The 144,179-nt window shown below is 44.2% G+C and overlaps 1 protein-coding gene across 1 annotated transcript; it reads right to left on the bottom strand.

Moving 5' to 3' along the window:
• Positions 1-60,069: 60,069 nt before the first annotated feature.
• On the bottom strand, positions 60,070-143,588 carry CCDC27 (coiled-coil domain containing 27). The gene is made up of 12 exons (XM_044278258.1): positions 143,465-143,588; positions 120,627-120,817; positions 115,213-115,339; positions 114,900-115,066; positions 114,285-114,446; positions 94,973-95,197; positions 93,978-94,119; positions 91,533-91,663; positions 82,022-82,099; positions 81,464-81,676; positions 73,836-73,940; positions 60,070-61,212 (listed from the first exon to the last, which is right to left on the bottom strand). Exons 2-12 carry the CDS (start codon positions 120,780-120,782, stop codon positions 61,078-61,080), a joined length of 1,641 nt encoding a protein of 546 aa, XP_044134193.1. The 5' UTR covers positions 120,783-120,817; positions 143,465-143,588; the 3' UTR covers positions 60,070-61,077.
• Positions 143,589-144,179: the final 591 nt, after the last annotated feature.

Genomic DNA, 144,179 nt, shown 5'->3' with positions numbered 1-144,179 from the left:
ATACTGCCCCAAAGCGGAATGGAGGACCAGGAATACATTGTGAAATGGATCATGAAAACCAACTGAACCTTGTAAAGTTTTGGTTCTAGTGCGAGTACTGGCAATGCCATAGCCTCAGGAGATTGTGGGACCGAAACCTACCTGCCTAGACTATGCAGGAATGAGGGCCCAAAAAAAAACATGTGGATAGGAAGAGAATCCTTGAATAGTACCCCTGACAACCGCTATCTGCTAGCTGTGGTCCGCGCGTCGTTCTACTGTGCGCCACTGAGAATTGTTTTAACGCTTGAGACGTGAAGACCGACCTACTATCTGAATCTTCTACCGTGAGGAAATGCTGGACCTTGTCCAAAACCTGATTCAACGTGGTTGTAGGGAGTTTGGGGTAAGTGCGGCAAGAAGCTACGAAGCCATAATATACAAGATTCTGTCTATGCCCTCCCATGAGTGAGGGAATTCAATTGCAATGAAGCTACTAGCGAAAATATATTCCTGGTCGTGGTAAAAAGGCAAAGACTTTGTGCGGGGACCTGGTTGACAAGATATGATCGACTACGATCAGAGACTGAAATGCTAGAGGGAATTGCCCTACTTGTTCTTTCTCTGGCAGGACCTGAACGAAAGCATGAACAATTAAAGCAAGACGAAATATCTGCGTAAGACATGACAGTGATGCTGTAGGGCGAACCGGACCAGTTTGCGGTCAAAACATAAAGTGAGTGATCAACATGGATTATTAGGAAATTAGGGAAGCAGGTATGTATGCGATACATACGGGCCAAATCAGCCCAGATGCACAGATGGACAACCAACCAGGCAATCAGCCCAGCAGGACTGAAAACAGTCATCGGGCCCCCAAAGCAACGGAGCCGAAGCTGTCATCGGGCCCCCGAAGCCATGGGGCCGATTTATTATTATTATTTTTCCAAGAATTATAACTATAATAAGTGACCTGAATAAGGTACAGGTGAAATTAAACCATGAGCCTGACCGATGTGGCAGGCAATCCGTGGCCTGAATAACATGCAAGGCGAAATATCATTAGGAACAAGACCTGACTGACGTGGAAGGTGACCCCCCAACATGAGTTCAACTGCATGAGCTGAAAAGACGAAGGGAAACGTGACAGAAAATGGAGATAATAACGGACATTAACTAAAATGAAACCTAAATGACATAAGCTGGCAAGCAGGTAAAGATGTGAGTCATTCAAAAACCAAAAGCATAGCTGCACAGGTGGACAGACAACCATTGGTCGGACCCCTGAAACCATGGGGCCGAAGCAGCCGCCGGGGGCCCATGGGGCCAGGCAGCCGTCGGGATGCGAACCTTAAGAATTAAGGACGGCTGGGGAAAAGATTGGGGCTTAACCCAAGAGGTTTAGTAATCAACCGGGACTCGATAACCTAGAAAGACAAAGACATGGGGTAAAGCTTCTTAATGAAATGAGGCTGAAATGAACCGCAAGTGCTAATCTGTAAAATATAAATGAACAAAAGAAAACTTCTGAAAGGTGTGCCATGGAAAATAGTATTAGATGGCCGTATGACCTACCAATGTCGATGACAATTGTGAAATCCTCTAAGCCAAATGCCACTCCAGCGAGCCTCTTATGGCGGGAGCCATGCGGGCGAGCCTCTTATGGCGGGAGCCATGCGGGTGAGCCTCTTATGGCGGGAGCCATGCGGGCGAGCCTCTTATGGCGGGAGCCATGCGGGAGAGCAAACCAGGAACACTAACCAGCCTACAGCCATGTCGTACCCCTAACAACCAAAACATGAAAAACGGTAATGGGGCCCCCGGAGCCATGAGGCCGGATCAGTCATAGGGCCCCCGAAGCCAGAGGGATGACGTTGCGGTGACGATAAGTAATAAAAACGTAAGCCGGACCTGATGGGATATGCAGCGACTTGAATGATTGGATTGGTTAGAAGGTGGCCTAAGGAACATAACTGCCAACAGGCGTTGAAAATATAGACATTAGTAATCCAAAGCACGTGCATACATAACACTAACCACCGCAAACCATAAACGTAAACATGAAATTGAAACAGAGATGGGAAAAAAACAAGAGCCTGAGGCATTGCAAGTTCGCTAAGAGAAGGCTCTTATCGTGACAAACAAATGAACAGCTTGTGAAAACATAGCAGGAAACTTACTGGCCCACTGACCTCCGCTGAGGAGTTGTTTGGTGAACTGGGGCAGGAGACCAATCTGAGTGAATACGAACCAGAAGTAAAAGGAGACCAGTCTGAGTGAATACGAACCAGAAGTAAAAGGAGACCAGTCTGAGTGAATACGAACCAGGATTAAACAGAAAGTAGGCCTATGGAATGTAACAGACCACTGAGGAAGGGAACGTAAGCCTGAAAAGAACGCAGTTATGTTTGTCGGGAGAGAGGTACCAGAGCGGTGGGTGCAGACTGCCCCGGTGAGATTGAGCAAAACCATGACGTAGCAATGAACAGGAGAATGCGGCTTTGAGTGGAAGCAGAGTACAACATGATGTAACAACAAATGGGTGAATGCAGCTTTGGATGCGAGTGGTACCTAAAAAACATGGTATGGGCGCAGCTCCGAGTATGGGTAGCGCATGAAAAGCATGGTATAAAGCAGACGTATAAATGCAATCTGAAAGTGAGCAGAGTATTCACGTGATGCGAAAGCAGACACGTGGACGCAGCTCTAGTAGTGAATGGAGTATAGAACAAGATGTAAAAGCAGACATGCGGACGCAGCTTTGAATGTGAACAGAATATTAACTTGATGTGACAGCATACATGGAAAGCGGCTTTGGTGAGTGGGGTATACGACCTGGTGTAGCAGTAGAGGTGTGAACACAACTCTGGGTATAAGCAGAGCATGAAATTTGGTATAACAGCAGCTCTGGTTGTGAACGGAGCATAACATAGATGCAACAGCGACGTGAATGCAGTTCTTGAAATGGGCCTGGAAAGAACCTGTAGTAGCATAGGACGTGTGAACGCAGCTCTGGGTGCGAGTAGAGCAAACATGATGTACCGATAGAGTACATATAATAAGTAATTTGGGCAGTAGAGTGTTTGTATTTGAAGAGTACATAGACTATATCAGCCGCCAGTCAAGTAGTTTATGGGACTGACACTGCAGCTAGATCTGGAGGAGGACTGTGGAGAAGAGTCTGGCCCTGCCCCCGTTTTTTTTTGCTGAAACCCAAAGATCAGGGTCAGCTTCAGGTTCATGCGGGCTCTTGGGCGATAAAGTCTCAGTGGGCCATTGTGACATTTTGCGCAATGCATGCGGCAATGAAACTGCACGTATTATAGATGTTGCCAAATGCAATAGACATAGTATGTGCTCCAGTACAAAAAATACCTCCTTATAATGTGAGACAACACAAAAAATACCCCCACAATGTGCTCCAGTACAAAAACTACCCCCTTATAATGTGCGTCAGTACATATCAGATACTCAGACCCCATAAAAGATCCTTAGATTAGACCCTCATATTGTCACGAGGGTGTCAAGAGCCACGTCTGACTCTGTTATACCCGGGGTCAGGAAGTCGCAGCGGGTGGCTGCGCGCTCTATGTCTAAAGATCACAGTGTTTCTTAGTGTTTGTTTTCTGTGTTTGCCTTGCTATCCTTTTTGTCTCACTCAGGGATCCGTAGCTTCTCCTCCTCAGCTGTTTCTTGTCTGCCACTCCCAAACTCCTTATATTCTCCTCTCACACTTCTCTTGTTGCCAGTTATAGAGCTTCCTGCCTGGACATCTATGCTGACCCACTGGAGCTGAGAATCTGGTTGTTGTTCCAGAGTGCTACCCTCCGGATCCCTGTTGGGCTTTTGTTGTCTCCTGTTGTTGCCCTCCTGGGATTATATGTTTAGTTTGTATTGTCTGTCCTCCCCTTGGTGTTTTCCTTTAGAGCTAGTGGTGCGGACTAGTGTTCCCACCGCCCTGTTCACTATCTAGGGCTCATCCTAGGGAAAGCCAGGGTTTTAGGCACGTGATCGGCGTACGGGTGAGGAACCAGTCTAGGGACGACAGGGCAGCCAGGCGCCAGTCGCAAGGTGAGTCAGGGGTCACCACCTTCCCTCTCACTAGGGCAGGGCCTCCCTCTTTTCCTCCCTCCGTGTCACGTATGTGACAGTTACGCCGATCGTGATATTATAACTGGCCCTTATTTTTTTTTTGAGAAAAAAAAAACAAAAAAAAAAATATATATATTTTTTTTTTTTTCTCTACTTAGAATCCAATATGGATCCTATTGCTGCTTTGGCAAAACAGCTTCAAGGCCTGTCTTTGGAGGTGGCAGGATTGAAGGCGTCTGTCCTCCAACAGCAGCAGCAAATGCAGCAGACCGTAAGCCCAGCGGTTGCTATGGGTAACCAGGTTGTTACAGAACCCAAGGTTGTTCTTCCTGACAGATTCTCTGGGGGAAGGGACAAATTTGTGTTGTTCCGTGAGGCCTGCAAGTTATATTTTAAGCTGCGCCCTTACTCCTCAGGTAATGAAGAACAGCGGGTGGGGATTGTTATTTCCCTGCTTCAGGGGGACCCGCAATCCTGGGCGTTCTCGTTACCCCCTGGTTCCCAGGCTCTCCGGTCAGTGGAGGGATTTTTTGGGGCTTTGGGTCTCATATATGATGACCCTGACCGTGTCGCCCTGGCTGAGTCGAAGTTACGGAGACTCCTACAGGGAGATCGGCCAGCAGAGGAATATTGCTCAGAGTTCCGCAGGTGGGCTACGGATACTCAGTGGAACGACCCGGCTCTCAGGAGTCAGTTCTGCTCTGGGTTATCTGAAAGGGTTAAGGATGCGCTGGCGCTGTATGAGACCCCCCTTTCCCTTGATGCTGTTATGTCCCTCTCTATCAGGATAGATAGACGTCTTAGGGAGAGATCGAAAATTCCTGAGCAATCGGTAACCTCTCCCAAGCAGCAGTTAGTCTGTACTGACTTGGATGAGCCTATGCAGCTAGGAGGAACTTCTCGTCAGGTCCGTCCTCCTGAGGTTCGCCGTAGGTGGGGGGCTTGTTTTTTCTGTGGGGGGAAGGGTCATTTCATTAATGTCTGTCCCTCCTTTTCCCAAAAACAAAAGACCGTCGGAAAACTACTAACCCCAGGCTGTGCGGAGGATGTCAGCCGGGGGGTATACGTTTCCTCCATACGAACATCTCAATTTGTGTTGCCAGCGGTTATTGTTTTTGGTGTTAAGACGGAGTCTATTTCTTTTTTTCTAGACAGTGGTGCAGGGGTAAATTTGATAGATGCCCATTTTGCCCGCACTATGGGTTTGTCTCTCTGTACGCTGCAGAGACCCATTCCCATATTCGCTATTGACTCTGCTCCTCTGTCTCAGAGAAACCTCACTCACGTTGTCCATAACTTACATCTTCGGGTAGGGGACCACCATAAGGAGCGTCTTTCATGTTACGTTCTGGAGGGCCTTCCCTCTCCTGTGGTATTGGGTCTTCCCTGGTTGGTAGCGCACAATCCAGTGGTGGATTGGCAGGCCAGGGAGATATTGGAGTGGAGTGAGCATTGCAGAGAGAATTGCTTAAATAACAATTGCTTAATCGCCTCCATAGCTTCCCTACCTACATTTATTTCGGACTTTGAGGACGTTTTTTCTGAAAAGGGTTGTCAGAAGCTACCACCTCATCGTCCTTATGATTGCCCGGTTAACCTGATTCCCGGTGCAAAATTACCCAAGTCCAGGTTGTATAATCTTTCGGGTCCCGAGAGACAAGCCATGAAAGATTATATCTCCGAGAGTCTGGCCAAGGGACACATCAGACCCTCTTCTTCACCCGTGGCTGCAGGGTTTTTCTTTGTTAAAAAGAAAGATGGGGGCCTGCGTCCTTGCCTAGATTTCCGTGAGCTAAACCGGATAACCGTCCGAGACCCATAACCTCTTCCTCTCATTCCTGACCTTTTTAATCAGATTGCGGGTGCTAGGTGGTTCTCCAAACTTGATCTTAGGGGGGGCCTACAATCTGATTCGTATCAAGGAAGGGGATGAGTGGAAGACAGCTTTTAACACCCCTGAGGGGCATTACGAAAATTTAGTCATGCCTTTCGGTCTGACCAATGCCCCTGCTGTCTTCCAACATTTCGTTAATGATATTTTTAGTCATCTCATCGGCAGGTTTGTAGTCATATACCTAGATGATATCTTAATTTATTCGGCTGATCTGAAAACACATGAAGTACATGTCAGGCAAGTACTGCAGGTCCTACGGACGAATAAATTACAGTCATGTGAAAAAATTAGGACACCCTTTGAAAGCATGTGGTTTTTTGTAACATTTTTAATAAAAGGTTATTTCATCTCCGTTTCAACAATACAGAGAGATTAAAGTAATCCAACTAAACAAAGAAAACTGAAGAAAAGTCTTTTCAAGATCTTCTGTAAATGTCATTCTACAAAAATGCCTATTCTAACTGAGGAAAAAGATAGGACACCCTCACATGTATTCCCTCTTAAATTGGCTCAGATCTCACACAGGTATATCACACCAGGTGCACATAATTAGTAGATCGTTACTCTGCATGTTGAATGAGGCTTGCCCTATTTAAACCTCAGACATTTAGTTTGGTGTGCTCCTGACTGTTGAAGTGAGAGTGAGCACCATGGTGAGAGCAAAAGAGCTGTCAGAGGACTTCAGAAAAAAGATTGTAGCAGCCTATGAGTCTGGGAAGGGATTTAAAAAGATCTCAAAAGATTTTGAAATCAGCCATTCCACTGTCCGGAAGATAGTCTACAAGTGGAGGGCTTTCAAAACAACTGCCAACATGCCCAGGACTGGTCGCCCCAGCAAGTTCACCCCAAGAGCAGACCGCAAGATGCTAAAAGAGGTCTCCAAAAACCCTAAAGTGTCATCTCGAGAACTACAGCAGGCTCTGGCTACTGTTGATGTAGAAGTACATGCCTCTACAATCAGAAAGAGACTGTACAAGTTTAACTTGCATGGGAGGTGTGCAAGGAGGAAACCTTTGCTTTCCAAGAGAAACATCGAGGCCAGACTGACATTTGCCAGAGATAAAGTTGACAAAGACCAGGACTTCTGGAATAATGTTCTTTGGACAGATGAGTCCAAAATTGAATTATTTGGACACAACAGCAGAGGACATGTTTGGCGTAAACCAAACACAGCATTCCAAGAAAAGAACCTCATACCAACTGTGAAGCATGGAGGTGGAAGTGTCATGGTTTGGGGCTGCTTTGCTGCAGCAGGACCTGGTCAGCTCACCATCATAGAATCCACGATGAATTCTACTGTGTATCAGAAGGTGCTTGAAGAACATGTGAGACCATCAGTTAGAAAATTAAAGCTGAAGCGGAACTGGACCATGCAACATGACAATGACCCAAAACATACTAGTAAATCAACCAAAGATTGGCTGAAAAAGAAGAAATGGAGAGTCCTGGAATGGCCAAGTCAAAGTCCAGATTTGAATCCCATTGAGATGCTGTGGGGTGACTTGAAAAGGGCTGTACGTGCAAGAAACCCCTCAAACATCTCACAGCTGAAAAAGTTCTGCATTGAGGAGTGGGGTAAAATTTCCTCAGACCGATGTCGAAGACTGGTAGATGGCTACAAGAACCGTCTCACTGCAGTTATTTCAGCCAAAGGAGGTAACACTCGCTATTAGGGGCAAGGGTGTCCTATCTTTTTCCTCAGTTAGAATAGGCATTTTTGTAGAATGACATTTACAGAAGATCTTGAAAAGACTTTTCTTCAGTTTTCTTTGTTTAGTCGGATTACTTTAATCTCTCTGTATTGTTGAAACTGAGATGAAATAACCTTTTATTAAAAATGTTACTAAAAACCACATGCTTTCAAAGGGTGTCCTAATTTTTTCACATGACTGTATATGCGAAAATTGAAAAAATGTGTCTTCGCCGTTCAGGAAATACAATTCCTGGGGTATCTATTATCTGCTTCAGGTTTCCGTATGGATCCTGGGAAGGTCCAGGCAATTTTAGATTGGGATCTTCCTGAGAACCTTAAAGCTCTACAACGGTTTTTGGGTTTCGCAAATTTCTACAGAAAGTTTATTAAAAATTATTCAGTGATCGTTAAACCCCTTACTGACATGACTAGGAAGGGGACTGATTTTTCTAAATGGTCTGACGCCGCTAAAATTGCATTTTCCTCTCTAAAAGAGAGATTTACCTCGGCACCTGTCCTAATTCAACCTGATGTCTCCCAGCCTTTTATTGTTGAAGTTGATGCGTCGGAGGTGGGAGTGGGGGCTGTATTGTCTCAGGGTCCGTCTCCTGGCAAATGGCGTCCTTGCGCTTTCTTTTCCAAAAAATTATCTGCAGCAGAAAAGAACTATGATATTGGAAATAGGGAACTGTTGGCGATTAAACTGGCGTTTGAAGAGTGGCGTCACTTCTTAGAGGGAGCAATCCACCCCGTCACGGTAATTACGGATCACAAAAACCTTCTGTACCTAGAATCGGCTAAGCGTCTCACCCCTAGACAAGCTAGGTGGTCGCTATTCTTTACCAGATTTAACTTTGTAATCACCTATCGTCCTGGGGCAAAAAATACCAAGGCAGACGCATTGTCTCGTAGTTTCCCTGGAGGGGGTAATGTTAGTGATCCGGTACCTATTTTACAAAGAGGAGTGGTTGTCTCTGCTGTACACTCTGTTCTAGAGGGAAAGGTGTTAGAGGCCCAGGGGGACGCCCCGGCCTCTTGCCCCTCAGAGAAATTGTTTGTACCGTTAAACCTGCGTCTTGAGTTATTGAAGGAACATCATAATTCGGCACTTGCTGGGCACCCGGGTAGTAAAGCAACCTTGGAGCTATTGTCTCGTCGTTTTTGGTGGCCAAGGTTGCGTCAGGATGTAATAGATTACGTGTCTACTTGTTCTACTTGTGCACGCGCGAAAGTCTCTCATACACGTCCAGCAGGGTCTTTATTGCCACTTTTCATCCCCAATAGACCATGGACACATCTATCAATGGATTTCATCACTGACTTACCTTTGTCTGCGGGTAAAACAGTTATCTTGGTAGTAGTAGACAGGTTTAGCAAAATGGTACACTTTATTGCGCTACCCGCACTTCCTAATGCTAAGACTCTTGCTCAGGTGTTTATCAGTGAAATCGTGAAGCTTCACGGGGTCCCTTCCGATGTGGTTTCGGATCGGGGAACCCAGTTTATTTCTAAGTTTTGGAAAGCTTTTTGTACCCGTTTAGGGGTACACTTATCCTTTTCCTCAGCTTTCCATCCTCAGTCGAATGGACAGACTGAGCGTACCAACCAAAACCTAGAAACATATTTAAGGTGTTTTGCGTCTGAAAACCAAGAGGTGTGGTCATCATATTTACCGTTAGCCGAGTTTGCCATAAATAATCGCCGTCAGGAATCCACTGGCAAGTCACCATTTCTTGGTGCATACGGTTTTCATCCCCAATTTTGTACTTTCAAAGAGGGGGGGTCTTCTGGGGTTCCCGAAGAGGAACGGTTTTCTTCATCTCTTTCATCGGTATGGCAGAAGGTGCAAGCTAACTTGAAAAATATGAGTGGTAAATACAAATGCATGGCCGATAAGAAACGGTCGCCAGGTCCGGACCTAGGAGTGAATGACTATGTGTGGTTGTCTACTAGGAATATTAAGTTGAAGGTTCCCTCTTGGAAACTGGGTCCTAGGTTCATTGGTCCTTATAAAATTGTAGCCGTCATTAACCCTGTGGCTTTTCGCCTGGAGCTACCTCAGACTTTTAAGATCCATAACGTCTTCCATAAGTCGCTGCTCAAGAAGTATGTTCCACCTCTAGAACCATCACCGCTGCCACCTCCTCCTGTTGTTGTGGATGGTAATCTGGAGTTTCAAATATCCAGAATTGTTGATTCTCGTCGGGTCCGCCGCTCTCTTCAGTATCTGGTGCATTGGAGGGGTTACGGTCCCGAGGAAAGAATGTGGGTTCCAGCGTCAGAGGTAAACGCCAACAGGTTGATTCAGGCTTTCCATGTCTCTCATCCGGAGAGACCTGGTCCTGAGTGTCCGGAGGCCCCTCGTGAAAGGGGGGGTACTGTCACGAGGGTGTCAAGAGCCACGTCTGACTCCGTTATACCCGGGGTCAGGAAGTCGCAGCGGGTGGCTGCGCGCTCTATGTCTAAAGATCACAGTGTTTCTTAGTGTTTGTTTTCTGTGTTTGCCTTGCTATCCTTTTTGTCTCACTCAGGGATCTGTAGCTTCTCCTCCTCAGCTGTTTCTTGTCTGCCACTCCCAAACTCCTTATATTCTCCTCTCACACTTCTCTTGTTGCCAGTTATAGAGCTTCCTGCCTGGACATCTATGCTGACCCACTGGAGCTGAGAATCTGGTTGTTGTTCCAGAGTGCTACCCTCCGGATCCCTGTTGGGCTTTTGTTGTCTCCTGTTGTTGCCCTCCTGGGATTATATGTTTAGTTTGTATTGTCTGTCCTCCCCTTGGTGTTTTCCTTTAGAGCTAGTGGTGCGGACTAGTGTTCCCACCGCCCTGTTCACTATCTAGGGCTCATCCTAGGGAAAGCCAGGGTTTTAGGCATGTGATCGGCGTACGGGTGAGGAACCCGTCTAGGGACGACAGGGCAGCCAGGCGCCAGTCGCCAGTCGCAAGGTGAGTCAGGGGTCACCACCTTCCCTCTCACTAGGGCAGGGCCTCCCTCTTTTCCTCCCTCCGTGTCACGTATGTGACAGTTACGCCGATCGTGATACATATCAAACCTCACATGAGACCCTCCCATCAGACCTTCATGTTCGATCCCCCATATTAGACTTCATATCAGACCCCCTTTAAACCTCCATGTTAGACCCTCATATCAGACCTCAGATCAGGATTCCATGTCAGACCCACCCCCATATCATACCCCCTTTAGACCTCCATGTGAGACCTCAGATCAGGACTCTGTATGAGACAGGGCCTCCATATCAGACCTTGGATCAGACCCCCATTCGACCTCTATGTCAGACCCCCCAAGTTTCCGACCTCAGATCAGACTTATCGGACCTTAGGGGCCCGGTCGCAGTTGCGACAGCTGCGACCCCTACATGAGTGCCAGTGGGCCCCTCCAGGAGCAGTGTGCCCCAGCATTTGCCCATGTATGCTGGGTGCTCATGCCGGCCCTGCCAAAGCCCCTGAGAATTCTGCTTTATAGTTGTGGACCGCTTCTAGTGGTTTTATATTGATCTGAGTTGCTATATTACTCGGGTCTGCCACGGAGAGTGCTACATGACCAGAATAGGCCCTGTGTAAACTGCCTGTGGTTTTTGGACCACTTTCAGTGTGTTCCTATATGGAGGGCATGTAGAAACTGTGTCACCTCTGCTTGTATGTCAGACCAGAAACTGAGATAATGCCATGCCCCTGGTGGCCATGCATTTATTAAAGGGATGTGTCATCAGAAAATTACCTATTGTTTAACCCCCTTCTTGACCTCTTGTGCCTGGTCTTTAAAAAATGTTGCCTGCTCAGAAGCTGAGCAGGCAAGATAGGTACTGGGTCTCTGCTGATTCACACAGCAGACACCCTGGGCTGGTGTCTGTGATTGGTGATAAGGCTGACCACAGACATTTAACATTGTACATTGTGACCATGGCATAAGGTCGCTTTCTCTGTGGTTCCGGGGCCCGAACAACATCCCCCATGTGGCCATTGAGGGGGCCATTCATTCTCTGTGGTAGCCTCAAGCCTTCTAGAGGCTACCAGGTTTACCACAGTGATGTTTCTATGGAGCCCTGCCTTTGGAACACAATGAAATTCCATTGGAACACATTGGAACACAATAGGCTGCAAAGGTAAATCATAAACATTTCAGGATCATATACATTTTTAAATATAGTGCCATGGAAAAATTTAAAACATAAAAAAAAAAGGTTTAACATAAAAATGTGATTTAAACAATAGGTCATTTTCTGATGACACATTCCCTTTAAATGCTGTGAGTTGCTCTGTGAATTCAAGAGAAACTGTATTGTTAAGCTTTATGCCCATTAGAGAATGTAACTATTAATCTATGCGCCATTACCTGTAACCTCACAGCTGTTTGCATGATCGAGACTGTAACCAACAAGCTAAGTGCCACTGTTTGTAACCATTTCGCTTTGTGCCTCAAAGTTCTGTTTTGTTGAAATGTGCTGTTTACGTCTTCATTGCTTCACCATCCATGAGTAGGGTAGCATGACAAGGTCAAGGGCCACTGACTAAAAACATACTTTAACTAGAAAAGAAAAAATTTCTGGGGAAATTGTATGAAGTGTTCTTGCCTCCACCAGTAGTCGACAACTGGAGTGAGCGGAGTAACTGGGTGAAGTGGCTTGAGTAACTGTTGTGTGGTTGGAGTGGCTGGAGTAACTGTGGAAAGGTTGGACTGGGCAGAGTAACTTTATGGAGTTGGCAGAGTAACTGTGTGGAGTGTTTGGAGTGAGTAAAGATAGTAAACATTACACTAACCAATTGAGTGATCAAATTTAAAAAGTGCACATGGCAAGCTTGGTAGAGTGAGAAATGCATTTCAACTTCTATTTATTTATTTAGCACATTTAATTGCAATGTTATTGCCCAAAGTGCAATTACATTAAAACATATATTTAAAAAAACATTAGCAGCCGATTTGTGTAGGTGGGCTTGAAAATGAGGGACTGGTGGCAGTTTAGAAATCATGTCCTGATTTTTCAGCGCACACTCTAGCTTTTGTCACTCTGCTGGCTGCTCACACACCTGGGTTCCTATGGTAACTCACTCTACAGCAAGGGCAAAGAAGAGTGGTTAAAAGCAAACTGCTCCAACTTGCTCACTTTACTGGCGGTTGCCATCTTCAAACGGTTGTAGTTTAAAAATTATAGATCCTACAGTGAAGAGCTTTATTTTCTGATAATAACAAGACCCAGACCTACATTTTGATGCATAGTATATCTCTGAAATATTAGAAATGAAGGCACAGTCGCAGTTTAGAAATTGCCCTTCAAATTTGAGGTGTTTAGAGTGGAGTTTCAATGAATGTCAATGGGCGGCGTGAGTTGCAAACAAATAGTCATATTGTGAAAACTATCAGGACTATGGCTTAGCCGTGGACATCTTTAGACAGAGCCGGACTGGGGGGGCGCAGCCTTTAGGGGAGGCAACCATGACGGGGGGCTGGTTTGAGGGAGCCCCTGGGGAGGGATTGGTCAGTTTAAGTTATGGGGGCGGTGGAACGAGGGGTTAAATAGGTGAGGGCCCGGGATGAAGGAGGCCATTTTGTGGAGAGAACGGAGCTCCCACCCACCCACCCCTTGTTGTTCATGTTCCAGAGCCTGGGTTGGATGGCGGGGGATGGGGAGGGGACGGAGTGGGGTGATCGTGTAATGAATAAGTGAAATAAAATGTTAATTATTTTGTCACGGCGGCTGTGGCGGTGGGAGGTCCTTGAAGTTGGAGAGATTCAGGTGACGAGGATGGGAGGGCTCCACGGTTGGGGCTGGACTCCTATGGCTGGTGGTCGGTTGTGGCGGAATTTGGGCGAGCCGTCAGTGGTGCCTCCGAGCTGGTGCTTAACGGCTGGGGGCAAGTCGGCTCAAAAAGGATACTGGGAAAATTCCGAGGTTTGGGGCTTCCAGGACCTCCCCCGTGTTACTCAGGTGAATTAAGTTGGTTATATCTTATGGGGATGTTTTTGTGGGAAATAAAAAGGTTAATTATTTATGTATATGTTTTCAATAAACGGCTGCTGTGGCCGATATAATCCAACTTGGTGTCCGTGTCTTATTGGGGTTCTGACGGGGCCAGTTTAGAAGGTTAGGGCTTGTGGTAAGTGAGTCAAGGGTTAGTAAGTGACTGATCATGAGGGGCGAGCGGGTAATAACCAATACCCCGTCAAGTGGCAGCAGGGATAGCTGAACGTTTTGATATACAATTTGTGTAGGTGGGCTTGAAAATGAGGGAGTGGTGGCAGTATAGAAATCATGTCTTGATTTTTCAGCTCACACTCTAGCTTTTATCAGCTCCCACTCTAGTTTTGAACATTCCGCCATTCATTCCTATGGGAGAAATTTAGCCACAAAAACGCTGATATTTCGTGAACCATTTGGCGAAACGTTTCACAAATTAATAGCACACCAATCGGGAACAATCCTTACGTTTCGGTATTTTACTGTCTATGTAGTGTAAAAACTGTGGGAGGAGTTAGGGTGGTAAATTTGGCTATAATAATAGGAATATATATGTGAGATAACAGTAAGTGGTCTTGCAATGCAAGAACACTTAATGAAAGCTGCTGTGGTATCACAAGTGGTTTTTAGACATGTGAAATGTTGTGACATCCTAAGTGGGGTTCAGTCACTGAGCTGCTGTGACATAACAAATAGGTCTCTGTCAGGTGACCTGTGGTGATATCACAAGTCGGATTTAGTCAGTAGCCTGCTATGACATCTGAAGTGGGCTTCATTCAGAAGAGCAAATCGCAAGTTGGCATCACAAATGGGTTTTTGTAGGCTACTGTGATATCACAATGAGTTTCAGCCACTGTGTTTGCTGTGACCTCATAGTCATGCAAGCCGTCATGTTTAGAGATGGCCAGTTCGCAGTGTTCGCCTGTGAACACATGCGATCTGGTAGTCCGGCGAGGCACAGGTAAGTCCTTACCTGTGCCTGTGCGCGAGCCGGTCTGAAATGAAATGCGGTCTCCGGGAGCAGGCAGTTCCGAGTGGACCAACGACATGGAGAGCACCCGACAGTATTAAGGAGGGTGATGAGGGACTGATGGTGCTCCCCATCCCTTCCCAGGTGGTAAGAACAGGCCCCTGTCCCTTCCCTCTGGCTTGTCTGGCCAATATGGGGTTAAAGGAATGGGAGCGTGGGAAGGAAGGGTTAATGGGATGTGGTGGGGGTGAGGAGCAGGAAGGGGAGGTGGCGATGGCAGGTGATATATGCGCCCCCCCCCTGCTCCTGCCTCTTCCTCTGGTCCCGCCCTCCCTCCCTTGTTATGGTATTGTCTGTATTATGTTTGGATGGTTATTTTGTCTTTACTTTTTTGAGGTTCCTGAGTTGGTGCGGTTTCGTAAGTCACAGCTGGCGGCAATGTAGAGAACAGGAGCATGATGGGAACTGATTTGGCGCACGTGCCCTCTGGGGTCCAGGGGTTGGCACACACAACGAAGGAGTGGTTGGAGGAGGAGTTTAAAGTTGCCTTTATAATGTTAGCTGTGGCCGATCATTACCCAGTAAAAGAGAGTTATAAAAGCTAAAGGTGTTGTGTCCTTTGTTTAAGATAAGTTAATGATGAGGGGGGCCTGATGGTATGTCCCTTCCCCTAACCTGTCCTGAATACCAACAGTCTGATCAACAGCAAGTACATGGTCATATAATGATTGATTGACTCCTCATCCAGTCTTATGTAAATAAGGATTAATCATTGTACAGTGAAAAGTTATGTGATTTCCTGTTTCCCTTTTAGATTACACAGATCACACAGACTTTCTATACGATGGACCTATACAGACATATACCCTAAGTCCCATTATTGTTACCCTATTGGGCCTAATGGGTTTCTTGGTCTATTTAATGATTAAACCCCTTAAACCTGTGAAAGGGATTTTCATAATCTTACTTTTGATACATTACAGATTAGACACATATATTATACAAGCCTCCTCTCTTGTGAAATGCAGCACATCGAATTAGCACATATCACACCCTGCCAGTGCTGGACACAATAGAAGCCTTCCTGACCAAAAGGCTATTTAACATCTCACCTCTATACATTGACAGGAACCTGTGATTTCCTATTTAACTTGTTAGCATGGAGAGAGAAACCTGTTCAATGTAAAATAACCCTTTTCATGTATTGTATATAGCAGATGTCAGCATTGTTTAGCAAAGTTTCAACTGTATATTGACAAACACATATTTCCCAATGCCTGCTGAGTTCTAGGAGGATTGGTCCAATTGAATCTGGAAGGACACTATGTTCCCACCCCCAACAAGCCCTATAAACTATGTGCTGGGAGAATAAAGATTTCAGATATTGACAACCTATGTTGAGTCTGGGCTGTCTTATCTCTCTGATCAGAAGCAAAGGGGATATTCGTTGCACAGGGAAATATTCACGGGTGTGGAGGTCTGAAGCCTCATAATATAACCATCATAAACCTGCCGAGAAAAACCGCTTACAACCTGCTTAACCTGTAACTAATGACATTAGATCATCTACGCCTTAATGTAACATTAACAGCTTTTCCGCTGACTATAGCAAAGTACAGGCAATAATCACAGTGTAGATAAGGAGGAAAATGGTGAGTGGTTTGGCTGATAGCGTTAACATAGACAAGCAGAAAAAAAGGCAATAAACATCAGGCAGGACTTTCTACAGCTACAACTCACAGCATGTATCTGACCATATCTTTTAATACTCTTTTGAACATTTTTAGAAACAACAAATGGTCCTAAATCAGACAACTTACCTTATTTATATAGCAAATAGAACCTAGTCTATGTTAAAGAAGTTTTACTTGGCTTGAGTAAAATCCTCACCACATTCCTCATCTCTCAATGAAAACACAGAGTATTCCCGGCATCCTCCCACAGCATTCCACACCAGCACCTGATACTCTGCTGTGTTATGCACGTTCCCTGGAATTTTGTGGAATTTTTATTACAAAAATATAATTTATCAAAACTAGTATCCTCTTGGTGATCCATGTGTCATAGGATTGTAATGTGCCATAGTGGCATTACCACCTTTGTCTGACACCCCACTATCTTCAATGGTGTATCCTGTGCATTCTATGTCATCTTACATATTTATTCCCATGTCCTGCATAATGTGTATATGTATTTCCTGATTTTGCAACTGTTTAGGTGTAATGTGCCTGGTTCACCAGCAGATGGCAGAAGTATTGGTAGAGCTAGTTTCCCTGGAATGGAACCTTCTAGCCATTCCAGCCATCTCTAGAGAGGGAGGTGCTAGTTAGTCAAGGTTAGTCTAACCTTCTCCTCCTTGGGGAGAGGTTGTGAATAGAGTCTAGAGCAGCCCCTGCATGGGGAAGGCTGTGTGTCGGCCAGCAGAGCACCGTGTGCTCTGCTGGGCCTAGAGGCCTAAGCTGGGTGCCTCTTAAGCCAGGAAAAAAGGTGCCCTGGATAAAGACAGAAGATACAGTTAAAGACAAAGTTCCAGATAAAGACAGAGTCAGACTACAGAAAATTAAGTTGCAGCCTATAGCAGAAAGCAAAAAGAAACGTTCCTATTTAATCCAGGCAACATAGCAGAGCTGAAAGAGTACAGATGTAGCAGAGCTGAAAGTGTTTGCCTGCCAGAGCTTGTGCCAAAATCTGCTGATGACCAAGATGAAGTTGGAAGATTGTTCCCCGATGAAAGTTTATGCAAGTAAAGCTGTTAACTAATTACATACAAGTCTGGACTCCATTTATTCTACTCATTCTTCAACGGTTAACCCTATTTGCACTGCTTTGGACGACTACACCAGGATCTTCAGGTAGGAGCATCGTGAGAAGTGCTAAAGCCACAACCAAAGGAAACTATAGGCAACCCTTACACCACTCTGGCATTCCTACACCTGGGGTCCACCATCACCTTCTAAATAAAGGGATCTAATCCCTTGTTGCTGAAATGCAACTGGCGTCACAACAAAAACTTTTAACCATTTATAATATCTTAAAGGGACCCCCTAGTCCGTCCGCTGCAATCCAAGTGGCACAACGAACAAGATGCGGACAGCAATCTATGTGCCTACAGACTTATTAGCCTATTAGATTTACAAATACATCGCTAGAAATGACTTTAATGTGTTTATTGCGGAGCGATCGCCGCAAAACGCTGTGCGCCATCGCCCGAAGAGTTAATTTGCCATTTTTAAACGTAATAGCGCAGCTTCTTTATGCCCAGCAAAAGCGGTAAAAGTCAGGAATGCCCTCAGCTAAAGCGGGAAACTCTAGCCCTGCCCACAGGGAGCAATGCTACAGTGTGCAAAGCGGAAGTGGATGCCCCTCCCAGGAAGCTCCTTCTTCACCTCCAGTTTTAGCCAGCGCAACAGATCGCAAGATGGAGACCGAGCCACATCAGGGGAGACTACCCCCAGCAGGGCGACTTCTCCAATTTTAAAGAAGCTCTAGAGGAGATCTGTCTCCCGCAGTTTGTCCATGGGAGCAGGGAAGGAGGTGCCTGCAAGCCCCACACTGGCTGGTGCGGTGGGGGCAGCCAGAGATCCTACTCCACCACCCAGAGGAAACAAACCACCCAAGAAGAGCCAGAAGGCCAACACTTATAACCCCATGGTGCCCTGGAGGGTGACAGCCCACGTCACCGATGCATGGGAATATCGAAAGGACTTTGAGGATCGGGTCCTCCGCCTGATTGACCGCCCGCTGCCTCACGACCTGATATTGGAGCGCAGGACTGGAACCTTACTGTGGTTCAACATAGACCGAGATAACAGATCGGGGACAGAACTATTCGTCAACTGACGGTCAGTTAAGAGGCCATATCTTCCCCAGGTCCGTCATAATATTTACAAAGGGGAACAGGTGCAGTACACCCCTATGCGGTTCCCGAAAGGTTTCTTTGCCGCGGGAGTAAGTGTGCTCCATAAACCAACGGCATCAGTGTCAGAGCCGGAGCACTTGCAGGAAGGCCTGTCTACAGGAAGAGGAGAGTGGGGTTTGACGATGTCAAGAGAGATCCGCACCTGAGCCAGAACCCCTCATACCGGGACTGCCTGCACCCCCAACCATAGGTCGACAGATGGGACTGACCCAAGTGGAGGTTTATTTACCAGTGCCACTCCAGCCAGAGGTCTTGGACCCCTTTGAAACGACAAGAGCCGCAGCGGCCGACAAGCAGAAAATAGCTGCCGTCAGGTGAGTGACCACCCGCTCAGTACAGGATTCAGCCACAGGAGGGCAGTGCCGCTCTACCACCCAAGCCAGGTTGGACTACAGGAGGCAGGACCATCCTCTCATCTCGTTTTCTAGCTCTAGCAGTGAGGAGGACGTCCAATCCCTCCTCTAAGGAGCTGGACCATCTCTATATGTCTACTTAAATAAAAACAATGACTTTGGGAGCCACGGCGCAGACTACTCCTGAAGGGTGAGGGCCTGTTGGCATGTTGTATGTTTTTTATGTTTCAGGTTGCCCCTGTTGTGTCCATGTTTAGTCAGGACTTCCCCCACCTTCCTTTACTTTTCGGTTGCGGTTTAATAGCGCAAAATGTTTCTGTTCCCCCCCCCCCCCCTTTTCAGGTTATTTGGGAGCCCTTTGCTAACAGTTCACATGACCTGTGCATCTACATTTATGCCCATCTGGATTACAAATGACTTTGTGCCTTATGTGGATTACAAATGACTCTGCTACCTCATTTGGATTACAAATAATGACATTACTATTCCCGTGGATTGCAAAATACTTTTATTGCACTTAAAGTTCCAGTATGGTGCACTTTACCCTCAAGAATTGAGGAATGGACCTAATGCTGTTGTCTTATTATATTAGTCCATTGCATTAACATTTTGCCCTATGTATTTACACTATTCGATTGCATAAAAAAAGTGCCTTATTGATTCGAACTAACCTTTTTGAATTTCCAGCAATGTTATAAGAATATTGCCCATTGTATGTATTCTCTTTCAGGTACAGCAATGTGATTTTATATGTACTATTTGTATGGATTATGATGTTTGCACTTATTTTAGGTCATCAGATTGCCAGCTCTGTATTGCCTCTGAATGCGTCTGGTATGCAACAAGCAGGCCTAACTGTTCATTGCTCACTATGGACTACCTCTGAGTACAGTCAAAAAACTAACGGTCCTTATCTTTAAAGGGACCGAGTGGTTATGTGCCAGATCTAACACCGTTAAGGGTAACCCGCTGCTATTATGTGTTTGGAGTGGTAGGAGAAAAGGCTCCTCCCCCTAAAATACTCTTCATGGGAGAGCTTCGAGTGTGACTCATCCTCCTAATTTACACCTTGTGTTTAGCTGAGGTTGAGTATGTCCTAAGGCCTTGCGTGCCGCCTTAACCCCTTAGTGACCATGTACATTTAAAAAAAAAATTGCAACTTTTTTGTTTTTTCATCAATATACCTTTATGAGGCCTTATTTTTTTGCAGGACAAGTTATAGTTTTTATTGCACCATTTTGTGTACATATAATCATTGATTAACACCAGCTATCTGTCTTAAACCCCCTTTGTTTACTTCAGTTAAAAGTTCTTGGTCTGAAGGAGGAGCCCGTTTGGCCCTGAAGCGTGTAACCTGTAAGAGAAATTTAACAATAAAGAATACTGCAAAGCCACCACATCTTTCTTCACTTGGTTGCGCTGCTGACGATCCTAGGGAGGGAACTGGAGAAGCCAGCTCAGTGCCTTGTCTGTATTGTTTTGAACTTGAGTTCCTCCAGTAATAAAGCACCTTGTTGGTATCCAGGAACCAAGGGTAGCATTGGGGCAACCCCAGATCCAGCCACTGCAATAGTAAAAATGGTATGCCCTTAATATTTAGCAGTGTAAAAATACCCAAAAAATTGAGAAAATCCATGCATTATTGTGTCATCATTTGCTCTTGTGTTGATAATTGCTTTTGATGGCAATTATCATAATTTTACAGCTCACAGTAAATGCTGGTAATGAGTCCTTATCAGTATGCTGAGCTATAGACATGTGATACTTATAATCTTTTTCATTCTTATGGTTTTCCAATTTGTCCTTAAAATTTTTGGCTGTCTGTGATTTGGGGATACGGTAAGTTGTCCAGAAAAAAAAAAAATTCTGGTTGGCAACCCTGCTGGTCGGTATTCTTTAATTTTAATATAGCACATGCATTTTACTAAGAGATTATATACTATAGCTGACATTTCCTAGCCTGAATTCACTTAATTGTGTGTTCACTTATCGTTCCTGCGAACTCTTGTTCCTGAAAATCTGCCCTTGTAAAGGTGCAGAAGATCACCCGATGAACAAGCAAAAAGGATGAATCGGTCATCAGTATCAGATCTGCAGGGGTGCGACACCTGGACGATGTCTTGAGCACAGCATCCTCTTCCTAGGCTAGTGACATACATATGCATATACATGACTATACATCGGTCATGTGGCCTAGTTGCAATACCAAGCACTGCCACTATACAATGTATGGCACTGTCCATGGAAAGCTTCCCGGAGCCTGCTTCGCTCACCAGCTGATCAGCAGGGATATCCTGGGGATAATAATAATAAAATATGGGTAGAAGCAGCACTAGACGGTCTTTTGTCGATGCGTAAATTCAATGCAATAGCCTCGCCGTTGGCCCTTGATCCAACAGGCCATATGATGAACGAAGAAACAAAAACGGCTCCGGCAGCATCTCACATCATCCAGTATTTTTATTGCGACCTCAACACAAATACAACAGCAACGTTTCGGCTGAAACTCAGCCTTTGTCAAGGCTTGACAAAGGCTGAGTTTCAGCCGAAACGTTGCTGTTGTATTTGTCTTGAGGTCGCAATAAAAATACTGGATGATGTGAGATGCTGCCAGAGCCATTTTTGTTTCTTCTTTCTTCTATCCTGAGGATAAGTCATCATTATCTTTTCCAGAATAACCACTTTAATAAAAAAAAAATTAGCATTATAGTGGACCTATATATTAATTGTATTATATATTATTTGGATTGTTATGGTATTAAAACTTATTATTGTACAATTATACAAATTTTTTGTAATTAAAAAATATTTTAAAATATAATTGGTCTGCATTGCCATTGTTTGCACCAAAGTTATCAAATGTTGCAAAGTGTTTGATAAGTTTGCTGTATCTTTAAATGTGTCTGTAGACTTTCTCTATTTTTTATGCCACATTATGCATCATGACACAAAGGGATCAGGTCACTGCTGGAGGGGTGGATTGACCATAGACCTTACATGGAAATTTCCCGGTGGGCCGATTCCCAGGGGGCCGCCCAAGCGCCCATATTTGCTGTTGGCTGGTACATGATAGCCAACTCAGAGGGACAGCTTTTGGGGCAATATATTGAGGGGAACTGTGGTATGTGGTATTTTGCGCTATGTTATTGCTGACCCCCCTACTTTTCTTGCCCCGCAATTTAGACCCTCCTACAATATGGGGCCATTTTTAGGTATTTTTTTTCCAGGGCCCCTTTAGGTTCCCAATCTGCCCCTGGGAGAAGCTAAGGCTGGAGGGTTCAGGAGCCAGGGAAGTAGTGTCATGGTCTTACCTTCTTACTGTTCTCCTTCGTTTGACATGTGCTGGCGGCCATCTTGGTTTCTGGGTTTCTTGTAGCCTCCCACCCTGCGGCTTCTCCTTCCCACTGGGAGGAGCTGGATGCCTAGCTCATATATATAGGAGGTCTGTGGCTTCAGTTCCTTGCTTGGTCCTCCTGTGTTCACATGCTTCTAAGACTGCTGCTGCTTCTGGTTCCTGATCCTGGCCTCGTCTGACTACCCCGTTGGTTCCTGATCCTGGCTTCGTCTGACTACCCCGTTGGTTCCTGATCCTGGCTTCGTCTGACTACCCTTCTGGTTCCTGACCTCTGTCTACGTAGACCCTGCTTCGGTTTAGCCATCCGTTTGGACTTTTGCTTACAGCTTGATTTTCAATAAAGCCTTCTTATTTCCACTTATCTCTAGTTGTACGTCTGGTTCATGGTTCCATGACATTAGGACCAAGCCATGAATTCTGACGGTACAGGGCCATCCTCGCTACCTACGCTGGTTGCCAGACTTGATCAGCAGGATCACCTGTTGGGTCGGTTCGCTGTGGCGTTGCAAACCCTGCTTGAACGCACGGCTCATTTCGCTTCCGTTGCCGATGGGTCGGTTGTCGCTCCTGGGCCCGCTCCTACTGCCGCTCCGGTTGTTGCGCCAGAGTCTATCCCGACACCTGTTGCTGCGCCTGCGGTGTCTCGGGGTATGACCGGTTCTGCCCCCCTTCCACAGCGCTTTGGGGGAGAGCCTACTCAGTGCCGAGGTTTCCTTAACCAGGTGGGCATTTATTTCGAGTTGCTGCCACATGCCTTTCCTACTGAGAGATCAAAGGTGGGCTTCTTGATCTCGCTGCTCTCAGACAAGGCCTTGGCCTGGGCCAGCCCTTTATGGGAGAACAACAATCCGGTGGTTGCCGAGTTTTCCGGTTTTGTTGCTTCTCTTCGGAAGGTATTCGATGTGTCGGCTCCGATTCTGTCGCATCCCAACCCTGGGTTGCCCTTTGTCCTCGAGGTGGACGCGTCTGAGACGGGAGTAGGCGCCCTTCTGTCTCAGCGTAGAACACCAGAGGGTCCTCTGCTTCCTTGTGGGTTTTACTCCCGGAAACTGTCTTCCGCGGAGTGCAACTATCAGATTGGTGACAGGGAGTTATTGGCCATCGTGCAGGCCCTTAAAGAATGGAGGCACTTGCTCGAGGGTTCGGTGGTTCCGGTTCTCATCCTGACGGACCACAAGAATCTGACCTACCTTTCTGAGGCCAAGAGATTGACACCACGTCAGGCCAGATGGGCTCTGTTCTTGTCACGTTTTAATTACGTGGTCTCCTACCTACCCGGTTCCAAGAACATCAGAGCGGATGCCTTATCACGGCAGTACTCCGAGCTGTCCGGGGAGGAGTCGATTCCGACTTCGGTCATACCTCCGAATCAGATCCTGGCCGCCATTCGCACCAGCTTGACCTCTCCCCTGGGTGAGCAGATTTTGGCGGCTCAATCTGGTGCTCCCTCTGGGAGACCCAACGGCAGGTGTTTTGTGCCTGAGGAGTTGCGCACTCGGTTGTTGCGAACCTACCATAACTCCAAGGCCGCGGGGCATCCTGGAAAGAATCAGCTGTCCTGGGCTGTTTCACGTCTGTTCTGGTGGCCTTCTCTACGTTCCGACATCGCCGCATATGTAGCGGCATGCTCCGTTTGTGCCCAGAGTAAGTCCCCTCGGCACCTTCCGTTGGGCCTTTTGCAACCCATAGCCACCAGGGAGCGCCCATGGTCACACCTGGGGATGGATTTCATTGTGGACCTCCCTGCATCCCGAGGCCATACGGTCATTCTCATGATTGTGGATCGGTTTTCCAAAATGTGCCACTGTGTTCCTCTCAAGAAGTTACCCTCTGCACAGGAGTTGGCCACAATTTTCGCCAGGGAGGTCTTCCGGTTGCACGGTTTGCCCAAGGAGATTGTGTCGGATCGGGGGAGTCAGTTTGTGTCCAGGTTCTGGCGCGCCTTTTGCTCCCAGTTGGGGATTCATCTCTCTTTCTCCTCGGCCTACTACCCTCAGTCCAATGGGGCCGCAGAACGATCCAATCAGGCCTTGGAGCAATTCCTTCGTTGCTATGTCTCCGATCACCAAGACAATTGGGTTGACCTCCTGCCTTGGGCTGAGTTTGCCAGGAACACGGCGGTGAACTCTTCCTCTGGGACGTCTCCCTTCATGGCCAATTATGGGTTCCAACCTGCCGTGTTACCGGAGGTATTCTCTCCCCAGGATATTCCGGCTGTGGAGGATCACCTTTCCGTCCTACGTGCTTCTTGGGTACAGATCCAGAGGTCCCTTGAGGTCTCTGCGCAGCGCCAGAGACTCCAGGCTGATCGCAGACGAGCGCCCGCTCCTTCCTACCAGGTCGGAGACCGTGTATGGTTGTCCACCCGCAACCTCAACCTTCGAGTGCCCACTCCCAAGCTGGCGCCTCGCTTTGTTAGTCCCTTCCGAGTGCTTCGCAGGGTAAACCCGGTAGCCTATGCCCTTGCGCTTCCTCCTGGCATGCGGATCTCCAACGTGTTTCATGTCTCCCTGTTGAAGCCATTGATGTGTAATCGTTTCACTTCCTCGGTTCCTCGGCCCCGTCCGGTCCAAGTGGGCAATCATGAGGAATATGAGGTGAGCAATATCCTGGACTCACGCCTGGTCCGCGGTCGGTTGCAGTTTTTGGTCCATTGGCGTGGTTATGGTCCAGAGGAGCGTTCCTGGGTTCCCTCCGCAGATGTCCATGCTCCTGCTTTGCTCCGAGCCTTCCACGCACGCTTCCCTCAGAAACCGTTCCTTACTCCGCGGAGGAGGGGCCCTTGAGGGGGAGGTACTGTCATGGTCTTACCTTCTTACTGTTCTCCTTCGTTTGACATGTGCTGGCGGCCATCTTGGTTTCTGGGTTTCTTGTAGCCTCCCACCCTGCGGCTTCTCCTTCCCACTGGGAGGAGCTGGATGCCTAGCTCATATATATAGGAGGTCTGTGGCTTCAGTTCCTTGCTTGGTCCTCCTGTGTTCACATGCTTCTAAGACTGCTGCTGCTTCTGGTTCCTGATCCTGGCCTCGTCTGACTACCCCGTTGGTTCCTGATCCTGGCTTCGTCTGACTACCCCGTTGGTTCCTGATCCTGGCTTCGTCTGACTACCCTTCTGGTTCCTGACCTCTGTCTACGTAGACCCTGCTTCGGTTTAGCCATCCGTTTGGACTTTTGCTTACAGCTTGATTTTCAATAAAGCCTTCTTATTTCCACTTATCTCTTGTTGTACGTCTGGTTCATGGTTCCATGACAAGTAGGTATCATCCCCTTTGCAGGTCTACCCAGGGTGGGGGGGGGGGTGAATAACCACTTTAAATTTGACCTACACCTCATTAATATGGCTAACCACTCCCACTTTTCAAAATTGGAGCGAGTGGTGGGAAATGACAAAAAGAAGCAAATTTTTGCACAAGTAAAGCCAAAAAGTTGCAAAACTATTCTTTTGTGGCAGGGCATCATAAATTCCCCCAATATGTCACAAATCACAGTGCCAGGATACTCACTAGCTGTTCCCCAGTAAAGCACTTATGACAGGGCAAAAATAAAGCAAAAAACATCAGAGGGGCAACAATTACAGAGGACATTCAGACAACTTGCAGAGGGACCCAGAAAGAGAAGACTCACTTGCTGGGTCTTCAGTGTGCAGGGCCAGGACAACAGGTAGGTTCCTGCCCAGGGCCCAACCTCTCTTCCCATAAGGAGGGGGGAGGGGGGGCATAGTTTTATAATAGTCAAAAAAATGGCTCATTGTAACTAATGAGCACTTCCATTGTAAGTTTGGGGTCTGTCGTTCTGTTAATTTTCGGGCCTGTCTGAAGGTTTATATAATTTTGGGCTTGGGGGGTCTGTATTAATTTTGACTTGTGTCTGGAGGTCTGTATTAATTTTGGATTCATATTTGGGGTCTGTATTAAGAAGAGGTTATCTAGCCATGTTAAATTCTTTTTTCAAAACTGATTAGAATGTTATAAAATTCTTTCTGATACTCCGCTGCTCTCCTTCTGCTGTTTCCTGTGTCCTCCTCACTGGCCTCTGTACTTCCAACACCCTCTCCACTTGGACATGTGGCTGCTGTGGCCAGTAATTGGTTAGTAAGGTATCACTAACTCTTTTATTTTACAACTTTCTAAACAGGTTAAAAAAAACTACATATCTGAACAACCCCAAGAGTTCTGACCTGGGTTTGAATATATTTTGGTATCTGGTCTGGGGTTTGATGTCTAAAGTTTAGTTTGGGGCCCATCATTTTCTAGTTCTGTATCTGCATCCTTGGAGGTCCCTAATGATAAATCTTTAACATCTACAATATAAACATTTTACATCTGCTCAAATCAGTGGAAAAGTCTCCTGTGAGTCACTGGATTTATATTTCTTACGCCCATTACTTCTTCTTTTAAAATGTGTTTAAATCTCTTTATTAGAAAGTAGGGTCACTTTAAATTGATTTGCCTAGTCTGCCTAGGGCACCACAGTACCTTGTTCCAGTCCTGTCAGTGTGGTATAACTGTCCTTTCCACCGAGAGGATGTATGATTTAGAGCTGTCTGTTCTGCAACCATTTGTGATAAAGGAGCCCAGCAGCCACCGGCAATGAAAGGTTATTTCTCACTTTTGGGTGGACGGCCCAATCCCAAAGCAGTCAGCTGAATGGGGCCAGATAGCAAAGCAGGGGAACAGAGTCCCTGTCTTCACCATAATGTCTATTTGAGGTGTCATGTTCCCATCCAGCCATGAAGCAAAGGCAAATACAATTCAGGCCTTAGGTCACATGATGGCAGCCGAAACTCGAGTCTTAATAACCCCTATACCTGGCAGTGGATCATCCGCCTCTCTATAACTTCGGCGGATCCACTGCTGCTTCCAAATGTAAGACAGCTTCCTAGCTGGTAAATGAGATTAGCCTGCCGGCCCTTCCCTGCCCACGTCGCACCCACTTTTTTAGACCCGGCCTGAGCTGGGAAAAGTCACAGATTGCAGCGCAAAGGACCTATGTGCCACAATCTGTGTCAGAATATTTCTGTTTCATAAATGACCCCCTATATTTTTTGAACTGAAGGAGTGCTGCAGATCTTTTTTGGATCTATCCAGAGGATAGGTCATATCTGATCGGTGGAGGTCTGACACCTGGGAGCCCCACTGATCAGCTATTTGAGAAGACACCGGCGCTCACAATGCCTCTGCGGCCTTCTTACAGCTTTGCCTAGGTCGGTGATGTCACGTTCACTGCTCACATGGACTAGGTGCTGCTGGGCCCCATTAAAGTGAATAGGTCTGAGCTGTGTTACCAAGCATAGCCACTATACAATATACAACACTGTGCTTGGTGAGCTACTGCGAGAACCGGTGCCTTCTGAATCAGCTGATTGGCTGGAGTCCCGGGTATCGGCCCCCACTGACCAGATACTGATGACCTATCCAGAGGATAGGTTATCAGCAAAAAAAATCTCGGAAAACCCCTTTTTCAGTCGATGTTAGAACACAATTTTGTATATCTGTTTGCCGCCTGGTTCCTGGCCCAGTGTATTCTCTATGCACCGGCTGAGTTGTCCTGGCTACACGTTAAATGCCAATTTTTAGGCAGTGAGCTGGTTTACTTCTACTATTTTTTTACTGGTGAACTGTGATTGATTATTTGTTAAACTGCGTGTTGTTTTGCCATATATTGGTGCACATTAGGCCATCAAAATCAGATTCGTGGAGGTCCAGCATCAGGCACCCCCTCTGATCAGCTGTTTCCGTCTTCCACAGTGTTGGAAACTAAGGCTGAGTTCACACGGGCGAGATTTCCGCGCGGGTGCAATGCAGTAGGTGAACGCATTGCACCTGCACTGAATCCTGACCCATTCATTTCAATGGGGCTGTGCACATGAGCATTTTTTTTCATGCATCACTTCTGCAATGCTTTAAAATCGCAGCATGTTCTATATTCTGCGTTTTTAACGCAGCCCTGGCTCCATAGAAGTGAATGGGGCTGCGTTAATAACGCATTGCATCTGCAAGCAAGTGCGGATGCAATGCGTTTTTCACTGATGGTTGCTAGGAGATGTTGTTTGTAAACATTCAGTTTTTTATCACGCGCGTGAAAAATGCATCAAAACGCATTGCATCCGCGCGGAAAAAACTGAACAACTAAACGCAATTGCAGCCAAAACTGACTGAACTTGCTTGCAAAATGGTGCGAGTTTAACTGAACGCACCCTGAACGCATCCGGACCAAATCTGTCACGCTCGTGTGAACTCAGCCTAACAGTAGACAGAGCAGAAGAAGAAGGCTTTGTACAATGTGTAGCTTCCTCTGTTGGCTTACTGTAACTCAGCTCCCATTCACTTGTTTGCCTCCAGCTCTGTGCACAGTATAGTTTCCAGTGCAGCAGGATCCCGAACAGCGAGCCCCACAGATCTGACGTTGATGACATATCTGGAGGACAAGGTGCAGAAATTCAGCCATTATGTTTTTAAATCCCACCCCTGAGGAGCAGAAGCAGGGGATGAAAGTACTGATTACATGCATTATCCATAAATATGCATTACAGATTGGATCTTCCTTTGTCCCCCAAATCAGCTCTTGTGATTGATCTTCAATAAACATGTTGCTACATTATAGGTTAGCACTCGTTATATGAAGTGAATTTCATGTGTACGCTATTCACATCTCAGAAGCCCTATGGATAAGACCATATTGTATATGGACAGTTTTGAATTTGTGACGTGGACTGCCAGGTCATGTGACTCCTACTGTTGTCATAAACTGACACATGCACGGAATGTTCTCATTTACACTGGTTGCTATGACTACAGAGATCAACTGTCAAAATGACGACTGTTACAGACGGCAGCAGCTCCTGACTGATCATCCAAGGGGTATTTTGTGTCCTGGCCGGTCCATTTATTCCTAGAAGACGCCTATTCTAAATTTTCAAAACTCCTGGAAATAAGCGCCAGTCTATACAGATGGTTCAGGCTGGTTCTCCTGGTCTATTTGTTTAAATCGTAACTGGTTCACAAAACCGTTTTCTGGCTAAATCCCACTGCCAGTGGCTACCAGCAGTACAGAGCACCTTAAATCTTATGTGGGCAACTCTCCTCCAGTGAAGCTCAGGGGCCACTAGGTTCTTTCCGGCCGTTTACTATCATAGGCCGCTGGAGACAAGACTGGCGATTATTAGCTGTATGCTTGTATGTAAACAAGAAATTTGACTATGCAGATGCAAACAAAATCACCGGCTTAATACAATAATCTGCAAGCGGTTATAGAAAATCGAATATAGTTTAAAAGAGATCCATTTCCCATACTGCATCCCACACTCCAAGATGGCGCCTATGACGACTTGTGTTTTGGCATGCCTTTGTACAGCTAATATCGCCAGTCCTTTCTGTGTCCCTCTTCCTCCAATGATGTCACATTTTTTGCAAACCCTCTTTTTAACTGTTTTTATTATATGAACTTATAAAGTATATGCACTATTGTAATTGCGTGCGGCCTGGTAATTTTTGTAGGTTTGCATATGCAATCATAACCATAGACACCATAATTGTTTGGCCGAAATGAATAATGCAACATATGGTATAGTTTTTTGTTGTTTCTGGTTTATGTAGGATGTATTATAATTTTGACGTGTCTGGAGGTCTGTATCAATTTTGGGGTCCCATTTGGGGCCTGTATTAAGATGGAGTTGTCCAGCCATTTAAAATGCATTTTGCAAAGCTGATTAGAATGTTATAAAATAATAAAAGTAGAGATATCTTTCTGATCCCCACCGCTCTCCTGCTGTAATAAATGTAGTGTGTACAGATAAATAGTATATACAGTATTGTGCTGATATGTGAGGTATGAGGTATAACAGGTGCAGTGTGTACAGATATATAGTATATACAGCAGTGTACTGATATGTGAGGTATAACAGATGCAGTGTGTACAGATATATAGTATATACAGCAGTGTACTGGTATGTGAGGTATGAGGTATAACAGGTGCAGTATGTACAGATATATAGTATATACAGCAGTGTACTGGTATGTGAGGTACGAGGTATAATATATGCAGTGTGTACAGGTGTAATAGTATACACAGCAGTGTACAGATATGTGAGGTGCGAGGTATAATATATGCAGTGTGTACAGGTGTAATAGTATATACAGCAGTGTACTGATATGTGAAATACAAGGTATAATAGATGCAATGAGTACAGATATATTTGATCAGTACACATTATGGTCATGAGGTATTGTGGTTGTAGTTGTCTGCAATACTATATGAGGCTACTTTCACAGGTGCAGTATGTACAGATATATAGTATATACAGCAGTGTATATACTAAGTGCCAGGGCCCACTGCTCCTAGGGGGACCACTTAGGTCTATGCTGAAGATTGCTGTACTGTACCCAGCTTAGGAGTCCCTGCTCTGACTCCATATATGGCTATGAACATGCATTATCATTTGGGGGACACCCAGTGTATTTAAGTCTAATTTAGATTCTATTTCTGAAATGTCTCTGCCAGGATTTGAACTCATAACCTTCTACATTAAGGGAAGCTCAATGCTAAACTGTGTTAGAAAACCTCATAGTAGTTTCTCATGTATTAGGTATTCCTATACAGCAGAAGTATAATTTTATCTATTTTTTAAGTAATTGTAAAAAATGTATGGAAAAAAAATTAATGTGTAATTACTAATATATATATATATATATATATATATATATATATATACCGTATTTTTCGTCGTATAAGACGCACTTTTTCTTCCCCCAAAATGGGGGAGAAATGCCCCTGCGTCTTATACGGCGAATGCAGTCAGTTTTACATCGCTGGCAGCGATGTAAAGCGAGCGGGGACTCGGGGAGAGACTGGGAGGAGGAGCTGGGGCCGGCAATAGCGGCGGGGCGGTGCAGTCAGTGTACTAAAGGCCCGCCCCACCGCTCCGGTATACTAATAAAATATGTCATATTCAATTAATGGTTATTAAATATGCCCCTTTATGCCTAATAGTACCTTAAATCCTAAGCGCATCCGTACAATGCAGGCCGGGCGGGCGGCAGCGTAACTCCCTGATGTCACGTGCCTGCGCCGCCTACTTTATGAATGAAGCAGGCGGCGCAGGCAAGTGACGTCAGTGAGTGACGCGCCGCGCCGGCTGCCCGGCCTGCCGGCATTGTACTGAAGCGCTTAGGATTTAAGGTACTTTTAGGAATAAAGAGGCATATTTAATAACTATTAATTTAATAAGAATTATTATATTAGTATACTGGAGCGGCGGGGGATCTGTGGATGGCACAGTTATGTGCTGGGAGGGTCTGTGGATGACACATGTATAACAGTGCCATCCACAGATCCCCCCCCCTGTAACAGTGCCAGCCACAGATCCCCCCATAACAGTGTCTGTCATCCACAGTTCCCCCATAACAGTGTCCGTCATCCACAGTTCCCCCCATAACAGTGTCCGTCATCCACAGATCCCCCATAACAGTGTCCGTCATCCACAGATCCCCCCATAACAGTGTCAGTCATCCACAGATCCCCCCCATAACAGTGTCCGTCATCTACAGATCCCCCCATAACAGTGTCCGTCATCTACAGATCCCCCATAACAGTGTCCGTCATCCACAGATCCCCCCATAACAGTGTCCGTCATCCACAGATCCCCCCATAACAGTGTTCGTCATCCACAGATCCCCAGTAATAGTGCCATCCACAGACCACCTAGTTCCAAACCCACAGCACACCTTTTGGTTAAAAATTTTTTTTTTCTTATTTTCCTCCCCAAAAACCTAGGTGCGTCTTATACGCCGGTGCGTCTTATACGGCGAAAAATACGGTATAATCATACTTCTGATATATATGATCGCATAATATGTGGGAAACTACTGCTGAGGTTTTTAGCCATAATATATGTAGAGCAGGTTAACAAGAAGCTCTATAGCCCAGTGCTTAAGGTTCTTAACTTTAATGTAGAAGGCTGTGAGTTTGAATCCCAGCTTAATCAATTAAAAAATAGAGGCTAAATCAAACTTGAATAGACACACCAACCTTTATAATTTGTGTAACTATTATTTTTAGTTGGGAAAGGTGGCAACCCTAACAGAACCCCTGCTCCCCGGTGACCCCCATAACTTTTTTTTATAGTTACAGTTGTGTTCAAAATAATAGCAGTGTGTTTAAAAAAGTGAATAAAGCTCAAAATCCTTCTAATAGCTTCTATTTCCATACACACAAATGCATAATGAACTACATATTCTATTTTAAATCAAAAACATGAAGAAAAATATATCAAATTTGTGTTGTTCCACTAAAAATATAGAAGAAAAGTGAATATTAGACTGTTCAAAAAAATTGCAGTGTTTGTATTCTTCTTTACAAACTCAAGCATTCACTATATAAACTGAAAAATGTTTGAAGATTTTGCTTTCCTTTGAATCACTTAACTAATATTAAGTTGTATAACCGCTGTTTCTGAGAACTGCTGTACATCTGTGTTGCATGGAGTCAACCAACTTCTGGCCCCTGTGAACAGGTATTCCAGCCCAGGATGATTGGACTACATTCCACAGTTCTTCTCTATTTCTTGGTTTTGCCTCAGAAATAGAATCTTTTATGTCACCCACAAGTTTTCTATTGGATTAAGATCCGGGGATTGGGCTGGCCACTCCATAAGGTCAATCTTGTTGGTCTGGAACCAAGATGTTGCACGTTTACTGGTGTGTTTGGGGTCGTTGTCTTGTTGGAACACCCATTTCAAGGGTATCTCCTCTTCAGCATAAGGCAGCATGACCTCTTCAAGTATTCTGATGTATTCAAACTGATCCATGATCCCTGGTATGCGATAAATAGGCCCAACACCGTAGTATGAGAAACATCCCCATATCATGATGCTTGCACCACCATGCTTCACTGTCTTCACAGTGTACTGTGGCTTGAATTCAGTGTTTGGGGGTCGTCTGACAAACTGTCTCCGGCCACTAGACCCAAAAAAAACAATCTTAGGCCTCATGCACACGACCGTTCCGTTTTTTGCAGTCCGCAAAAAACAGAAGCCGCCCGTGTGCCTTCCGCAATTTGCGGAACGGAACAGGCTGCCCATTTTAGAATTGCCTATTCTTGTACGCAAAACGGACAAGAATAGGACATGCTATATTTTTTTTGCGGGGCCACGGAACGGAGCAATGGATTTTTTTGCAGCCCCATTGAAGTGCGGCTCGGATGCGGACCCGAAAAACGGTCGTGTGCATGAGGCCTTACTTTCATCAGTCCACAAAATGTCTCTTTAGGCCAGTCAATGTGCTCTTTGGCAAATTGTAACCTCTTCAGCACATGTCTTTTTTTCAACAGTGGGACTTTGCGGGGGCTTCTTGCCGATAGCTTCACATAGGCGTCTTCTAATTGTAACAGTACGCACAGGTAACTGTAGACCTTCTTTTATCTTCCTGGAGCTGATTGTTGGCTGAGTCCTTGCCATTTTGGCTATTCTTCTATCCATTTGGTAGTTTTTCACTTTCTTCCACGTCTTTCAGGTTTTGGTTGCCATTTTAAAGCATTTGCAATCATTTTAGCTGAGCAGCCTATCATTTTCTGCACTTCTTTATATGTTTTCCCCTCTCCAATCGACTTTTTAATTAAGGTATGCTGTGCTTCTGAACAATGTCTGGAACGACCCATTTTCCTCAGAATTTTAGAGAGAAATGCACTGTAACCAGCATGTGTACAACATTTGCTGCCTTCCTTGCTTAAATAAGGGCAATAATTGCCACCTGTTTTATCAGTGTACTGATATATGAGGTATGAGGTATAATAGATATAGTGTATACAGATATATAATATATACAGCAGTGTACAGATATGTGAGGTATGAGGTATAATATATGCAGTGTGTACAGATATATTGTATATACAGCAGTGTACAGATATGTGAGGTATGAGGTATAATATATGCAGTGTGTACAGATATATAGTATATACAGCAGTGCACTGATATGTGAGGTATGAGGTATAATATATGCAGTGTGTACAGATATATTGTATATACAGCAGTGTACTGATATGTGAGGTACGAGGTAGAATACATGCAGTGTGCAGATATATGGTATATAAAGCAGTATACTGATATGTGAGGTATAATAGATGCAGTCTGTACAGGTGTAATAGTATATACAGCAGTGTACTGGTATGTCAGGTACGAGGTATAATATATGCAGTGTGTACAGGTGTAATAGTATATACAGCAGTGTACTGATATGTGAAATACAAGGTATAATAGATGCAGTCTGTACAGGTGTAATAGTATATACAGCAGTGTACAGATATGTGAGGTACGAGGTATAATAGATGCAGTGGGTACAGATATATAGTATATACAGCAGTGTACAGATATGTGAGGTATGAGGTATAATAGATGCAGTCTGTACAGGTGTAATAGTATATACAGCAGTGTACTGATATGTGAAATACAAGGTATAATAGATGCAATGAGTACAGATATATTTGATCAGTACACATTACGGTCACTGTGCGATGTACATGAGGTATTGTGGTTGTAGTTGTCTGCAATACTATATGAGGCTACTTTCACATCAGCGTTTTTTTATTCAGGTTTTGAGATACAGCACAGGATCTCAAAACCTGAATAAAATCCTTCTGTTTCATTTAATACATCCGGGTGAATCAGTGTTGCCTGGATCCGGTTGTATTGAATAGAAACTAAACAAACTAGATCCGGCATGAAAATCATTGTAAGTTAATAGGTGCTGAATCTGGTTCTTTCATTACCAAACACGGATCCAGCACTATTGATTTTTATGCCGGATCGGGATTGTTCAGTTTCGCAGACTGGACACAAAGCTGCAGCTTGCAGTGGTTTTTTGTCTGGTCAAAAAAAGTGAATAAACCTCTGCCGGATCTCAAAACCGTAATGCAAAACGCTGATATGAAAGTAGCCTAAGTGAGGTACTTCTCATTTATAATGTATAATGTGGCCCTTCTGAGGTATGAGACTCAATGAGGAAAAGGGGAGAACCTCCTTTTACTCACTAGACCATTCTAGTCTCAATGGAGAGCTTCTATTGCAGTCTGGTGATGTCATCATAGGTCTAGGTGGCTGCACCTTCTTAACCTGGGAACCACACCAGTCTCTGTGCAGTTCCTTTACCAGATGGTGCAGTACCTGTGAAGATGATGATGAAGATGTCATCATCACAGGTCCTGGCAGCTGCACCTTTCTAACCTGGAAACTATACCAGTCTCTGTGCAGTTCCTTTACTAGATGGTGCAGTACCTGTGAAGATGATGATGATGCTGATGTCATCATCACAGGTCCTGGCAGCGGCACCTGGGAACCACACCAGTCTCTGTGCAGTTCCTTTACTAGATGGTGCAGGACCTGTGAAGATAATGATGATGTCATCATCACAGGTCCTGGCAGCTGCACTTTTCTAACCTGGGAACTAAACCAGTCTCTGTGCAGTTCCTTTACTAGATGGTGCAGGACCTGTGAAGATAATGATTATGTCATCATCACAGGTCCTGGCAGCGGCACCTTTCTAACCTGGGAACTACACTAATCTCTGTGCAGTTCCTTTACTAGATGGTGCAAAAGAAAAGAGAGGGAGTGCTCCCTGGTGTGAGACCTCCTAGGTCACTGTATTAATCCCTGTGGGTCAATACACCTTACCGGATCATGTTTTGCAGACCAGGCACAGCATTAGTGAAGGGCAAAGTTCCTCTACACCAGGAGGATAGACCAGGCTACTTCTCTGCAGAGGAGACTGGAAGAGAAGTAAAGACAAAAAATCTCCCAAAGGTAGCAAATAAAAACAGCGTGCTGCACCAGATACTTCGAGGTAGGTGCTTTATTGCATAAAAACACATAAAAGAACAAAAAAAACAACAGTTACCCATTTCAACGGCGGTGCACCTTCTTCATCAGGTCGCTTCATCAAGGATGGTACAAGATATATATATATATATATATATATATATATACACAATGATGACCCAGAAGTGAATGGTACATAATTGATTGTAATGTGTAAAACACTGATAAATACATGATGCAAGAAAAGTATATAAAGGAAATTGGAAAATGATACCAGCATTAGGACGGCTGTGCTGAAAATAAATGATTACTCTTTTTCTTTATTGCAGTCATCCTAATGCCGGTATAATTTGTGAATGTCCTTTATATACTTTTCTTGTGTCATGTATTTATCAGTGTTTTATACATTATAACCAATCATGTACCATTCACTTCCAGGTCATCATTATGTATATATACTGTATCTTGTACCTACCATGATGAAGCGACCTGATGAAGACGTTGGACTGCTGTTAAAATGCATAGCTGCTGTTTGTTTGTTTTTATGTGTTTTTATGCAGTAAAACACCTACTTCAAAGTATCCTGGCAGAGTGCTGTTTTTATTTGCTACCTTTGGGAGTTATTTTGGTTTTACTATATGGTACAGGACCTGTGATGACGTCATCACAGGTCTTTAGGTTTCTGAGCCTCCGGACTGCACCGATGACAGGAACTCTATAGAAAAACCTTTATTAAATGTAATAAGGGGGCAGGATAGGGAACCATACTGAATCTTTGCCCTGGGTGCAGGAAAGCCTAGCTACACCTCTGGTCTTCACCATAAGGCCCATTTGAGGTATGATGTTCCCAGCCCTCTATGAAGCAGAGGTGCAACCATTTCACAGGACTCCTGGAGAAATAGATTATTCAACTCGCATAGGCAAGACGTGAATGATGATCACCCGACCACTGATTTAGGGATGCCCAAGGCTAGCAGAGTTTAGGTGTACTTGTTTTTAATATGGCAATAAAGTACCGTATTTTTCGCCGTATAAGACGCACCGGCGTATAAGACGCACCTAGGTTTTTGGGGAGGAAAATAAGAAAAAAAATATTTTTAACCAAAAAGGTGTGCTGTGGGTTTGGTGGGTTTGGAACTAGGTGGTCTGTGGATGGCACTATTACTGGGGATCTGTGGATGACGGACACTGTTATGGGGGGATCTGTGGATGACGGACACTTATGGGGGGAACTGTGGATGACGGACACTTATGGGGGGAACTGTGGATGACGGACACTGTTATGGGGGAACTGTGGATGAGACACTGTTATGGGGGGATCTGTGGCTTTCACTGTTACAGGGGGATCTGTGGCTGGCACTGTTACAGGGGGGGGGGGGATCTGTGGATGGCACTGTTATACATGTGTCATCCACAGACCTTCCCAGCCCATAACTGTGCCATCCACATATCCCCCGCCGCTCCAGTATACTAATATAATATGTCTTATTCAATTAATAGTTATTAAATATGCCTCTTTATTCCTAAAAGTACCTTAAATCCTAAGCGCTTCAGTACAATGCCGGCAGGCCGGGCAGCCGGCGCGGCGCGTCACTCACTGACGTCACTTGCCTGCGCCGCCTGCTTCATTCATAAAGTAGGCGGCGCAGGCACGTGACATCAGGGAGTTACGCTGCCGCCCGCCCGGCCTGCATTGTACGGATGCGCTTAGGATTTAAGGTACTATTAGGCATAAAGGGGCATATTTAATAACCATTAATTGAATATGACATATTTTATTAGTACACCGGAGCGGCGGGGCGGGCCTTTAGTACAGTGACTGCACCGCCCCGCCGCTATTGCCGGCCCCAGCTCCTCCTCCCAGTCCCTCCCCGAGTCCTCGCTCGCTTTACATCGCTGCCAGCGATGTAAAACTGACTGCATTCGCCGTATAAGACGCAGGGGCATTTCTCCCCCATTTTGGGGGAAGAAAAAGTGCGTCTTATACGGCGAAAAATACGGTAAGGATTTAAAAAAAAAATTCAGAGGATGTTGGAACACAATTGTATTTAGCTGTTTCCCACCTAGTTCCTGGCCCAGTGTATTCTGCATGCACCAACTGAGTTGATGCCTACATGTGGAATTCCAATTTTTGGTCAGTGAGCCGTATTTGTCTTCTGCTAGTTTTTTTTTACTTTTAAACTGTTAACTCTACCAGCAAATTAGCCAGTATTGTAAGCCATTATTCCTATGACGGTTTTATACCAGAATTGTGGTGTCAAATGATGCATATTAGGTCATCAATATCAGAGCAAGGGGTCCGACACCTGTCACCTCCACTGATCAGCTGTTTCAGGCTGCCACGTTGTTGGAAACTAACAGTGTACGGAGCAGAAACAGAAGGCTTGGTACACTGTGTAGTTTCCTGCACCAGCTTACCGAAGCTCAGCTCCAATTAATTTAATAACTTGAATGGGACTTCAGCTGCAGTACCCCGACACAGCCACTGCACAGTGGATGGAGCTGTTTGCCTCCGGCTCTGTGCACAGTATAGTTTCCAGAGCGGCAGCAACCCGAAACATTGAGTCCCCACAAATCTAACATTTATCACATATCTGGAGGACTAGGTGCAGAAAATGTTGCCAAACCTAGAGTAATCAAATTGATCTACATTTACAAAATCTAGGCACGCTCACATTAGTAAACGTGAGCCATTATGTTTGTAAATCCCACCCCTGAGGAGCAGCGGCAGGGGGTGAAAGCACTAATTACATACATTTATCCATACATACTGCAATACAGATGTAATACCTATGAACCAGTGTTACCCTATAAACGTATTCATTTTAGGTTGCAGTATGGAGTTATGTAAACCAATTATGCCAACCTCCAGCTAAGGCATACTGAGAAGCCTACATGTGCATCTTTACCATTTTTTTTAGTATTCAGTAGTAGTGATGGAGTTGTGTCTGGCAAGGCAGGTATTTTCCTCCCAGCATGTGCGGCTGGGCTGGTTTCCAGACAGGTGAGGTCAAATACCGGACCAGAGTTTAAGTGCCAGTCCGGGTTTTGGCAGCACCTGGCTGTCCTTAAATAGGCAGCTGGGCTCAGCAGAGATGTCTCTGTTTTTGGGATCTGAGACTTTGTGCCGTGCTGGAGGGCTGAGAGCCGAATGCTGGGGAAACAGGCCCAAAGCCTGCTGTGGACTACTGGAGGCAGAACTGCCAGCAAGGTGACTTATGTATATGAACTTTCCATTGTGTGTGAATTAACACCAAGACTGCAAAGTTTCGTGCTGTTTTGTGCAATTGCCACAAGTGTGAACACTGACGTTTGAGTTAAGAACTTGCCTCTGTACTGTGCTCGCTTACCCTATCTACCAGAGCGAAACTCCACAATATATATATGTATAGATATATATATTTATATACCATATTTTTTGCTCTATAATATGCACCTGACCATAAGATGCACCTAGGTTTTAGAGGATGAAAATAAATAGTTTTCATCAGACCTCAGGCTGGACCCCCGAATCAAACCCGCAATTTTCATCAGACCTCCAAATCAGACCCCCTATCTTCATCAGAATGCAATCTTCATCAGCCCTTAGATCAAACTCCCAATCTTTATCAGATCTCAGATTAGTCCCCCAATTTGTGTATGTTTATACCGTATATAATTACAATGCAATCAAAAATGTTTAAGACCCTTTCACTTTTTCAGATTTGTTATGTTGCTGCCTTGTACTAAAATAAAGAACAATTAAGTTTTCCCATCATTCTACACTCAATACCCCATAATGACAAAGTAAAAACAGAATGTTAGAAATTTTTGCTAATTTATTGAAAAGGAAAAACTAAAATTTTGCACTGACATAAGTATTCAGACCTTCACTCAGTACTCCGCACTTAGTTGAAGCACCTTTGGCATCCAATCTTCTTGGGTATGATGCCACAAGGTTTGGGTATTTTCTGTGATTCTTCTCTGTAGATCCTCTCAAACTCTGTCAGCTTAGATGGAGTACGTCGGTGGACGGCCATTTTTACATTTCTCCAGAGATGTTCTGTTCTGGGCTCTGGCTGGGCAGCTCAAGGACAGTGAAAACAGAAAAAGGAAGTTAATCCAATCCTTCAGGGATCAAAAAAATTCCAAAGGGAATGGAGTAAAAAAGGCGCCTCCAGTGGTGGGATAGTTTGTGAAGAAGAGGGGAAAGCAGGGATGAGGGACACCTAAAAACAGTGGTTACGGAAGTGTGGGAAGAGGTTGTGTCCCCTGGTGAGGTTGTAGCCCCCAGCAAACAGTCTCTGCCCACAGGAAAAAGGACAGATAAGTAGTGAGCGCCACTCCAAGAATTTTAGAAAAAAGTACTATAAGTATTAGTGTTTAGGGGTGGTAGATGTAGAGGATGATGGAGTATGTGAGAAGAATGATAGTCCAAAGGTAGACACGTATAGAAGTAATAATATTGAGGTGAGAGGTTCAGATCACTAAATAGAAATATTGATCATACGAACCAGTAATAAGTTATTGAATAATCCAGGCCACTGAAATATATCCCCATAGCATTATGCTGCCAACACCATGCTTCACTGTAGGGTATATAATGGACAGGTAATGAGCAGTGCCTGGTTTCCTCCAGACGTGATGCTTAGAACTGAAGTAAAAAAGTTTAATCTTCATTTCATCACACCAGAGAATTTTTTTTTATTTTTTATTCCAGGTGAGTTTTCATGTGTCTTTTGCTGAGGAAAGGCTTCTTTCTGGACACTCTGTCATAAAGCCCAGATTGGTGGAATGCTGTAGTGATAGTTGACCTTCTGAAAGTTTCTCCTATCTGCCCATAGGATCTTCGGAGCTTAGCCAGAATGACCATTGGATTCTTGGCAACCTCTCTTACCAAGATCATTCTCCCCTGGTTTAGTTTGGAGGAATGGCTTGCTCTAGAAAGAGTCCTGGTTATACCATTCTTCTTTTATTTAAGAATTATGGAGGCCACTGTGCTGTTACGAACTTTCAGTGAGGCAGAAATTATTTTGAACCCTTCTCAAGATCTGTGCCACCACACAATCCTGTCTTTGCGCTTTACAGGCAGTTCTTTCCTCCTCATGGCTTAATTTTTGCTCTGATATGTATTGTTAGCTGAAAGACCTTATATAGAAAGGGGTGTTTCTTTCCACATCATCAACTGAATTTGCTACAGGTAGACTGCATTTAAGGTGTAGAAACATCTCAAAGTTGGTCAAGAGAACTGGGAAGCCCCCAGATCTAAATTTTAAGTGTCATAGCAAAGGGTCTGAATGCTTATGCCCATGCCAATTTTTAGTTTTTCCTTTTTAATATATTTGCAAAAATTTCTAAAATTCAGTTTTTACTTTCTCATTATGGAGTATTAAGTGCAGATTGATGGGGAGGACTTTATTTATTTTATTTATTTATTCTTTGCACAAGGCCAGAACATGTGAAAATGTGAATAAACTAAGAGGGTCTGATGACTTGTATGTAGAGGTGCATCTGATGAGATATTGTTAGTAGGATAAAGGAAATTATTTTTATTTGGAATCTAACTCCAATGTGATTTTATAAACCAGAAAATGAAAATGATGCACAGAAGAGCAAGAAGAAAATGCTTCATCCACATTTCCTTTTTTCTTCTCCCCTTTTTACCTCTCCACCTTTTATTTTTCCCTCTCTCTGCCCCTTTATCTCTTGTCATATCTATCTCCAACCTCTCTACCCCTACACCAACCCTTTGTCCAACTCCTCCCTATCCAGCTCGCTTTGCTTTCTCTTTGCCATTCACCACTCTTCTCTTTCCCCCCACTTTCTCTCTCCACCTTTACCTCTTTTTCTCTCCCCCTCCTCCTCTATCATTCTTTCTCTGACTGTACCGCTCCCGCCCTCAACTCAATCCCTTTCTTCTCTTATACTGTCCATATTCCCCCTCCCTCTCCTACTTCTCACCTTTCTCTCTCCTCCCATACTCCATCTGCTCTTATCTCCCCCATCCACCTATCAGGCCTTTTCTGTTGAATTCTCTTCCTCTCTCTCCCCCTCTCACTTGCTCCCCCTCTCTACTTTCTTACCTTCTCCGCCTCTCACTTCCACACTATACCTATCTCTGTCTCTCTTCCTCTCCCTCTCTCTTTCTCCCCTCTGCCTCACATATCCACCTCTCTATTCCTCTCTGTTCTCTTATCCCTCTCTGTCTTCCAGTCTTTCCCTCTCTCCTCTCCTCTCTCTTTTTCACACCCTCTTTTTCTCTCACCTGTCTCTTTTAAGCTAGTAGCACACTAGCGGTGGTGATTCGGCAGGCTGTTTTGCAGGGATCTCCTCCGGTTCCCATTATAGTGAATGGGGCCGGATGGAGCCCTACAAACTTACAGCAATGCCAGAATGTGCAGAGACCTTGCGGGCTGTTTCCTGCTGGAACAGCCTGCCAGACTGCTAGTCTGTAAATAGCCTTACCTCTTCCTTTCAGCTACCCTGTCTCATCTCGCCATATACTCTTCTCTCTTCTCCCACCTGTCCAACTTGTTCTGTCTCCTCTTCTCCATCCTTCCTCCTTGTCTTTCTCTCACCACTTTTCCACTTTGTCCTTCTCTCTCGTCCACTATATATATATATATATATATATATACACACCCCATCTCTCTCCCCTACTCCCCTCTCCACCTTTTCTTTCTCTCTCTCTCCCCCATCACCCTCCTTCCTTCTCTCTCTGTCTCTTCCCCTCTTCCTCTCTGTCTCTATTTCTCTTCCTCTCAACCCCTCTTTTCTCTTCACTTTCTCTTCCTTGCCCCTCTACACCCTCTGTCTTCCCTCTATCAGCTTTCTCTCTCCCCATACTTTCCCTCCCTTACCTTCTCTTCTCCTCCTCTCCACCAATGTGCTTTTCTCTCTCTCTCTCTCTCTCTCTCTCTCTCAAATTCTGCTTCTCTCTTTCTTCCAAACTCCACTCCTCCACTTTCCCCATTTCTATCTCTCCTTTTCTCTCTCTATCTACTTTTCCAACACTGCCTCTTCATATTTTTAAATTATCCATTCCCTCTTATCCTTCATTCCTTCTACTTTCCTTCCCCTTTCTATACTTTTCCCATTCTACCTCTCCCCTGCCCATCTTTTCCTTTTTCTTTCACCTCCCTTCCTTTCCCCACTTTCCCTCTCTCTCTCTCTCTCTCTCTCTCTCTCCTCTCACTGTCTCCCACTCTTCCTCTTTACCCACCTTCTCTTTCTGTCTTCCCCTCATCCTCTGTCAAGTTCCCTCTCTCTTCCCTTTGTACTCTCTCCCCTTTGTACTCTCTCCCCTCCCTAGGCCTTTACCCCTTCTCTCCACTTTTCCCACTTTCACCCTATCCCCTCCCTCTCCTCACTTCTCTCCCTTCTGTTTCTCCACCTTCACTCTCTCCTTTCTCAGACTTCTCATCTCTGCCCCCTCCCAATCTCTACCTTTCACCTTTTCTCATTCTCTTTCTGCCTTCACTCTTATTCAGTTTCCACTCCATGTCTCCTCTCTTCCTGTCCTCCTGCTCTTCTTCCCATTTTCTCTCCCTTTGCAGCCCCCAACCCCACTTTTTCTGTCCTCTGCCTCTTTACCTTTCTTCGCTTCTATCCAATCTTCTCTCACCCTATTCCCTTCTCTCTCTTCCCTCTATGCTTATTCTCACTGTCTCTATTCCCCTCTCCACCTGTTCTCTCCAGACCCACTTTTCTTACTCCCTCTTTCTCCCCCTTATCTTTTTTTTCTTCTCTTCTCTCCTTCTCCCTCTATACCACCTCTTTTTCTATAATTTTTCTCCTATCTCTCATTAATCATCTCCACTCTCTCCTTCCCTCTCCCCTTTTCACTCTCCTGCTCTCTTTATCCATCTCCCAAACCTCCTCATTCTACCTCCTCCCTTTCATTGATTCCTTTTCCTCCTTCCAATCACTTTTCTCTCTCTCACTTTCCCTTTACTCCTCTTCCTCCCCCCTTTTTTTTTTTTTATCTTTTCTCTCCTTTCCTGTACCATTTCCCTCTCCTCCACTTTCTCTCCTCTTCCTTATTACCTCTCTATCGCTCCATTTTCCTTTTCTCCCCCTTCCTTCCTCTTACTCTCTCTTTCCACTCTCTATGACCTAACTCTCCAGCTCTCCCTTCCTGCTACCCTCTTCTAACCCAAATCCCTTGTCACTCTCTCCTCTCACAGTCATTCTCTTTTCCTTTCTACTTCCTTTCTCTTCCTACTCCTTTCTATAATACTTCTCTCTCCTTCTTCTCAATTCCTTTCACTTTGTGGCCCTTTTCTCTATATAACCCTATATTTCCTCACTCTCTCATCCCTTCTCCTCTTTCTCTCTGTCTTCTTTTTCATCCTCTATTTCATTCTCTTCCCCTCCCTCTCCTCCTCTATACTCCGCTACCTCTCCTTGACCCATCTACTTCTCTTCATCCGCTTCATCTCTGTCTTTCCACCCTGCCTTTCCTCTCAGCCTCCTCCCCCCCATACTCCTCCTCCGCCCCTTTCTATGTACTTCTTCACCTATTCCATTCTCGCCCTAATTCCCCCTTTCTTTCTACCTTCACCTCTGCCCCCCCCCCTTTCCTTACACTTCTTCAATGCCCTCAACCACTCTTTCTCTCTTTTCTCTACTCTCCCTTTCTTTCTCCCCTCTGTGTCCTTTCTCTCCCTACCCACTCTCCTTCCTCCCCTCCCCCTCACTATGTCCCCCCATTTTACTCTTTTTCTCTCTCCTTTTAACCCATACCCATCCCCCACTCTTTTTCGCCCCTTTATTTCTCTCATCCTTTCTTTCTACCTCTATTTTTCTTAATCTACTCTTACTTTCTACACTCTAACCCTACCTCTCACTTTTTTTCTATCTCCCCTCTGTCTGTCTACATCGCCCTTTCCATTACCATTTCTTCCCTTACCATATTGTATCTTTTCCACCTCTCCCAATTCTTTGTTTCCCTATTCCTCCTTTCTCTCCAACCGTTTTCTCGCTTCCAATTTCCTTATTTTTGCCCTAATCTCTCTCTCTCTCTCTCTCTATATATATATATATATATATATATATATATATCCTCTCTCCCTACTTTCTTCTATCTCTTTCTCCCCCATTATCTTTCTCTCTATCTCTCTATTCACCTCTTCCTCTCTCCCCCTCTCCCCCACTCTCATCCCTCTCTAGTCCTTTAAATGTCTCCCTCAATCGCCCTCTCTCCCTCTCTCTATATGTTCTCTAACCTCTTTCAGTCTTCTCTCTCGCGATACTTTCCTTTTGTCTTATGCTCTCCATCTATCTCCCCTTCTCTCACAAATCTTACCCCTCTCCTCTCCTCTCCTCTGCTCTATTTCTCTCTGTGCTCTCATTCTACATCCTCTCCACACTCCTCCTCTCTTTTCCCCATTTCTATCTCTCCTCCTTTTACTCTCTCTTTCTCTTCTCCCCCTTCTCACCCATTCTACCCCACCTAGTTAACCTATTTCTTTCTCCTCCATTCCCGCTCCTTATCCTTTCTCTTCCTCTACTTCTACTCTCCTTTCCCATTTCTTTATCTTTACTTCCCCCCCCCCTTCCTACCCTCTTTCTATCACCCTGTCCCTTTTACTTTCTTTCTTCTCACCCTATTCTCTCCACTCCCAACCCACTCTTTTCTCCTACCCCTTCTATCTCTCTCTCTTTCTCCCCGTTCTCTATCACTCCTCCTCACATCTATCTTTTTCCCTTTCTTTACTCCCCCCCCTCTTTTTCTCCACTTCTCTTTCCCAATTCTCTTTCTTCCCATACTCTCTCCTTATCTTCCCCTTTACCCATCTGTTATTTTCTCTTTCCTTTTCCTATTTCTTTCCGTCCCTCTCTCTTCCTACTTTCCCTTTGCACCCCACCTATCTTTCCATCTTCCTCTCATCTCCTCTGCTCTATTTCTCTCTGTCCTCTCTTTCTACATCCTGTCTAGTTTCCCCCTCTCTTTAACTCATTTCTATCTCCCCTCTTCTCCCTCTCTGATTGTCTTCTTCCCCTTCTCTCCCTTTCTCGCCTACCTCCTCTACCTATTCCCTTCGTCTCCATTCCCTCTACATTGCATTTCTCTTACTCTCAATTCCCTTTTTCATCTTTCCATTCTTCCCTCTATCACCTACCCCATATCCTTCCTATTTTCTCTTCTCTTAACCTATGTTCTTCACTCCCAACCCACTCCTTTCTCTTAACCTTTCTCTCTCCTACTCCTCAATTTTCTTCTCTCTCTATAACTGTGTTGCTCTATAGAAACCTCTCACTTTCCCTCTCTTTATCTCCCATTCTGCCTCTTCACTTCCTCTATCTCTTCCACTCTACCTACCCCCCTATCTCAACATGCCATTCACTCCCCCTCTTTTTCTCTTTCCCTAAACTATCTCAATCTCTCTCCTCCTTTCCCCTCTCTTCCTTCCCCATCCTCTTCCTCTATTTCTTCTTCTCTCTCTTCACCCCTTTCTCTTTCTCGCCCTTTACTTTTCTATCCCCTTCTACCCCTCTCTATCCCCCTGTACCTCTCTCTCACCTATCCCCATCTCTCAATCCCCATTACCCACTCCTTATTTTCCTCTACACTTCTCTGAACTCTCTGTCTCTCCTGTTCTCCTCCTTTCCTCTCCACCTCCTTGTCTCTCTCCACTTTTACCTCTCCCCCATCTTCCTGTTACGCCCTCTGTGTTGTGCGCTGTGACACGTTTGCCGTATATGCCGGTTGCCTGGGGAAATGCGTGGTTGTCAGCATGTGTGCTTTGCTCCCCTGCTTTGGTCCCCTTCTCCTGGTTCCTCCTCTGTCTGGTGCTGGAGGGGTTAACTACCTTGCTGGGTGTAGTCACTAGGTGTTTCTTATACCTGTGGCTAAAGACCAGGAGTCAGTAGTGCTACAGCCTTGGTGTATGCTGGAGTTATACTCCTGGTCTGGATTTTCCATCTTGCAGTGTGTGGGCCACCTAGTGGGACATTGATGTCTCTAGCAATGTCTTCCTTGTTTCATCCATGTTCCCTACCTTACCTGTATTTAAGTTTGGTGTAGGTTTATGTTCTGGGTGTGGTGTACGTCTTGTTGTGGCCTCCGGAAGGGGGTCTCATGGTTTCCCGGTGGGGTGAACCACATGCCTGTATGCAGCGCTGCCTTAGGCCGCCGTAGATCTTTCTGCATGGGGATCCAGGCAGTAATTGGTGTGCTGGATTCCTGTATGTGTTGTTTGTATGGTGTCCTGTTTGGTGTGTGGGCTCCTGTATGTATGCACGGGTTCCAGTCGTGGTGGCAGCGGCAGGTAAGTGTGTTGTCTGGTGTTCTTACCTGCCGATCCAGTTGCTGTATATGGTTTCTACATTTTCCTGCTACTAGGCCGGTTGAGACTCCTGTTCATCCGAGTCTTGGAAGAACAGGTCAGCTCTCCCCTTCTCCTATGTGAGGGATTATCAGGGCGACTCAGGGCCCTAGGGTTCCGGGGTATGAGCCGTCCTACTATCCAGGTCAGCTCATATGGTGAGGAGTTAGGGCGAGGATTAGGGACGCTATAGGAGGTCACCTTCTCCCTGATCCCAGCATCCAGGCCAAGTTGCTTTCCTCAAATTCCCTGACATTGTACGGTGGGGATAAAGTAGATCCGGCAGCACTACTATTTTTCAAAGAGAAAGCCAATTTGGAAAGTCCATATATTGTACCTTGTATCCCGGCAATGTTGGTGCCAGCAGATCGGGATCCTGGCCGATGATCCACAGTCAAAATAGTAAAATATAAAGAAATCCGCAGCACTCTTCAGATAATGGTGAATAAAGTGGATTTATTCCATACAACAGCAAGGACTTGCGACGTTTCGACCGCTCCCGGTCTTTCTCAAGCAATAAAGTGGTTACAATATCATGTGTCTTATATAGTGCCTTAATCAATTACCTGGGCCCTCCCCCAAGTATAGCCATTAATCACATTGGTGCATGTGCATAGTTATTCATTAGTGACATCTTGTGAAATCAAATTTAGGATCCATTACCTTTCCCACAGGGAATGTCCTTGGGGTCCACCTCCATTCCGAATCATCTCCAAGACGACTTACATTCGGCGTCCCGGAATCTCCAATGCGCATGCGTCCCCTTCGATCAAGCAGCCAATAGGAAAAATACCTTCAACCGACGTCACTAGTTGTCAATGGTGTGGAGGCAACCTTTGCTCCACGTCATTGAAAAGCGTCCTTCTCCGTCCTTTGGTAGTGACATAGGTGTCGTCATGGAGACGCGATCAGTTTACCTGAAACTCGCGTCACTCGACTCCTCCCCCGTCACTATTTTATGAGTCTCCGGACATGTCTCAATAGGTGAGGGTTCGTCACACCGCTCCAAAATACCTCCACCATTCAATCATGGGGATTCCCCCACTCCATGTACTTCAGAAATTCTCCATATTCCATTTTTTCGACATGATTCCTCCAGAGCGATTGCCGTATCTCCTCAGCAATATACCCTTCTGAGGTCATCATATCCCAAACTCACATTCCTCTATGGAGGCCATATTGTCCCATCAGCGCCACTTGACGGGGCAGATTCCCTCCACCAGGAATATTTTTAGAAGTAAAATATCGTGGGTGTTTGGGATGTCAGTCAAATTCAATGACAACGACTCTCCCAGTACCACGAACACATACATTCATCAATCTTATTTATTCTATTGACAACCCGAGGTAATAGAGCTTAGGAAGGACTCACCCCCCATATAATGGACATGTCCTTTGGCTATATACATTATAGACTGGTCTCATTTGATGTGGTCAGTCTATATACCAGTATTGAACATAACAAAGGTTTGGAGGCAGTCAAATATGCCCTAAGTGACTCTGAGTATACAGTAGAGATGATAAATTTTATATTGGCACTACTTGAAATTATATTAACCTGTAATTATTTTAGGTTTAAAGATCAATTTTTTGTACAAACCAGAGGGACGGCGATGGGGTCCAACGCCGCACCTGTATATGCTAATATCTACATGTCATATGTAGAGGAGATGTTCGTGTATCCATCCAGCTCCTTTAAATTTGTGAGGGGCTGGATGAGATACATCGACGATATCTTCTGCATATGGACAGGTACCGAACTGGAGCTAGACGCATTTAATGAATATCTTAACAGCATTCACCCGCTTTAAAATTTACGAGGGTTAGCTCTATGACCGAGCTACAATTCCTTGACACACTGGTATATGTCCAGGATGGAAAACTGGGTACGGATATACATATAAAAAACACGGACAAAAATAATATCCTGCAATATGATAGCTCACATCTCCGAGATATGGTAAAATCACTGCCATATAGTCAGTTTCTACGGGTCCGCAGGATAGTCAGTAATGAAAAAGTAGTAGGAAAGAGGCTAGAAGAGATGAACAAAAAATTCACGAGCAGAGGATACCCTAAACAGTTAACGGACAAACATCAAAATAGGGCATTAAAAATAAAAAGAGAGGAATTACTTGAGAAAAATGTGGATAGGTCAAATACTCAAAATAGGATTCCCTTTGTTTCCAGATACACGATGATTAGCAGACAGGTGGCGGGTGTAATTAGAAAAAACTGGACGCTACTTACACAAGCGTTCCCTGATACCCCAGAATTTGCAAATCCTCCGCTGTTTTCATACAGGAGAGGACCCAATGTGAGGGACAAATTAGTGCATGCAGATAAACCTTCTAAAAAACCAGTGCATAAACAAACGGGATGTTACCCCTGTTTGGGGTGCTGTCACTGCAATAGCATGACAAAAGGGAGGACATTTGTACATCCACACACTGGAAAGAAGTATAAAATTAAACAATTCTATACGTGTAATTCCACTTTTGTTATATATACTCTCCAATGCCCATGTGGACTCCTATATGTAGGAGAGACCACACAGGAAATAAAAAAGAGGATCACACAGCACAAATCTAAGATCCGAAAAAAAGCACTAGATTTACCGGTTCCAGACCATTTTGAAAAAATGGGACATAATTTGTCACAACTCCGATTCCAGATCATAGATGGAGTTCACCATTACGTAGAGGGGGTGATCGAGAGACCCTCCTTAAACAACTCGAGTTGAAATGGATCTACGAATTAGATACACGTGAACCAAGGGGACTCAATAGGGATTTCAATTTGGGAGTCTTCCTCTAGAAATTCCTGTACATCACCTTTAAAATGTAGACTGGACTAATATTTATTATTTTGTGTAACCTAAGATTGTGCCCAACTTTGTTGTGATGATTTTTTATGTTCACCAACACGAAAATTTTATACTTTTATATATTTTCTCTTATCTTCTCTACAGGATGGTCTAATATTGGGGTCCGCTTCCATCCCGTTCTCCTTAAGGCTGATGTCCCAGAGATCATGCAGCAGTTCACCTAATGTATATAGCCAAAGGACATGTCCATTATATGGGGGGTGAGTCCTTCCTAAGCTCTATTACCTCGGGTTGTCAATAGAATAAATAAGATTGATGAATGTATGTGTTCGTAGTACTGGGAGAGTCGTTGTCATTGAATTTGACTGACATCCCAAACACCCACGATATTTTACTTCTAAAAATATTCCTGGTGGAGGGAATCTGCCCCGTCAAGTGGCGCTGATGGGACAATATGGCCTCCATAGAGGAATGTGAGTTTGGGATATGATGACCTCAGAAGGGTATATTGCTGAGGAGATACGGCAATCGCTCTGGAGGAATCATGTCGAAAAAATGGAATATGGAGAATTTCTGAAGTACATGGAGTGGGGGAACCCCCATGATTGAATGGTGGAGGTATTTTGGAGCGGTGTGACGAACCCTCACCTATTGAGACATGTCCGGAGACTCATAAAATAGTGACGGGGGAGGAGTCGAGTGACGCGAGTTTCAGGTAAACTGATCGCGTCTCCATGACGACACCTATGTCACTACCAAAGGACGGAGAAGACGCTTTTCAATGACGTGGAGCAAAGGTTGCCTCCACACCATTGACAACTAGTGACGTCGGTTGAAGGTATTTTTCCTATTGGCTGCTTGATCGAAGGGGACGCATGCGCATTGGAGATTCCGGGACGCCGAATGTAAGTCGTCTTGGAGATGATTCGGAATGGAGGTGGACCCCAAGGACATTCCCTGTGGGAAAGGTAATGGATCCTAAATTTGATTTCACAAGATGTCACTAATGAATAACTATGCACATGCACCAATGTGATTAATGGCTATACTTGGGGGAGGGCCCAGGTAATTGATTAAGGCACTATATAAGACACATGATATTGTAACCACTTTATTGCTTGAGAAAGACCGGGAGCGGTCGAAACGTCGCAAGTCCTTGCTGTTGTATGGAATAAATCCACTTTATTCACCATTATCTGAAGAGTGCTGCGGATTTCTTTATATTTTACTATTGTACGGTGGGGGGTTTCCACCACTCTCCACCGTGACACTTCCCCTCTCTTACCTTTTCTTCTCCCTTCTCTCTTTCCCCCTCCTCTTTCTTTAGTCCCTCTCTACCCCTACTACCTCTGTGCCTCAGCTCTCCTTCTCCACCTCTCTCTCCATCTTTCTCTCTCAACCACTCATCTGTCTCTCTCGTCCCTCCTCTTTCTCTCTCTATCACTCCCCTCTGTCTCTTTTTTTCTCACTGTCCTCCTTTCTCTCCAGCTCTTTTCCCTTTCTTTGCCCTTCTCTATATACATACCGTGTATCATCTCCCTTCTTTCCTCTCTCTCTCTTTTTCCCCTTTTCACTTTCTTGTTCTATCTCTCTCTTCCGCTCCTTCTCTCTTCACCTCCTTCCCACTCTAGTCCTCTACCCCTCTCCCTCAATCTCTCTCTCCCCTTCTACTTCTCTTCTTCTCCATCTCCCCTCTCCTAATGTCCTCTCACATCTCTCAGCCTGCTCTCTCTCCATACTTCCTCTATCTACCACTCTCTTACCCTCTCCACCTATCTCCCCTTCATTTTCAAATCTGCCAACCACTGATCTCCTCTGTTCTATTTTTGTGTTCTCTCTTTCTACATCCTTTCCACTCTCACTCTCTAACCTATTTCTATATCTCCTCTTCCTCTCTCTTTCTCATCTTCTTCTCCCCCAACTCCTCTACGTATTCCCTTCTCCATTCCCTCTCCTTCTCCTTTCTATTCCTCTCTTTCTACTCTCCTTTTCCTTTTATTTATCTTTCCTTTCCCCCTCTCTCACCCCTCTATCACATGCACCATGTCCTTCCTACTTTTTCTTCCCTCACCCTATTCTCTTCACTGCCAACTCACTCCTTTCTCTTACCCTCTCCCTCTCCCCAATTGCCTTCTCTTCAACCATGTCTCTCTATATAAACCTCTCCTTTTCCCTCTCTTTCTCTACCACTCTACCTCTTCACTTCCTCTATCTCTTCCACTCTTCCTACCCCCTCTCTCAACATGCCATTCTTTCCCTCTTTTTTTCTCTCCCCGTAAACTTCTTTCTCCCTATCACTCTCATTTCATTCATTTCTCTTGGCTCCTCCTCTCTATCTTTCTCTCCTTTTTATCTTCCCCCTTTTCCCTCTCCCCTTTATTTTCTCCCCTTTCTCTTTGTTCTTTATCAACCTTCTCCCCCTTTCCCTCTCTCTTTTCTTTATTACCCTCTTCTCTTTCATTCCTCCCCACCTCTGTTTCCCTATCTTTTCCCCTTTCTCCACTTTTTTGCCTCTACTTCTATTTTCTCCACTGCCCTTTCCCTTCTCCTTTTGCCTCACTTTCTCCTCCTCTCCCAATTTACCAATCTCCCCTCTCCACTCCCCTTTCTCCTTCCCTTCCCCAATTCCCCTTTCCTCTTTCTTTCCCTCTCTGCCCATCTGTGCCCCACCTCCCCTTCTTAACCTCTTTTCCCATCTTTATCGACCACTCACACTCTCTTCTCCCCTTTTTCTCTCTCCAACACTCCCCTCTCTGTCTTCCTTTGCCCTTCTTTCCCACTTTACGGTCCTCTCTCTTGCTGTCTTTCTGCCCTCCTTCTCCTTTCCCTATTCCCTCTTTCCCCATCTGCCATGCTTCCGTCTCCGATTCTCCATCCTCCATCCTCTCTTTCTACGCCTTCTCATACATTTTCTCTCCCACTCTCTCCCATCCTCTTCCTCTATCTCTCCCTCTGTCTATCCTTTCTGCCTCACCTATCCACCTTGTTTTTTCACTCCGTTTCCCCTTTTCTCTCTCATTACTCTTTTCCCTCCCCCTCCCTTTGTCACAGCTCTTTCTCTGACCCTGTCTCTCTTCCTCTCTATTTTTCGACTTATTATTTAATTTCCATATTATCTCTCACCCCCTCTTCCTCCTTTTTCTCTAACCTTTTTCCCTTTCCTACTTTCTTTTCCCTCTCCTACTTTCCTTATTTTTGCCCTTCTCTCTATATATACCCTACTTTACCGCATTCTACTCTCTCTATCCTTTCCCCCTCTTTACTTTCTCTCTCTTTCCAATTTCCTCCCTCACCCCACTTCCCACACTCTCTTCCCTCCAATCCTCTAATCTTCACCCTCTCTCTTCTCCTCCTTCTCTACCTTTCTGACTCACTTCCTTTACCTATCCCTTCATCCTGTTTCCTCTATTTTCTCCTCCTCTCTTCCTATCCTCCTTCTCCATTCCTTTCATTTTAATTTCCATCCTCTTTCTCAACCCTCTCACAGCCTGCTCTCTCTCCATACTTCCCCTCTCAAACTGTCTTTCTTACTCTTTCAACCTCGTTCCCCTTCACACGCAAATCTTTCCCCTCACATGTCCTCTGCTCATTCTTTTTAACTTTTCTTTTGATACCCTCATTTTTTCTCCTACTCTCCCTCTCACTATCTCTTCTCCTCCTTTCTTACTCACCTCCCCTACCTTTCACTTCCTCCTCCGTTTCCTCTACTTTTTCTTCCTCTCCTCTTATATACCTTCTCGATTTCTTTATTTTTCCTTTTCCCATTCTTTCTCACCCCACAGCCCTCTCATCCCTCTTGCTATCACCAGCCCTGCCCCTCTATCCCTACTACTTCAATCTCCCCTTGTCCCCCCTCTCCCCTCTCTTCCTTCCTCATTCTCTCCCCTTTCTCCTCTCTTTGACTCTCCCTCTCCCCCTTTACTCTCTCTTTCCTTTCTACCCCACTTATCTTCTCCTGTACTTTTCTCCCCACATATCCTCATCTCTCAATCCCCATTTCCCACTTGTTATTTTTCTATTCCCCTCTCTGAACTCTCTGTTCCCCTCTATTTTCCTCCTTTCAGTCTCTCCCTCTCTTTTTTTACCTCTACTTATCTCTTAATCCTCAGTCTGTTTCTGTTTTCTTATATTTCTCTGTCCTTTTATGTCTCTCTATTCTCAGTCTTTCCTATTCTTTTCTACTTCTTTCCTTTTTGTCTCCTTCAGCCCCACTCTCACTCCTTTTCCCCCTTCTCTCCCTTTCTATGACATATCTTTTTTCTCTCTCACCTCTCTCTTCCTTCTGTAACTTTATTTGTTCCTCTGTCCTCTTCCCATCTCTCCCCTCTCTGTCATCCTTTCTGCCTCTTCCCATCTTCAAACCCTATCTTCTTTCTCTCATTCCATATTTCTATTTCCTCTCTTTCCCCTATTCCTGCTCTCCCTCACTAGCCCCCCCTCTTCCTTTCTTTATTTCTATCCTCCATTCTTTCCCTTTTCTGCCCCCTCCCTCTCACTCTCTTCTGGTTTCTTTCCCTTTTTTTAATCTGCATGCTTCTCGCTCTTCCTTTTTCTGACGTCCTCTGACGTCCTCTCCTATATACCTCTTTCCCTTTTCTCCTATCGCTTTCCTTTCCGTTTCTTTTTCGCTTACTCTTTCCAAATCTTCCCCTTTTTCATCATTTTCCCCACATCTCCTCTCTCTCTCCCTCTTACGTTTCCACTTATTTTCTCTCCCTTCCCTCAGGTGATAGGGAGAAAAAGAAGGATGACAGGGGGTGTTGTACTTCTTTTTCCTCTCCTGATATTCCCCTTCCCGTCTCCTCTTCCATACACTTTATCTTTCCCCTTCTTTCTCCTTCTCTCCCCCCACTTTTAACCACTTTCTCATGACTCTTTTTCTCTTCCTCTGTCATCTTCCCTCTCTTGTAGCCGCTATCCCCCTCCACCCCTACCTCTCCCCTTTCTTGTTCTCTCCTCCTATATTTCTCTTATCCTCTGCCTCTTTGATCCCCTTTCTCTTTACCACTTTTCTCCGCTCACTCCTCACTCTTAAAGACACTTATCTTTCACCACTTACTTTGGGATACCTTGGCTTAAGAAGAAAGGTAAGAAAGGATACATGTTTAAAATGAGAAAAGTATATAACGTTTTGGAGGAAAGATTTATACATTTTTTATTACTATTTCCCTATATTTTCCTAAATGTCGACATTAGCATCACAGGAGTTCAGAAAGAGCAGAGACACGCAAACTCAACCTGTTATCACCGAACTGTAAGTAAAATAAAATCAGAGGCAGTTTAAAGCATGCTATTATTTCATTTTTTTGTTTTTGTTTATTTTAAAGCTCATCAGCAATGATACTCAACATCAGATGAAAGCAATGCCGTGGCTTAACGCATAAGTGTATAGCCCATAATATTTTATTCATTACACCTAGTCTTCTATTAGTGGAGTGTAAACAGTTTACAATAGTGTTACCAACATTTAGTGCTGTCAGGCTTTCAGCCTTTAACCCCTATAGAGTGGGGGTTAAACAAGAGAGCCACAGGCTGCTACCTCTTGTAATAGTCCTAGTGTGGTTGGCTGCTGACCCACGGAGATGAGAGACACCAGTGAGTGGCATCAAGGGAACTGGCAAACTCAAGATTAATAAAAGGCAGAGGTCAATTTGGTCAGAGTTCGTGAAAATCCATGAAATAGTCAGACTTCAGGACAGGCGGCTCAGGGCCAGTATGTACAGCGCTATGGAATGAATGACGCTTTAATAATAAATAATAATAATAATAGTAAACATTTCAGGTCAGGTGGCACAGGGTCAGGATCCAGGAAACAGGCAGAATGGCCCATGAAAAAGTAGCCCGCAACCAATATCTCCAAGTCAAACTGCCTAATAGTAAATCTGTTGTCCATAGCAACCAATCAGAACTCAGCTTTCATTTTTTTCAGAGCTCTGTAGGAACTGAAAGATGAGCTCTGATTGGTTCTTATGGGCAACTAGGACTGATTTATTTTTCAGTTTAATAAAAATGGCCTATTGTGTCAGAAAGATGGTGCTCTCCCTGGAACTAAAAGACTGATAAAGGTAAACACATAAAATACTGTACTTAGTTGATGACTATGATTGCTGACAAACATTTGTACCCATTGCTGTACATAATGACGGACAAAGCTTGGTTTCATTTATCAGGTCACGTAAATTCTCAGAATATGAGGTACTGGTCCGTTGAAAATCCAGATTTGACTTCCAAAACACCATTTCACTAACAGAAAATTGGCATTTGGCGGGCAGTGTCAGGAACACGAATAGTGAGTCCAATTTTCTTTAAATCAACTGTGAATACCTCAATTTGCCTGGACATCTTTGAACAGTTTTTCAACCAACTAACACCAGGAGAAAAAATGTCCTGCTTTTTCCAACAAGATGGGGCAACATGATCTGTTTACGAATGAGCGTAAACACCACGTTCCCCAGACTTGTCCACTTGTCCACGTGCGTTTTTTGTGGGGAAATTTAAATCGAAAGTGTCCGCAAAAAATCCACATCCTCTGGATGAACTCAAGGAACACATCACAAACACTATTCCCAGCATCACCGCTGAAGAGCTGCAAGCAGTATCGGCCAACATAATCCGACCTGCCCAAAGATGCATAGACCTGAACGGGGAGCAATTTCAGCATCTTTTGTGACTTGTGGGTAGGGTGGCCAGACGTTTGGTTTTCAGGCAGCACGCTCCGGTTTTCTTGCTCCCTGTCTTCCACCCGGCACAGGGCCTGGGCAGATGCAGGGATGTCCCCCTTTTCGGCATTGTGCTGTCTGAATGTGAGTTGCAGGCACTAGAGCCCGCAGACTGAGGGTGAGAGAAGCACCCTGGGCTGCCCCATCTCACCTTCCGGTCTGAAAGTCCGGAGTGTGGTTTAGCAGTTTGGTAGTTAAAAAATAAAAATAAAATAATAATCCACTTGCGCATTTATCTTGTCATACTATCACTGGAGGCGGCCTACTTTTTCATGGGCCACCCTGTAGCTCTTTACAAGCAGCTCTAGCAACCTAAAGAGACCAAATTTCTAGGCAGGGAAGTGAGGTCAGCAGTTCAGTTATTAAAGAGGGCAGATTGGCTCATAAGTCACGCAGCTGAGCACAGGATCAAAAAGAATCAACTCCTACAGTACTGCAGGGAAAAGTCTCTCTAAGGGCCAGGTCACATGACTGATTTTTAAAAACACACTTAAAAAAATCAGTGCGGAATTCACACTTTTTTTCAGTGCAAAAAAACATGTGGTTTTTTTTCATGTGGTTTTTGATGCATTTTTTATGAGTCTTTTTTTTTAACCAATGAATTCAATACAAAGCAGATTTTTCAGTTTGAGGTTTTTCAAAGCACGGAAAACTAACAAAAAAAACGCATGGACTTACTTGAAGCAGTTTTTTTCTGCTTCCTATTCATTTCACTCTGCACTCATTCTCCCCAAGATAGGACATGCTGCTTCTTTTTTCCATGCTTCTTTTTTACACATCTAAAAAACAAGCAAGTGCTGCTTCCCATTGAAATGAATGGGAGGCTGTATTGAGGCTTTTTTTTTTAGCAGATTTTGAGGCAGAAACGCTCTAAAATCAGAACCAAAAATCTCTGTCTGAACTGGCCCTTATATACACAAAGGAAGAGACCTTGCAGCTGGGGCAGAGGCTAGGTGAGTAATGCAATAACTGTGCCCATCTCAGATAGCGGGATGGTGGCGGGCACAGAGCGCCACCCTGACAGCTATACATACTTGTCAGATGTATGACTAGTCTTACCCATAGATAATCGCACAGTATTTACAATTATGAAAAAGTCTGTTCATAGTCAGAACTAATTAACTATGGGGGTCATTTAATATTAGATATACACCAATGTTTGCTTATATCTGTGGCAGATTTGGTCGAAAATGGGGATTTGCAGCCAAATCTGCAACTTTTTCCCGCTCACGTTGGTTCTAAAAAAGGGGACGTGGCGTGGGCAGGGGCGGGGCGGGCCAACTTGCCCGACTCATTTATCATTTTCTATGCCTGTTTTCGGCAGAGAAAATAATCTAAGTCTACGCCAGCAAGGGAGCTGGGTTAGATTTAGGCCGGCGGTGGATGCGCCTAAGTTATGTAGAGGCTGTTGCGGGAAAATGTAGTGCTATACACCTGACAGATTGTGATCCATTAGAGGACGGATGCACTAGACCAGGGATGGCCAACCTGAGGCTCTCCAGCTGTTGCAAAACTACAACTCCCAGCATGCCCACACTGCCTATAGCTATCAGTCTACAGCAAAGCATGGTGGGAGTTGTAGTTTTACAACAGCTGGAGAGCCACAGGTTGGCCATCCCTGCACTAGACAGTCATAGGGACAAGAGCACTAAAATGAGTCCTTCACTCCTCATAAATGAAAAAGCAAGACCCCACATAAAATTTTTGCACAGGGACCCTGTACTCTCTTCTTCCACCCCTGAAGCATTCTCTAAAAAAATGTTTTGCTACTGTTGACAGATTTGACTAGGAGAATGGATGTGGAGTGTGAAGCTGGGTCCTATTCACCTCGAGAGCCATAGTGTTCTGTATATAAATGTGTTCACTATTTTCCAGATGGAATCTGAATGAATGAGATATACACATAAATTCTCCATAGGCGTGGAGGTCATAAAAGGGATCTTGATGTGGTATGAAATGTTATTTTGCTACACACAAAAAAAGGAAGAATTTCACCTTTTTTAAAAAAATATTCCTGATTGTTCATTTGGAATGTAATAATTGTGACACTGAATAGGAAGACTTATCCTTTATTATGTATTACAGGTGACCAGAGGAACTAGGAGACATGCTGCGGATGTCATAGGAAACAACATAAATTCAGAACATATGTTGAAATAAAAATTGACATACAATACCTACGAGTTGTCTTGCCAGAGAACCCAACCTTGGGGACCCCCAACATATTTTGCATGCTATTACAGCAGTAGCAGATTTTGAAACACATTTGTCAAGGCTGGACATACTGGATTCAAAATTATCAGTCCATTAGAAGAGGATATCTTACAATAAATTTGAGATGTAAAACACATACTTTCATTATTTCTTCAACATTTCCCAGATGGTGGTGACCAACACTTGCCATTTACCCATCATAATTCCAAATTTATATTCTCGGGCATACACAGATTTCATAGGGCCCCACAACAAAACTTATGCTCCACCAAGTTGTACAGTACCTCAAACTCTCCTAGGCAATGTGGAATGCAACAAATTTGGATCAACTTTTAAAAAAAAATTGGGGGGAAAAAAAATCATAAACTTGTTAAAAAAAAAAAAGTTGCCCTAATTTTCACCCACTTCATTCAAGTTCTTTGTCAGAAAAAGTGGGACAGGTGCTTAATACATGTGGTTCTTATTCTAAACAGCATTTGAATTTGAACATGTTTGGCACCAATGGCATACAGTTCTAGAAGTTTGCCACATGGTAAAATTTCTTAAAAGCAAATAAATTATCAAACATAAAAATACATAAAAACGTGAACTGATATGTCAAACTTATATGACAAAAACCAACATATGGCTGCCTAAAATGGTATACACTTGAATAAGTCATTGGCGCATATGTTAAAAACATGGTGTGTACAAAGCCTTAGATGGAAGGAACAACTCTTCATGGTATATATGGGTTTGCAGACAACGGAAGAGCGTTAATAAAACTCACAGCTCCCATTAACTTAAAATCATTCTGTGAGCAGAAAGTTTTATTTTACTCAGCTTTTCATGTATGGCTCTCAAAGGTGTCCAGGCATTAGAAGGGCTCTTTAAACTGTTTTCCATCTTCTGCAACAGATTGTGGCTTATGAGTCAACTCATGATGTTTCTACTCTTTTTCCATGCAGTAATAATGAATCTGAGTGATAATTAACCTTTTATTAAGCATTGGCATTGTACAAATGATGAGGGAAGTAAATATGAAACAATACAAAACATGGACAATAAAAAACATAGATAAATTGCTTCACACTTGCACCAAAAATCTTAAAAACTTAAAGGCCCAGTAAAATGATTCATATATCATTCTGCATTTTACCGTTAATAAATTAGACATACCTGATCATCCTAATATGTGTCCTTATGGACAGTCCACTCATTCAAAAAGGAGTAAGAATGTTTAAACGGAGTAAGCTTATTAAAAACAAAGCAATCTAAAAAGGGAGTCATTTATTAAGCAGAAATACGCCTATATACAAATAGTTGCGCCACATTCTGTGACTTCTCCCCCTCACGCCAGGTCTAAAAAAGTGGGCGTGGTCCGGGCAGGGAAGGGGTCGGACTGGAAAGCCTGTTTCATTTACCATTTTCTACCCCTCTTCATAACTTTGGTTGATCCACCGCCAGCTTAGTGGTTTATTAAGACCGGCGTCTAAAACGCCAGTATTAATAAATGTGCCCCAAAAAGTATCTACCTTATGGGCTGTGTTGGCCTAAACAGGGCTTGCCATATTTACAATCATAGCATCTTGAGAGGAAGGACGGCAGGGTAATGCCACCCTTCTGCCCTGCAACGGATGGGAAAGTGGTGAGAAATGGCAACAGGAGGCACTCCAGCTGTGGTGAAACTATGACTCACAGCATGCTCCATTCGATTCTATGGAGTTCTGAGAACAGCCAAGAAAGTGTGCATTTTGGGAGTTGTAGTTTTCCCACAGCTGGAGTGCCAGAGGTTCGCCATCACAGGACTAGACCAACCTAAACAATTTTTTTTTTCCTCTGGGGCCCAGCTCTGTGGACCACCCGGTCTAAGCCTAGTATAAATCATATTGTACAGGTCCATTTACAAGTCTCAGCCCCATTATGACTTTATTAGGGGCTCTTAAAGTGGCTTGTGTGCCTTACATGACCATAGTCTTAAGACGGCGTCACTCTCATGTAGCTTTCTTTCTAGAAGGAGATGATGTCTGCTTGGTGGCAGAAGATGTTTCTGATATGTAAAGTGGAGAGACCTTCGCTCCTTTCTGTTTTAGTTGCTGATGAAAATCCGACCGGTCTGCAATTATTTTCTATAAAAAGTAAAGAAAAACAAAAGCAATGCCTTTATGTGTCTACAATAATTAGATGGAAATTCCATACTTTTTGGTAACATGAGTTGAAACCATATATGACCTCTTTTATTGCAAAAGCAAAAAACCTTGCGGAATGCAATCTATTGTGTGTGTTATATAGACTTACACACATTAGGTATGTCAAGACACTTAACCATTAGAAGCATTTCACAGAAAGATCAGGAGCGTGGTGCTACATAAAAAAATGAATACTTGAGAACCTCTTCTTCTTCATTACATCTCTTGTAGATTGGACCAGAAATGAGCATTATGTAGCCACTTTTAGTGGCTATGGAGTCATAATTTTGCCAAAGAGCCAACCAGGTATAAGTAGAAAGCAGAACCTCTGCCCTCCTCTCTCCACAATTTTGCCTGTTAGGTTTATCTCTGAATTGGCCGGAGTGCCTGACCTGAGGGATATTTCCCCAGACAAAATGAGCAGTATTATTTAGAGATGTAGCTTGAAGCACCTGTCGAACCGTAGGTTCACATTTGCATTAAACTGATCCAGCATAGCCAGATACTGCAGTTCACCTCCGGACCCCATTGACTTGAGGTCCTTTGGTGTAAATTTTTATGATGTATTTTTGAAAGCTATGTAGCACCATGCTCCTGATTTTTCTATAAATGGTTAGGCTACCGCTACACAGCGACACTGGTCAAGCGACAGCTTCGCGGCCAGGATCGTAGGGTAGAAGGTATCCAATAGAAATTAAGGGGATTGCAGTGAGACTCAAAAAAAAAAATTCAGCAGTGTTGGGTTTTTTGTGACTTGCACTGCAATCCCATTCATTTCTATGGGATTACCACTACTCTGCAATCCTGGCCTCGACAGCTGTGGTGCAATCAGTGCAATACCCTTATTATCCGGCCAACACGGTAAACTTCAGCAGGTATTTTGTGACTACTTATGTTGGCCCTGCATTCTCTCATTGTCGACCCACCTACAATATGGGGCCACTAACCCTGGGTTCACACCTGAGCGTTTTACAGCGCGTTCAAACGCGCTGTAAAACGCTCAAGACATGAAATCCAATGCTTCCCTATGGGAATGGTTCACACCTGGGCGTTTTACAGCGCATACGAACGCGCTGTAAAACGCCCGACGCTCAAACAAGTACTTGAGCTTCTTTGGGGCGTTTTGACGCGCGTTTGTGGCCATAGGACACTGCAGTCAATGACACAAACGCGCGTCAAACGCGCGTTCACTATTACAAAAACGCGCGTCAGAAACGCGCGTCAAAAACGCGCGTTTGACGCGCGTTTGGGAAACGCTCAGGTGTGAACCCAGGGTAAGGCCTCTTTCACATGGGCGTCGCGTGTGAGGAACGGATAGGATGGGGGTGCGTCGTGGGAAAATGCTCAATTTTTCCGTGCAAGTACAAAGCGTTTTAATGCGGCATGTTTGGTACACAGACCCGAACCTGGACTTCTTCCCAGAAGTTCGGGTTTGGGTTAGGTGTTGTCTAGATTTTATTATTTCCCCTTATAACATGGTTATAAGGGAAAATAATAGCATTCTTAATACAGAAAAAAATAGGGATGGAGGAGTTAAAAAAAAAAAATTGTAATAATTTAACTCACCTCATCCACTTGTTCGCGCAGCCCGGTTTCTCTTCTGTCTTCTCCTTTGATGACCTGGAGGAAAAGGATCTTTGGTGACATCACTGCGCTCATCACATGGTCCATCACATGATTCATCACAATGGTGATGGGTCATGTGATGGACCATGCGATCAGCGCAGTGACATCACCAAAGGTCCGTTTTCTCCCAGGTCATCAAAGAAGAAGACAGAAGAGAAGCCGGGCTGTGCGAACAAGTGGATGAGGCGAGTTAAAACATTTTTTTTAACCCCTCCATCCTTATTTTACTAAGCATTTTGTATTAAGAAGGCTATTATTTTCCCTTATAACCATGTTATAAGGGAAAATAATAATGATCGGGTCCCCATCCCAATCATTTCCTAGCAACCGTGCATGAAAATCGCACTGCATCTGCACTTGCTTGCGGATGCTTGCGATTTTCACGCATCCCCATTCCCTTCTATGGGGCCTGCTTTGCGTGAAAAACGCACAATATAGAGCATGCTGAGATTTTCACACAACACGCAAGTGATGCGTGAAAATCACCGCTCATGTGCACAGCCTCATAGAAATTAATGGGTCCGGATTTAGTGCGGGTGCAATGCGTTCACCTCACACATTGCACCCGCCTGGAAAACTCGCCCGTGTGAAAGAGGCCTTATATTTTTTTCCAGAGCCGCTTTAGGCTCCCAGTCCGCCCGTGACTGTGAACCTACCGTTTATTATCCATCCAGGATCAGGCGCAGCTCCTCTACTAGTTCTGTCCGCACCAGAATCTGGTCCAGCTCTAAAGCACTATAGCTCCAGCTTGGCAAGACAACCAGTATACATAGAGTTGGGCTGAGTTCTCACGCAGCAGACAGGAGACGATAGTATGCTGCATTCATTTGATGCAAATTGCCAAAGTTCTTGACAAATACAAGTGAATAACATGAAAAATATGTACTTCACCTGTAACTGTCAAGAAATTGTGGCAATTTGTGGCAATTCACTGCTATTCTGCAGCAACACAGCACTTTACCAACCCACACTCCAGCCTTGGATTTCTCTCTCATCTGCTTATTATTGGAATTCTGACTTTTGTGGTTGCGATAAAGCCTTTTATCTAAATACCCTGGCCATATCATAGGAGTTGGTTGTCATTACCCCTGGCACCCAGCATTGCGGCACATGCCCCAGTAGCCCTCCTTTTAGTTACTAACCTGATCGGGCTAATGACTGGGATGGCTCCCATGTTTAGGTAATTAATATATGGCCTGTGTTCTGTGAAGCGCTGTGGTTCTTTCTGCAGGTACCAGGTAAATTTGGGGTTTTGCATGTCTGGGATTATAAAATCCTTTAATACTATTAATACCAATACTATTGAGTATTTGTTTACATTGACTATTTCACCCCTGTATCTGGTCCTCCCTTGATTAGGCCAAATGTAGCCCCCTCCCCTCATGGGCACACCTGATTGAACACCGAGTGGTATAAATCTAAGTTGGAAAGACCTTGGTCTTTCCAAATGAAACATCTCTCAAGTGCAACTCTTAAGTGCACATACTGAATTATACCAGAAGGGGACCACAGGTAATTACAAAAATAGTTACTGCAAACAATGTTGCAATTTTTCATCTTACTCTTCCCACTTTTCCACAACCTCCTAAAGTATCCCACATCCATTCACCCAGCAAGGAACTATTCATCTCTTCCTCCATCTTACCTTCTCATCTGACAGCTTGCACAAACCTGTTTGACAACATAAAACACTTCCTTCCCAAACACACACAGATACCTCATGCCCTCTCTTATTCTCACCTATTAACACTTTCTCTGCTTCTACTTATTGCTTGTGATATCTCTCCAAATCCAGGCCCCCCTCAGCAAATCCCCACTATCACCTCCATGTCCCACTACAAATCTCCTTCTACAAATTTCTGCAACCCCTTAAACCTATTAACCATTCCTCTGACCCCTGCTCCTTTGGTTCCTCTTGCAGGAGCATTATGGAATGCTCGCTCTGTCTGTAACAAACTATCCTACATTCATGAACTTTTTATCTTTCAAAAACTTTCCTTTCTGAGACTCACAGAAACATGGCTGACACCCTCTGACACCTCCTTCCCTGCTGCACTCTCATATAGTGGATTTCAATTCACTCCCACCTCCCACCCCGGCTGCAAACATGGTGGAGGAGTTGGTCTTCTCCTATCAGACACCTGCTCCTACAGCCCAACTCCACTGCCACCCTCCATTACGCTCACCTCATTTGAAGTACACTCTGTTCGTATCTACTCTCCCTCCAACCGTCAAGTAGCTGTCATTTACCGCCCCCCAGCCCCAGCCACCATCTTCCTTGACCACTTTAACACCTGGCTACTACACTTTCTTTCTGCCGACATCCCCACTATCATCATGGGGGACTTTAACATCCCTATTGACACCTGCCACTCGGCCGCCTCTAAACTCCTGTCACTCTCTTCCCCCTTCGGCCTATCACAGTGGTCTTCAGCTCCCACCCACAGAGATGGTCACACTCTGGATCTTATCTTTACCCGTCTCTGCTCCCTATCTAACCTTTCTAATTCACCTCTCCCCCTATACGACCACAACCTACTCACCTTCTCTTTATTGGTCTCTTCTGATGCTCCCCCGGTCCACACACTAGCACCCCCCCCCAGGAACCTTAAACATCTCGACTTTCACTTGCTTTCTCCCACTCTCTACCATCTGTTCCCTCCAAGACCCAGATGCTGCCACCACCCTATATAACACCACAATAAGTACAGCTCTGGACACTGTTGCCCCCCTCACACACAACAAAACCCGAAAAATTAACAGACAACCCTGGCACACCAACCTTACCAAAAAAACTCAGAAACTCACTTCTTACGTATGCCTCAAAGCTACTTGAACAACATGTCCATTCAGAACTGTCCTCTCATCTCTCCTCCTGCTCCCTCTTTGACCGCCTACAATCTTGCTTCCGACCCCACCACTCGACTGTGACTGCCCTTACCAAAGTCATCAATTACCTACTAACAGCCAAAACCAAGAAACAATACTCTGTCCTCCTTCTCCTTGACCTGTCCTCTGCCTTTGACACTGTTAACCACTCCCTTATGTTGCAAACTCTCTCATCTCTCGGCATCAATGACCTGGCCCTCTCTTGGATCAGATAATACCTCACAGAACGGACATTTTGTGTCTCCCACTCTAGCACCACCTCCTCGTCTCATTCCCTCTCTGTTGGTGTCCCACAAGGTTCTGTCCTAGGACCCCTGCTCATCTCTATCTACACTTTTGGCCTGGGATAGCTCATATAGTCCCATGGCTTTCAGTATCACTCTTATGCTGACGACACACAAATCTACCTCTCTGGTCCAGACATCACCACCTTACTATCAAGAATCCCACAATGTCTATCTTCTATGTCATCCTACTTCACCTTTCACTTTCTAAAACTTAACATGGATAAAACAGAATTCATCATCTTTCCCCCATCTTGCTCAACCCCTCCAACAGACCTATCTATCATGACTAATGGCTGCACACTATCCCCGGTCAACCAAGTCCGCTGCCTTGGAGTGACCTTGGATTCTGCCCTTTCCTTCCGACCGCACATCCAAGCCCTTTCCACCACCTGCCGCCTCCAACTCAAAAACATCTCCCGCATCCGCGCTTTCCTTAACTTTGAATCTGCGAAAATGCTTGTACATGCCCTCATCATCTCCTGCCTGGACTACTGCAACATCCTCCTCTGTGGCCTTCCATCTAGCACTCTCGCACCCCTCCAATCTATCCTCAACTCTGCTGCCCGACTAATCCACCTCTCACCCTTTTACTCCTCTGCCTCTCCCCTTTGCCAATCCCTTCACTGGCTCCCCATTGCCCAGAGAATTCACTTCAAAGTACTAACAAATGCATACAAGGCTGTCCATAACCTGTCCCCTCCCTACATCTCTGAGCTAATTTCCCAATACATCCCCACACGCACTCTCCGATTCTCACAAGACCTCCTTCTCTCCTCTCATCACCTCTTCCCACAATCGCCTCCAAGATTTCTCCCGCACATCCCCACACTCTGGAACTCGCTACCCCAACATATCAGACTCTCCCCTACAGTGGAATTCTTCAAAAGAAACCTGAAAACCCACCTCTTCAGACAAGCCTACAACCAGTGACCCTGCTGCCTCTATACCGCCATGACCAGCTTAACCCGCACCTACTGTGTCCTTCTCCCATACCATGTAGATTGTAAGCCCTCACGGGCAGGGCCCTCTCTCCTTCTGTACCAGTTTATAACTCGTTTTGTTTATGATTAGTGCAATTGTCTGTATTATGTATGTCCACCCCTTATCATATGTACAGCGATATGGAATGAATGGCGCTTTAATAATAAATAATAATAATAATAATTTAAAAAAAAGCCAAACAATTCAGTTTCTGGCTGCAGGGCTGACTCTACAGCTGAACGACTGAATAAAATGAATATTTCACATTCCTGGTAGTCACCTTTTGGCAGACACCTGTCAACAGTTTTATATTACCGATCGCCACTGATATAACAAAGCGAACATTTCATTCACATTTCCAATTGTACGACAGTAACCCCGTGAGCTTGGCTATACAAGTAATGAGTAAGGGTATACGCCCGTGCCTCCCTGCCAATACACAATTGTGGGGGATTTTAATGAGGGCAATGTGTGTGACTATTCAGGGCCAGAGCACCGAGGAGGCCCAGTTTGCTCTCATAATTTTTTTCCCCCTAAAAGCAGTGCTTCACATGAGAAAGTACAGCAAAGAGCAGCGCAGGGGCTGCGGGACTGATGGGTAGCTGAGCATTCAATGTCTTCAGCGCAACCAGCCAATGAGAGGCTGATTCAGAGGTATCTAAGCTGCTGTGCCTGCAACTCGGCGGTCCCTGCATACCTCACCTGTTTGGCCTGTCGAAGATGGCTCATGGTTGGCCACCTGGTCCTCTGTATCTCTCTCTATCTCACTCGCACCAAGCAGCTAATGTCTCCTGGCCTCTCCAGCCGGTAGGTAAGATATATATTGTCTTTATGCATAAAATTATATATAATTTTACACACACACTGTATGTATATATTACTCAACATATGTGAATGCATCCTTGAGTGTGGTGAGTGCATCCTTGAGTGTGGTGAGTGTGCGTATGAGTCCACCCATGTATGTGCTCAATGTGTATATGAGTGCGTTCATTTATGTTGTGAACATGTGTACTGTATGAGCACGTCTTTGTGTGGTAAGTGTGTGTATGAGTGTGTTCATGTGTGGGGTGAGCATGTATGAGTGTGTCCTTGTGTGGTAAGTGTATATATGAGCACATCCATGTGTGTGGTGAGTGTGTATTAGTGCGTCCTTGTGTGGTAAGTTTGTGTATGAGTGCCTCCATGTGAGGTAGGTGTGTGTATGAGTGCCTCTGTGTGTGGTAAGTGTGTGTATGAGTACCTCCGTGTGTGGTAAGTGTGTGTATATGAGGGCCTTCATGAGTGGTGAGTGTGTATGAGTGTGTCCTTGTATGGTAGGTTTGTGTATGAGTGCCTCCGTGTGAGTATGAGTACCTCTGTGTGTGTATGAGTACCTCTGTGTGTGGTAAGTGTGTGTATGAGTACCTCCGTGTGTGGTAAGTGTATGTATTAGTACCTCCGTGTGTATATGAGTGCCTTCATGAGTGGTGAGTGTGTATGAGTGTGTCCTTGTGTGGTAGGTTTGTGTATGAGTGCCTCCGTGTGTGTATGAGTACCTCTGTGTGTGTATGAGTACCTCCGTGTGTGGTAAGTGTGTGTATATGAGTGCCTTCATGAGTGGTGAGTATGTATAAGTGTGTCCTTGTGTGGTAGGTTTGTGTATGAGTGCCTCCGTGTGTGTATGAGTACCTCGTGTGTGTATGAGTACCTCTGTGTGTGGTAAGTGTGTGTATGAGTGCCTGCATGTGTAGTGAGTGTGTATGAGTGTGTCCTTGTGTGGTAGGCATGTGTATGAGTACCTCCATGTGTGGTAAGTCTGTGTATGAGTACCTCCGTGTGGGGTGAGTGTGTATGAGTGCCTCCGTGTGGGGTGAGTGTGTCCTTGTGTGGTAAGTGTATGTATGAGTGCCTCCGTGTGTGGTAAGTGTGTGTATGAGTGTGTTCTTGTGTGGTAGGTGTGTCCTTGCGTGGTAGGTGTATCTATGAGCACATATGTTTGTGTGGTGAGTGTGTGAGGGTGTAGGATTAACAAACAGCACAAAGAAATATTGAGCTGATTGTTTACTAGAAAGAGTTCATCAGACTCTTCCTCCTTCTGTCCCACTCAGCACTGATTGATGGCTGGGGCTATATTAGACGTCTTTCACACCATTCATTAGAGGAGCAGAAAAAGGAAAATAACGGAAATGACGGATTCGGCACATCACTGACACAAATGGAGCCAAACAGACCCATTGACTGGTTTCTGTCCAGGAGAATGCTTTTCAGCTTGTATACAGATGTGACCATCAGTAAATGCAGATAGAGGTGGTCCTTATGAAGGCAGACTCTTAACCCGGGGTCCACTGTATATTTTCTATTAAATGGCACTGTATTTATAACTTGGGGTAGCTTCCATATGCAGCACCTTTTAGGTGTGCCTTATGCATCAAAACTATCTAAAACTGGATATTTTTATTGCCCACAGTAAGCAATCAGGTGTCAGCTTTCGTCTCTTAAAATGATCTGGTAAAATGAAAGCTGTACTGTGATTGGCTGCTTTTGACAACAAATACAGTCAGTTAAATCTGCCCCATTTTGATGACCTATGGACTAAATAGAGTTTAACTAGATTTACCCTTCTACTAAGCCTGCATTAGGACAACATTCCAAAAATATCCCCTTCACACTGTGACCAGCTAATCCTTTAGTGCTGATCACTGAGCTTGGTTCTGGTACCATATCTACATATTAAAGGGGTTGTCCAGGTTCAGAGCTGAACCTGGACATCCCTCCATTTTCACCCCGGCAGCCCCCCTGACATGAGCATCGGAGCAGTTCATGCTCCGATGCTCTCCTTTGCCCTGCGCTAAATCGCGCAGGGCAAAGGCATTTTTCTGAGTTCCGGTGACATACCGGGCTCTCTATGGGGCTGACAGGCAGCCCGGTGACGTCACCGGCACTGATGGGCGGGATTTGGCTCTGCCCTAGCCAGTAAAACGGCTAGGGCAGAGCTAAAGCCCGCCCCTCAGAGCCGGTGACGTCACTGAACACACTGCTGGGCGGAAGTTACAGCCCGGCAGTGTGTTATTGAAAACACAAGAGCCTGTGCCCTGCGCGATCTAGTGCAGGGCACTGGAGCGCATCGGAGCATGAGATGCTCCGATGCCAGGCTCAGGAGGGCTGCCGGGGTGAAAATAAGGGTATGTCCGGGTTCAGCTCTGAACCCGGACAACCCCTTTAAGCTTGGTTCTGGTATTGTATCTATTAAGCTTGGTCTTGGTACCTTATCTATGTATTATGCTTGGTTATTGTGACGGACCCCAGTATTCAGGAAGAGTATGTCCGCCTCTGTATTCTTCCTTACTCAGGAGATATTGCAAACCGCTGGTCTTCAGCTCCCAGTTTTACAAACTTATGTACAGAAAGGGATCAGATGAAACTCTAATCCCATCACATCCCCCTTCCCCTCCCCAGATATTCTGTCTGCACCACAACACAGGGGTCCACCTGCTAAAATAGCTTCAGACCACCTAGCAGGAGCCCTGCCAAAATGTCATTGCCCTGAGCTCTTTCAGAGTACAATGGGAGATAACAGTCTTTTAATAACAAGTTACACAGTATAACATAATTACACATATCCAACACCAATACACATTTAACTCAAACTGATGACCATGTCATCACATAGCTCCCACAAGTTAAGGGATGACAGACCCCCTGTGAGACCCTCTACGGTTCCACTTGGGGATGTCCATGTTAGTCACCCTTCCAGTTCTGTTGGGCGAGATAGTTCATCAGCATTCGTATTTGACTGCCTGCACTGAAAAAATGGAACCTGAATAACTATGTGTGATCGGAACGTAGTACGACCGGTGCCTACGAGAAGGCTTGAGTCGGTCTGGGTAACGTACCTGGGCTTAGAGGCTACTACCTGTATTGATGTCTTGGGTCACCTGACCTTGGTCCAAATGTCGTACAAGTGAGGCTACTTTCACACTAGCGTTCGATCGGATCCATTCTGAACGGATCCGATCATAATAATGCAGACGGTGGCTCCGTTCAGAACGGATCCGTCTGCATTATATTTGCAAATAAAAGCTAAGTGTGAAATTAGCCTGAGCGGATCCGTCCAGACTTTTACATTGAAAGTCAATGGGGGACGGATCCGTTTGAAGATTGAGCCATATTGTGACATCTTCAAACGGATCCGTCCCCATTGACTTACATAGTAAGTCTGGACGGATCCGCACGCCTCCGCACGGCCAGGCGGACACCCGAACGCTGCAAGCAGCGTTCAGGTGTCCGCCTGCTGAGCGGAGGCTGAACGCCACCAGACTGATGCATTCTGAGCGGATCCGCATCCATTCAGACTGCATCAGGGCTGGACGGAAGCGTTCGGGTCCGCTCATGAGCCCCTTCAAACGGAACTCACGAGCGGACAGCCGAACGCTAGTGTGAAACTAGCCTGAACGGTCAGGACACGTTCCTGAGAGGACAAATCCATAAAGTTCAGAAGGGAAAGAGAACATAACTGGGGAGGATGACAGGCCTGGGTGAACCAGGAGACAGAGGTAGGTGTGAGCCTGGGCGAACCAGGAGACAGAGGTAGGTGCGAGCCTGGGCGATCCAGGAGGCAGAGGTAGGTGTGAGCCTGGGCGAACCAGGAGACAGAGGTAGGTATGAGCCTGGGCGAACTAGGAGACAGAGGTAGGTGCGAGCCTGGGCGATCCAGGAGGCAGGGGTAGGTGCGAGCCTGGGCGATGCAGGAGGCAGAGGTAGGTGTGAGCCTGGGCGAACCAGGAGACAGAGGTAGGTATGAGCCTGGGCGAACTAGGAGACAGAGGTAGGAGTGAGCCTGGGCGAACCAGGAGACAGAGGTAGGTGCGAGCCTGGGCGATCCAGGAGGCAGAGGTAGGTATGAGCCTGGGCGATCCAGGAGGCAGAGGTAGGTATGAGCCTGGGCGAACCAGGAGACAGAGGTAGGAGTGAGCCTGGGCGATCCAGGAGGCAGAGGTAGGTATGAGCCTGGGCGAACCAGGAGACAGAGGTAGTTGCGAGCCTAGGCGATCCAGGAGGCAGAGGTAGGCGTGAGCCAGGGCGATCCAAGACACAGAGGTAGGCATGAGCCTGGGCGAACCAGGAGACAGAGGTAGTTGCCAGCCTGGGTGATCCTGGAGACAGAGGTAGGTGTGAGCCTGGGCAATCCAGGAGACAGAGGTAGGTGTGAGCCTGGGCGATCCAGGAGACAGAGGTAGGTGTGAGCCTGGGCGATCCAGGAGACAGAGGTAGGTGTGAGCATGGGCGAACCAGTAGAGCAGGGAGACAACAGCATATAACGTGAAAGAACATACATATATCATGTGGCCCTGTCGCCACCATAAGACAGATGACTGCAGTGAGCGTTTAGTGACCGCTGGTCGCGTATGGCGTGTGATAACGACCTAGCCTACTCGTGGTGATACCCCCAGCTCTCTTTGGCCGCCGCACGGAAACTAGCGCCCTTCCAGCCCAGCGGGGGCCCGGGAGCCCTCCTCCTATATGAGGGGACCGAGGATGACTTTGTCTTCCTCCCACCTGGCGCTGCGTGGCACGGCGGGAGCACGTATGAGATGGCTGGTTGTTGGATAATCCTGCTGAGGTTTTTTTTTTTTTTTCGCTGTTTGCAGACATGGGCCATTGTTGCCCAGGGGCTAGATACCCCTATTTACTTTGTGTATGGCCTGTTTTGACATGCATTTCACCCTGGAACGCACTGCCATCTAGCCCTGGAAGTAGATGGTTTGTGATGGAAATGTGCAGGGGGGTGACCGGGTGTGGGGCAAGAATTGGCGTGTGTTTCACTCCAAAAACCTTGCTGATCCGGACCCCGGAGGTTTGAAACATGGGGCCCGGGCCGGAGGCTTTTGTAACCCAGTGGGGACAGAATTTACCTATACTGGCGCCGCCGCACTAGAGCCGCCAGGTTGATTAAGTCCGCCGGGCCTGAGTGAAGATTGCGGCGTGTGCTCCAGGAGCCCAGGCCCGGTGGAGGATTTCCGGCGTGCGCTCCACGCTGGAACGCACGCCGGGCTGCAACGGCGCCTAAGCAAAAGACGGGACGGGGGAGGCCCTGTGGAGGGGGTAACCCGCTGGCCGGATCCCTGCTGCCTCAGGAGGGAGGTGAAAATTGCTTGGACCAGGGATGTATATCGGTGTGCGTTCCACGCTGGAACGCACATTGACCCAGAGAGCCGGAAGTGTGTGACCGCCACTGGAGGAGGCCTTGTGGAGCAGGGAGCATCATCGCACGTTATTTACCTCTCCTGAAGGCGTGAACGGCGGTGTATGGAAAACGAAACGAAGCAGATGAAGCAACTCACGACGTGCACGGATGCAGTACCAGAGCAAGCGACTCCTTATCCAGGTATGAACAGAAGCGCCCTGAGGAGCTGGGGGCTGGAGCTTAAGAAGGTAAGATGCCCCTCCCACAAATTCAGGCTGACTTTTCAGCCTTCCACTTGGCTGCTGAAAAGCATATCCCTAAATAGGAATTTTTGATATATTACTCCAAAGACAGACTGATAGGGAACTGAGATTGTGAGCCCCACTGGGGACAGCTTGATGTCAATGTCTGTAAATATAAGTGCATAAAATAAAATAAAAGGTCTAGTGGGCAGTGTCAAAACTGTACAATTTTAGAATAAAAAAAAAAAAAAAAGACAGTGACATGAAAACACCTAAAATTCTAAAAACAAAATATATGTTTTTACATAAAACTTGGTTTAGACAGTAGGTCAGTTTGTGATGACACATTCAGCATGCAGACCAGCACCCTCTTACCTGCATGGTTTCCAGGATTTCATTATCTGAGATTACAACCTGTGGACCCTTGAATCCGGGGGCCATGTATGCAGCCTGGATTATCTTATTGCGCAGTCGTTCATACTGAAATGCAAAAACATAGTAATAAGTAGAAACTAGTATGGACTGGAACTAGATGTGTGACTAGACTACTGGATCATGCTTATACCGTAACTGTACGCCGGTAGACAGTACACTGTCTGCAGATTTTCCCCCACCATTGAAATGACATGCAGGTTAATGGGGGAATCTGCTAAACCATGGCTGACCCTGGACATCAGACCGGATACTAGCATACGGTTAACCTCTTTCACACGGGCGATGCGGGAAAATGTGCGGGTGCGTTGCGGGAACACCCTCGATTTTTCCGCATGAGTGCAAAACATTGTAATGCGTTTTGCACTAGTGTGAGAAAAATCACGCATGTTTGGTACCCAAACCCGAACTTCTTCACAGAAGTTCAGGTCTGGGATCGGTGTTGTAGATTTTATTATTTTCCCTTATAACATGGTTATAAGGGAAAATAATAGCATTCTGAATACAGAATGCATAGTAAAATCGTGAAGCCCGGCATCTCTTCTGTCTCCTTTGCTGAACAGGACCTGTGGTGAGCATTCATTGCAGGAACAGGACCTGTGGTGACGTCAATCCGGTCATCACATGATCCATCACCATGGTAAAAGATCATGTGATGGAACATGTGATGACCGGAGTGACGTCACCACAGGTCCTGTTAAGCAAAGGAGACAGACGAGATGCCGGGCAGCGCGATCAAGTGGACTAAGGTGAGTTAAATTATTATTATTATTTTTTTAACCCCTCCAGCGCTATTTTACTATGCATTCTATATTCAGAATGCTATTATTTTCCCTTATAACTATGTTATAAGGGAAAATAATAATGATCGGGTCTCCATCCTGATCGTCTCCTAGCAACAGTGCGTGAAAATTGCACCGCATCCGCGCTTGTTTACAGATGCTTGCGATTTTCACGCAACCCCATTCATTTATATGGGGCCTGAGTTACGTGAAAAACGCACAAAATAGAGCATGCTGCGATTTTCACGCAACGCACAAGTGATTAGTGAAAATCACCGCTCATGTGAACAGCCCCATAGAAATGGATGGGTCGGTGTTCAGTGCGGGTGCAATGCGTTTAACTCACGCATCGCATCCGCGCGGAATACTCGCCCGTGTGAAAGGGACCTAAGTGTATATTTATACATAATTGACCCCCATGTTACCTTATGGGCAATATTTTCTACACACATTCAGAAAAAGTGGTGTAACTGTTTTCTATGCAAGTAATTTATGACCTAAACAAAGTTTTGCCTGAATATTTTAACCCTTAAGAAGCTAAAAAGACAATAAAATATATATATTCTGCTGGTATAGGACAGGTTTAGAGCACCACCTTGTGGTCTAAATTTGAGTTGCAGTATCCTGCATAGAGGGCTTGTACACACAATATCTTGCAAACCACCAGAGGTGTAGCCAGGCAGGGGATTCAGCCAATTCCATCCAGTTCTCCAGATCCGGTTGTTAAAATTACAACTGGATTGGAGAACCGTGTTACCGGCTGAGTCCCGATCCTGTGCTCTGGCGGTGGCAGGGCAGCTGGAGATGTTCATTTCAATTGCTTTGCGCTCCATTGATAGTTTAGCTCCTTAGCAATGGTGGATTATAATAGGGGCGTTTGGGTCAGCAACCCCGGGCCCGGCATCGCTGGGGGGCCCAACGCCGACCCAAACGCCCACATACTGCGGCGGGGCATGGGAGCACATAGTTCCCTGCCCCTCCACCGATCACCGCCATAGGCTTCAGGCCTAGTAGGTGTTTGTTTTTTTATTGTGAAGCAAACAACAAATAGGACAAAATAACAGAACAAGTCAATGTGCATAACTATTCACCCCCCTAAAGTCAATACTTTGTAGAGCCGCCTTTTGCGGCAATCACAGCTCCAAGTCACTTTGGATAAGTCTCTATGAGCTTGCCACATCTTACCACTGGGATTTTTGCCCATTTCTCCTTGCAAAACGGCTCCAGCTCCTTCAGGTTGGATAGTTTGCGTTTGTGAACAGCAATCTTTAAGTCTGACCACAGATTTTCTATTGGATTGAGATCTGGACTTTGATTAGGCCATTCCAACACATTTACATGTTTCTGCTTAAACTACTCAAGTGTTGCTTTAGCAGACACTCCAGTCTCTGCTGTGGAACTCTGCAGCTCCTCCAGGGTCTCTGTGCTGCCTCTCTGATTAATGCCCTCCTTGCCCGGTCCGTGGGTTTTGGTGGGCGGCCGTCTCTTGGCAGGTTTGCTGTTGTGCCATGTTCTTTCCATTTGCTTATGATAGATTTGATGGTGCTCCTCAGGATCATCAAAGATTTGGATATTTTTTTATACCTAACCCTGACTTGTACTTCTCAACAACATTGTCCCTTACTTGTTTGGAGAATACCTTTGTCTTCATGGCAGTGTTTGGTTAGTGATGGCTCTTGCTTATGCTGCAGCCTCTGGGGCCTTTCAAAAAAAGGTGTGTATATGTAATGACAGATCATGTGACACTTAGATTGCACACAGGTGGACATTATTTCACTAATTATGTGACTTCTGAAGGTAATTGGTTGCACCAGAGCTTTTTATGGGCTTCCTAACAAAGGGGGTGAATAAATATGCACAGGCCAATTCTCTGTTTTCTAATTCTAAACAATAGTTTTATTTATACAGGTCCTTCTAAAAAAACTAGCATATTGTGATAAAGTTCATTATTTTCTGTAATGTACTGATAAACATTAGACTTTCATATATTTTAGATTCATTACACACCAACTGAAGTAGTTCAAGCCTTTTATTGTTTTAATATTGATGATTTTGCCATACAGCTCATGAAAACCCAAAATTCATATCTCCAAAAATTAGCATATCATAAAAAGGTTCTCTAAACGAGCTATTAACCTAATCATCTGAATCAACTAATTAACTCTAAACACCTGCAAAAGATTCCTGAGGCTTTTAAAAACTCCCAGCCTGGTTCATTACTCAAAACCGCAATCATGGGTAAGACTGCCGACCTGACTGCTGTCCAGAAGAGGGTAAGACACAGAAAGAAATTTCTGAACGAATAGGCTGTTCCCAGAGTGCTGTATCAAGGCACCTCAGTTGGAAGTCTGTGGGAAGGAAAAAGTGTGGCAGAAAACGCTGCACAACGAGAAGAGGTGACTGGACCCTAAGGAAGATTGTGGAGAAGGACCGATTCCAGACCTTGGGGGACCTGCGGAAGCAGTGGACTGAGTCTGGAGTAGAAACATCCAGAGCCACCGTGTACAGGCGTGTGCAGGAAATGGGCTACAGGTGCCGCATTCCCCAGGTCAAGCAACTTTTGAACCAGAAACAGCGGCAGAAGCGCCTGTCCTGGTCTACAGAGAAGCAGCACTGGACTGTTGCATGTCATTCGGAAATCAACGTGCCAGAGTCTGGAGGAAGACTGGGGAGAGGGAAATGCCAAAATGCCTGAAGTCCAGTGTCAAGTACCCACAGTCAGTGATGGTCTGGGGTGCCATGTCAGCTGCTGGTGTTGGTCCACTGTGTTTTATCAAGGGCAGGGTCAATGCAGCTAGCTATCAGGAGATTTTGGAGCACTTCATGCTTCCATCTGCTGAAAAGCTTTATGGAGATGAAGATTTCATTTTTCAGCACGACCTGGCACCTGCTCACAGTGCCAAAACCACTGGTAAATGGTTTACTGACCATGGTATTACTGTGCTCAATTGGCCTGCCAACTCTCCTGACCTGAACCCTATAGAGAATCTGTGGGATATTGGGAAGAGAAAGTTGAGAGACGCAAGACCCAACACTCTGGATGAGCTTAAGGCCGCTATCGAAGCATCCTGGGCCTCCATAACACCTCAGCAGTGCCACAGGCTGATTGCCTCCATGCCACGCCGCATTGAAGCAGTCATTTCTGCAAAAGGATTCCCGACCAAGTATTGAGTGCATAACTGAACATAATTATTTGAAGGTTGACTTTTTTTGTATTAAAAACACTTTTCTTTTATTGGTCGGATGAAATATGCTAATTTTTTTAGATAGGAAATTTGGGTTTTCATGAGCTGTATGCCAAAATCATCAATATTAAAACAATAAAAGGCTTGAACTACTTCAGTTGTGTGTAATGAATCTAAAATATATGAAAGTCTAATGTTTATCAGTACATTACAGAAAATAATGAACTTTATCACAATATGCTAATTTTTCTAGAAGGACCTGTATATTTTTCTCATTTCACTTCACCAACTTAGACTATTGTGTTCTGATCCATCACAAACAAATCTGATTAACAAAACATTAAACTTAAGGCTGTAATGTAACAAAATACGAAGAAAGTCAAGGGAGGTGAATACTTTTGCAAGGCACTGTATGTATGTGTACCATGTATATGGTGTATTTATGTGTATGTGTGTTGCATATATATGGTGTATGTATATGTAAACGTGTCGTGACGCCGCACGTCCGCCGCCATTTTAATCCCACCCCTGGGCATACCTATAGGGGTTATAGACGTAGTAGTCTAATAGGGTCCCTCTGCCACATTAGAAGACACCATTACTACAGGGTGGGCGATTTATATGGATACACCTTAATAAAATGGGAATGGTTGATGATATTAACTTCCTGTTTGTGGCACATTAGTATATGTGAGGGGGGAAACTTTTCAAGATGGGTGGTGACCATGGCGGCCATTTTGAAGTAGGCCATTTTGAATCCAACTTTTGTTTTTTCAATAGGAAGAGGGTCATGTGACACATCAAACTTATTGGGAATTTCACAAGAAAAACAATGGTGTGCTTGGTTTTAACGTAACTTTATTCTTCCATGAGTTATTTACAAGTTTTTGACCACTTATAAAATGTGTTCAATGTGCTGCCCATTGTGTTTCCCCGCAGGAGAAATGGTAGCACAGGCTTCCAGTATCCGTAGTTTCAGGTGCTGCACATCTCGTATCTTCACAGCATATGCTGAAACTACGGATACTGGAAGCCTGTGCTAGCATTTCTCCTGCGGTGTTGCTATCAGTGTGTGAAGAGTGGCAGAAGAGGGTTGCATTGACAATCCAACACAATGGGCAGCACATTGAACACATTTTATAAGTGGTCAGAAACTTGTAAATAACTCATGCAAGAATAAAGTTACATTAAAACCAAGCACACCATTGTTTTTCTTGTGAAATTCCCAATAAGTTTGATGTGTCACATGACCCTCTTCCTATTGAAAAAACAAAAGTTGGATTCAAAATGGCTGACTTCAAAATGGCTGCCATGGTCACCACCCATCTTGAAAAGTTTCCCCCCTCACATATACTAATGTGCCACAAACAGGAAGTTAATATCACCAACCATTCCCATTTTATCAAGGTGTATCCATATAAATCGCCCACCCTGTATAAATGGCACATGGTAGGTGGAGGGCTATGTGAATTAGGGTCCGTGAGCTTCATGTTACACCTCTGCTGCCCACACATCTTCATAGTGAATATTATGAATAAATAACTGACCGGTAAGTAAACTTAGGGTTACATACACATTCAAAAGGTTGTTAGAAACGACAAAATAGCCCATTTTTTACTGTCCTTTTTATACAAATGCCTTTCCTTAAAAACAGCCATTAAAAACAGCCCCTTTGTATGGGGGCTGAAGGTCCATAAAAACTAATAAATTAGGACAAGTCCTATATTTGACAGCTGCTTATAATGGCCTATTAAAAGAATGGGTGCGTGAATAGAACAATACACTGCAATGGTTCTGAAAACGGTTGTGCGATGGCCTAGCTCGTAATTACTATTAGACCACTGAGGGGCATTATTATTACTGGGTTCGCTATATAGGCACTATTATTCATAGAGGCATTTTATGGGCATTATTACTACTGGGGCACTATTTTTTCAGCAGTATAGTATTTGAGGGGATTGGAGAGCACAGTGGACACAGTATTGAGGGGTTGCAGCAGGGTGACACAGTTGGGGACCCAGGAGGGCAGTTGGTGTTGATAAGGTGCGGAAGATGATGGAAAAGTGAGGACAAGACATGGCTGAAAGAAGTTATCAGGACAGTCTTGACCGAATGGAGAAGATGGGGAAAGAGAACATCTACATGATGAGCTACTGAATGTAAGAAGTGAGTGAGTGCTGTCATGGTGGTTTGGCTTGAATAGAGAAGAATGGACAAAGAGAACATCTACATCAGAGGAGACATCTCTTTATGTAAGAGATCCGTGGTCCTGTATTCTCCTGTATGACCAGGAAGCATACTGACTGATGAGACTGTGCTGTAGCCCAAGTCTCACCTCTTCAGTCCTCTCCTCCATATCTTAAAGGAATTCTGTCAGCTTCTTCAATCTGTAAGCAATGCCAGTGCAATGTATATCCATCTAACATCATTCTAACCATACCTTGTTTAGCTTTATCTGTACTTTCAAACAGAAAATATACTTTATTCTGTATGCAAATAAGGTTCAAAGTGCCTGGCAAGACAATGGTTTCAAGAGCCCAGGACCGCCTCCTCCAAGTGCCCAAGCCCGTCTCTTGCAAGAATCCTCTTCATCTCTCGCATTACCTTCCCTTGGGCTTTCCAATCCACCTCTCTTCTTAGACATTACTATTTCGCTTCAACTACACCCACGTCAGCTTGTGTCTCACTGAAAACTCACGCAGGTGTAGAACGAGATTCTGCCTGAGCCTGTGCTCTGCCTTTCCTGCAGAGGGCATTGGACTCACTGCAGGCATAGCGCATGCACTGCTCCTCTGAAGCTGCGGGACGAGAGACCGAAATAATGCCAAGCCCATGGTGACCCTACATTTATTAAAGGAAATGTGTCATCAGAAAATTACCTATTGTTTAACACCTCCTGGACCTCCTCTGTCCGGTCTTTAAAAATGTAGCTATGCTATAACGCCGATCTCAGACATTTAACCCCCAGATGCCATGGTATCTGAGGTTGCTTTCCTCAGGAGTGCTGTATTCCCAAGGTCTGAATGGCTTTCCCTTGCTGAGATTGGGGAAGCCGTTTGTTCATATTAATAGCCTGGGTCTCACTGAAATTTGCCATACACTGCAGGTGGCAGGGCTCCACAATAAAATAGCACATTGTACAGTCAGGTCCATATGCAAACTGTTGTAATACCTACACCGTTCACCCGATTTGGATGTAAATACCCTCAAATTAAAGCTGACAGTCTGCAGTTAAAGCACATCTTGTCCGTTTCATTTCAAATTCATTGTGGTGGTGTATAGAGCCAAAAATGTTATAATTGTGTTGATGTCCCAATATTTATGGACCTGACTGTAGCTCTTGGAATCCCATAATTTGTGACCATTTTCTGTCAGCCCATGTCAAACACATTTGCATTTACTACAATCTTGCGTATTAGTGCAGAAAGAAGGAACATGATTGGAACCAAGTACATGACACAATGTTGCCAACATGGCCCCTCCACTGCATCTTCTATATTTCCTCTAGGTTGAGAAAGTTACATTCTACACCAAGGTTCATGGTGAGATGACCTACTTCTAATATGAAGCTCTACATGTCAAAATGATAGATGATGACTTTTACCTTGGTGTGCAACGTCTCCAAAGCCACCTTGACATGTTGCTCAGAAGAAGCCAAGTCCTCTGCCTTGCTCTTGATCTGACTTGTCTCCCCCTCTTGCTTCTTCACTTCTGTCTGATATTTGCTTATCTCTTTCTGCAGTCTTTGAACTTCACTCTTTAATTCGGCAATCATTTCGTTCCTCCTCATCACCTCGGATTTGAGTTCACATATCATCTGCAATGTAATGTATATTCAGAACTAGGCTACACCGTCCTGATATCGATGTCAAACTTGGTACCAAGGCTTCTAGTCTTAGATCTTGCCTGTTATTAGGACACTTCAGGTTCGTATATTCTCCTGTCCTGTTATGAAGGACCATACACTACATGTAATAGTTTATCTTCTCTGCATTTATTAAACGTGTGGCCCACTTACAAGGGACTGTTAGGATCCCCACCAAAAATCAGTTCATTAGGGATTGTGGACAACCCCTTTAAGTACAAAGGAACCCCTTTATGGAAAGAATAATTAGTGAGATGAAGTTAGAGACCCCCACTTCCTGCACATCATACATGATACCTCTCTAAGACTGCAGTTCTCCTGTTCCAAGGAAGCCATCATCTCTTCATGTTTTCTTTCTTCTCGCAAACTTGAAAACTTAAATAAGAACATAAAGATACATTAAAAAGCCATGGAAATGCTTACACCATGTCAGTATAGATTAGGAAACTATGGGGGTCTATGCAGGATCATAATACTGAAACCATGTGGGGGTAGACAAGCCCTCTTCCATGTAATGTAACAAAACTATGATTACAGAAATATACATACAGTGGAAAAAAATGAGACAAAGATAAATCATTTCAGAACATTTTCCACCTTTAATGTGACCTATAAACTGTACAACTCAATTGAAAAACAAACTGGAATATTTTAGCTGGCGGGAAAATAAAAAAAATGTGGTTGCATAAGTGTGCACACCCTCTTATAACTGGGGATGTAGCTGTGTTCAGAATTAAGCAATCACATTCAAAATCATGTTAAATAAGAGTCAGCATACACCTGCCATCATGTAAAGTGCCTCTGATTAACCCCAAATAAAGTTCAGCTGCTCTAGTTGGTCTTTCCTGAAATTTTCTTAGTGACATCCCACAGCAAAAGCCATGGTCCACAGAGAGTTTCCAAAGCATCAGAGGGATCTCATTGTTAAAAGGTATCAGTCAGGAGAAGGGTACAAAATAATTTCCAAGGCATTAGATATACCATGGAACACAGTGAAGACAGTCGTCATTATCAAGTAGAGAAAATATGGCACAACTGTAACATCACCTAGAACTGGACGTCCCTCCAAAGTTGATTAAAAGACGAGAAGAAAACTGGTCTGGGAGGCTACCAAGAGGCCTACAGCAACATTAAAGAAGCTGCAGGAATATCTGGCAAGTATTGTCTGTGTGGTCCATGTGACAACAATCTCCTATATTCTTCATATGTCTGGGCTATGGGGTAGAGTGGCAAGACGAAAGCCTTTTCTTGCGAAGAAAAACATCCAAGCCAGGCTACATTTTGCAAAAACACGTCTGAAGTCTCCCAAAAGCATGTGGGAAAAGGTGTTATGGTCTGATGAAACCAAGGTTGAACTTTTTGGCCATAATTCCAAAAATGTTTGGCACAAAAACAACACTGCACATCACCAAACGAACACCATACCCACAGTGAAGCATGGTGGTGGCAGCATCATGCCAAGGGGCTGGTTTTCTTCAGCTGGAACTGGGGCCTTAGTTAAGCTAGAGGGAATTATGAACAGTTCCAAATACAGTCAATATTGGCACAAAACCTTCAGGCTTCTGCTAGAAAGCTGAACATGAAGAGGAACTTCATCTTTCAGCATGACAACGACCCAAAGCATACATCGAAATCAACAAAGGAATGGCTTCACCAGAAGAAGATTAAAGTTTTGGAATTGGCCCAGCCAGAGCTCAGACCTAAATCTGATTGAAAATCTGTGGGGTGACCCGAAGAGGGCTGTGCACAGGAGATTCCCTCGCAATCTGACAGATTTTGAGTGTTTTTGCAAAGAAGAGTGGGCAAATCTTGCCAAGTCAAAATGTGCCATGCTGATAGACTCATACCCAAAAAGACTGAGTGCTGTAATAAAATATAAAGGTGCTTCAACAAAGTATTAGTTTAAGGGTGTGCACACTTATGCAACCACGTTATTTTATTTTTATATTTTTTCTTCCCTCTACCTAAAAGATTTCAGTTTGTTTTTCAATTTAGTGGTACAGTTTATAGGTCACATTAAAGGTGGAAAAAGGTTCACAGAAACCTGACATTTTAACAGGGGTATGTAGACTTTTTATATCCACTGTACCTAATTGTCCATGGACCTTGTATGTTTGTAGAACACATTGGGGAGATTTATTATGAGGGGAATTTGTTAAGTTAGTTTTGCAAGATTCTGTGTTGCTGTAGTTTGAGCCAACTATATCAAATGTTGCATGATGTTTGACAAATAACGTGCATCATAAAGGGTTTATCCATTGACAGAGGAGGTGCAGCCAACAGCAGGCCTCGGTGGTGACCTGCCCCTTTGCGTCACGTGGTGCAGGTCAGACTCAAGGGGCAGGTCACCGCCGTGGCCTGCTATTGGCTGCACCCACTCTGTCAACTTCATTTAAGTCTAACACTTCTGTCTTTAGATGTTACCCCATTTTCTATGCCACAGTTGATAAATTTGTCAGCAAATTATACCTATGACACTGGCAGACCTATTACATGTGCACTTGGCATCTGAAGGCATCTGGTCCCATGTTCATATGTGCCCGCATTGCTGAGAAAAATTAAGTTTTAATGTATGCAAATGAGGCTCTGCAACTGCCACATGCACTGCACTTTGATTGACAGGACTAGTCGTAATGATGTTTTCACTGCTTGGCCCTGTCAATCAAAGTGGAGAGGACGCAGCAGATGCAGAGAGAGAGCTGGGCCTATAGGTGTAATGGCAAAGCCCCCATTGCTTCTAGAGGCCTTATTTGCATATATTAAAATATCATTTTCTCAGTAATGCGGCCACATTTGAACATGGCACCAACACAGATGCCTTCAGCTGCCAAGTGCACATGTAACAGGTCAGTCAGTGTCATAGGTACAAATCTGCTGACAGAAGCCCTTTAACCAACTCCCGTACGCCCGTTGACTATGAACATCCGGGAGGTGGATCTCTATCTCTGAATGGACGTTTCTGAATGTCCATTCAGAGTGCAGGAGTTGTCGCGTCTTTCACAGACCTCGATCAGTCCTGCACTGAGGCTGTACAGCCCTGTATTGCGAGGTACAGCCTCTCTGGGGAGTGTATTTCCCCTGTAACTGGGGCTACTATGTCAGCCCCAGTTACAGGAGAAATCAATAGTGAAAAAAAAAAAAAAGTTAAGTTAAATGTCCCCCAGAGGTCTTGTATGACCTTATGGGGGACGCAAAGTGTAAAATAAAAAAAAAAGTGTTAAAATAAAATAAAAAGTTTCACATGTAAAAAAGAAAAATTCCCCAAGTAAGGAATAAAAAAAAAGTTTAAAATATAATTTTTTTTATAAAATAGACATATTTCGTATTGTCGCGTCTGTGACGGTTAGCTCTATAAATATATCACATGATCCACCCAGTCCGATAAACACCATAAAAAAAAAAATAAAGAGTGTAAAAAAAAGCAATTTTTGTCACCTTACATCACAAAAAGTGCAACACCAAGTGATCAAAAAGGCGTATGTCCCACAAAATGGAACCAATAAAACCGTCACCTCATCCCGCAAAAAGTTGGACACATTAAAACATAATTTTTTTGCTTCAAAAATGCTATTATTGTGTTAAAGTGAAATAAATAAATAAAAGTATACATATTAGGCATCGCCGCATCAGTAACAACCAGCTCTATAAAAATATCACATAACCTAACCCCTCGGATGAACACCGTAAAAATAAAAACGGTGTCAAAAAAAGCCTTTTTTGTCACCTTACAGCACAAAAAGTGCAACACCAAGTGATCAAAAAGGCGTCACCTCATCCTGCAAAAAATTAGCCTCTACATAAGAAAATCGCTCAAAAAAAAAAATATATATAGCTCTCAGAACATGGACACATTAAAACATCCTTTTTTGTTTCAAAAATGCTATTATTGTGTAAAACTTAAATAAATAAGAAAAAGTATACATATTAGGTATCACCACGTCCGTAACGATCTGTTGTATAAAAATGTCACATGACCTAACCCCTCAGGTGAACGCTGTAAAAATAAATAAATAAAAACAACCAATTTTCTGGTCACCTTGCCCCATAAAGTGTTATAATGAATGATCAAAAAATCATATGTACCCCAAAATAGTACCAATAAAACTGGCACCTTATCCCCTAGTTTCCAAAATGGGGTCACTTTTTGGGGGGATTTTTTACTGTAAGGGTGCATCAGGGGGGCTTCAAATGGGACATGGCATCTAAAAACCAGTTCAGCAAAATCTGCCTTCTAAAAACCATGTGGCGCTCCTTTTCTTCTGCGCCCTGCCGTGTGCCCTTACATCAGTTTATGACCACATGTGGGGTGTTTCTGTAAACCACAGAATCAGGGTAATAAATATTGAGTTTTGTTTGGCTGTTAACCCTCGATTTGTTAAAGAAAAAAATGGATTAAAATGGAAAATCTGCCCAAAAAGTGAAATTTAAAAATGTTATCTCCCTTTTCCTTTAATTCTTGTGTAACGCCTAAACATAGAAACATAGAATGTGTCGGCAGATAAGAACCATTTGCCCCATCTAGTCTGCCCAATATACTGAATACTATGGATAGCCCCTGGCCCTATCTTATATGAAGGATGGCCTTATGCCTATCCCATGCATGCTTACACTCCTCCACTGTATTTGCAGCTACCACTTCTGCAGGAAGGCTATTCCATGCATCCACTACTCTCTCAGTAAAGTAATACTTCCTGATATTACTTTTAAAACTTTGCCCCTCTAATTTAAAACTATGTCCTCTTGTAGCAGTTTTTCCTCTTTTAAATATTCTCTCCTCTTTTACCTTGTTGATTCCCTTTATGTATTTAAACGTTTCTATCATATTCCCTCTGTCTCGTGTTTCTGCCAAGCTATACATGTTAAGGGTTAACAAAGTTTATAAAATCAGTTTTGAGTAACTTGAGGGGTGCAGTTTCTACAATGGGGTCATTTATGGGGGGGTTTCCACTATGTAAGCCCCACAAAGTGACTTCAGACCTGAACTGGTCCTTAAAAAGTGGGTTTTGGCAATTTTCTTAAAAAGTTTAAGAATTGCTTCTAAAATTCTAAGCCTTCTAACGTCCTATAAAAATTAAATGACATTTCCAAAATGATGCCAACATAAAGTAGACATATGGGGAATGTTAAGTAATAAATATTTTATGAGGTATCACTTTCTGTTTTAAAAGCAGAAAAATAGAAATTTAGAAAATTGCTAATTTTAAAAATTTGGGGGTAAATTTGGGATTTTTTCATAAATAAAGGTGAAATATATTGACTCAAATTTGTGACTATCATGAAGTACAGTGTGTTACAAGAAAACAATCTCTGAATGGCTTGGATAAGTAAAGGCGTTCCAAAGTTATTACCACATAAAGTGAGATATGTCAGATTTGCTAAATTAGGCCTGGTCAGGAAGGGGGCAAATGGCCCAGATGTGAAGTGGTTAAAACAGTCTACTCACACTCCCAAACTGCAGTGAATGGTGTAAAAAAAATGCTAAATGTCCGAAAAGTTACAAATGCTCTATTTTGCAACGTTTTGAAACCAGTATTCTGGAGTGAAGAGCTTGATACCCCTTCCCCCCCAATTGCACAATCCCATTTTGTTAGAAGGCCACTCCGAAGCAGGGACTTACAGTGACCAGCAGTTATCTGTGGTGAAACCTGGCATCAAGTAATCAATTCACCAGCAGTGCCACTGCAAGACAAATGGCACAGTGCCCATTATTACTGGGATGCTGGTGCAATAAGAGGAGATGCTCCTTGTAACCGCTCTACATTCTGGTTTATAGATGAGGGCCCTTAATGTGAACCCCATTAAACACACAGGAGTGTAGAGAATAAGTGGTATAACCTTTTGCTGGCAGCCGCCCAAACTTAACCACCCTTCTATCAAGCAGAGCACTTTAAAAGGCACAAAAAAAAATGGGCATCCATATTTTAGATGGTGGCTGTGGGCAAACTGACGCTATATGCAGCATTCCGAGTTACTTTAGGAATAAAGAAGTTTGGACAGCGTCTATTTTTTCATAGGGTCTATTGACCCTAATAAGGCTTACTTTCACATCTGCAGTAAATGTATCTAGAATTCACCATATCCGGCAAGGCTGAATAGGGCCGTGCATAGTCGGGACCCATTGACTATAATGGGATCTGGGGGGGAATCGACCAGCTTCCAGCACAAGCACCAGGTTGTGGCTGGATAAAAAACGGTGCAGGCTATGCCGGACACGGTGAACTCCATCAGACTGGTCCTCTGCTGAAACAGCCTTCCGGAAACCTTTACTGTAGATATGAGAATCTGTAGGCTGCCTGGCAGTAAGTGTTCAGTTTCCCTGCAGCGTCACCACAGGGGAAATTAAGCATTACACAATGGGTCCATTCACACGTCGCAATTCTGTTCCACATTTTGCGTAACAGAATAGCGGACCTATTCATTTCTATGGGTCCACACGATGTGCTGCCCGGATCCGTAAAGCGGACCCGCACTTCCGGGTCCGCAATTCCGATCCCCCAAAAAATAGAACATGTCCTATTCTTGTCCCCAATTGCAGACAAGATTAGGCATTTTCTATTAAGTGCCGGCGATGTGCGGTCCGCAAAATGCAGACCGCACATTGCTGATGTCCGTGTTTTGCGAATCCGCAAAACACACACGGACGTGTGAATGGACCTAATATCAAGTCAACTCAATGGATTGTTTGTGTAATGCAGGACATGACAGGTCCTCCAGAGTGGAAGACACTCTTTGTAACTGATCTCCATGGTGGCCAAGAGATGGGGATCCTGAACAGAATATCCCCTCAACGGTGTCGGACTGGGGTACCTAGGGCCCGCCAGTAAAATTTATTTTGGGGGCCCACCATACGGATATATTCAAATATAATAAATAATCGAACAAGTTTTTTATATGAACATCGGCTGGATGCAGTGGCGTAGCGTGGGTTGAACCAAGTTTTGTGCCCCCCGCCTGTGGCCACGCCCCTTTTACAGATAATGTAGTAGATGTCACTTGCAGTCCTATGTAACACCACAGATAACACAGTGATAGCTCTCTGAGTACAGATAATGTTGTAGATGGGTGTGAGGCCCGGAATTCAGAACACACACAGTGTGACCTCAAGTCTGGGGCCGGGCTGAGGCAGTGTGGGCCAAATTCTATATACCCCCTCCCCCCAACCCTACCGTGAAAATACAGCAGCACATACCTCTTATATCCAGTGACATCTCCTGTGATGTACACTTTCCTCAATGTCTTCATTCGGAGATTAGACCGCCATGACACCTTCTTTCAGCCGCGTCTCGTCTCTGCAGAGTTTCACAGATTTTTTTTTTAGATTCCTCACTTTACTAACATCCTCCCCTTCCTGGTGCCTAAACACTGTCATCCTGCTGCTACCTCCAAAACTGAGCTAGTTCCATTCAAATAGTCCCCCATAATAATATGCTCCCAAACTGTCCTTAATAGTACTAGTGCTCCCTACAGCAGGGTTCCTCAACTCCAGTCCTCAGGGACCACCTGCCGGTCATGTGCTCATGATTTCCTTAGTATTGAGCAGATGATACAATTAGGGTCAGTGCATCAGGACTTACCACAGGTATTCATTCTGTGGGATACTCTCAAATCATGACCGGCAGGTAGGCCCTGAGGACTGGAGTTGAGGAACACTGCCCCACAGTACCAATAGTATCCCGATTAATATGTGCTCAATAATAATGCCCCTAACAGTAAACAAGACCCCTCTATAAGATACCCCTATAAGAGCATGCAGTAGTAATAAAGTCCCCTATACTGTCTGCAGTAGTTATAATACCTCCTATAGTGGTTCAAGTATTTATAAATACCCGCTGCAGTGCCCCATGTAGTTACAATGACCCTCTGTAGTGCCACTAGATAAAATACCTAACCTCCCCCTGTAGTGCCCATATGTATAATGCTCTCTGTATTATTTTAATATACAATGGCCCCTCTGTATTAATGTAATAATTATGGCCCCCTCTGTATTATTATTGTAATAATGGCCCCCATCCTTTTCATATATGATTGCCTCCTTTGTATAATGTCTCCCACCCCCATGGTACCCCCAGTCCATGGCCCCCATCCTTTAAATATATGACAGTCTCCTTTTATAATGCCCCCCACCCCCATAGTGCCCCCAGTCCATGGCCTCCATCCTTTTCATATATCATTGCCTCCTATTATAATGTCCCTCAGCCCCATAGTACCCCCAGTCCATGGCCCCCATCCTTTCCATATATGATTGCCTCCTTTTATAATGTCCCCCACCCCCATAGTGCCCCCAGTCCATGGCCCCCATCCTTTCCATATATGATTGCCTCTTTTTATAATGTCCCCCACCCCCATAGTGCCCCCAGTCCATGGCCCCTATCCTTTCCATATATGATTGCCTCTTTTTATAATGTCCCCCACCCCCATAGTGCCCCCAGTCCATGGCCCCCATCCTTTCCATATATGATTGCCTCCTTTTATAATGTCCCCCACCCCCATCCTTTCCATATATGATTGCCTCCTTTTATAATGTCCCCCACCCCCATCCTTTCCATATATGATTGCCTCCTTTTATAATGTCTTCCACCCCCATAGTGCCCCCCCAGTCCATGGCTTGCCTATTAAAACAATAAATAAATACTTACCTCTCTTCCTTACTCCGTCACCGTTTCTGGCCCGTCTTTAAGCGTCCCGGTGCAGGCGGTCACAAACACATCACCGTGACCTCCTGCGCCGTGTAATCACGTCATCTTGCGAGACCCGGCGCAGGAGGTCATGACGAGGTAATCGAAATCTCCTGCACCGCTCTACTGCCTGATAGGCTTCAGGTCCCTAGCCTGAAGCCTATGAGGCTGAAAGGAGGGGAAGGGAGACATAAGCTCCCATGGCCCACATTGAAATTCCTGCTGCCTGGCACCCCCTGCAATTTTGCTCCCCGGGCAACACCCCCCCCCCCCCCCCCACACACACACACACTACGCCACTGGCTGGATGAGATGCTGTACATTAAATATATAATATATGTATGTAGTGCAGTAAATCTAATGTGTTATGTGCCACTTGTGCAGGGGGTGGGAGACTAGGGGCCCACCAAGGGATTCCCCTGTACCCCTGTGGGCTAGTCCGAGCCTGCCCCTCAATCAAGTCAGATTATCCTAGTGCGATATATGAAAATGGGTTTTCTGAATTAGACAATTCGTTTGAGTTATGAAACCTATTATATTACATTAGTCATGAAATGAGCACTTTTTTCAGATCTGTTAATGTCAGACATCAATATGCCATATACAGTGCATCTATGGCGACCATCTTATGCCATGGCCAAGTCAGACTTGTGGTGGCATCCTTGGAAATGTACTAGGATTCTAGAGCAATGGACAACCTGCCAATGTTTAAAGTTGAGTTGGAAGGGACTGTTGATGGGTGATATATGATGATGAATTCTCATCTAAGCTGCCTATAACTACGAAATTCTCATCTAATCCCTATAACTACGAAATGTGGCATGCTGGGGCAAAAGATGCATGACCTACAGTATGTCTTTGTTGAGCGCTGTCACCCGTGGGGATCTAGACTAAAAGTTGAATGCATATCACAATACAGAATATACAAACAACACAATGAAGTGTCTGATTTTCAGCCACCAAGCAGGCGAAACCGATGCAGATAATTCTAGTTAATGATTGGCATTGTGTTGAGAACAATGGTGGAGTGACTGTATCATGAATGATTACATGACATGTGGCTCTACAGGACTCAATGTTGAAGACTACATGGAGTGCCCGGGCCAGTTTACAGTCTTTACAGGTGCCTGTACCTTCTTGGACATGGCTTGTATCTGAATCTCTCTCTCCCTCAGTTCTGTCTGTAAAGCTTCTTTTTCAGAGGCCGATTTCCTCAGTTTGGACTCGTGAGATGAAACCGTCTTCTGCAGGGAGGAAATGACTCCTGAAAATAGAGAGATACGCAGAGATATGCAGAAAATTGCATTTGGAGGGTGAAGGTGCAGTAGGTACAACCTGACCAGGGCCTTAGTGTCATGGGGCACTGATACAAATTTTGCTTCAGGGCTCAAGAGCTTCAAGATGAATTTATGAAAACAAAATCTGTTTCATGCAAAAATTTGCTACTTTTTACCATTGTGTGCCCCTTGCATCACTTTTGAGTAAATTTACTATAATTTATGCCAGAAACCTTTGTAAATTATGACTCAAAAGTACACCAGCACATAACTGGCATGACTTTTGGTGCCTGGAGGGCCAGAGATGCAGCTACTTTATTAACCCCTTAGTGACCAGCCTGTTTTGGTCCTTAGTGACCAAGCAATTATTTTCAAGTTTTTATAGTTACATTCCAAGAGCTATAACGTTTTTTATTTTTTTCCATCGATGTAGCCATATGAGGGCTTATTTTTTGCATGACAAGTTGTAGTTTTTAATAGCACCATTTTGGTATACATATAACTTAATAATTACTTTTTATTAACTGTTTCTAGGAGGGGGAGGGGAAAGACAGCCATATTGTCAGAGCATTCAAATTTCGGCATACGTAACATGACTTTTTTTTTTCTACAGCAGTCACTGTGTAGGGTAAATCACGCAATAATTGTGTAATGCCCTTAAGGACATCGCAATACCAAATACGTGGAGGAGATTTTATTTTTGCAATTATTTTTCATTGAAAAGTATTTTTTTATGGAAAAATTTATATTTTTTAAATTCAGATTTTTGTTAAATTTAATAATCCTTTACTTAACATTTATTTTTACAAGTTATTAGTCCCACAAGGGGACGTTGACATGTGATCTTCTGATCGCTTCTATTATACACTGTACTGCTTATGCGGTACAGAGTATTATACTATCAGTACGATACTGATAGGCAATCACTCAGGGCAGGCCTGTCATACTCAAGACTTCGGCACACTGCAATCTTGATTGGTAACGTAAGGTGTCCTCTCTTGCTAAGCCACTTAGATGCCATGGTCGGTGACTGCAGTATCTAAGGGGTTAAACGCCCTGTATTCTGCCAATCTAGACCATTAGAGCAGGAGTCCGTCTTTCATGTGAGAACCGGGCTCCTGTTCCTATGCAGCACAGACTAGGCCGCTGTAAAAAGGCGCATAGGAAGTCACTAACGGTTTAAGAGCCATGTGCCTCATAAGAGATTAGGCCCATCTCACTCCAGTGTGCAGGGGATAAATACTGTATGAGACGCCTGATCTCCCCTAATGAATGTACTGCTGATTATGTACAAGAAACCATGTAGTGTCATGATAACAAAATATATAATCCAAATCGAGAGTGTTAAGCACTTTCAGAATATACTAGATTCATAGAGGCTAGAATTTTTCTAAAACTCATTCTATAGTCAATGGTCCAACAGTGTTATCATATATACCACTTGTTTTTTTTTCTTCCTGGTGCTTCCCTTGGCCTTTGAGAGAAATGAAGGATCCATTGAAAGAGTGGTATGTGAGACATAACCATGCTGTCCACCATGCATAAGTGGACAGGAGGTAGAGGAACCACTGTGACCTTTAAGGGGTATTACATCTTTTTGATATGGATGACCTATCAACCAGATAGATCATCAAAATCATATCAGTGGGGTCTGACACTCTCACCCCTACCAATCAGCTGTCATCAGCAGCCACTGGTACCGAACACTAAACAGTAGATGGAGCTGGAAGCAGAAGGCTCCGTCCACAGTGTAGTGGCAATGATGCATTACAACTCCTGTTCACTTTAAGGGGAGCTGAACTAAAGTAGATTGGCGCGGCCACTGTACAGTGGACAGAGCCTTCTGCTTCCGCCTCTTTTAGTTTTAGTGCTGAAAACAAATGATCAGTAAGGGTAGTCCTAGAGATACATCATGAAGTGCTCTATAATGGGCGATTTGAGAGCATGGAGCCCATATACTGGTGTTGTGTGGGGGGACCTGTCCTGTCTGTGTCCGCCCTTGATGCTGTCTACTGAGGGGGCATGTTTATTTCTTATTACATGTTGAAATCCAAAATAATCAATTCCTCTTCAGCCAACTTACCTCTTATGTGCATGGCCAGCTTAGCAAATCACTGGCTGCACTGAAGTGAATGGACAGGAGCTGGAGACGTTTTTCTAATCTCCTTCTACAGCCCATCAGAATTTTCTTGAACAGTATTATGGTAGCAATCTCTGGCCAGGTCCAACATTATATTTAGCGAGACAGAAGAAGAAAGCCTATTCTACTTTTGGGTGGCGTTATCGCAGACATTTTATTACCTTTTGACATCTCATAGTCCTTCCTTATGATCTCCATGTCTTCCTTTAGTTTCTGGATAAGCTGACTGTTGTCTTCAGGTTGATCCATGGGCAAATTAGATTCTTCTTCATCTTCTTTTGATGTGATGTCATCAATTAAAATCTGATTGCAAATGAATACAGTGTTCTCTGGTTGATATTGGAAATAGTCAGCAACTGAGCCCCTCTGTTGCGGGGAGAGGGGCGGTTAGTTTTTCCTAGATTACTATATCTGTAAAGAATAAATCAAGGCAACTGGACTTACTGTAGATTTCTTGAAAACGTTTCACTCGTTCTTCCAACGAGCTTTCTCAATTCTGAGTGACTGTACAAGAATTCTCTGGGAATAAATATGTAACTGAATCAACATCTGTTAATTATACCCAGCATGGGGTCAAAGGTCATTATACCCAGCATGGGGTCAAAGGTGTTGATTCCATTATCCTACATATTTATTCCCAGAATTTTTGTACAGTCACTCAGAATTGAGAAAGCTCGTTGGAAGAACGAGTGAAACGTTTTCAAGAAATCTACAGTAAGTCCAGTTGCCTTGATTTATTCTTTACAGATATACCATGACCTGGATAAATGAGAACCTTCACAGACATATTCCTAGATTACTGTTTGGTGCCCTTGGTATAAAGACATTCCCTAGAATTTAAAACACCAGAATAGCTTCTGTGCCAACTAGGAATACTGGGGGATTTTGTCCTGGGAGTGAGTGGAGCGCTGGAGAATAGTACAGGCTGTAAGGATAAGTAAATTAATCTATATCACTTTATATATAGGTTACTTTTACTGTAAAATGGTGATACTATAATACTATATCCCAGCTATTACCATATAGGAGTTGAGGTGTTCATATGATGTTGAAATATTAGCCCCGTACTGGTGACTGATGTTACCATGCTTATCATAATCCAGCAATGTAATACAATACTTATATATACAACATCACTTATGACATGACTTATTACCTCTGTTTCCATTAGTATGCTTTGGCTTTTTCTCTGGTTTTCAGGCAAGCTTTCTGCCAAGGATACAGCAGATGCCTTTCCCTCCGAACTCATAGATAAATCCTTATGGCTTGATACTGATTGTGATTTTCCTTCTGTTACATCCGTGGGGTACTCTTTAAAAGGGAGACATTCTTTCTCTGTGTGCAAATTTAGTTGGTCAAGATGGTCTATAGATGACTTGTCCTATGGATACAAAAACATAGCTCTTCAACAAGAAGAACACCTTTTGGGGTCTAAAAATGCACAACAGTGGCTTATTTATAAAGATAAATCTGCCACATGTCATACCGACTAGTCTAAATTTATAGCTCCTATTAATTGGGCATTTTTGGCACACATTAGCGCATCCTAAGCCACACTCTTTCTGTCTGACCACACCCTTCCTACTAAGCCACAACCCTTGTCAGAAAAAAGGGTCTAGCACATTTAATAAATTTGGTGCAAGGCATGAAATTGTTTGTTGGGTCAAACTGAACCAAAATTCTGCTGCATTTTAAAGAAAATCTAAAGCAATTTAGAAAATCTCCCCCTTTGTGCTATAGCATATGTCAGTCTGGAGGGCTAAAGCCACTGTAATTATAATTAATAGAATGCAATAGAGCTGGGGTCATCTAAAGTCTAGATCTTCCTCCTCAACGGAGAAAGACAGGAGAACAGAGCTTCGACCAATGGGGGGGGGGGGGATAGGGATAGGATAGGGAGGAATTATTCTACAGTATTGAAGCAGAACAGGGTTCAATAGGGGAGTGTACAGCCTGGGTAATAGGAACAATCCTATTACACCTTGCTGCACTGACTGCGGATCCAAATTGACATTATACTGCTGCTCATTCCAGGTTTGCAATACTTCTGTAATTCCAGCAAACCGTTCTTGTTATTGGGGTCTTATTAGCCCTTGTGCGGTGGGTTATATATACAGTACAGACCAAAAGTTTGGACACACCTTCTCATTCAAAGAGTTTTCTTTATTTTCATGACTATGAAAATTGTAGATTCACACTGAAGGCATCAAAACTATGAATTAACACGTGGAATTATATACATAACAAAAAAGTGTGAAACAACGGAAACATGTCATATTCTAGGTTCTTCAAAGTAGCCACCTTTTGCTTTAATTACTGCTTTGCACACTCTTGGCATCTCTTGATGAGCTTCAAGAGGTAGTCACCTGAAATGGTCTTCCAACAGTCTTGAAGGAGTTCCCAGAGATGCTTAGCACTTGTTGGCCCTTTTGCCTTCACTCTGCGGTCCAGCTCACCCCAAACCGTCTCGATTGGGTTCAGGTCCGGTGACTGTGGAGGCCAGGTCATCTGGCGCAGCACCCCATCACTCTCCTTCATGGTCAAATAGCCCTTACACAGCCTGGAGGTGTGTTTGGGGTCATTGTCCTGTTGAAAAAATAAATGATGGTCCAACTAAACGCAAACCGGATGGAATAGCATGCCGCTGCAAGATGCTGTGGTTGCCATGCTGGTTCAGTATGCCTTCAATTTTGAATAAATCCCCAACAGTGTCACCAGCAAAGCACCCCCACATCATCACACCTCCTCCTCCATGCTTCACGGTGGGAACCAGGCATGTAGAGTCCATCCGTTCACCTTTTCTGCGTCGCACAAATACACAGTGGTTGGAACCAAAGATCTCAAATTTGGACTCATCAGACCAAAGCACAGATTTCCACTGGTCTAATGTCCATTCCTTGTGTTCTTTAGCCCAAACAAGTCTCTTCTGCTTGTTGCCTGTCCTTAGCAGTGGTTTCCTAGCAGATATTCTACCATGAAGGCCTGATTCACACAGTCTCCTCTTAACAGTTGTTCTAGAGATGTGTCTGCTGCTAGAACTCTGTGTGACATTGACCTGGTCTCTAATCTGAGCTGCTGTTAACCTGCGATTTCTGAGGCTGGTGACTCGGATGAACTTATCGTCCGCAGCAGAGGTGACTCTTGGTTTTCATTTCCTGGGGCGGTCCGCATGTGAGCCAGTTTCTTTGTAGCGCTTGATGGTTTTTGTGACTGCACTTGGGGACACTTTCAAAGTTTTCTCAATTTTTCGGAATGACCTTCATTTCTTAAAGTAATGATGGCCACTCGTTTTACTTTACTTAGCTGCTTTTTTCTTGCCATAATACAAATTCTAACAGTCTATTCAGTAGGACTATCAGCTGTGTATCCACATGACTTCTCCACAACACAACTGATGGTCCCAACCCCATTTATAAGGCAAAATATCCCACTTATTAAACCTGACAGGGCACACCTGTGAAGTGAAAACCATTTCAGGTGACTACCTCTTGAAGCTCATCAAGAGAATGCCAAGAGTGTGCAAAGCAGTAATCAAAGCAAAAGGTGGCTACTTTGAAGAACCTAGAATATGACATATTTTCAGTTGTTTCACACTTTTTTTGTTATGTATATAATTCCACATGTGTTAATTCTTAGTTTTGATGCCTTCAGTGTAAATCTACAATTTTCATAGTCATGAAAATAAAGAAAACTCTTTGAATGAGAAGGTGTGTCCAAACTTTTAGTCTGTACTGTATATATAATTTCACATGTGTTAATTCATAGTTTTGATGCCTTCAGTGTGAATCTACAATTTTCATAGTCATGAAAATAAAGAAAACTCTTTGAATGAGAAGGTGTGTCCAAACTTTTGGTCTGTACTGTATGTTCTAAAGCCTTTTTTGTCGTGTATTAGTGTGGAAAAAGAAAAAGGGCTTATTAGCCATTGAGTGGTGAAGTGTGAAAATTAAAGCCCTTTTTGGCGTGTATTAGTGGCAAAAGAATATATTATTTACCGTTCACAGCCGCAGTTATATGTTCTAAAGCCTCTTTTTTGTCGTGTATTAGTGGGGGGGGGGGGGGGAAAGAAAAAGGGCTTATTAGTAGGGATGAGCGAACCCGAACTGTATAGTTCGGGTTCGTACCGAATTTTGGGGTGTCCGTGACACGGACCCGAACCCGGACATTTTCGTAAAAGTCCGGGTTCGGGTTCGGTGTTCGTCGCTTTCTTGGCGCCTTTGTGACGCTTTCTTGGCGCTTTTTGAAAGGCTGCAAAGCAGCCAATCAACAAGCGTCATACTACTTGCCCCAAGAGGCCGTCACAGCCATGCCTACTATTGGCATGGCTGTGATTGGCCAGAGCACCATGTGACCCAGCCTCTATTTAAGATGGAGTCACATAGCGCCGCGCATCACTCTGCTCTGATTAGCGTAGGGAGAGGTTGCGGCTGCGACAGTAGGGCGAGATTAGGCAGATTAACTCCTCCAAAGGACTTGATTAATCGATCTGCAGCTGTGGATCATTGAGCTGCTGAAATTCAATTGCTCACTGTTTTTAGGCTGCCCAGACCGTTTGTCAGTCACTTTTTTCTGGGGTGATCGGCGGCCATTTTGTGTCTTGTGGTGCGCCAGCACAAGCTGCGACCAAGTGCATTTAACCCTCAATGGTGTGGTTGTTTTTTGGCTAAAGCCTACATCAGGGTGAAGCTGTCACACCAAGTGCATTTAACCAGCAATAGTCTGTTTATTTTTTGGCCATATACTACATCAGGGGCAAGCTGCGCCTGTCACCAAGTGCATTTAACCCTCAATGGTGTGGTTGTTTTTTGGCTAAAGCCTACATCAGGGTGAAGCTGTCACACCAAGTGCATTTAACCAGCAATAGTCTGTTTATTTTTTGGCCATATACTACATCAGGGGCAAGCTGCGCCTGTCACCAAGTGCATTTAACCCTCATTAGTGTGGTTGGTCAAGCTGTCACACCAAGTGCATTTAACCAGCAATAGTCTGTTCATTTTTTGGCCATATACTACATCAGGGGCAAGCTGCGCCCGTCACCAAGTGCATTTAACCCTCAGTAGTGTGGTTGGTCAAGCTGTCACACCAAGTGCATTTAACCAGCAATAGTCTGTTCATTTTTTGGCCATATACTACATCAGGGGCAAGCTGCGCCTGTCACCAAGTGCATTTAACCCTCAATGGTGTGGTTGTTTTTTGGCTAAAGCCTACATCAGGGTGAAGCTGTCACACCAAGTGAATTTAACCAGCAATAGTCTGTTTATTTTTTGGCCATATACTACATCAGGGGCAAGCTGCGCCCGTCACCAAGTGCATTTAACCCTCAGTAGTGTGGTTGGTCAAGCTGTCACACCAAGTGCATTTAACCAGCAATAGTCTGTTCATTTTTTGGCCATATACTACATCAGGGGCAAGCTGCGCCTGTCACCAAGTGCATTTAACCCTCAGTAGTGTGGTTGGTCAAGCTGTCACACCAAGTGCATTTAACCAGCAATAGTGTGGTTATTTTTTGGCCATATCCCAGTCTAATTCTGTCAGTAAATCCATACCGGTCACCCAGCGCCTAAATACTAGGCCTCAAATTTATATCCCGCTAAATCTGTCTTTACCACTGTACTGTTCTGGCTGGGCAAGTTATTTAGTGTCCGTCAAAGCACATTTTTTGTTCTGGGTTGAAATACAATTCCCAATTTAGCAATTTCCTAATTTAGTGGTTTCTGCTGTATCAGAGCTATTTGAAATCTATCCCTAAAAGGGTATATAATATTCAAGGTGCACATAGGGTCATTCAGAATAACTTCACACACACGCTACTGTGCATTTCCAAGTCTAATTCTGTCAGTAAATCCATACCGGTCACCCAGCGCCTAAATACTAGGCCTCAAATTTATATCCCGCTAAATCTGTCTTTACCGCTGTACTGTTCTGGCTGGGCAAGTTATTTAGTGTCCGTCAAAGCACATTTTTTGTTCTAGGTTGAAAAACAATTCCCAATTTAGCAATTTCCTAATTTAGTGGTTTCTGCTGTATCAGAGCTATTTGAAATCTATCCCTAAAAGGGTATATAATATTCAAGGTGCACATAGGGTCATTCAGAATAACTTCACACACACGCTACTGTGCATTTCCAAGTCTTATTCTGTCAGTAAATCCATACCGGTCACCCAGCGCCTAAATACTAGGCCTCAAATTTATATCCCGCTAAATCTGTCGTTACCGCTGTACTGTTCTGGCTGGGCAAGTTATTTAGTGTCAGTCAAAGCACATTTTTTGTTCTGGGTTGAAAAACAATTCCCAATTTAGCAATTTCCTAATTTAGTGGTTTCTGCTATATCAGAGCTATTTGAAATCTATCCCTAAAAGGGTATATAATATTCAAGGTGCACATAGGGTCATTCAGAATAACTTCACACACACGCTACTGTGCATTTCCAAGTCTAATTCTGTCAGTAAATCCATACCGGTCACCCAGCGCCTAAATACTAGGCCTCAAATTTATATCCCGCTAAATCTGTCTTTACCGCTGTACTGTTCTGGCTGGGCAAGTTATTTAGTGTCCGTCAAAGCACATTTTTTGTTCTAGGTTGAAAAACAATTCCCAATTTAGCAATTTCCTAATTTAGTGGTTTCTGCTGTATCAGAGCTATTTGAAATCTATCCCTAAAAGGGTATATAATATTCAAGGTGCACATAGGGTCATTCAGAATAACTTCACACACACGCTACTGTGCATTTCCAAGTCTAATTCTGTCAGTAAATCCATACCGGTCACCCAGCGCCTAAATACTAGGCCTCAAATTTATATCCCGCTAAATCTGTCTTTACCGCTGTACTGTTCTGGCTGGGCAAGTTATTTAGTGTCCGTCAAAGCACATTTTTTGTTCTGGGTTGAAATACAATTCCCAATTTAGCAATTTCATAATTTAGTGGTTTCTGCTGTATCAGAGCTATTTGAAATCTATCCCTAAAAGGGTATATAATATTCAAGGTGCATATAGGGTCATTCAGAATAACTTCACACACACGCTACTGTGCATTTCCAAGTCTAATTCTGTCAGTAAATCTATACCGGTCACCCAGCGCCTAAATACTAGGCCTCAAATTTATATTCAGCTGAATTTGAATACAATACATTGGGCCAAATAATATTTTTGTTGTTGTGGTGAACGATAACAATGAGGAAAACATCTAGTAAGGGACGCGGACGTGGACATGGTCGTGGTGGTGTTAGTGGACCCTCTGGTGCTGGGAGAGGACGTGGCCGTTCTGCCACATCCACACGTCCTAGTGTACCAACTACCTCAGGTCCCAGTAGCCGCCAGAATTTACAGCGATATATGGTGGGGCCCAATGCCGTTCTAAGGATGGTAAGGCCTGAGCAGGTACAGGCATTAGTCAATTGGGTGGCCGACAGTGGATCCAGCACATTCACATTATCTCCCACCCAGTCTTCTGCAGAAAGCGCACAGATGGCGCCTGAAAACCAAGCCCATCAGTCTGTCACATCACCCCCATGCATACCAGGGAAACTGTCTGAGCCTCAAGTTATGCAGCAGTCTCTTATGCTGTTTGAAGACTCCGCTGGCAGGGTTTCCCAAGGGCATCCACCTAGCCCTTCCCCAGCGGTGAAAGACATAGAATGCACTGACGCACAACCACTTATGTTTCCTGATGATGAGGACATGGGAATACCACCTCAGCATGTCTCTGATGATGACGAAACACAGGTGCCAACTGCTGCGTCTTTCTGCAGTGTGCAGACTGAACAGGAGGTCAGGGATCAAGACTGGGTGGAAGACGATGCAGGGGACGATGAGGTCCTAGACCCCACATGGAATGAAGGTCGTGCCACTGACTTTCACAGTTCGGAGGAAGAGGCAGTGGTGAGACCGAGCCAACAGCGTAGCAAAAGAGGGAGCAGTGGGCAAAAGCAGAACACCCGCCGCCAAGAGACTCCGCCTGCTACTGACCGCCGCCATCTGGGACCGAGCACCCCAAAGGCAGCTTCAAGGAGTTCCCTGGCATGGCACTTCTTCAAACAATGTGCTGACGACAAGACCCGAGTGGTTTGCACGCTGTGCCATCAGAGCCTGAAGCGAGGCATTAACGTTCTGAACCTGAGCACAACCTGCATGACCAGGCACCTGCATGCAAAGCATGAACTGCAGTGGAGTAAACACCTTAAAACCAAGGAAGTCACTCAGGCTCCCCCTGCTACCTCTTCTGCTGCTGCCGCCTCGGCCTCTTCCTCCGCCTCTGGAGGAACGTTGGCACCTGCCGCCCAGCAAACAGGGGATGTACCACCAACACCACCACCACCTCCGTCACCAAGCATCTCAACCATGTCACACGGCAGCGTTCAGCTCTCCATCTCACAAACATTTGAGAGAAAGCGTAAATTCCCACCTAGCCACCCTCGATCCCTGGCCCTGAATGCCAGCATTTCTAAACTACTGGCCTATGAAATGCTGTCATTTAGGCTGGTGGACACAGACAGCTTCAAACAGCTCATGTCGCTTGCTGTCCCACAGTATGTTGTTCCCAGCCGGCACTACTTCTCCAAGAGAGCCGTGCCTTCCCTGCACAACCAAGTATCCGATAAAATCAAGTGTGCACTGCGCAACGCCATCTGTGGCAAGGTCCACCTAACCACAGATACGTGGACCAGTAAGCACGGCCAGGGACGCTATATCTCCCTAACTGCACACTGGGTAAATGTAGTGGCAGCTGGGCCCCAGGCGGAGAGCTGTTTGGCGCACGTCCTTCCGCCGCCAAGGATCGCAGGGCAACATTCTTTGCCTCCTGTTGCCACCTCCTCCTACTCGACTTCCTCCTCCTCTTCTTCCACCTGCTCATCTAGTCAGCCACACACCTTCACCACCAACTTCAGCACAGCCCGGGGTAAACGTCAGCAGGCCATTCTGAAACTCATATGTTTTGGGGACAGGCCCCACACCGCACAGGAGTTGTGGCAGGGTATAGAACAACAGACCGACGAAGTGGTTGCTGCCGGTGAGCCTCAAGCCCGGCCTGGTGGTGTGTGATAATGGGCGAAATCTCGTTGCAGCTCTGGGACTAGCCAGTTTGACGCACATCCCTTGCTTGGCGCATGTGCTGAATTTGGTGCTGCAGAAGTTCATTCACAACTACCCCGACATGTCAGAGCTGCTGCATAAAGTGCGGGCCGTCTGTTCGCGCTTCCGGCGTTCACATCCTGCTGCTGCTCGCCTGTCTGCGCTACAGCGTAACTTCGGCCTTCCCGCTCACCGCCTCATATGCGACGTGCCCACCAGGTGGAACTCCACCTTGCACATGCTGGACAGACTGTGCGAGCAGCAGCAGGCCATAGTGGAGTTTCAGCTGCAGCACGCACGGGTCAGTCGCACTACAGAACAGCACCACTTCACCACCAATGACTGGGCCTCCATGCGAGACCTGTGTGCCCTGTTGCGCTGTTTCGAGTACTCCACCAACATGGCCAGTGGCGATGACGCCGTTATCAGCGTTACAATACCACTTCTATGTCTCCTTGAGAAAACACTTAGGGCGATGATGGAAGAGGAGGTGGCCCAGGAGGAGGAGGAGGAGGAGGAAGAGGGGTCATTTTTAGCACTTTCAGGCCAGTCTCTTCGAAGTGACTCAGAGGGAGGTTTTTGGCAACAGCAGAGGCCAGGTACAAATGTGGCCAGCCAGGGCCCACTACTGGAGGACGAGGAGGACGAGGATGAGGAGGAGGTGGAGGAGGATGAGGATGAAGCATGGTCACAGCGGGGTGGCACCCAACGCAGCTCGGGTCCATCACTGGTGCGTGGCTGGGGGGAAAGGCAGGACGATGACGATACGCCTCCCACAGAGGACAGCTTGTCCTTACCCCTGGGCAGCCTGGCACACATGAGCGACTACATGCTGCAGTGCCTGCGCAACGACAGCAGAGTTGCCCACATTTTAACGTGTGCGGACTACTGGGTTGCCACCCTGCTGGATCCACGCTACAAAGACAATGTGCCCACCTTACTTCCTGCACTGGAGCGTGATAGGAAGATGCGCGAGTACAAGCGCACGTTGGTAGACGCGCTACTGAGAGAATTCCCAAATGTCACAGGGGAACAAGTGGAAGCCCAAGGCCAAGGCAGAGGAGGAGCAAGAGGTCGCCAAGGCAGCTGTGTCACGGCCAGCTCCTCTGAGGGCAGGGTTAGCATGGCAGAGATGTGGAAAAGTTTTGTCAACACGCCACAGCTAACTGCACCACCACCTGATACGCAACGTGTTAGCAGGAGGCAACATTTCACTAACATGGTGGAACAGTACGTGTGCACACCCCTCCACGTACTGACTGATGGTTCGGCCCCATTCAACTACTGGGTCTCTAAATTGTCCACGTGGCCAGAGCTAGCCTTTTATGCCTTGGAGGTGCTGGCCTGCCCGGCGGCCAGCGTTTTGTCTGAACGTGTATTCAGCACGGCAGGGGGTGTCATTACAGACAAACGCAGCCGCCTGTCTACAGCCAATGTGGACAAGCTGACGTTCATAAAAATGAACCAGGCATGGATCCCACAGGACCTGTCCGTCCCTTGTCCAGATTAGACATTAACTACCTCCCCTTAACCATATATTATTGTACTCCAGGGCACTTCCTCATTCAATCCTATTTTTATTTTCATTTTACCATTATATTGCGAGGCTACCCAAATTTGAATGAACCTCTCCTCTGTCTGGGTGCCGGGGCCTAAATATATGCCAATGGACTGTTCCAATGTTGGGTGACGTGAAGTCTGATTCTCTGCTATGATATGAAGACTGATTCTCTGCTGACATGAAGCCAGATTGTCTGTTACGGGACCTCTCTCCTCTGCCTGGGTGCTGGGCCTAAATTTATGACAATGGACTGTTGCAGTGGTGGCTGACGTGAAGCCTGATTCTCTGCTATGACATGCAGACTGATTCTCTGCTGACATGAAGCCAGATTGTCTGTTACGGGACCTCTCTCCTCTGCCTGGGTGCTGGGCCTAAATTTATGAAAATGGACTCTTACAGTGGTGGGTGACGTGAAGCCTGATTCTCTGCTATGATATGAAGACTGATTCTCTGCTGACATGAAGCCAGATTGTCTGTTACGGGACCTCTCTCCTCTGCCTGGGTGCTGGGCCTAAATTTATGACAATGGACTGTTGCAGTGGTGGCTGACGTGAAGCCTGATTCTCTGCTATGACATGCAGACTGATTCTCTGCTGACATGAAGCCAGATTCTCTGTTACGGGACCTCTCTCCTCTGCCTGGGTGCTGGGCCTAAATATATGCCAATGGACTGTTGCACTCGTGGCTGACGTGAAGCCTGATTGTCTGTTACGGGACCTCTTTCCTCTGCCTGGGTGCTGGGCCTAAATATCTGACAATGGACTGTTGCATTGGTGGCTGACGTGAAGCCTGATTCTCTGCTATGATATGAAGACTGATTCTCTGCTGACATGAAGCCAGATTGTCTGTTACGGGACCTCTCTCCTCTGCCTGGGTGCTGGGCCTAAATTTATGACAATAGACTGTTGCAGTGGTGGCTGACGTGAAGCCTGATTCTCTGCTATGATATGAAGACTGATTCTCTGCTTACATGAAGCCAGATTGTCTGTTACGGGACCTCTCTCCTCTGCCTGGGTGCTGGGCCTAAATATATGCCAATGGACTGTTGCACTCGTGGCTGACGTGAAGCCTGATTGTCTGTTACGGGACCTCTCTCCTCTGCCTGGGTGCTAGGCCTAAATATCTGACAATGGACTGTTGCATTGGTGGCTGACGTGAAGCCTGATTCTCTGCTATGATATGAAGACTGATTCTCTGCTGACATGAAGCCAGATTGTCTGTTACGGGACCTCTCTCCTCTGCCTGGGTGCTGGGCCTAAATTTATGACAATGGACTGTTGCAGTGGTGGCTGACGTGAAGCCTGATTCTCTGCTATGACATGCAGACTGATTCTCTGCTGACATGAAGCCAGATTGTCTGTTACGGGACCTCTCTCCTCTGCCTGGGTGCTGGGCCTAAATTTATGAAAATGGACTCTTACAGTGGTGGGTGACGTGAAGCCTGATTCTCTGCTATGATATGAAGACTGATTCTCTGCTGACATGAAGCCAGATTGTCTGTTACGGGACCTCTCTCCTCTGCCTGGGTGCTGGGCCTAAATTTATGACAATGGACTGTTGCAGTGGTGGCTGACGTGAAGCCTGATTCTCTGCTATGACATGCAGACTGATTCTCTGCTGACATGAAGCCAGATTCTCTGTTACGGGACCTCTCTCCTCTGCCTGGGTGCTGGGCCTAAATATATGCCAATGGACTGTTGCACTCGTGGCTGACGTGAAGCCTGATTGTCTGTTACGGGACCTCTTTCCTCTGCCTGGGTGCTGGGCCTAAATATCTGACAATGGACTGTTGCATTGGTGGCTGACGTGAAGCCTGATTCTCTGCTATGATATGAAGACTGATTCTCTGCTGACATGAAGCCAGATTGTCTGTTACGGGACCTCTCTCCTCTGCCTGGGTGCTGGGCCTAAATTTATGACAATAGACTGTTGCAGTGGTGGCTGACGTGAAGCCTGATTCTCTGCTATGACATGCAGACTGATTCTCTGCTGACATGAAGACAGATTCTCTGTTACGGGACCTCTCTCCTCTGCCTGGGCCTAAATATCTGAGAATGGACTGTTCCAGTGGTGGGTGACGTGAAGCCAGATTCTCTGCTATGGGACCTCTCTCCAATTGATATTGGTTAATTTTTTTTTATTTAATTTTTATTTTAATTCATTTCCCTATCCACATTTGTTTGCAGGGGATTTACCTACATGTTGCTGCCTTTTGCAGCCCTCTAGCCCTTTCCTGGGCTGTTTTACAGCCTTTTTAGTACCGAAAAGTTCGGGTCCCCATTGACTTCAATGGGGTTCGGGACGAAGTTCGGATCGGGTTCGGATCCCGAACCCGAACATTTCCGGGAAGTTCGGTGGAACTTCTCGAACCCGAACATCCAGGTGTTCGCTCAACTCTACTTATTAGCCGTTGTGTGGTGAAGTAAGAAAATTACAGCCCTTTTTGGCGTGTATTAGTGGCAAAAAAAAAAGTATCATTTGCCGTTCACTGCCGCAGTTATATGTTCTAAAGCCTTTTTTTGGCATGTATTAGTGGGGAAAAAGAAAAAGGGCTTATTAGCCATTGTGTGGTGAAGTGAGAAAATTAAAGCCCTTTTTGGCGTGTATTAGTTTCCCTTTTATTGACTTATTTGATCTTTCAGTATGTCAGACAGAGAAGTGACAGGCCCTGCACAGGGGCGGGGCACAGGCCTAAATGTTTCTAGGGCTTGGCACAGGTCGCAGCAGACTAAGGGCCCGTGGCAGCAGGGGTCACTTCGAGAGGCCTGAGCTCTCAGTGTCAGCTAGCGGTCGTGTCTTGACCAGCAACCCAGCAGTTCTTAAATGCAGTGGCGTACTAGGCAGACCACGCCGTTGCTATGGGGCCCGCGGCACAGGGGGCCCACAGAGCATGGAATGCCCCGCCCCCTACTTCCACTCTGCACCAGACAAAGTTTATTCATGGCATGCGGTATTGAGGCGTCCCGTGGCCCGCCCACTTGTGTTCTCCCAGTGGGCGTCCGGCACCCCCACCCCCCGACGTTGACGCAACCCCTCCCTATCTGACCTCCACCACCATTTTTTTCGTCTAATATCCTCTGCTCTCAGTGCGTGCTGCCTGCCATCTGCCTCAGGCCCTCGGCGCTCAAGTCAGCCAGTCAGTGCAGTCCAGCCCCGGCCCAGACTGAAGGATCACTCCGGAGCCTCTGTAATCTCAAAAGTAGGTCTTCCCGGACTGTCTGAGACCTCATACATTAGAATGGTGATGGATCTTTCTGTCAAAATGTTAATGTCTGTAGCCAGCCCAATACTTTTATTAGCCAGGGGTAGATTTGGCATTTGTGGCGCCCCAAGATAACTTATGTCTTGAGCTCTAATCAAAGACATTCAGTATATACCTACCTCCTGCAATCTATAACTATCTTCTTATGTGACGCCCACACCCTTGATGTGCTCCACACACAGTACAATGCCCCTTTATGTGCCCTGCACATAATATAATGCCCCTTATGTGCACCAAACACAGAATAATGACTCCTTATGTGCTCCTCACACAGCATGATGCCCCCTTATGTGCCACAAACACAATATAGTGCCTCTTTATGTGCACCCAACATAATATGGTGCCCCTTTGTGTCCCCAATACAATATGGTGCCCCTTATGTGTTCCCAAACAATATGATGGCTTCATATGTGCACTCAATATGTGCCCCTTATGTGCCCCTCATGTGCCCCTCGTACAGTATAATGCCCTTTATGTGCTAGTCGCATAGTGAAGGACCACTCCGGACCCAGGTCACTGTACACACTGTACACCGGACACGGATAGAATAAACACAATCAGGTAGTGTGCCACTGCCACAGTAAGAGTTTCACTTTTAATAAGGGGGGGGGGGCTGGAGGTGTATGAGGAAAGCACACTGTCCTTCTAAGTCCTCTATGAGCCTACAGGCCGCCCCAGCACATCAGTCACCTTGGGGGGGGGGGACACCTGTAGGCTCAAAGAGGACTCAGAAAAACAGTGTGCTTTCCTCCTAATTCTCCCCCCCCCCGAGTCCTCTATGAGCCTACAGCCCCCCCCCCCCCCCCTTCCCATCCCAGCACATCAGTCACCTGTTTTCATCAGCAGCAATGTGCACACCCGGCACCCGCTTTGCTACTGGCGCCCGCACAACCGCCACTGCCCCCCTCCCGTCACGCAGATGAAAACATTCAGCGACATGTGCAGCGTCCCACTACGTGTGTGTGGGCACTGCTTAAAAGCACTTTTCACTTTCTTATAAGCACTAGGTTGCATTTGTGTAACTGCAAAATCCCTGTTAACAGGCCTATTAGGTGTAATTTATACATCCTGCCACTAGATGGGGATAAAGTTCAGGTCCTATATATACTCAGGTCAGGCCTAGTGAGACAGAGGAGTTGAGACCAGGATGTAGTTCAGAAGTGAGCAGATCTGAGGTAGTCAGATCAAGTTAGTGGGAGGAAAGATAGAGTGAAGACTTCGCAACACAGATTAGTGAGTGGAGCCAACTTCGCTAGAAGGCGTTTTCCTTCTGTAGCTGCACTATAGACTTGCATCCCTGACCAGTAGGAGAAGAGTTTGCCTCCCTGGAAAAGAAACAAGCAATCCTAGGAATTCATCGGTGATAAGAGCCATTATTGAGGGCCACAGACACCTTTGCATGGTGGAGGTTTATTAGCTTCAGGCAGCCACACCAACCTTCTAAAGGGACAGTTGAGTTTTCCTGTCTACCAATATTTAGCTTGTAGGGAAAGCCAAGGAATAGGATCCAAAGCATCTAAAGGAACCAGGTACACCTAACCCACTGCTCCAAAACCCACCAAAAACCTGACAAGCCTTAAACAGTGGATTTGCAGAATTGTCTCTGTATCATCTAAAGACTGCATAATTGTACTACTGCAACTGAAAGACATCCAAAGTAAAAGTTGTGAGTTGCATCTTACCACTGTCTACCTCATTATTACTATCTATGGTTGTACCACCATTAACGGTACTGGTGTCACGACAGAAACCATCAAAGAACTCAGCCGCAACAAGCACCCTAAGCACCCTTAACATCAAGGGCACCTCAACCACCATCTTGGCTGATGTTTCCTACCACAGAGTGTGCCCTGGAGGATTTCGTGCTGTCCACCTCAACACTGTGCTGCCAGCCCAGGGAGGCTATCTGCTAACCATGAGTAAACTGATGAACTGTGTGTTATATCATTTGACCCCTCATCGGTCCACCGTGCACCTCACGTGTTCCCCCTGCGACTGGCTGGCTGCACCCCCCATAAGGCATAAGTATTATCTGAATGCGGTGCCTGGGCATTTTGGGGGCATAATAGGGGTTAGATAGCCCCTTTAACCCTTAGAATACAGGGTGTTTTTTTGTTTTTGCATTTCCTTTTTTCTATGAATAGGTTTTTTATGTCTAAATAGTGTAAAAATAAATTAACACTTTGAAAAACAAAATGTATTTACTTTTTTACATCACCATATTCTGACCCCCATAACTTTTTTATAGTTACATCTACTGAGCTGTGTGGGGGCTAATTTTATGCGGGATAAACTGTAGTTTTTATTGAGAGTGTGTTTGACTTTTTGATCACATTTTATTACATTTTTTGGGGTAAGAGAAGTGATGAAAAAATGGCGCTCGTAGAAAAGGGGTTAATATGTGGGGGATGGGCTATGTCAGGCTTTAGCACAGTGGACACAGGCAGGAGAAGCGATGTGTATGCGGGCTCCTGACCTGCACTCGTTCAGATGTGCTCGCATACATATTGAGCCCTGTGTCCACTGTCCTGTGCACACTCTGCTAAGCAGTATGTAGAATAGAATGGAACCTTCCAGTCCATTTTTAGCCCCCCACCCCACCCCCCGCACTGTGGAGGAGTGGACGAGTCCCATGTCCTGCAGGAAGGGTGGGGACCAGTTAGTTTGAGTTAGTTCTAGTTGACCCCCTTCTAAGGAAACAGGTGTTCAGTCCTGCGTCCCTCCTGGACATGTGTTGCCCAAGCCAGCCAGGACACCTTCAGAAAGACCACATCTAGAAGTCTCATTAACCAGGAAGAAGTTGCCCTGTGCCTTGCCATAGAGTCAGACAAAGAGAGAATTGCAGCAGAAAGCAAAATGAAAAGTTTTCATTTAATCCTGTCAGCATAGCAAAGCCGTTTTTATGCTAAAGCTTGCTGGAAACCAAGACCAAGTCTGTAAACCGTTTAAAGAAATGTTTATGCAAAGTAAAGCTGCAGTTCAACTTCATACAAAGTCTGGACTCAATTTCTTTCATCATCCTCTCCACCACCTATTCACCCTATTTGCTCTGCTCCATCCGGCAACGCCTGGGGTTCCCGGATATCCAGATAGGAGCACCGTGACATTTGTACAGCCGCACCTAGAGGGACATCTTAGGCCACCCTCATACCACTCTGGCATTCCTACACCTTGGTTCCACCATCACCTTCTAAATAGGCTGACTTAGTCCCTCGTTGCAGAAATGCATCTGGCGTCAAGAAAAATTACATTTATCACATCTTAAAAGCACCCTAGCCGCTTACTGAGCTTTACACTTGGAGTGCACCCTGCCAGCCGTCATTTAAGATCCACTGGACTACTGGGCAGCCAAACTGGATTTGTGGCCATGGGGGGGGGGGGGCATAGTTACCCCAAGGAGAACTTGCCTGTCCACCCAAAATGTGGAGAGACTGACCTTTGTCAAAATGAATCAGGAGTGGATCAGCCAGGATTTCCACCAACCAATGCCTGATGCATCAGATTAGATCATCCATGCTGCCTCACCCAAACCTTGACAAAAGAGACCGGTTTCTTCTGGCTACCTGCCTCAGCTACTATTCTGATGCTGACACCCACACATCTGATGCCAAGTGCTCCTTCTTACACCCACCATCATCAGTGGGTACTGTTAGTGCCACCCACCTCCCAACTCTGTCACCTGTTCACTCTGTGCTCTCCTGATGCTGCTGCCACCTCCACACTATGTCACCTTGTAACTCTGTGGTGTCCAGATGCTGCTGCTAGCCCAACATTATGTCACCTTGCCACTTTGTGGTCTCCTGATGCTGCTACATCAACACTATGTCACCTTTCCACTCTGTGGTCTCCTGATGCTGCTGCCACCTCCACACTATGTCATTGGGCCACTCTGTGGTCTCCTGATGCTTCTCCCACCCCACACTATTTCATTGGGCCACTCTGTGGACTTCTCATGCTGTTCCCACCCTCCCTCCTCCTTTATGGTCCCATCAGAATTGACTTATGATTTAGTAGCCAAAAGCAGGAGTGGGTACAAAACACAGAAGACATGCAAATATTCAATTCATGTGTCATCTCTGTTTTGGATCCACTTCTGTTTTGGCATTAGCAATACTGATGGATTACTGACCAAATGAAGGTGGATTCTCAACAGACAGGATCGTTTTTTGGGGGGGGTCATTATTCTGACGGATCAGAGGAAGGGCAAAATAATCAGTAAAGTAAACACAAACTTACTGCTGACACTTTCTCCACTCTGTATGGGGGCTCTACTTGTTTAAGCGTTTAATAGAACAGGTTCTGTAGGCATCTATGTGGAATCAGCTGACGATGGTGTAAATAGGGACTCACAGTATTATTTCATTACCACAGCAGACTCCCTATGCGTGTTGCTCCTAGGCACAGTGTTCTACACCACTATACAGGCTCTCTGTAGCCGGGAAATAGCTGTTTTTTAATGCGATTCGCCACAAATTAATTTGGATTGAATCGTTTCAGAAAATTCGGCAAACCAACCGAATTTTTTAGAAATTCGCTCATCTCTAGTTGTCACATCTGTTTTCCAAGATTCCTGAACAGAAATAGCTCAAGCAATATGCCAATAGGTATGTTTCACTGACTAACTATGCAGACTGGAGTATAGGAAAGTCAAGTGACAACCCCTATATTTGATTGTGGTCATTCTAGTTGTCACCCAGCCACCAACAGTGGAATACCTGCCCATGTTGTGTCTCATATTGCAGCTCAGCTCCACGGACGTGAATATGAATGAAATATCAGACACGACCTGCAGACAGGTGTGGTGCTGTTTTCTAATTCTGTGGATCGCCTTTGATGGGACTATACATATATACAGGTCCTTCTAAAAAAATTAGCATATTGTGATAAAGTTCATTATTTTCTGTAATGTACTGATAAACATTAGACTTTCATATATTTTAGATTCATTACACACAACTGAAGTAGTTCAAGCCTTTTATTGTTTTAATATTGATGATTTTGGCATACAGCTCATGAAAACCCCAAATTCCTATCTAAAAATTATATATATTTCATCCGACCAATAAAAGAAAAGTGTTTTTAATACAAAAAAAAGTCAACCTTCAAATAATTATGTTCAGTTATGCACTCAATACTTGGTCGGGAATCCTTTTGCAGAAATGACTGCTTCAATGCGGCGTGGCATGGAGGCAATCAGTCTGTGGCACTGCTGAGGTGTTATGGAGGCCCAGGCCTTAAGCTCATCCAGAGTGTTGGGTCTTGCGTCTCTCAACTTTCTCTTCCCAATATCCCACAGATTCTCTATGAGGTTCAGGTCAGGAGAGTTGGCAGGCCAATTGAGCACAGTAATACCATGGTCAGTAAACCATTTACCAGTGGTTTTGGCACTGTGAGCAGGTGCCAGGTCGTGCTGAAAAATGAAATCGTCATCTCCATAAAGCTTTTCAGCAGATGGAAGCATGAAGTGCTCCAAAATCTCCTGATAGCTAGCTGCATTGACCCTGCCCTTGATAAAACACAGTGGACCAACACCAGCAGCTGACATGGCACCCCAGACCATCACTGACTGTGGGTACTTGACACTGGACTTCAGGCATTTTGGCATTTCCCTCTCCCTCCAGACTCTGGCACCTTGATTTCCGAATGACATGCAAAATTTGCTTTCATCCGAAAAAAGTACTTTGGACCACTGAGCAACAGTCCAGTGCTGCTTCTCTGTAGCCCAGGTCAGGTGCTTCTGCCGCTGTTTCTGGTTCAAAAGTGGCTTGACCTGGGGAATGCGGCACCTGTAGCCCATTTCCTGCACACGCCTGTACACGGTGGCTCTGGATGTTTCTACTCCAGACTCAGTCCACTGCTTCCGCAGGTCCCCCAAGGTCAGGAATCGTTCCTTCTCCACAATCTTTCTCAGGGTCCGGTCACCTCTTCTCATTGTGCAGCGTTTTCTGCCACACTTTTCCTTCCCACAGACTTCCCACTGAGGTGCCTTGATACAGCACTCTGGGAACAGCCTATTCGTTCAGAAATTTCTTTTTGTGTCTTACCCTCTTGCTTGAGGGTGTCAATGATGGCCTTCTGGACAGCAGTCAGGTCGGCAGTCTTACCCATGATTGCGGTTTGGAGTAATGAACCAGGCTGGGAGTTTTTAAAAGCCTCAGGAATCTTTTGCAGGTGTTTAGAGTTAATTAGTTGATTCAGATGATTAGGTTAATAGCTCGTTTAGAGAACCTTTTCATGATATGCACATTTTTTTAGATAGGAATTTTGGGTTTTCATGAGCTGTATGCCAAAATCATCAATAAACAATAAAAGGCTTGAACTACTTCAGTTGTGTGTAATGAATCTAAAATATATGAAAGTCTAATGTTTATCAGTACATTACAGAAAATAATGAACTTTATCACAATATGCTAATTTTTTTGAAGGACCTGTACAAACAACTAGTTTTGCTGCAGTTATGCTTTAACAAAATGTTTGTAGTTTTAAACACCTGGTTACCCTATGGAATATGGACATGATCATCATTGAATGAGAACAAAGGTTCACTTTTTTTATACATAGTTGCTTAACTCACCTCTTCTCTCCCAGTCTGTGGGTAGACCGATCTATGGACATCACTCTGAAGCTGTAATACTTCATTCTTCAGATTGGAGATGACCTGATCTTTTCTCTTGCATTGTACTTCATATCTTAAAAGCCGGTTTATCTCTTCTCCCAGTTTAAGAAGGCAACGTTCCTAGAAATATACGGGTCCTTACATTTTGAATCTACCACCGACATACTAATGGACTCTAGTAGCTGGGTCCAAGAAGTAGCCAAGGTACAAAATACATTTTTGACATGGTGTCAGAGTCATTCAGGCTTTATATAAATGCATGGATTCTGCTCTCTCCTCCTAACCCATGACTTTCCAATCAGTCCGACCTCTGTGACCACAGCTGATTTTTACCTCTAGGAAAGTGCCCAGATTTCGATTCTGATTGTGCTTGGCTTGTTTTGGAGGTCGGAAGGCTAGCCCATATTATCCAAAGGGTATGGCCAACAGATGCAGAATATCCATAGCAGATGGATAGATAAGATAGATAAATGAATGGAGAGATGAATGAATTAAAAAATGATGGTGAGATTGATGCTAGAGAGGTGGATAGAGTAATGCACAGAGAATAAGATATATATTTACATCTTTTACCTTCTCATTGAGAACACTTATGTACCACGGAGTCTTAATCTCTACAGATGTCAGGTAGGTTTGATTGGTTGGATTCCCGTTGTACTGTAGATTCACCGAGTAGCCTTCTAAGGATGTGCTAGTCTTGGAGAGCTCAGTACAGTTATGGATGTGAGGAAGTTTTCTGTCTACATAAGATTACATGAGAATATGTAGGCTATGGTAGTTAATAAAGCTATGTAGATATATATATATATATATATATATATATATATATATACTATATCTAGTCTATCTATCTTTCCATCGATCTTATAAGAAAGGGCAGCATTACCTGTGGATAAAGCAGAGTTGCTAAGTTTACAGGATCCATGTGAAGCTCTAGATGTGTGCAAGTCAATGACTTGAGAGGAATTGTAGCTTCCAAATGAAGATTCTGGACTCACTGAAAATGTAGGAGACTGCAAGGAAATAAACATGGGAATGGTCAACCAATTTACTTTAAAGGGACTGTATCATACACATTTTATTAATTATTTGTAAAGATAAAATAATTCTGTCTTTTTTTTATATTTTCAGAAATTTTAATTTTTCACGTATCCATAAATATGGAAAATTAAATAATATCATATTTCCCACTTTTGACCAGCAGAGGGAGCAAACACAAAAAGTGGAGAATTCAATCTACCTGTAATCTGATTGCTGCAAAATTGGCCTGGCCCCTCTCCTTGCTGGTGACCTCACATCTACCTTTCCCTTGTGACTGGGTGCAAAATGAGGGGGAGCAGATCTTTTCCAAACCTCTGTGTAGCATCATTTTGTTGGTGTCTGCACAGTGGTAAGTACAGTGAATGTTCAGGACAGTGTGGAATATATCATGGCTGTTCTCTATATGCAGAGCACAGTGTGAAGAGTACCTGATACTCATTCAGGGGACACCTGCAGACCGTTTTTTTGCAGACTGTATGGGAAACCATTCACTTCAATGGGTCTGCAAAAACAACGGAAGGTACTCCGTGTGCATTCCATTTCCGTATTTCTGTTCCACAAAAAAGTAGTCCATGTCCTATTATTGTCCGCAAATCACGGTCTGAGGCCCCATTCAAGTAAATTGGTTCGCAAAAAATACGGAACACATCCATATGTCATCCGTATTTCATCCGTATTTTGTGGATCCATACAGTAGAAATGCTATGCCCAGCCCATATTGCTCATGTGTTTGGTGATTAATAAGTTACTGTTTCCGATCCGCAAAAAACGGATTGCATGCGGAAACCATACGGATATGTTTTGAGGAATAACGGAACGGAAGAGGACTTAAATCAGGGAAAAAATTTAAACTCAGGTACGGAACAATGGATCCGTGAAAAACGGACCGCAAAATAACAATGGTCGTGTGCATGAGTCCTTAGGGTCCATTCACACGGCCGTAGTATATTGCGGATCCGCAAAACACCGGGCTAGCACCCCTATAGAAATGCCTATTCTTGTCCGCTATTGCGGACAAGAATAGGACATGTTCTATTTTTTTCGGGAGCCGCGGACCGGAAATGCGGATGCGGACAGCACAATGTGTGTTGTCCGCATTCTTTCCGTCCCCATTGAGAATTAATGGGTCCACACTAGTGTTGGTCGAGCACCAAAGTGCTTGTGTGCTCAAGTAGAACACTTCCCGATGCTCGGGTGTTCTACCGAGCACCCGAGCACAATGGAAGTCAATGGGAGAACCCGAGCATTAAACCAGGCACCCCCTGCTCTGAAGAGGGGAGGGTGTCAGGACTCTAGTTCGGCTTCGGAGTCTCTGTTGTGACTCCATATATAGCTATGTCCATATATGAAGTCAGTGCTTGGGGACACCCCAGTGTATTTAAATCTAATTTACCCTCTATTGAAAAGTTTCTAGCAGGATTCAAACTCACAACCTTCTACATTACAGCCAAAAATCTTAACCACTTCACTATAGAGCTGCATGACCAGTTACTTAAAGGGACACTGACAGGCCCTATAAACATATTTAGATATTCATATGCTGTCATAGGTCTTATAATGTGTATGCCAATTATATAAGTGTACCCCCTGTCTGCATTTCAGACACTGTAAAATCAACTTTATATTCATATGTGAATCATTTGCCTTTGTGCCCAAGGGGCGGTCTTTCTCCTGCATTTGTGCCCAGCCGCGCCCCAACTGCCGTTTCCTAGCGCCGCCCAGCTCATTACTATTCACTCCGCTGGGCGGCTTTTCCAGTCCCTGATGCTGCGAGATCCCGCACATGCCGAATAGAAACGTATGGGCATCGGCCTCACTTGGAGCTTCTGCGCGTGCGCCGGATACCTTACCTGACACCCTCACTCCAGAATCGTAGTGTGCCTGCGTCCCATAACCTTCAATGCGTTGGCTTCAGCGTCTCCTGCGCAGTGAATAGTAATGAGCTGGGCGGCACTAGGAAACGGCAGTTGGGGCGCGGCTGGGCACAAATGCAGGAGAAAGACCGGCCCTTGGGCACAAAGGCAAGTGATTCACATATGAATATACAGTGTTTGAAATGCAGACAGGTGGTACACTTATATAATTGGCATACACGTTATAAGACCTATGACAGCATATGAATATCTAAATATGTTTATAGGGCCTGTCAGTGTCCCTTTAAGTAATTGGTCATGCAGCTCTATAGTGAAGTGGTTAAAGGGATTCTGTCATCAGGTTTGGGGCTATAGAGATACGGACATGCACGGCTAGATCGCCGCTAGCATGTCTGCAATATATGTGTCCTATAGGGCTGTCTGGTTTTAATTTCTTTAAAAAAGGATTTAATAGATATGTAAATGAGTGTTGAATGTGTCCAAGGGGCTGTACTAACCTTACTTGTGCCCAGCCACGCCTGCCTGTGAAGGAGCCCAGCACCGCCTATGTCTCCTCCTTTCATCAACGATAGATAGCCGTAATCTCGCGATGCGCAGTGCCGGTATAGTGTTCCTTCCCTGTGCTGGCATCAGCCTCAGGGAAAGAACTGCGCATGCACGAGCTCGCACATCGCGAGATTACGGCTATCTATCGTTGATGAAAGGAGGAGACATAGGCGGTGCTGGGTTCCTTCACAGGCGAGTGTGGCTGTGCACGGCTGGGCACAAGTAAGGTTCATACAGCCCCTTGGACACATTCAACACTCATTTACATATCTATTAAATCCTTTTTTAAAGAAATTAAAACCACACAGCCCTATAGGACACATATATTGCGGACATGCTAGCGGCGATCTAGCCGTGCATGTCCGTATCTCTATAGCCCCAAACCTGATGACAGAATCCCTTTAAGATTTTTGGCTGTAATGTAGAAGGTTGTGAGTTCAACATAAATATTTATTTATTTATTGAAAAAAAATATACGTTTTTAGCCATAATATATTTACATATATTATATATTTAGAATATATAATATATGTAAATATATTATGGCTAAAACATCAGTAGTAGTTTCCCACATATTATGCATCCAGTATGATTATATATATATATATATATATATATATATATATATATATACCAGTATATATATTTGTAATTACACATTTTTTACAAAAAATATATAATATATATCAATTTAATTTAGCCTCTATTTCTGAAATGTTTCTGACAGGATTAGAACTCACAACCTTCTACATTACAGCCCAGAATGTTAACCACTACACGATAGAGCTGCATGGCCAGTTAATAAAAAAAAAATAATAATAATAATAATAATACTATAATAATATATACTATAATAATAGTAATACTTTTTTTTTTTAAAGCAACTGGCCATGCAGCTCTATAGCATAGTGGTTAGGATTCTTGGCTATATAGTAGAAGGTTGTGAGTTTGAATCCCGCCAGAAACTTTTCAGAAATAGAGGCTAACATTAGTCCGCACCCGTTCCGCAGAATTGCGTAACCATTCTATGGACGTGTAAATGGACCATAAGTAAGGTAAGTGGACAATGTTGTCACTTTAAGTGTGGGGATAGGGAAGGGAGCTCAGGGTTGTACGACCACACTCTGCGACATATGGGGAGAGGTACAGTTTCATTGACTTTGATAGGGCAAAACCACAGTAATGAAAACCACTAAGGTAACCTAGAAATGTATTTTTAAAAAGCACTACAATCAAGGCATTCTGATATATTTTTTGCCTCATCAGTATAATACCTCTATAGAGTCCCTTGCAAAATTATTGGTGTTTTTCTGGTTTTGTTGCATTACAAACTGGAATTAAAACTGATTTATATTTTATGTAATGACAAAAATAATCCAAATTGTTACAGTGGAATAAAAAAAATACTTAAGAACTGAAACACTGTGAGTGCATATGTATTCACACCCTATGAAACCCTGAAATAAGGTCTGGTCCAACTAATTAATTTTCAAAGTTACAGAATTAATTGAATAAAGTCCCTCTATGTGCAATCAAAATGTCACAAGATGTGAGTATGAATACGTTGTTCTGAAAGACCCTGAGTCTACAATACTACTAAGTAAGCAGCATAAAGACCAAGGAGTCTCCAAACTGGTCAAAGATGTGGAGAAGTATATAGTAATAGTTATAATAGTATATAGTTATGAAAATACCCCAAACATTGAACATGCCACAGAGCACCATTAAATCCAGTATAAGAAAATGGGAATAATATGGCACAACTACGTACCTGACAAGAGAAGGCCACCCCCCAAAACTCAGATTCTACCAGTGATAACACTGAAGGAGCTCCAGAGATTCACGGTGGAGGTGGAATTATTTGGCCATAAGACCTGTATAAGCTGTATACTCCACAGAGTTGGGCTTTATGGAAGAGTGGCCAGAAAAAAAACATTGCTTAAAGAAAACATGTTTGTAGTTCACCAAAAAGCAGACTCCCAAACACATGGAAGAAGGTTCTCTGGTCAAATGAGACTATAACTGAATGTTTTAGCCATCAGAGGACACACTATTTGCAGTGCAAACCCACACCTTATCATCATTGCAAGAGCACCATGGTGGTGGCAGCATCATGTTGTGGGGATGTTTTTCATTGCAGGGACTGGAAAACTGGTCAGGTTTGAAGATGGATAGTAGTAAATACAGGGAAAACCTTAAGGAAAACCAGCTTCAGTCTGCCAGAGATTTGAGACTGGGACAGAGATTCATGTTCCAACAGGACAATTTCCCTAAACATACTGCTAAATCTACACTGGAGAAGTTTTGGGAGAAACATTTAAATGTCTCAGAATGTCCTAGTCAAAGGCCAGATCTCAATCCATTGGAGACTCTGTGGCATGACTTGAAAACTGTTGGCCACCAACACACCCCATCTAACATGAAGGAGTTGGAGCAGTTTTGTGTGGAAAAATGGGCAAAATCCCAGCATCCAGATCCACCTTCAAAGTGGTAGGCATGTTGTATAAATCAAATAGCATACATCTCCCAAACAATCCATTTTAATTTCAGGTAATGCAATAAAACAGGAAAAACACCAAGAAAGGGGGGAGGTGAGTACTTTAGCAAGGCATTGCACACTTTTCATTATGTGGAGTTGCATCACAGTTACAAAGTGAAAACTGTACTTACCACATAATGCAAAAATAAATACCATATATATATAGTGCTGAAATAATACCAACATACAGTGCAAGATAGCTCCATACATGAAAAGTAATGTCATGTAATCTAATTATAGTGCTATATATGGTTATATAAAACTGTCACACACCCCTAAGCCCACCCCTGTGTACATTACTTGAATGTCGTAGATGTGTCCTTGCGCTGATTTACTGTAGTTGTCCCTGCGTACATCTGATTTCTGGATCTTCCATACGGCTGTTTGTGGTCTGCGGGTTCCTGTCCACTGCAGCTCATGGCAATTTTGCATCCTCATCCCAGGATTTTCTTTCATCTCCACTTTCAGGTCTGTGGCCAGTTCAGACCATTCTGAAAAGCAAAATTTACCATCTATGAAGGAACATAGTAAATAGGGTATGATACATCTGAGAAGCTGCAATGCTTCTCCACTAGCAGATGAGGTTGTCCAAGCTTTTGTGCAGGGATGTTTCCTTGGATACATATCAATGAATGTGCAACCTGGAATTAGGGAAGTTCTCTGCTAATTGAACCAAGAGGTTGTAGGGACAAGCCCTCCATAGCTTATATATATGTATTGCCAATCTGAGCTAGTTAAAGATTTGTCTAATTTCACCAACTGGTGAACATGGTGTAAAACTGGCCGTGCGACACGGCCAGTTAAAAAGGGGACTTGCGACTATATTTTGACTAAAATACTCACAAGTCCCTTAATAAATGTGCCCCACAATCAAGTTTGGTCCTTGAATTTACTTAATGCAGAAGCCAGTCTTGCCTAACGTAAGTTTTCATTGGACTGGGTTTCCTTGGGCCCACCAGAGGTTATTATTCTCGTGGCCCAACCCCAATATGATTAATCATTTCTAATAGGTTTTGAATCAAAGAAATAGACCCTAGTGGTAAATGATTATCTCCAAAGACAGCTCCGAATGGTTTTTTTTCTCCTGGAACTTTGGGACCCACTATGGCTTCAGAACCTGGGCCCACTGGAGTATCCTCTGGTACTCTGGTGGGCCAGTCTGACCCTGTCCACAGGTTAAGCACAGGTCATCAAGTCGCCACAGGTAACACGTGATGCATGACAATAGCTGCAGCACCCAAAAGCCTGATCGTCCAGTTTACATTTCCTTTGGCTTTGTCTTTTCTACTACTGTGTCAGTCTTAACAGTATTTCTTGCATTCTATTAATGGATCAGGAAGACCAGTGCTGCAGAGCCCATATAGTCAGAGTTTAAGAAAGTTTTACAATACGTGGGTGACAACCACTACTATAACAACTAAAGATTTTGACCCTGTTTTCCAAAAGATAGCATCTTAATGGATAATGAATGCATCACAAAGTTTATACCATTTATTACCCAGAAACCTGGGAGGTAGCCCCGTACTCCTCTATAATGGCTAATTATCCACGCTGGAGACCAGAGCTACTTTGTGCTGTAACAAGAAGCAAGCCACATGTAAGGGGAACGTCAGAATACAGCTCATCTGTGTTAGGCTTCGTTCACATCTGCAACAAGAATGAAACCAGAGAAGGATTTGTCACATGACAAATAGTGATGAGCGAGAGGTGCCATATTCGATTTCGCGATATATCGCGAATATTCGAGTGAATATTCGTGTTATATTCGTCGAAATCGAATATTCGTAATTATTGCGATTTTCGCGAATAATATGCGATTATTTTAATCGCGTGTTGCGATTTTTCTAGTATATTAGGATAAGGCAATGGTATTTTACGAAATTTCGTACTATTGCTCTAACTTCGTCTTTTAGAATATTACGAATATTCTAAAAGACGAAGTTAGAGCAATATTACGAAATTTCGTAAAATACACATATATATTGTAATTGAGCTAATATAGTGCTATAATCATTTTTTTTTCTTTCATTTTTTTTCCCTCTTCTGAACTTAAGCTTTGTAAAATATGTACACTGTTAAAAAAAGTTAATATAGCAGTATATTAGCTAAATTACAATATATATGTGTATTTTACGAAATTTCGTAATATTGCTCTAACTTCGTCTTTTAGAATATTCGTAATATTCTAAAAGACGAAGTTAGAGCAACAGTACGAAATTTCGTAAAATACACATATATGGAATATAGCAGTGCGAAGCTGAAATTGCGATGCGATTAATATAACACGAAATAATCGCATGGTGATTTCTACTTAGTACTGCTATAGTCCATATTCGGCGAATATGGAATATAGCAGTACTATTCTTCGAGTTATATTCATCGCATGGCGATTTTAACTGATGGACTATAGCAGTACTAAGTAGAAATCACCATGCGATTATTTCGTGTTATATTAATCGCATCGCAATTTCAGCTTCGCACTGCTATATTCCATATATGTGTATTTTACGAAATTTCGTACTGTTGCTCTAACTTCGTCTTTTAGAATATTACGAATATTCTAAAAGACGAAGTTAGAGCAATATTACAAAATTTCGTAAAATACACATATATATTGTAATTTAGCTAATATACTGCTATATTAACTTTTTTTAACAGTGTACATATTTTACAAAGCTTAAGTTCAGAAGAGGGAAAAAAAATGAAAGAAAAAAAAAATGATTATAGCACTATATTAGCTCAATTACAATATATATGTGTATTTTACGAAATTTCGTAATATTGCTCTAACTTCGTCTTTTAGAATATTCGTAATATTCTAAAAGACGAAGTTTGAGCAATAGTACGAAATTTCGTAAAATACACATGTATGGAATATAGCAGTGCGAAGCTGAAATTGCGATGCGATTAATATAACACGAAAAAGTCGCATGGTGATTTCAACGTAATTCTCTAATCCGACAGTACATTCTAGTATATGGAGCGTCCCCATGGTGATGGGGACGCTCCATGAGCACGGCAACGGGCCCTGAATGGAGCATTAAAAAAAAAAAAAAAACGAATATTCGATTTCGCGAATATATAGCACTATATTCTAAATATTCGCGAAATCTCGAAATCGTGATATTCGAGAAAAATATTCGCAATTCGAATATTCGCGCTCAACACTAATGACAAACACTAATGGAGCCCTGCATTGTCCGCCATTTTGATAGTATCTGTGATAGAGGCTCCTAACAGAACCTCCAATACAGACATTAACGGATCCTTAAAGAGGTTGTTCGAGATGCAGATACTAATAACCTATCCTCAGGATAGGTCATTATATTCGATTAGTGAGGGTCCGACAACATGGCAACCGCACCGTTCAGCTGTTTCAGGCAGCCACCAGCTTCAGACATTATACAGTAGAATGAAGGCCTCAATTCCTGTCTTGTTTCTACTCTGGTGTACTGCAGCTTTCATGGGAGCTTATCTACCCCGGCACAGCCACTACACAATGGACAGAACCTTGTGCTTCCAGCTCCATCTACTGTATAGTTTCCATTGCCTGGGGCTGCCTGAAACAGCTAATCGGTGGGGGCATCGGGTGTCAGACACCCACCGATCTGATATTGATGACCTGTCCTGAGGGTAGGCCATCAGTTTCTAAACACTGGAAAACCCCCTTAAGCTGGCAATGCACATTAGATAGCTGTCAGCTGAACACTAGTTTGACCGAAAGCTATCTCTACCGATCCTCATCCACCTATACATGTGCATGCCGGGCTGAGCAGGCAAATGTTCCAAAGGGGAAGAGGAGAAAAAGCCACCGACAGACTCCTCTGGCAGCAGCTTATATCCCTGCTAAAAGAAGATTGGGCAATTGAATCCAATGTGTCTGATCCTTCCCTGATCTCAGCCATCGGGAGAGAGTCGGGAGGCCCCATATATATAGTCAGCCGAACCTGCTGATTTCGATATCTATTGTGTGTGGCCAGTCTCTCTGTGCTGTTTGTTGTGTCACCTCTCCATTTACTATTTGTATTAATGTTATGGAGACTTGCAGAGTCAACAGCTTTGTGGCTTTTAGTATCTAGGATGCAGACACAAGCGTTAACTCAATTAGAGGCTTGTAAAGAGCTCGGGTCATAATGAGCTGCGTTTCTTTTATGATCTCAGGTGGTTAATCCCTGACTTTTGACTCTGCAGGTTTCATTGGAAATATAATCCTGGGGCGTTTGTCATCGACACCACCTCACGTCCTCCAGGAATTTTAGACTTATACCAAGAAGTCATTAGGCCTCATTCAGACACTGTAATGTGAATGTATTTCAATATCTGTATTACGAACGAAAATTCTGGCCCAACGGGTACAGAAACAGCTTCACAGAATCCTGCTGTGAGTTTGGGTCATGTGATGGTAATTTGGACTGGAACCTGTGGATATGATAGCGACTCAAATATCTTTCCAAGTGATTCTGTAATAACTGAGCGACAATCAATATGGCTCTATTTACAGTATTTATAGGGACTGCTGGCCAACTGCTAAGTCCTGAATAGGCACTGCCTCTAGGCTTTCAGAGATACATCCTCCACTCCCATACATCAAGACAGATTTGAGTTCCGGGGTCCTAAAGCTGAATCCCTGCTAGAACCATATAATATGCTAGACTGTGGTAGTGGGATCCTTGCTCCCCATCAGTCACCACGTCACCTCACCTCTTCGATAGGCTGTACTTGCTTGGTTCATGGGGAAAGGTGAAATAACACAATTATAATGCAGCATAAACAGGGGCGGATTGGCCATAGACCTTACAGGGAAATTTCCCGGTGGGCAGATGCCCAGGCGGCCACCCAAGCCCTCCTAATGGCCACAAGCCAGGTACATAATGATCTGATGCTTAACGGCCACAGGTGGCCTTCTGAACTCTTCAGGACGGTGATACAGTTGGATAATGTGGCGAGGGCGGCAGTATTCTGTGCTGCACTGTGGTATTTGATTCTGCTGGGGCAGTATTCTGTGCTGCACTATGTGCCTGCCTACTTGTATTGCCCTATCATCTATCATTTGGACCCGCCTACAACATGGGGCCACTTGTAGGTTTTTTCCAGGGCCACTTTAAGTTCCCAATCCACCACTGAGCATAAAGCTCATATTACGCCCTTCCCATGCCCAGTGCCGCTCTGGAGTAAATGGAAGAGGGAATTATATGACCCCTTTGCACCTTTTTTAGGCTCACATTCACTTTCTGAGGAAGTGGATAGAAAACTGAATGTGAAAAAGGCCCAATGTTTTCACATCTTGTCTTTTACATTGAGCCCATTCATTGAAAAGTCAGTGATTTCCATCAGTGATTGAGAGTCAAAACCAGGGAAATATCAGCGCCTGTTCTGTGTTTAGAGCCGCACCTGCTTTTGGCTCAAAATCACTGATGGAAATCACTGACCAAACACTGAGGAACATTTACTAAGGGACTTGCGACTATTTTAGGCATAAAATAAGAGCAAGTTCCCTTTTTTAACCAGCCGTGCAACAATGTCTAGTCGGATGGCAAGTTTTACGCTGTGTCCGCCAGTTGGGCATGACGAGGGTGGGGCACAAGCATGTCGGGAGCTGTGCGAGGGCCAGAACCCCAGCCCTGGCAAATTTACTAACATTTATGCCGGGTGTAAATGTTAGTGAAAAACTACGCCAGCCAGGAGAAAGGACTGCCACAGATAGTAACCTAGTAACATAGAAATCATAGTCGGCAATACCTAAAACAACTTTTAATAAATAATTCAATAAAAAAAGGCACCCTTTGGAGCCATAATGTTACCTATTAGTGCAACACCATCTGATCTAGGAAGATCACCTACAAGTATGGCATCAATGCATAGATATAGGACCAACATTAAAGGGAATTTTGACTCTTGGGAGAAGAAAAGAATGCTATCCCTGAGCTTTCCCTTTTCTTTACCTCAGCCCAGAGATGCGTCTTAAAGGGAATCTGTCACCTGCTTTTACAATTTTAAGCTGTCACCACCGCTATGTTCCCTAAAGTACCTTATTTCCTGCAGTCTTCTTTTTACTTTATTTCATTTTGTCATTTTGATATAAAAGCGCTTTTTATGATATGCTAATGAGGCCCCAAGGTACCCAGAGGGGCTTTTTTTTCCTTCTCCGGTGCCCAGTGACGCCCCCCTGCAGTGCCCAAGAACGCCTCCTGATCCTCAAATAACCTCCCACAGCCCGGAAAATGGTTCCGCCCCCTCCACACGTCATAGTCTACATTCTAGCAATGCCCCGTCCTTCTTCCTGTCGGCGGCCAGAAAACTCGCGCAGGCGCAGTACCGCCTGCGGCCTGCGCCTGCACGATCATCAAGCTCATGAGGGCAACAGCCTCAAAAGTCTCACTGGGCATGCGCTGAGCCCAGTGATGTAGCCTGAGCGATGTTGCCCTGAGGAGGTTGATGATCACGCAGGCGGCCAGAAAACTCACGCAGGCTGCAGGCGGTACTGCGACTGCGCAAGTTTTCTGGCCGCCGACAGGAAGAAGGATGGGGCATTACTAGAAGGTAGACTATGACGTGTGGAGGGGGCAGAACCGTTTGCCGGGGCTGTGGGAGGTTATTTGAGGATCAGGAGGCGTTCTTGGGCACTGCAGGGGGGCGTCACTGGGCACCGGAGAAGGAAAAAAACGAAATAAAGTAAAAAGAAGACTGCAGGAAATAAGGTACTTTAGGGAACATAGCGGTGGTGACAGCTTAAAATGGTAAAAGCAGGTGACAGATTCCCTTTAATGGTAGAGGCACTCTGTCCCCGTGCCTAATACTATTGTGCCCTTAACAGACCCTAATATGAATAGGTTACACAACAGTCTCAGGTCCCTTAATACAACACACCCTAATATGAATAGGTACATAACAGTCCCAACACGTTTCCCTTTCAAAAATACAGAAGGTTCATCAAGGGACTCAAACAAAGTACAAACTGGTGGGACACTATATAAATCGTGAATAAAAACTGAATGCAATGATGTGGAGATGGCAAATGTCAATATTTTATTTGTAATAGAACGTAGATGACAGATCAAACGTTTAATCCGAGTAAATCTATCATTTTAAAGGAAAAATACGTTCAGTCAAAATTTCACGGTGTCAACAAATCCCCAAAAAGTTGGGACAAGTAGCAATAAGAGGCTGTAAAGTAAATTTGAGCATAACGAAGAGCTGGAAGACCAATTAACACTAATTAGGTCAATTGGCAACATGATTGGGTATAAAAAGAGCTTCTCAGAGTGGCAGTGTCTCTCAGAAGCCAAGATGGGTAGAGGATCACCAATTCCCATAATGTTGCGCAGAAAGATAGTGGAGCAATATCAGAAAGGTGTTACCAAGCGAAAAATTGCAAAGACTTTGCATCTATCATCATCAACTGTGCATAACATCATCCGAAGATTCAGAGAATCTGGAACAATCTCTGTGCGTAAGGGTCAAGGCCGTAAAACCATACTGGATGCCCGTGATCTCCGGGCCCTTACACGACACTGCACCACAAACAGGAATGCTACTGTAAAGGAAATCACAGAATGGGCTCAGGAATACTTCCAGAAACCATTGTCAGTGAACACAATCCACCGTGCCATCTGCCGTTGCCAGCTGAAACTCTACAGTGCAAAGAAGAAGCCAATTCTAAGCAAGATCCACAAGCTCAGGCGTTTTCACTGGGCCAGGGATCATTTAAAATGGAGTGTGGCAAAAAACTATGATAACATAGTAACATAGTTTAAAAGGCTGAAAAAAGACAATCTATCCATCCAGTTCGGCCTGTTATCCTGCAAGTTGATCCAGAGGAAGGCCAAAAAAAAAACTGTGAGGTAGAAGCCAATTTTCCTCACTTAAGGGGAAAAAAATTCCTTCCCGACTCGAATCAGGCAATCAGAATAAAAATCCCTGGATCAACGACCCCTCTCTAGTAGCTATAGCCTGTAATATTATTACACTCCAGAAATACATCCAGGCCCCTCTTGAATTCCTTTATTGTACTCACCATCACCACCTCCTCAGGCAGAGAGTTCCAGAGTCTCACTGCTCTTACCGTAAAGAATCCCTTTCTATGTTTGTGTACAAACCTTCTTTCCTCCAGACGCAGAGGATGCCCCCTCGTCACAGTCACAGTCCTGGGGATAAATAGATAATGGCAAAGATCTCTGTACTGACCCTGATATATTTATACATAGTTAGATCTCCCATTAGTCATCGTTTTTCTAAACTGAATAACCCTAATTTTGATAATCTTTCAGGGTACTGTAGTTGCCCCATTCCAGTTATTACTTTAGTTGCCCTCCTCTGAACCCTCTCCAGCTCTGCTATGTCTGCCTTGTTCACAGGAGCCCAGAACTGTACACAGTACTCCATTGTGGTCTGACAAGTGATTTGTAAAGTGGTAGGACTATGTTCTTATCACGGGCATCTGTGCCCCTTTTGATGCACCCATTATCTTATTGGCCTTGGCAGCAACTGTCTGACACTGGTTTCTACAGCTTAGTTTGCTGTCCACTAAAATTCCTCGGTCCTTTTCCATGTCAGTGTTACCCAGTGTTTTACCATTTAGTATGTACGGGTGACTTGCATTATTCCTTCCCATGTGCATAACCTTACATTTGTCAGTGTTAAACCTTATCTGCCACTTCTCTGCCCAAGCCTCCAATCTATTCAGATCCATCTGTAAAAGTATACTGTCATCTTCCCTGTTATTACTGTGCAAGCCTTCTACAAGATCATTAATAAATATATTGAACAGACTGGGGTCCAATGCTGACCCCTGAGGTACTCCACTAGTGACAGTGACCCAATCTGAGTGTGTACCATTAACAACCACACTTTTCTATCACTGAGCCAGTTACTTACCCACATCTACACATTTTCTCCCAGTCCAAGCATTCGCATTTTTTATACTAACCTTTTATTTGGTACAGTATAAAATGCGTCTCATTTATGATGAGGCGCACCACACCTCATCATAAATCTCACCAAGCAACATTTATAGCCACACTCTCTTCAGACAGGGCTATTGAGCTGCCATGGAGGCAAATAACAAACATATAGATGGAGATGGACCAGAGCCAGACAACGCGTGGTATGGGGATCTGCCTGCTAACAAACAGTAACTCATAACATTGCTGACTGCTGAGAGGTAACCTTGATTAATGTGCACAGTGACGGCGTCCATGATGGGTGCTTACTGCAACACAACGACTCACTGTAACTGTACACTAAACTGTAACTCTAAAATACTGGCTGCCTAATAGTTCAAAAAGAAAGAGAAATGGTAAGAAATTCCCAAAAAGGTAACAACATTTATTAAAGTTTCTAAAAAAAATTAAAAAAATACAAAGATTACTGCAATGCTTCTAATACTGGTTATAGGCAGTTTTCGGAAATGGACCTGCTGTACAGATTATAGATTCTACAGCATGTCAATTGTTGTGTGTGTTTTTGTGCATATTTCTCCCTTTTGAAACTGCATTAAATGTGCAGCAAAAAAAACTAATAAAACCCTCACATAACACACCATAACCAGAATTAATAGTACAGACTTATGTGTGGGGGGGTTTTTGTGCGTTTTTGGTGCAGTTTTCTTGCAGATTTTCTGCACCCAAATTTGCACCATCTGCAGGCACCATTAGGAGGCCTGCACATAATGCAGATTACCTGTGGTTGTTCCACATGGATTTTCATGCAGACAAACCACAGCGTATTACAGTACCAGCAAGGTGAATGAGATTAGACAAATCTCAAATACAGTGCGTAGATCACCTCCTACAATCTTATGTAAGAGATATTCCATCGTATCTAAAAGATATCACAATGGTAGTATAGCTTTTTAAGAATCTATTATATCAAACTGGTTGGATCATGGCAACTTTGGATGTAAGCTCACTGTATACATGTATTAATTATGAACAAGGTATACAAGCAGTATCTAGAATAATAAGACCTACAGCTAGAACAATTACAAGTTATACTGGACAGCATCAAGTATGTGTTATCTCATAATTATTTCTATTTTAAGTTTTATTTACAAATAACAGGTACCGACATGGGCACCAGGTTCGCCCCAACTATGCCAATTTATTTATGGGAGCAGGATTCGGTAATACCAAAGCTGGGGTCGGGTCTGTTGCTCTGGCAAGTGGCAACGTTATATTGACAACATCATTCTAGTCGTTATATTGACAACGGCATTCTAGTTTCGGATAGGTCACATCAAGAATTAATCGAATATATAGAGGAGTTAAATAATAATCAACTGAATCTCAGATTTACACCAAACATTAATGCAGAAGTAGTAGAGTTTGGGAATCTTAAAATAGAAATTAAGGAGTCAATGTTTACTTGTAGTACTTTTCAGAAAACCGTGGCTAAAAATATATATTTTTTTAAATACCAGTTGCCACCTACCCCGATGGCTGCTGAATGTACCACTGAGTCAGTTTCGTCGTCTCAAACTTAATTGTACGCGAAAAGACCAATTTAAAGCTGAAGCAGAATTGATGAAAGTCCAATTTTTGGAAAAACAATATTCATTGGACTTATTGGATGATTCACTAAAAAGTTAGGAAATTAGACAGAAAAACTTTTTTTCCAGAATATAAAACAAAAGAGAAGTAGGATGGAAGAAACATCTAAAATAGTACTACCATTCAATGTGGAGTATAAAAAAAATGTCAGCCATAATTCATAAATACTGGCACTAGCTTCTAGGGATGACTCTCCCATAAAAACCACCCATTGTCTATACAGGAGCCCCAAATCTAGGATTACAGATAGCTCCAACTATAAGAAAAACAAAAGAAATATCCTTAATGGCACCATGGACTATGTTAAAGGGGTTCTACAGATGTGGTACATGCAGTAACTGTAGAGTAACAAGGTTTGATAGGAAGACGACTAGAGTAACATCTAAAGTAAATGCAGTTGAGTGGGAAATTAAGGAAACTTTATCCTGTAATAATGAGGCAGTAATATACATTTTAGAGTGCCCACGTGCTAAACAGTATAAAGGCCATATGGGAAGGACATTAAAAGCCAGAATGTCTGAAAACAATAATATAAAAATATGAAAAACATACAAATCACTTCAAGCTACACCATGCGAGTGATCCAGCAGGTTTGAAGTTTGTAGGAATACAGTCTGTGAAGAAGGATTGAAGAGGGGGTGAGTTGATATCCAAGATGTCAAGATGTGAATCTAGAATGATTTTTGAGTTTGGATCACTGGTACCTTTGGGACTCAATTTAGAACCAGTAATAAACGGACCAGTGGTAGGTTTGCACGACATGTCGATGCCAGGCTGTTCTCCAGTGCATCGATATGGCCTGCATCCTCTCACTGGCCCTCTAACACCAAGATTTAGTATACTGCTGTTATTCTTTATTTTAATTTTTTTTCTCACTGTTTATTGTTTATTTTCTCTTTGTTACTTTTTTCTTTATTTCTATTTTTGCATTACTTGATTATTGGTGCTATTTTTTGTTGTTTGTGCAGTATTTGAGTGCTGTGTTATGTTGAATCTTAGGGCGGCGAGTATTCGAATATATAATTAAGAAAGGTGGAAAGGAATAATATTGCAATGTGTGTATAGAAAGAAAGAGAAAACTTACAGTCCGGTCCAAGTTATTGTTGTTACGTTGGCTCTATATAAGGAGCAATATGTCCCTCATTTTATATTACTCTTATCACTGAGGAAGGAACCATTATAGTTCCGAAATGCATCTGGTATACAAGAAGTAAATTGCGGTATTGTAAACATGGTTTTAAAGTCAGTATAAAACTGAATCTGCTTTTATAGCACCTACCAGTAGCCATTTGGCTCCAGGAGAAGTATAAAGTGGGCTCAGCGTGCATGTTGGTACTTGCATCCCTGGATCCGATGAAAGCTGTAATGGCACCGGACGGGGTTAAAGGCAGAGTGTGCTTGGCGTGCATGCTGTACCTGCGCTCCCTGGACTTTATGTGGCTGTCATGGCCCATAAAAGGTAGGAACTAGTGTTAGGGACCACTCATGAAGGCGACCTTGACGTGGTGAGTGGCTTATTACGCTTTGGCCAAAATGTACACCAATGCCTTATTCAACATCCAGCATAAAGGGAGGGCAGAGTGCTGGTTGCAGAGTGCGATTGCATTTGTGTTTTTGCGTTTGTATGTGTATTTTGCCATAGCAATGTGCACCTGCTAGGGGTTGTGCTGACTGAACCCCCCACATTTTTTTATTTGCGGTATTGTAAACATACCTCTTTTATTTTTTAATGCCTATTCTGTGAAGTAATGAAGTAGTGGAGATTGGCGTCCTGGGATTTTCACCACGCATGCGCTAACAAACGTGCCGGGACAACGCGAGCGGCGAGTACAAGCACGGACTGCAAGCCCCAGCGATCTTCAGGAGACAGAGGGGAGCGGAGCAGGAGGAAACACAAAGCAAGCTAGACATGCATCCACCTACCCAATAGTGCCCACACGATAGAACGGGGTATTGGTACGCAGCGTGAAAACGCAATACATTCTATGCAGCTAAATAAAAAGCCTTTCTCCTACCATTACAACCAACTATATTACGGCAACTCTATGAGATTAAGCACGAAATATTAAGTAGTGGCATTACTTATATAAGAGGAATGAACTACACCTATTGCACTTTATGAATTGGATTCAATCCCAATTTGTGAGAGCTCCACAATTGGAAATATAAGAGGGACTGTGACCGTGAAAAGTTTGAGATTATTAATTGAATCATGTTTGTGATTCCAAGCATTTTTAGATAATATGAATTGTTTTTAATGTGTTATTAAATTCTATATGGATTACTTGAGAGCCGGCCATTGGTTTGAATATTTTATTATTACAGCTAGGTGGTTGCCGAGCACTATTCTGGTGAGCTCCCTACATTTGGTACGTGTATTTTAAATCTCAAATACACTTAGCATTTTTTCTTAGGTGAATACATTGATGTGCTAATTTTGAATCTGCAGCACATCAATTGTTGTTCCATTTTTCTTCTGCGGATTTCACCCTCTTCTATGGAAGGGTGAGATCTAGGGATGAGCGAATCGACTTCAGATGAAACATCCGAAGTTGATTTGCATAAAACTTTGTTCTAATATTGTACGGAGCAGGATCTCCGTACAGTATTAGAGCAAAGTTTTATGTGAATCGACTTCGGATGCTTCATCTAAAGTCGATTCTCTCATCCCTAGTGAGATCTGTGGAAAATCTGCATCAAATCTCTCCAAAAGCCACACAAAAAACGTGATAAATAGTGCAGATTTATGTGCGGTTATGGTGCGGGTTTCATGCAGATTTTCTGCACATAAATGTGTACTGTGCTCAGCCTCCCTTAGGGCCCATACTGTACACACATACAAACCGGATTCCAAAAAAGTTGGGACACTAAACAAATTGTGAATAAAAACTGAATGCAATGATGTGGAGATGGCAAATGTCAATATTTTATTTGTAATAGAACGTAGATGACAGATCAAACGTTTAATCCGAGTAAATGTATCATTTTAAAGGAAAAATACGTTGATTCAAATTTTCACAGTGTCAACAAATCCCAAAAAAGTTAGGACAAGTAGCAATAAGAGGCTGGAAAAAGTAAATTTGAGCATAACGAAGAGCTGGAAGACCAATTAACACTAATTAGGTCAATTGGCAACATGATTGGGTATAAAAAGAGCTTCTCAGAGTGGCAGTGTCTCTCTGAAGCCAAGATGGGTAGAGGATCACCAATTCCCACAATGTTGCGCAGAAAGATGGTGGAGCAATATCAGAAAGGTGTTACCCAGCAAAAAATTGCAAAGACTTTGCATCTATCATCATCAACTGTGCATAACATCATCCGAAGATTCAGAGAATCTGGAACAATCTCTGTGCGTAAGGGTCAAGGCCGTAAAACCATACTGGATGCCCGTGATCTTCGGGCCCTTAAACGACACTGCACCACAAACAGGAATGCTACTGTAAAGGAAATCACAGAATGGGCTCAGGAATACTTCCAGAAACCATTGTCAGTGAACACAATCCACCGTGCCATCCGCCGTTGCCAGCTGAAACTCTACAGTGCAAAGAAGAAGCCATTTCTAAGCAAGATCCACAATCTCAGGCGTTTTCACTGGGCCAGGGATCATTTAAAATGGAGTGTGGCAAAATGGAAGACTGTTCTGTGGTCAGACAAGTCACAATTCGAAGCTCTTTTTGGAAATCTGGGACGCCATGTCATCCGGACCAAAGAGGACAAGGACAACCCAAGTTGTTATCAATGCTCAGTTCAGAAGCCTGCATCTCTGATGGTATGGGGTTGCATGAGTGCGTGTGGCATGGGCAGCTTGCATGTCTGGAAAGGCACCATGAATGCAGAAAAATATATTCAGGTTCTAGAACAACATATGCTCCCATCCAGACGTCATCTCTTTCAGGGAAGACCCTGCATTTTTCAACAAGATAATGCCAGACCACATTCTGCATCAATCACAACATCATTGCTACGTAGGAGAAGGATCCGGGTACTGAAATGGCCAGTCTGCAGTCCAGATCTTTCACCTATAGAGAACATTTGGCGCATCATAAAGAGGAAGGTGCAACAAAGAAGGCCCAAGACGATTGAACAGTTAGAGGCCTGTATTAGACAAGAATGGGAGAGCATTACTATTTCTAAACTTGAGAAACTGGTCTCCTCAGTCCCCAGACGTCTGTTGAGTGTTGTAAGAAGAAGGGGAGATGCCACACAGTGGTGAAAATGGCCTTGTCCCAACTTTTTGGGGATTTGTTGACACCATGAAATTCTGATTCAACATATTTTTCCCTTAAAATTGTACGTTTTCTCAGTTTAAACTTTTGTTCCGTGATTCATGTTCTATTCTGAATAAAATACAGTGGAGGAAATAATTATTTGACCCCTCACTGATTTTGTAAGTTTGTCCAATGACAAAGAAATGAAAAGTCTCAGAACAGTATCATTTCAATGGTAGGTTTATTGTAACAGTGGCAGATAGCACATCAAAAGGAAAATCGAATAAATAACTTTAAATAAAAGATAGCAACTGATTTGCATTTCATTGAGTGAAATAAGTATTTGAACCCCTACCAACCATTAAGAGTTCTGGCTCCCACAGAGTGGTTAGACACTTCTACTCAATTAGTCACCCTCATTAAGGACACCTGTCTTAACTAGTCACCTGTATAAAAGACACCTGTCCACAGAATCAATCAATCAAGCAGACTCCAAACTCTCCAACATGGGAAAGACCAAAGAGCTGTCCAAGGATGTCAGAGACAAAATTGTAGACCTGCACAAGGCTGGAATGGGCTACAAAACCATTAGCAAGAAGCTGGGAGAGAAGGTGACAACTGTTGGTGCGATTGTTCGAAAATGGAAGGAGCACAAAATGACCATCAATCGACCTCGCTCTGGGGCTCCACGCAAGATCTCACCTCGTGGGGTGTCAATGGTTCTGAGAAAGGTGAAAAAGCATCCTAGAACTACACGGGAGGAGTTAGTTAATGACCTCAAATTAGCAGGGACCACAGTCACCAAGAAAACCATTGGAAACACATTACACCGCAATGGATTAAAATCCTGCAGGGCTCGCAAGGTCCCCCTGCTCAGGAAGGCACATGTGCAGGCCCGTCTGAAGTTTGCCAATGAACACCTGAATGATTCAGAGAGTGACTGGGAGAAGGTGCTGTGGTCTGATGAGACCAAAATAGAGCTCTTTGGCATTAACTCAACTCGCTGTGTTTGGAGGAAGAAAAATGCTGCCTATGACCCCCAAAACACCGTCCCCACCGTCAAGCATGGGGGTGGAAACATTTTGCTTTGGGGGTGTTTTTCTGCTAAGGGCACAGGACAACTTATTCGCATAAACGGGAAAATGGACGGAGCCATGTATCGTGAAATCCTGAGCGACAACCTCCTTCCCTCTGCCAGGAAACTGAAAATGGGTCGTGGATGGGTGTTCCAGCACGACAATGACCCAAAACATACAGCAAAGGCAACAAAGGAGTGGCTCAAGAAGAAGCACATTAAGGTCATGGAGTGGCCTAGTCAGTCTCCGGACCTTAATCCAATCGAAAACCTATGGAGGGAGCTCAAGCTCAGAGTTGCACAGAGACAGCCTCGAAACCTTAGGGATTTAGAGATGATCTGCAAAGAGGAGTGGACCAACATTCCTCCTAAAATGTGCGCAAACTTGGTCATCAATTACAAGAAACGTTTGACCTCTGTGCTTGCAAACAAGGGTTTTTCCACCAAGTATTAAGTCTTTTTTTGTTAGAGGGTTCAAATACTTATTTCACTCAATGAAATGCAAATCAGTTGCTATCTTTTATTTAAAGTTATTTTTTCGATTTTCCTTTTGATGTGCTATCTGCCACTGTTACAATAAACCTACCATTGAAATGATACTGTTCTGAGACTTTTCATTTCTTTGTCATTGGACAAACTTACAAAATCAGTGAGGGGTCAAATAATTATTTCCTCCACTGTATTAGAAGTTGGCACCTCCACATCATTGCATTCAGTATTTATTCACGATTTGTATAGTGTCCCAACTTTTTTGGAATCCGGTTTGTATTATAGATCCATCGTATATTGGTCCATACGTAATACAGCACACATAGCCAATATTGTACCCCCGTGTGACTCTACTTTTATATGGAAGCTTATGGGGTTTTTTCCTCTTGGATTCGGCATAAATTAATTTAATAAATGTTCCAACATATGCTGTTATACACAAGTATTATTTCCTAAAAACATTACTTCTAGGGAAAAATATGATCCTGATATACTGTATGGCCGTCTTTAATATTGATTGGACCCTAGGCAAGAGAGAGAACACAAGTGCCGCTGCCGCATTCATGGGTCCATTAACTAAGTAGCAGGACATGTAGGGCATACATGGGGGAAGTCCCTGCACTCACTTACTATTTCTGGGCGCCACTCCGTTGCGCCGCTGTGGCCCCCGTTACATTCTCCCGCGCTGTATGCTAAGTAACAGCATCGGAACACCAGGGAGGAGACATCAGCTTTTCTCTGTGGGTGTTCCTTCTCCCTGTAGTTGTAGCGCTGTCCAATCACAGCGCAGAACTTCACAGCCAGGGAAGAAAAAAAAAAAAATCACCTTCTCATGTGCAGGGACATGCCCAATGTATGCCCTACATGTCCTGCTACTTAGTTAATCAAGTATGGACCCATAAGAGGTCCTCCAGTGGGGCTCAAGAGGCAGTTGCCTTGGGCCCCCCAGGAGCAACTTGGCCTAGGGCAGCTACCCCTTTTGCCCCGTGTTAAAGACGGCCCGGGGCACCATATGGTGGCACATACGTCAGCAACAATGCAAAATTACATAAAAAAAATTCTAGAGTTAAAAAAGTCTCAAAACTAAACCTCTTCTTGACATCTAAGGGAGAGTTCACATCTCCGTTTCATTTTCCGTTCTTCTGATCCATCAGAAGAACAGAGAAAAAAAAAACAGGACCTTGTGAAAAGAAAAAAAAATACGGATCCTGTTGCACATTTGGCATCTGAGCCATTTCCATCTGAGATCCATTTTTTAGACGGAAAAAAAGTCCTTACGTTCGTCTAAGGCTTGTTTCACATTTGTGTTAATCAGATCCGGTAGACTGTTCCAGCTAGGAACAGCCTGCCAGATCCATGAATACTGCGTGCTACCAGAAATCTGTCCATCCAGTTCAGCCTGTGACTGGCTGAGATCTGTTTGTAACCTGGCAAATATGGATGGAATACTAATCAGAAGCTGGATTTCTTGCTGCCATCATTTCTACCATTCTAGAAGCGAACCTGGCCGGGGAGCGGGGGGGGGGGGGGGGGGGGCTCTGTCTGAAGGTGTTTTGAGTTTTATCCTACAGAGATTCTCCGCAAAAATAGTGAGTTCTATCTATTTATTTATTTTGGTTTTAATATGATTGGTTATACATTTGATCAATTCATTTTTATTACTTTACTCACTTCCTAACATGAGCTAAGTACAGTTTCTATTTTCTCTATTGGGCCATACCACTGGTCCTGATTCTTGATGTCCTGCTACTGCCACCATTAATATTTCCTAAATATCACATTGATATCCATTCGAGATGCACCACTATTGATACCACGCTATTAATTCTCTCTATTATAGGGAGTAGCGCCTACCTGTGCGTCACAATTACGGCAAATTGGAGAGTACACAAGCTCTATATATCTTCTAGAGCTCTAGACCCTCCATTACAGGCCATATTTCTCCTAATTCACTGACGTATAGGTACATCACTATACTTTGACCACTTGTGCTGCTTTCCCGGTTGCCCTTTTTGCTCTTCCTTCTTTTTCCATCTTTTTATGGAACAAACATTCCTCCTTCCTGGCACCCGTTTTTGCTTGGGTGCTCGAGTAGAACACCTCGGGATGCTCGGGTGCTGTACCGAGCACAATGGAAGTCAATGGGAGAAGCATTAAACCAGGCACCCCCTGCTCTGAAGAGGGGAGGGTGTCTGGTTCACATGAAAAGGTCAGAAATTGATGGAAACACCACTGAAATGGTTCGGGAACAGCATGGGGAGGATGTCTGGATGCATCTTGGACTTCCAGGTCGCTGCTGGGAACGATGTTGTCCGAGTAGTACGCCACTTTTACAGACTGACAATAATATGCACAAAACCAAAGATAAAATCGATTTTAGAGGAAAAATTGTTAGGAAACATTCTTTCATGTATATTTACTTGTATATAAAGTGCAAGTACTGCCAAAAATTACAAGGAAGAGGCACTCTGATACAACCTCTATATCACATACAGGAGGGCCTCATTCACATTGTGGTACAATTGTTCAGGTAGTGGGACTCCTACACTCATAAAGTGAAAGGGCTGCCAAAAATCACAAGGAACCGGCACTCCAATACACCCTTCATTACACATAAAGGAGGGCATCATACACACCCTTGAAAAATTATGATTGATGGCCTGCTGGTGACCCTCTAAAACATTAGTGGCGAGGGCCTGCTGCTGAACTGACCATCTCAAACATTAGGGGCGAGGGCCTGCTGCTGAACTGACCATCTCAAACATTAGGGGTGAGGGTCTGCTGCCGAGCTGACCATCTAAAATATTAGGTGTGAGGGTCTGCTGCTGAGCTGACCATCTAAAACATTAGGGGCGAGGGTCTGCTGCTGAGCTGACCATCTAAAACATTAGGGGCGAGTGCCTGCTGCTGAGCTGACCATCAAAAAATTTATGGTTGAGCACCTGCTGCTGAGCTGACCCTCTAAAACATTAGAAGCGAGGGCAGCCTAATAAGCATGTTGATATGATGGAGGAGGAGGAGGACGAGAAAAGGAAAATTGAACCATATACCCTTTTTTGTGGTGGAAGGGGTGCATGGGAATACAGTGTATTCAATACACCACATAAGCCACATTTTAAGTGCCTTTATGTTCAGCCGCTTTCCTCTGGTGTAGTAGAGAAACACCGGGAAAAATAGTGGCGCCTGGGGACTGAGTAACGAGGAACCGCCGCCACCATCAGGCTGCGGAAAGTCTCAGTGTCCACAATATATTTCACTTGACCGCGCAGTCTCTACCAGTAACCACTTCCTCCCAGAGTCATCCAACTTTATACACACAGGTAAAACATTGATTCCCACAGACGTCTTATCACCACTAAGAGCCCTGTGGAATGCCAAAAACCGCACTAATAGTGAAGTATTGTGGTCACTATTCACACGCTTGCACAGGTTGTACTCACAAGCGTAGAAGAAAACTCAGGCACATCAATCAGAGTGTTAGTTTTTTCTATTCCTCTTGTAGTTTGCACCCTAGTCACTGCTGCAAAGGAAGTGCGCTCCAATAGTGAAGTTCTGTAGGCAATTCTAACGTATAAATATTTATTATACTCACAAGCATAGATGTATAAAAGCATATAAATCATGTAAAAGCAGCCAAATGTTCATGCCCGACCCGGGTTTGGCTCTAAATGCTTCATTAGGGGCATCAGTGTCCACAAGCCTAAATAGCAACATTTCCAGGGCCAGCAATTTATCGTCCGCACTTTCCTCCAAAAAGCGCCAGACTGCGGAAAACCTAGCCCTTGGCAAGGGAGATTGTCGCAATGGGGGTGCTGCGTGGAACAGTTGCGGGCCTGTTTGGTATGGCCCACCTTCTCCCTTTTGCCACCCAACTGCCTCTTCCTGCCTGTTGCGGTGCTGCGGATCCCTCCCCCTCTGTACTGCTGTCCTCGTTCGGCTTGCCACCTTCCCAGGTTGGGTCATGGACTTGATCGTCCACCACCTCCTCTTCCACTTCCTCACTCTGGTCATCCTCCTGACTTGTTGACCTAACAACAACCTCAGTTATTGACAACTGTGTCTTATCCTCATCATCAACCTCTTGAGACACTAATTGCCGTTTACCCGTTTACTTATTGGCAACTGTGTCTCATCATCATAATCATCCTCCTTGTGAAACACTAATTGCCGTTCCCCACTGCCATCTTCTTGTGACTGTGGATGGTCAAGAGTTTGGGCATCAGTGCACACAATCTCCTCATGTCCCTCTTCAAGCGGGCTTGGCAAAAGGCCCAAATCAAGGAATGGCGATGAAAAGAGCTCCTCGGAATATCAGAGTGTGGGATCACTTGTTTGCCAAGACTTTCCATGGTGGGAAGAAGGAGGATCATGGTGAGGATTGAGTTGACCAGACTCTTGGCTACTGAGACTGGACTTTGTGGAAGACAGGGTTGTGATTAGCAGACTGGTAGCATTATCTGCTGCAATACAACCGACCACCTGGTCGCACTGGTGTGACTTCGAGAGTGGTGCCCTGCGCTGCCCTGCAAACTGGGACATGAAGCTAGGTTCGGGTCCGCAATTCCGATCCTGAAAAAAATAGAACATGTCCTATTCTTGTCCGCAATAGGCATATTCTCTTAGTGCCAGAAATGTGCAGTCTGCAAAATGCGGAACGCACATTGCTGCTGTCCGTGTTTTGCAGATCCGTGGATCCGCAAAACACACGCGGATGTGTGAATGGACCCTTAGCCTGCGCATAGGCCATCACTTGTAACAACCTGGAACATCCCTTTTTTTAAATGTTCCTATTTGCCATATAAAAAATATAAATAATGAAAAATACATGACTGATAAATTGCCTATATGTCTGACATATTACAATATCATGTTACTATCCACATGGGGGACACCTAAAAAAAATACACAATGCCAGAAATGCAGTTTTTCTTGGTCACCTCACAATTTTTTTTTTCTAAGCATCACATTGGTAGAAAAATGGAAAAAGTTATGGTTTGTCAGAATACAGCGATACAAAGCAATTTTTTACGTTTTTTAAATTAGTAAAACATAACAGACTATACATATTCGGTAGTGCCGTCATCACACTGACCTGAAGAAGAAAGTTAAGATTTTTTTTCACCATAGAGTGAACATCGTAAAAACAAAACACAAAATACTTTGTGTTTTCTTTTCTATTTCAGCACCACAAATTTTTTTTTTAGTTTTCCAATATTTTATACAGTACATTAAATGGTGACATGACAAACTATAACTCATGTTGCAAAAAACAGAAGTACAGAAGTTACAAAAGGTGGGTTTGTCATTTAATTCCATACATTGTTGGGTCATTAACTAATATCCCTACGCCAGTTTTTGGTTTAAAAAAAAGTCGTAAGATCTTTTTTTTGCGACTTGTTAAATGCCCGTGCTACAGGGTGTGACGGGGACCAGAACATTGGCTGCGGCAAACTTACTAACATTTACACCTGGAAGCAGGTATAAAAAATTACTCCACTCAGGGAATGGAGACGTTTTTCACTGCAGGCGCATGGACTGCCGGAGGATGAGCGTAATTAATGATGCGGTGTGCACCTCGTCATAAATCAAGCACATCCCCTGGCAGCGCAGGGGGGAATAAAAGACAGGCCTAAAACGTCTGTCTTTGTAAATGACCCGAGTTATCTGTGGATTTACATAGAACTTCAGTGAACCTGACTACCGGTATATTAATATCATAATATATATATATATATATATATATATATATATAAGGGCTCATGCACACGACTGTTTGTATTTTACGGTCCGCAAAAAACTGATCTGCAAAAAATACGGATGACATCCATGTGCATTCCGCGAAACGGAACAGCTGGTCCCTAATAGAACAGTCCTATCCTTGTCCGTGATGTGGACAATAATAGGACATGGTCTATTTTTTTGCAGAACGGACATATGGAAACAGAATGCACATGGAGTAACTTCTGTGTTTTTTTGGCGGTCCCATTGAAATGAATGGTTCCACATACTGTCCGCGGAACGGACGCGGAAAAAAAATACGTTCATGTGCATGAGCTCTTATGCTGTGAATAGATAATAACTCAAGTACAACCCAGCATTGCAAGCACAGCAAGTCATTGTTTGAAGGCAGTATTCCCACCTCAGACCCTATGTGTAATATACACAGGATATGCCCTAATTATCTCAGGATGAAAACCCCCTTTAAGAACTCACCGTGGTGGACAACATATGAACTCGAGAGCCCCAAGTGATTTTTCCTGGTTCCTGGTTCTCACTTCTTGTTTGTAACATTACAGGTCTCCATGCAACTAACTAGCAGCCAAACTTGTGTAGAAAGCTCAAAACACAGCGGACCTGGCATCATAATGTATAGACGATCCAGTTCTACCAGGTGTCATCCCTATAATAAAGGTTTGAACTGAAAAGTACTACTACTCTAAAGCTGTCCAGTACAACACACTAATCTGATGTCCAGGGGTACTTTAAAGAGGGTTCTCTGCTTTGGATGTTTTCTTTTGCCTAGAAGGGTCCACCAACAAAAGCTGCGATCCCCCACGATCAGCGGTAATCAATGGGAGTGTCAAGCAGCAAGTGTTCAAACTCCCTACAGTGCCACCACAGGAGAAATGAGGCATTACACAATTCCCATTAAGATCAACAGGGCTGTCCATGTAATGCGTGGACATGGCAGGTCCTCCAGAGAAAAAGACACTCTTTGTAGCTGCTTCCAAATAAATGAGGGTCTTGAATGGGGGAACCTTGATTTTATTAACTCAGAATTCCATAATAAGGACATTTTTCAACCCCTTTAAGTCTCACCTCATCCTGGAGACAGAAGGCATCTATAGCTGGTGAGGACTGGCCTAGTGGACACAGTGACAGAGCCGGCAGCCTGGGCAGATCTGGTGCGTGCAGAGTAGTGACCACGTGCTGCTGCCTTGTCACCTCCACAATACAACTTGTTCCATTCTCTCATTCAGGAATGTCAGGGTGAAGCAGGGATTGGTCTGTGCGCTCGGTTGCTAGGAGACTGATTGTTTGCTGGGGGGGGACCGAGCACTGAGTGCAGAACACGGTGCCTTGTTTAAGAATGATACAGGCACAACGTAAAAAAGATTTTAAAAAATGAATAAATACAATAGTCACTGATAGCCTGCTAATATTATTATTTTTGAAAACGATATAGTTGTCAAATCTCTTGCACCCACCTTACTTTTATGAAGACAACTCCTATCCACATGGACTTCATAGAGGGATTCCACCACTTGAGACTCCCTCTATTTTTATTATTATTATTTATTATTAAAGCACCTTTCATTCCATGGCTCTGTACAATATGATAAGGAGTATACATAAAAGATACAGACTATTGCACTAGGCATAAACAAGACGAGTTACAAACTGGTACAGAAGGAGAGAGGGCCCTGCCCGTGAGGGTTTACAATCTACATGGTATGGAGGAAACATACAGTAGGTGAGGATAAAGCTGGTCATGACTGTATAGTAGCAGCAGGGTCACAGGTTGTAGGCTTGT

The sequence above is a fragment of the Bufo gargarizans genome, chromosome 2 (assembly GCF_014858855.1).
Source record: "Bufo gargarizans isolate SCDJY-AF-19 chromosome 2, ASM1485885v1, whole genome shotgun sequence".
Taxonomy (NCBI): Eukaryota; Metazoa; Chordata; class Amphibia; order Anura; family Bufonidae; genus Bufo; species Bufo gargarizans.
This window is presented reverse-complemented; position numbering and strand designations above follow the sequence as displayed.

Excerpts from the sequence above, each read along its gene's own strand:
- CCDC27 (XM_044278258.1), bottom strand. The coding sequence starts at position 120,782 with ATGAAAGAAAATCCTGGGATGAGGATGCAAAATTGCCATGAGCTGCAG. Across the intron at positions 115,067-115,212 it reads CAACTCTGCTTTATCCACAG|ACAGAAAACTTCCTCACATC; the intron begins GTAATGCTGCCC and ends AATCTTATGTAG. Across the intron at positions 94,120-94,972 it reads GCATACTAATGGAAACAGAG|ATTTTAATTGATGACATCAC; the intron begins GTAATAAGTCAT and ends ATTTGCAATCAG.